Genomic DNA, 136,137 nt, shown 5'->3' with positions numbered 1-136,137 from the left:
TCTCTCTCTGTCTCTCTCTCTCTCTCTCTTGTCATCAACCCTAATGTGTTCTGTACTTTCTGTAGGGGTCCGGACAGTGGGTCCCTCTCCTCAGGTACACAGCGGAATACCACAGTCTCTTTTGCTGCCCAGCTCCCCCCGAACGTGCCTGCCCCATCTCCAAACCGACAGACAGAGAGCCCCTCCCACCACAGAGCCCCCAGCCCCATCCTCTCTCCCCCAGACTCAGGCCTCGGCTGTGCCTCCTCTCTCCCTGCCACCTCTCCCACCCTATCAGACGTGTTCGGCCTGCCCACCCCCCCTCTCAGCCTGGGCACGGGGAGCAGCCGCTCGCCCTCCCCCCTCACCCTCATCCAGGCCGTCTCCAACAAGCCTTTTGCCACCAAGCCGGTTCTGATGTGGAGCAAACATGACGTGGCCGACTGGCTGGAGAGCCTAAACCTGGCTGAGCACAGAGACACCTTCATGGACAACGACATCGAGGGCAGCCACCTGCCCAGCCTGCAGAAGGACGACCTCATAGACCTCGGGGTGACCAGGGTCGGACATCGGATGAACATAGAGAGAGCTTTGAAACTTCTGATGGACAGGTGAGAAGTGAGGAGGGAGATGAGGTCTCTGAGTCTCCAACACTACAACTTCACAACAGGCTTCTAAGTTAATTATCAATTATGTCCATAACAATCATTTTTATTTATGTTGACTTATTTAAACTATACTTACTGTATAATTGTTATGATGATGCTTGTTTTGTTGAAATTTAGGAATATCCTCATGTATCCTGAAGAAATTGCAACTTGAAACAGCACTGCAGTTTCCTGAATAAGCAAGAAGGTCCCCCAGAGTGGGATAGAGTGGTCCCAGGTGAGGCAGAGCTGCTCTGTCAGTAGGAAGGAAGGAAGTAGATACACGGGATGTGGCTGTGATATGGAATATACTACACTATCAAACACAACAGCAGCTTAATCGCTATGGGATTTACGGACTTCTGAAATCAACCTCATTTAAATGCATAACCAGAACCAGCTTCGTAGGGGTTTCATTTTCTACTGTTTCTCATTTAGAAATTATGCGGTGAATATCTTTTTAGGAAAAAGGGGAAAACATTTACAGTATGTATGTGTACTTCTGCCTGTGAAATTAAGCTTTCTCTCTCGCCCTTTTCACTGGGTTGTAGGTTGATTTGAGAGACCGTACAGTGTATTCTCAGACACAGACATTTATACCACAGAAAGGAAATCAAAGATTAAAATAATTTCTAAATTGGTACAGTAGCAAAGTTGTTGCCCTTCAACCTTATTTCAATAGCTGTTTTACTACTGGTCATGTTTACTTGAGGGTTTTAAACACAGTATTGAAAATGTTAATTAAATTGTTCATAAATCATTATACTGTCTTCCACAGGAAGCTGAACTGTGTGCCAACAGCTCCCCTTACTGTAGTCTCCTGAACATGACATGGCAGAGTGCTTGGCACTGACAGTCAGGGCTTTCCAATCGTTATCATCAACCGTCATCCTTTCTTTCACAGTCTTCTATGTCCTCTGAGAGGAATAATACATACATTATCACATTAGGTTATTACTGTATACCCTGAACTGATGTTTAGGACTTTAGGATTGAAGACACTATCAGGAATGAATGACCCAGAGTTACAGGGTTGGGGTCAATTCCATTTCAATTAAAGGTAGGGTCAGCGATATGACGTAGATGCACAAAGTAAACAGCATAGTGGGTCAATTTTATGCGACATCTTAGAGTTAGATTGCGACACTCAGCTTCTCTGCTGTTTTGGTCCTGTGGCTACCACGTTGTAAGTGCATGAATCGAACCAGAGCACATGCACAGATACTGTGTGAGAGCGAAGTCTTGCATCTTGCTCATCGCAATTTCTAATTCTACAATTTTTGCAACGAGAAGCGTTGTGTAAAATTGGAAATGGAATTAAAGTTTACTTCCTGAATTGAAAAGGAATTTACCCCAACACTGCAAAGTAAGAATGTTTTTGAAGACAGATATCAGAGAAGTGTATGCACTATATGGGAAAAAGTAGGTGAACAAACACTAAACCTGGTATCAGAAGGAGCAGAGTTCAACTTGTTTGGCAAGCAAAGAGAGACGCAGATACCACTAGGAATCAATTTGGTAGGAATGTTTACTTTTTGTGTATGATAATTTAAGTATTAGAGATGTATTTAATCTATGATTGTGTTTTGATGTGTTTTGTTGATGAGAAAGACATTTGTATGCATCCACAGAGCTCAAAACCCACTGGCCACATACATACGTTGAATCAACGTTGTTTCCACGTCATTTCAACCCCAAAAGCTATGTGATGACGTTGAATCAACGTAGAAAAGTGATTTGAATTGAAAAAAAGTAATCAACGTAAAGGAATTTAGTATTTTTAACTTTTAACCTAAATCCAATGACATCATGACATTTTTGGTTGATTTCACATTAAATTCATGTTAGTTGACAACTCAACCAAATGTAAATCAAAGCTTTACATTTGGTTGAGTTGAGCATCATTTCCCTCCATGTTTTCAAGACCATGTTTTCTCTTCATACTATCACCAGTAAGTCCAAAAAGGCAGAGATTCACTCATCATAACGTGGATGAGTTTAAAATGTAGTTTATACACTTTCCACTGAGTTTGTCTGAAACGGGCTGAAGTTGTATTTTCCACTCAGTTTGCGTTGGGTTTATATTCCGGACCTTAACAGTTTAAACTTCTTGGTATTTGAATTTCCCGAGTAAATAAATGTGGGTGCTAGCTAAAATCCCAATGACAGTATTTATGGAAGGTTATTTTGCATCTACATGTGCATGGGATCTATTGGTTTGAGAGGGGATAAACTGACAACGATATGTCTGATGACTGATATGCATGACATCACAGCATTAAAGTTCTAGTCCGTAGAAGTAGTCCACAGAAACCGTAGAAATAGAATTAATTATATTTCTATGGTAATGACTCCGACCATCTTTGACAGTACTCTCTGTCGACTTGAGGGCACACTTTGAGATGAGATCTTATGTTAAGAACCACAGAAACAGGAAGGAACACAGTATTTTTGATGATGTAGAGATATTTATCATGAGGGTATATTCCTATCTGTGTTGTCGCCATATCAACCCTGAGGTGTGGTTAGGTTTTCCGAAAAGCAGCGAAATATGGTTAAGAAGCAATATAATATACATTCTGTTTCAAGTAGATGTTATTTTTATTTTCCAGGTTAATAATTATACATGTAACAGGATTAAGTCTCTATTTTTAAAATTGATATAAATAATTGTGTTATAATCCATATTCCTATAGAGCATATTTGAAATCTTTTAGCAATTGATAGTCACATGTTTTGACTAAGCCTCTGTAATTATTTAATTATTAATTATTAAAAGCTGATATAAATTGATATTTGCATAGTTTGTGCATCATGTATGTATACTATGAAGATACTCAGGCTGTACCTGTCTTCACTATTTGCTATAGGAAATGTTACTTGACCATGAGAAAAACACACCACTGAATGGGACTGCTGATGTACAGTTGATGGCTGCACATTGCACTGAGGCCATGCACAGACCTATTACAGTGAAGCTGACTACACCTAGTAGTGAAGCTGACTAGACATAGTAGTGAAGCTGACTAGACATAGTAGTGAAGCTGACTAGACATAGTAGTGAAGCTGACTAGACATATATAGTGAAGCTGACTAGACTTAGTAGTGAAGCTGACTAGACATAGTAGTGAAGCTGACTAGACATAGTAGTGAAGCTGACTAGACATAGTAGTGAAGCTGACTAGACCTAGTAGTGAAGCTGACTAGACATAGTAGTGAAGCTGACTAGACCTATCTAGTGAAGCTGACTAGACCTATCTAGTGAAGCTGACTAGACCTAGTAGTGAAGCTGACTAGACCTATTATAGTGAAGCTGACTAGACCTATTATAGTGAAGCTGACTAGACCAAGTAGTGAAGCTGACTAGACCTAGTAGTGAAGCTGACTAGACATAGTAGTGAAGCTGACTAGACATATATAGTGAAGCTGACTAGACTTAGTAGTGAAGCTGACTACACCTAGTAGTGAAGCTGACTAGACATAGTAGTGAAGCTGACTAGACATAGTAGTGAAGCTGACTAGACCTAGTAGTGAAGCTGACTAGACATAGTAGTGAAGCTGACTAGACCTATCTAGTGAAGCTGACTAGACCTAGTAGTGAAGTTGACTAGACCTATTATAGTGAAGCTGACTAGACCAAGTAGTGAAGCTGACTAGACCTAGTAGTGAAGCTGACTAGACATAGTAGTGAAGCTGACTAGACCTATCTAGTGAAGCTGACTAGACCTATCTAGTGAAGCTGACTAGACCTAGTAGTGAAGCTGACTAGACCTATTATAGTGAAGCTGACTAGACCTATTATAGTGAAGCTGACTAGACCAAGTAGTGAAGCTGACTAGACCTAGTAGTAAAGCTGACTAGACCTATCTAGTGAAGCTGACTAGACCTAGTAGTGAAGCTGACTAGACCTAGTAGTGAAGCTGACTGGACCTATCTAGTGAAGCTGACTGGACCTATCTAGTGAAGCTGACTGGACCTATCTAGTGAAGCTGACTGGACCTATCTAGTGAAGCTGACTGGACCTATCTAGTGAAGCTGACTGGACCTATCTAGTGAAGCTGACTGGACCTATCTAGTGAAGCTGACTGGACCTATCTAGTGAAGCTGACTGGACCTATCTAGTGAAGCTGACTGGACCTATCTAGTGAAGCTGACTGGACCTATCTAGTGAAGCTGACTGGACCTATCTAGTGAAGCTGACTGGACCTATCTAGTGAAGCTGACTGGACCTATCTAGTGAAGCTGACTGGACCTATTATAGTGAAGCTGACTGGACCTATCTAGTGAAGCTGACTGGACCTATCTAGTGAAGCTGACTGGACCTATCTAGTGAAGCTGACTGGACCTATCTAGTGAAGCTGACTGGACCTATCTAGTGAAGCTGACTGGACCTATCTAGTGAAGCTGACTGGACCTATCTAGTGAAGCTGACTGGACCTATCTAGTGAAGCTGACTGGACCTATCTAGTGAAGCTGACTGGACCTATCTAGTGAAGCTGACTGGACCTATCTAGTGAAGCTGACTGGACCTATTATAGTGAAGCTGACTGGACCTATTATAGTGAAGCTGACTGGACCTATCTAGTGAAGCTGACTGGACCTATCTAGTGAAGCTGACTGGACCTATTATAGTGAAGCTGACTGGACCTATTATAGTGAAGCTGACTGGACCTATCTAGTGAAGCTGACTGGACCTATTATAGTGAAGCTGACTGGACCTATTATAGTGAAGCTGACTGGACCTATTATAGTGAAGCTGACTGGACCTATTATAGTGAAGCTGACCGGACCTATTATAGTGAAGCTGACCGGACCTATTATAGTGAAGCTGACCGGACCTATTATAGTGAAGCTGACCGGACCTATTATAGTGAAGCTGACCGGACCTATTATAGTGAAGCTGACAGGACCTATCTAGTGAAGCTGACTGGACCTATCTAGTGAAGCTGACTGGACCTATTATAGTGAAGCTGACTGGACCTATCTAGTGAAGCTGACTGGACCTATTATAGTGAAGCTGACTGGACCTATTATAGTGAAGCTGACTGGACCTATTATAGTGAAGCTGACTGGACCTATCTAGTGAAGCTGACTGGACCTATCTAGTGAAGCTGACTGGACCTATCTAGTGAAGCTGACTGGACCTATCTAGTGAAGCTGACTGGACCTATTATAGTGAAGCTGACTGGACCTATTATAGTGAAGCTGACTGGACCTATTATAGTGAAGCTGACTGGACCTATCTAGCGAAGCTGACTGGACCTATTATAGCGAAGCTGACTGGACCTATTATAGTGAAGCTGACTGGACCTATTATAGTGAAGCTGACTGGACCTATTATAGTGAAGCTGACTGGACCTATTATAGTGAAGCTGACTGGACCTATTATAGTGAAGCTGACTGGACCTATTATAGTGAAGCTGACTGGACCTATTATAGTGAAGCTGACTGGACCTATTATAGTGAAGCTGACTGGACCTATTATAGTGAAGCTGACTGGACCTATTATAGTGAAGCTGACCGGACCTATTATAGTGAAGCTGACTGGACCTATCTAGTGAAGCTGACTGGACCTATCTAGTGAAGCTGACTGGACCTATCTAGTGAAGCTGACTGGACCTATCTAGTGAAGCTGACTGGACCTATCTAGTGAAGCTGACTGGACCTATCTAGTGAAGCTGACTGGACCTATCTAGTGAAGCTGACTGGACCTATCTAGTGAAGCTGACTGGACCTATCTAGTGAAGCTGACTGGACCTATCTAGTGAAGCTGACTGGACCTATTATAGTGAAGCTGACTGGACCTATTATAGTGAAGCTGACTGGACCTATCTAGTGAAGCTGACTGGACCTATCTAGTGAAGCTGACTGGACCTATTATAGTGAAGCTGACTGGACCTATTATAGTGAAGCTGACTGGACCTATCTAGTGAAGCTGACTGGACCTATTATAGTGAAGCTGACTGGACCTATTATAGTGAAGCTGACTGGACCTATTATAGTGAAGCTGACTGGACCTATTATAGTGAAGCTGACCGGACCTATTATAGTGAAGCTGACCGGACCTATTATAGTGAAGCTGACCGGACCTATTATAGTGAAGCTGACCGGACCTATTATAGTGAAGCTGACCGGACCTATTATAGTGAAGCTGACAGGACCTATCTAGTGAAGCTGACTGGACCTATCTAGTGAAGCTGACTGGACCTATTATAGTGAAGCTGACTGGACCTATCTAGTGAAGCTGACTGGACCTATTATAGTGAAGCTGACTGGACCTATTATAGTGAAGCTGACTGGACCTATTATAGTGAAGCTGACTGGACCTATCTAGTGAAGCTGACTGGACCTATCTAGTGAAGCTGACTGGACCTATCTAGTGAAGCTGACTGGACCTATTATAGTGAAGCTGACTGGACCTATTATAGTGAAGCTGACTGGACCTATTATAGTGAAGCTGACTGGACCTATCTAGCGAAGCTGACTGGACCTATTATAGTGAAGCTGACTGGACCTATTATAGTGAAGCTGACTGGACCTATTATAGTGAAGCTGACTGGACCTATTATAGTGAAGCTGACTGGACCTATTATAGTGAAGCTGACTGGACCTATTATAGTGAAGCTGACTGGACCTATTATAGTGAAGCTGACTGGACCTATTATAGTGAAGCTGACTGGACCTATTATAGTGAAGCTGACTGGACCTATTATAGTGAAGCTGACCGGACCTATTATAGTGAAGCTGACCGGACCTATTATAGTGAAGCTGACCGGACCTATTATAGTGAAGCTGACCGGACCTATTATAGTGAAGCTGACCGGACCTATTATAGTGAAGCTGACCGGACCTATTATAGTGAAGCTGACTAGACCTATTATACTAAGGCATCTGAAGTGCAGAGAGTTTGAAGTAAAGTTAATTCATCAGCAGATTGGGCTGTACTACTGTACCGTGGCCCCTAATGGGTAAAGTTTAAAAAGTTACTTTGCCCTGTAGGGTTCCAATCGAACATAGCCTACAAATCCTGGATGAATACAACTCTATTTCAGGTTTCAGTGTGAAACAATAGTGAACTGTAGTATGATGCGGTCTGGAATCTCAGGCTACATGGGACATGCTAAGATGCAGTAAATTCCAGTTAACAGGTGTCAGATCCAAAATGTATGTCCTCTTGTTTTATTCTTCACAGATAAAGAATCAATCTCCTTTTTTTTGTCAACTTACTTTTCATGCTTTCTATGTTGCTGTAATTTTGTGCTACGAATCATTTAATTTTACTTTTAGATGAAAATATTATTATTGAGATCACAGGAAGAAAAGTATTTGTAAGTCCACAATACTTGTATGGAAAACAACATTTTATGCAGGTTAATAAATATATTACACAATATTTGATGACATTGATGTCATATTGCCTTTTTTGTCTTGTAAAGAGTTTTCCAATGGCATTCTGTTTCATTGACAGCTATAGCACTGGGTGTTGCCCAAAGTTATATAGATGTGTTGAATGTGCCTGGTTCAAGATCTGTTTGTGCTGTCTTGCCAACCCGCACGGCAACTCCTATGGCCTCTTGCATCCCTCAATGTTTGGCTTGAAAATTATTATGGGAGTTGGCAAGAAAGCACAAATTGAGATCTATGGAAGTGTTCAATAACAGAGTTCTAGGAATACCAATTATCCATTAATTTATGATGATGCAATCCACAGGAGGTCTGGACTACAGTATCAGTCAACAGTTTGGACACACCTACTCATTCCAGGGTTTTTATTTATTTTTGCAATTTTCTACATTGTAGGATAATAGTGAAGACATCAAAACTATGAAATAACACATATGGAATCATGTAGTAACCAAAAAGTGTGAAACAAATCCAAATATATTTTATAATTGAGATTCTTCAAAGTAGCCACCCTTTGCATTGATGACAGCTTTGCACACTCTTGGCATTTTCTCAACCAGCTTCATGAGGAATGCTTTCCCAACAGTCTTGAAGGAGTTCACACACATGCTGAGCACTTGTTGGCTGCTTTTCCTTCACTCTGGAGTCCAACTCATCCCAAACCATCTCAATTTCATTGAGGTCGGGTGATTGTGGAGGCCAGGTCATCTGATGCAACACTCCATCACTCTCCTTCTTGGTCAAATAGCCCTTACACAGACCACGGTCCCGTGTGGCTCAGTTGGTAGAGCATGGCGCTTGCAACGCCAGGGTTGTGGGTTCATTCCCCACGGGGGGACCAGGATGAATATGTATGAACTTTCCAATTTGTAAGTCGCTCTGGATAAGAGCGTCTGCTAAATGACTTAAATGTAAATGTGTTGAGTCATTGTCTTGGTGAAAAACAAGTATAGTCCCACTAAGCGCAAACCAGATGGGATGGCATATCCCTGCAGAATGTAGGATGAGCAAAGCACTCCCATACCATCACACCTCCTCCTCCATGCTTCATGGCGGGGACCACACATGTGGAGATCATCCGTTTGCCTACTCCGTGTCTCACAAAGACACAGCTGGTGGAACCAAAAATCTTTTTTGATTATTGTGATTTGTTTAAAACTTTTTGGATTACTACATGATTCCATATGTGTTATTTCATAGTTTTGATGTCTTCACTATTATTTCACAATGTAGAAAATAGTAAAAATAAAGAAAAACCCTGGAATGAGTAGGTGTGTCCAAACTTTTGACTGGTACTGTAAGTCGTCATCTCCACTACCCTTACCGCTTGATCAAAGGTGCAATATACAGCACTGACCCAAAGTCAGTGCAAATAAAGATATTCCGAGCTCAGACTGGTATAGCGAGGTCAAGCACCTCCTGGTATTGTTGAGGGTGTCACAGGGGGGACATTTTACCAGAAGCAACAACCCTAGCAACCAATGAAAAATGTAATGCATTTGTAGCAAGGGTTCTGCCAGACAAGACTTGATCTCTTTTAGAATTATCTCTGGATTACACTCTGATGCAATACTGAGCTAGAGTTTGGCAGTGTGTGTGTGTGTGTGTGTGTGTGTGTGTGTGTGTGTGTGTGTGTGTGTGTGTGTGTGTGTGTGTGGGGGGAAGGGCCTAGCTTATGAGATGACCAAGAACCCGATGGTCCCTCTGACAGAGCTCCAGAGTTCCTCTGTGGAGATGGGAGAACCTTCCAGAAGGACAACCATCTCTTCAGGCCTTTATGGTAGAATGGCCATTTGGAAGCCACTCCTCAGTAAAAGGCACATGACAGCCCGCTTGGAGTTTGTCAAAAGGCACCTAAAGGACTCTCAACCATGAGAAACAAGATTCTCTGGTCTGATGGAACTCTGACCTGAATGCCAAGCATCACGTCTGGAGGAAACCTGGCACCATCCTTACCGTGAAACATGGTGGTGGCAGCATCATGCTGTGGTGATATGTTTCATCGGCAGGGACGGGGAGACTAGTCAGGATCGAGGGAAAGATGAACGGTGCAAAGTACAGAGAGATCCTTAATGAAAGCCTGCTTCAGAGCGCTCAGGACCTCAGACTGGAAGAAAGCTTCACCTTCCAACAGGAAAATGACCCTAAGCACACAGCCAAGACAACACAGGAGTGGCTTTGGGAAAAGTCTCTGAATGTCCTTGAGTGGGCCAGCTGAGACTGGACTTGAACCTGATCAAACATCTCCGGAGAGATCTGAAAATAGCTGTGCAGCGATGCTCCCCATCCAACCTGACAGAGCTTGAGTGGATCTGCAGAGAAAAATGAGAGAATCTCCTCAAATACAGGTGTACTGAAGAATTTTGTAGCATCATACCCAAGAAGACTTGAGGCTATAATTGCTGCCAAAGGTGCATCAACAAAGTACTGAGTAACGGGTCTGAATACTTATGTAAATGTGATATTTCCAATTTTAATTTGTAAGAAATTTGCTAACATTTCTAAAAACCTGTTTTTGCTTTGTCATTATGGGGTATTTATTGTAGATTGATGAGGGGGGGAAACAATTTAATACATTTTAGATTAAGGCTGTAAGTAACAACATTTGGAGAAAGTCAAGGGGTCTGAATACTTTCTGAATGCAGTGTATTTGGGGAATGCTGACCTCTACTGGTTATCATGTTTCTGAGCAATGGCTCTAAATGTCCTTTTTACATCATTCAATCTTTGCTCAAAATAGGAGCGATGGACTCACTCCTTCCGGAAGATGTCGCCAGTAAGCTACACTGAAGAATTGGATAATGTATTTCCTCACAAGGTATTTATTTAGAAAGTACAATCTAGTAAAATAGTAATTGCACTGTTATAGCCTACAGTATGAATGTATTTGGTTTAGAACATCTTTGGCCATTGGAAGGTTCCGAGAAGGGTTCCGGGCAGGTTCCGGAGTGTCCTTGGTCAGTGGCACTGCTGGCTGCAGGCTCCCGCCCTGTATGCGAGGCACACACACATACACGCCCTACAGGCCAGGCGTCCCTCAGTGGTCCTCAGGCCTCTAAGGACTGCTGCTGCACATCCAGCTGGGGATAATTAAACTGGATGCCCATTGTGAAATGGTGAGAAAGTGCCTTTATATACCCGATGGGGTGCACACACACCCACACAAACACACTGCAGATGAGGAAAGGAAACCTATTAGCAAGGCTAATCTGTAATGTGTTTGTACACAAGAGGAGGAAAAACCAATTTGAACCTGCATTACACAGCAGTGGTCCAATTTGTGATTTAAAAGAAGCTACTGATGCAGCCTCCACCTTAAAGCAATGGGTTTAAATTCAGTTAAGACTGTTATATTGGTATGTTGTACTCCATGAAAGCAAAGTCTGTTTGACTGTAGGATCCATAGACAGGACAAAAATAGCAAAAAGCATTCAGTTTGTTTTGGGTACATATGGCACCCTACATGGCACCCTGTTCCCTACATATGGGACCCTACATGGCACCCTGTTCCCTACATATGGGACCCTACATGGCACCCTGTTCCCTACATATGGGACCCTACATGGCACCCTATTCCCTACATATGGCACCCTGTTCCCTACATATAGCACCCTACATAGCACCCTGTTCCCTACATATGGGACCCTACATAGCACCCTGTTCCCTACATATGGGACCCTACATGGCACCCTGTTCCCTACATATGGCACCCTACATGGCACCCTGTTCCCTACATATGGCACCCTACATGGCACCCTATTCCCTACATATGGCACCCTACATGGCACCCTGTTCCCTACATATGGCACCCTACATGGCACGCTATTCCCTACATATGGCACCCTATTCCCTACATATGGGACCCTACATAGCACCCTGTTCCCTACATATGGGACCCTACATGGCACCCTGTTCCCTACATATGGGACCCTACATGGCACCCTATTCCCTACATATGGCACCCTATTCCCTACATATGGGACCCTACATACCACCCTATTCCCTACATATGGGACCCTACATAGCACCCTGTTCCCTACATATGGGACCCTACATGGCACCCTGTTCCCTACATATGGGACCCTACATGGCACCCTATTCCCTACATATGGCACCCTATTCCCTACATATGGGACCCTACATAGCACCCTGTTCCCTACATATAGCACCCTACATGGCACACTATTCCGCCCATGGAGCCCTGGTCAAAACACAGCCCATGATGTGCGTGAGGACGTGGTCGCAGAGTCATGCTAGCGTTGGTCATTCTCAATGACCTTTGACCAGGCTGGGCCAGCGGTCTCTGGAGGCAGGCTGAACTCTGCCAGATCACTCTGTGTGTTCTTGCATCCACATCCAGCTGCTTCAAAGGTCTATCTTCATCACTAACTCATCCTCCCCAGAGGTCCCCTGGGGACAAGGACAGGAACATAGAAGCCTGTAAAAGGCTGAAGGCTGTAAACAGGGAGTTCATTGAGATGTACACTACTTGAGGACTAACATGGCTATAAGTCAAAAAATGAATATTATCAGGAAAATTAATGTGACTAGAGCAACTTCCTTATGATTCCATTTCCTGTTTCTTATATCAGCCCCCAAAACTCCCCCACCCCCTCCCTTCGCACATTCCCACCCACCAACAATAATGTGTGGGGCCCTGTGTAAATTTAAGTATGCTCTCTCTAATTCTCTCTCTTTTTCTCTCTTTCTTTCTTTCTCTCTCTCAGAGGACCTGAGTGCTAGGACCATGCCTCAGGACTACCTGGCCTGATGACTCCGTGCTGTCCCCAGTCCACCTGGCCGTGCTGCTGCTCCAGTTTCAACTGTTCTGCCTGCGGCTATGGAACACTGACCTGCTCACCGGACGTGCTACCTGTCCCAGACCTGCTGTTTTCAACTCTCTAGAGACAGCAGGAGCGGTAGAGATACTCTGAATGATTGGCTATGAAAAGCCACTGACATTTACCCCTGAGGTGCTGACCTGTTGCACCCTCGACAACCACTGTGATTATTATTATTTGGCCCTGCTGGTCATCTATGAACATTTGAACATCTTGGCCATGTTCTGTTATAATCTCCACCCGGCACAGCCAGAAGAGGACTGGCCACCCCTCATAGCCTGGTTCCTCTCTAAGTTTCTTCCTAGGTTCTGGCCTTTCTAGGGAGTTTTTCCTAGCCACCGTGCTTCTACACCTGCATTGCTTGCTGTTTGGGGTTTTAGTCTGGGTTTCTGTACAGCACTTTGTGACATCAGCTGATGTAAGAAGTAAGGCTCTATAAATACATTTGATTGATTGTAGATATACGTTTGGAACAATCAACATTCGGTCTGTAAAATTGAAAATCCATAGATTAGGGCCTAATGAATTTATTTCAATTGACTGATTTCCTTATATGAATTGTAACTCAGTAAAATATTTTAAATTGTTGTATGTTGCATTTATATTTTTGTTCAGTATACTGTACATTGAAATATATGGGTCATATTCACCTATCTCTACAACAAATTGCTGATAACCGAACATACTCTACAAGGGGTAAACGTGATCCCACGCCACAAGTTCAGACAGCAGATGTTTTTTATTATCTGTAAAAAAAGAAAACGGGTAATTAGTCATTTATGTATAGCATCCTGTGTTTCTATTCCCATGCAGTGAAATAAAGACTGGTGGTAAACAATCAGACAGGATAAATACTCAGTCATGATGCTCCCCTGATTCAGATGACTCATTCAGCCCTTTTCAGTCAATGTTTTACATTTCCCAGGAAACAATATTTATTACAATATTGTGAGGTGAATTGAGGAGATTAATGTTTTGGGTAGTATTTTGGTAAGGTGGAATATTTAATTAATTAAGAAACGATTCCAAAATATACTGCATGAAAAGAGCAATGTGTGGTTCATATACTGTTCTTCCTCAACTAAAATATGAAGGATGATTATGATTAAAGAGAATATCTTCACACACAAGTGCCTGCCTGTTAGTCCTAGCTGGTCTAATTTCACATTTTCTTTAAACTTCAAAGACGAACGCAGCATATTTATTATGAAGCCTATAGTCTTATCCATAAATCATGTATCTAACTTTGACTACAATGATTGCCTTATTGTCTAATTTCCTTTACACTACCAACATGGATGCAGGGTATCCATCATGTAATTAAGTGCCTTTCTTTTCCATATATCATGTATCTAGCTTCCTTACGGCCTTGACTAAAACCATCCAATGAGGTGTTGTTGATTAGAAGCAGGAAATGGTCTACAGGCCTACAGGGTCCTTCTGGGAGCTGTTGCTGCTCTGTTGCATGGGGATCTGTGGTTCTGAACTGCCACAGATATGGATGGGAAACCATCGCCCCGACACCACTTCCCACGATGTCATTCTTCCCTCAGCCTCTGGCCTAGCAGATGCTGCTGTGTGTCTCTTTCTCTCTGTGTGTCAGTGGCGGTCGGTGCCGTTTAAGACGAGGGAGGATGATAATATTTTTAATGAGCATGGCCTTATTTCTATTACAGCATATTGGATGACTGTCATTCATATTCCATTCACCCAGCTCAATGTAACATCGATATTAGGCTACTACATGATACAAACATTTTCCCTATACCCATTGCTACAACCTAGCTTACAAATGAAAGTTTATAACGTAGGTGCACATGTTCGTCGAAAGACAAATTGGAGTAATGAAGGTGACAGTGACACATTCAATACCACCTTGCACACTCTCTCTAAGCCAAACCTTCATACCATAACTGCAAACCCCGGGCGCCGATGACGTGGATGTCGATTAAGGCAGGCCCCCGCACCTCTCTTATTTAGAGGGGTTGGGTTAAATGCAGAAGTCATATTTCAGTTGAATCCATTCAGTTGTACAACTGACTAGGTATCCCCTTTACCTTTCCCTAACCGCTACACACAGCCTACATCATTGTCACCATATTAGCTAATGTAATAGTCAACAACATAGATACTAGAACTACCGTGTTAGTAAACCCGACACAATCATGCAGTACAGCAAGCAGTTTAGCAGTTACACCGGTGGGCCCCGGTGGCAATAAATTCATCAAACCGAAAGCTTACCTTGACTTGGAAGATTTCCAGTGTTGGATAGCTTTAGCCAGCTAGATAACATTAATACCATTCCTCTGTGTTTGAGCTGGGTGTTTGAGTAGGCTAAATTAGCTAACAGCACTAGATAGCTAAGTAAGTGAAAGTGAAAATTAATTTGTTCAAAACTGTTCAACTATTGGCTTTCTCTCTCTGTGAGTCAACTACTCGCCACATGTAATGCACTGCGGTGCTAGCTAGCTGTAGCTTATGCTTTCAGTACTAGATTAATTCTCTGATCCTTTGATTGGGTGGACAACATGTCAGTTCATGCTGCAAGAGCTCTGATAGGTTGGAGGATGTCTACCGGAAGTTGTCATAGTTAGGGCTGTGGCGGTCACGAAATTCCGTCAGCCGGTGATTGTCAGTTCATGCAGTTCATGCTGAGTTCTGATAGGTTGGAGGACGTCCTCCAGAAGTCGTCATAATTAATATGTAAGTCTATGGAAGGGGCCTCCTAGGTTTTGTATTGAAGTCAATGTACCCAGAGGAGGATGAAAAATAGCTGTCCTCCGGCTAAACCATGGCGCTACCCCAGAAAGTGTTGTTGATGGTATTGTAGACCTTCATTGTAACAGTCTGTTTTAATCAGTTATTTGGTGACGTGAATATATTTAGTATAGTTTTGTCTAAAAAGGATAACTAAGTGTTTCACTGTTTTTATTTTTCTGAAATTCACTGAGTAGGATGGTCCTCCGAGGAGCTTCCACTGGTGTGTGTGTGTGTGTCTGTGATAACTCACTCACTGGGTTAAAAGAAGAATGAATGTCAAATAGAATGCTGGATGTGGATGAATTGATAGCATTGCTCTTACTTTCAACTGCTGTGAAACAATCCGCAACTGTGCCACTCAGTGTGACGTTTGAGCCTTGCTGTGTGACGTTTAATTGTGCCTTTTGGACCAATGTCAGTTTTTTCAGTGAGTTTGTGAAATTGTATGACAGAGATGTGTGGCATCTCAAAGTTGTATGAGTTACTATAATATTGCAAGACCATAAATCATGCATCCTTAACAATTACTGAAGAGATCTGCCCTCATAGCTGACTGTTGCTGGTTGTAGAATGTGTGCCATGAAATATTAACCATTTCTGAAAGCCTCTGCTATCTGTTTGTTTCCAGAACAGACTTGGGTTTAAATACTATTTGAAATCATTTCAAATACTTTAGCTGTTCCTAATTCCTAACTTTAGCTGTTCCTAAATACTTTAGCTTACCTTCTCTATGGGACCAATAGAGAAGTCCCAAAAGATCCCAAAAATGCAAACAACCCCCCACCTGCCATTCTAGGTATGCTAAAGAAAACACTCAAAGTATTTGAAAGATTCTAAATAGTATTTGAACCCAGGTCTGTTCCAGGTGATGTTATCTACAGTAGCACAGCAGACTATTGTGTCTTCTGGTGGTTATCCAGGCAGGCAGGCAGGCAAACCTATCTGGAAATCAACTCACAAGAAGCTAGATGGTTACATAAACCAACCAACCCCCCAAAAATTCTGTAATGGAATGAAATGCTTTAAATTCGAAGTCTTTCTTAGGCTCTTGATTTGATTACCACTTATTTAATATTGCACCAAAGAACAAAAAAACAATGGGTTTGTTTCACTCTCAAGTATTAAAGATCCAGGATGGTCTTTAATAATATTGAAGTGGCATGGCCACTGAGTTCTTGTTCTAATGGCTCACTTGGAATATGTTCTGGGATTCAGCTGATAACATTGAGGAGTTTACAACATCAGTCACCAACTTCATTAATAAGTTCATAGATAAAGTTGTCCCCACAGTGACCGTACGTACATACCCCAACCAGAAGCCATGTTGCCATAGGCAACATCTGTACTGAGCTAAAGGCTGGAGCTACCACTTTCAAGGAACCCTACACCTATCTGGACGCTTATAAGAAATCCCACTACGACCTCCGATGAGACATTAAACAGGCAAAGCGTCAATACCGGACTAAGATGGAATCCTACCACGCCGGCTCTGACGCTCGATGGATGTGGCATGGCTTGCAAACTATCACGGATTACAAAGGGAAACCCAACCGCAAGCTGCCCAGCCTACCAGACAAGATAAATGCCTTCTATGCTCGCTTTGAGGCAAGCAACACTGAACCATGCATGAGAGCACCAGCTGTTCCGGATGACTGTGTGATCTCGTTCTCCATAGCCGATGTGAGTAACACCTTTAACCAGGTTAACATTTGCAAAGCCACGGGGCCAGACAGAATACTAGGACGCGTACTGAGAGCTAGCTGGCAAGTGTCATCACTAACATTTTCAAGCTATCCCTGAACCTATCTGTAATACCAACTTGTTTCAAGCAGACCACCATGTCCCCGTGCCCAAGAACGCCAAGGTAGCCTGCCTGCCTAATTGACTGCCTAAGTGCTACTAAGTAGCACTTACATTGGTAGCCATGAAGGGCATTTAAAAGGCCGGTCATGGTTCACATCAACACCGTCATCCCAGACACCCTGGACCTAATCCAATTTAACTAGCGCCACCACAGATCCATAAAGGACACATTCTCTATTGCACTCCACACTGCCCTCACCCACCTGGACAAAAGGAATAGCTACAGTACATAGCTACCTCAATTACCTCGTAACCTTGCACATTAACTCGATACTGGTAGTCCCTGTATATAGCCATGTTATTTTTTACTTGATTTTGTTTTTCATTATTTACAGATGTATTTATTTCTCATGTCACTATTTCTATTTTAATTATAATTTGTTTTATATTTATCTTCAATTCTGCATTGTTTGAAAAGGACCTGTAAGGAAGCATTTGACTGTTAGTCTACACCTGTTGTTTACCAAGCATGTGACAAATAAAATGTGATTTGATTTGATTTTACTTGTGACTTGAGTTTGTTTGTCTGCTTGAACTGCGTATGTGATGGCAAATCCAATTATTCAATTGGCATTTAATTGTAAGAATGTTGGCCAAATCTTAAACCTATAACGTGTTGTGCTTCATTCACCTTTGGATTACATTTTTGGGAGGAAATCTCCCTTATTTTTCAGCTTGAAGTCATGCGAGTTCAACAACAACTCAAATACTCAGGTAGAGTTTTACCTGGTCAGGTAAAGAAAAGCTCTGGCTTAGCATTTGATGTGATCTCACATAGTAAGTAGTATCCAGCAGTAAACAAGCGAGATTCTCTCCAAACAGGACAACTTTAAAGCCATAGCATATGATGATTAGGCTACCATCTGATTGTTATCATTATGCATGACTAAAAGTGTTATTGCAAGTAGTTGATCCTATCACAACGAAGGTTGAGGTATCAAAGCCAAATGTGATGGTTGCAGTATGTCTTGTAGGTTGCACAATGTCTACTACAGATGAAGATATATTTTATATCTTAAAACCACAGGAACTGCTCATATTTACTTGCAGTGCACCTTTTTACATTTTACATGGTGGAGTACCTAGCTATTAAGTGGATTGGTTAGTTGCGTTATTTGTAGAACAGAGAATAATGCCCGCCTACACATCAACAGTGAAGTAGGATGTCTCTTGCATATGGATCAAAACCCAGATGGCCTGGGTAAATATATTGGCAAAATGTAATTATTGAGTTGGGCTTGTTTGGTACCTTAATTAAATTTGTTCTACACCATTAGAAATAGGACTGAGACGTCAACCGCAGGGACTGCCTCAGACATAGATGTTCATGCATACCTCTGCCTGAACACTTTCTGCGCGACTCGAGGAAGGAGCGCTCGTGCGCTTGTGCAATTGGTTGACAAGAGCGCAGTGCGCTGACTGTCCTCCGAACAACGAGAGGCTGACTGCTTAGTCGTTATGGATTTAAATGACCTGTAAACAGTATCAGTAGGTTGGACAGGACATCCTTACACTATTTCATCAATTGCAGGTAAAAAGTGGATGATACATCTCTCTATTATGTTGTTCGGTGGACATGTCTGTGGTTCGGTGGGGATGTTGAAGCAATGACTAGCCTTTTCACAGTAAACTATTATGTTGTATGTTTAAATGCATATTTCAAAATGAATCATGCCATCTCAATTTCTCTCGCAGGACAATAGCACCCTTTAATATGCATGCTTAATAACGATGTAACAAACATTAAACGAGATGGGTATCTCTTTCTCGAAAGTTTTGTGAATAAATATACGTTTTAAATTAGGATTCTGATGTAAAATGCTGTAAACTAGTTCTTTACTTTGTTTCTTGCTTCTTTAACTTAAACTGTAAAGAGAACATGTTTACATGCTGCTGTGATGTGGACTGGTTGGACTCGGCAAGGTGAGAGGCAATTCAAACAGAGAGAGCTGCTGATAAGGTTATAGTTTTGAGTCTGAGCGAACGTTAACAAAGTTTTGTTGTACTGTACAGACATGAAACTAGGCTACACAAATGGTTAAAGTGAATTAGACGGTAGTTTAAGTTTGCAGGCAGCTCGGTGGCAAGTACAATTCTGTATTTCATATTACAGTACACCTACTGTAATATAAATACGATATCGAAGCAAGTACTTATGTAATGACACACAGTACAATACCGTTAAATTGACTATTATACTGTAATTGCAAGCAGGTTGGCTGCTTGGTAAAGTTTTTACTCATTACAGTATATCAATGAATAGTTGGTGTTTTAAATCACTTGCACGTCTAGAGGCATTAACAAAGGCTTCCAAACTGGCAGCGATTACAGGGAAAAACAGACAAAAAGGACATGGCAAGATGCTCAACCAATTAAGGTTTAAGACTTGTAGCCTTGTCCCTATACACTTTAAATTGACGGGCACATAGGAAAATAATTGGTACAGCATTCTCACTCACATGTGTAACAAATAAAGCATCTTACGAGGCACAACTCAAAAAAATTGTAATAAGCCAGAAACAACAATAACATGCACACATTAGGGGTCAAAAGGTGTTTGGCGTTCCAAAGATAGGTACTGTATACTGTGGGATGGAATTACAGTCCCATTTGAGAGACAGGATTCTTTCCCTGGCCTCACCATTTTCCCACAATGCACCATAAATGACAGTATTCTACAGTAAAACGTTTCAGAGTATTTTACTGTTATTAATACTCCCAAATTACCGTATAATATACAGTTTTCCGTTACAGTGCAACTGTACAAAATGTGAGTATATTATTTGGTAGACAAACATTAAGCTATCCGTTGACAGTTTAAAATAGGGAGCTACAAAGGTCAGTTCTAAGTTACACTGACTGACTCAGAGCGCATTGTTTCTGTCCGAAGCGATGCCTGATAGCAGAGTGACCACAACGTCCCGTTTACCTTTCCTATTGTCGGATATGATTTAGTGATGATAGCCGAGCTTGAGGAGGGGAACCCATTCTGATTCTAGGGTGTCATGTGTACTAATCCAGGACCGAGGGAAGAGTTTTCCCTGTGGTGGAACCCTCACCTGTCTTTGTCAGTCAGGTCTGTGTGCACTTTGCAAGGCTGTCAGAAGGTAATATTGTCTCCATGCGTTGTGTGTTCGGTCTATCGAGTTATTATTGTAGGCCGAGGCTATCCACCCTGTAAGTGTGAGACTTGTGTAACTTGTAACTGATACATGTATTGGGTTTATCTCATGACAAGAAGACCCCCTTTTGTGAACTGTTGTTTGATAGCATTTTGGTTTGCAATTTGGTTTGGTTTGCACTAATTATTCTTGTTAATGCATGGGTTTCCAAACATGTTTGGCCCACGACCCCATTTTGATATGTGAAAATTCTTGCGATGCCCACCATGTGAAAATAATTATGTAATTAACTTTTTTATTTGGGGCTGTGGCAATCAATTGAAAAACATTCTAACAGTATTTATGATTGTCTTCTCAACTCCCCATCACATACTTTTAATGTGGGGCTATGACAGTCAATTACAAATGAGTCTGACATAATGTGTCTTATCTCACCACCACTAATGAGACGGGTGTGCTTGATGCATGTCGCGTCTGAGGTTCTCCAAAGTCAGGGGGCGTGGTCGACATCTCTGCTGTCACATCCAACCTGTATCGATATTTGGTTTTAATACAGAGGAGAGCACTGATGGTTCTTTCAAGACAACTGGGAACTCGGAAAAATACGAGGTCAAATCATGACGTCCGTGATGTTCAGTTCGGGAAAGTCGGAAGCTCTAGAAAGAAGCCCAATTTCCTGTGTTTTGAATTCCGAGTTGGTTGACCGTTAAAAAATGTTTGTTCCCAGTTGTCTTGAACTCACTGAAGTCGGAGATTTCCGAGTTCCCAGTTGTTTTGAACGCGTCATTAATGCTCAGATGGAGACGGCAGGGTATTATTCCAGTTGAGTCAGGAACCAAAACTCCTCGGTAGTGACCAGTGAATGCATTCGGTCACATGACAGCTCGCTCAGCTGTTCGATTTCACTTACCGGCATGTCAATTGAATCAGGGGCACAGTCAAACGGATTGGGAAGTAGGTCCCAATGTGCTCTTCCAAGCCTTGAAGGTGATCAGTCATCACTCGTGTGGGACACTTACATATGCTGTTTTCTGTTAGAAACATGCACAGCCGAGGGAAGGGGCATGGTTCGCTTTTGAAAGACTCCAATAAGAATTCTTTCCTCTGAATCCACTGAATCAGTCACTCATCTGTAGAACGTTTTCTATGTCTCCTGTACGCTTGTGTTCAAGGATATATCTATTTTCATTACACAGAAAGTCAACCAAGTCTAATTTTTACATCCATTGTAAAAGACAGCAGTTCCTCTCTCAATGTGAAAAATCGTTCCAACACCTCGATAACCACCAAGCCTCCGTGTGAAATAGAACATTGTCATGCTCTGATCCCGTGCCTTCACGTAGTTTTGCGAACAGGCGGGCGCGCAGTGGATGTGGTTTGATGTAGTTTACAATCAAAGTTACCTGCTGCAGCATATTTCTGACTTCTGTGCTCAGCTCTTTTGAGGACATTTGCTCTCGGTGTACCATACAATGTGTCTATATGACAGAGGGAGACACATTTATAAGTGCATATGCCCGCGCGCCGTCCCGCCATAGATGGAGCCCCATCTGTGCAAAAGCCCACCATTCGATCCCATTGAATCTGTTTTTGGTCAATATGGCCACGCAGCACACTGAACATCCCATTGTGCAGTTGGATGCTCGGGAATCGTGAGACAGAAAAATATGTCCTCGTGAATAGCATCCCCCGACATGTATAGCGAACAAAATTCAATGCATGGGCATCTCGGTCCTCACAGTTAATGTCAATTTGGAGAGCATAAGATGGGGAGTTTTTGAATCGTTCAGCAGTTAGAGTTTCGTTTTGATTGCTAGCAATAGCATAAATTATTCGTTTAACAGTGTTATCTGACAAAGGTATTGATCTGTGTTTCTGTGCCTTTGCCTCCCCACACATTATTTTCACCATATCAATTGCGGCCGGTAATATCAAAGTCTCTGCAATAGTGTGTGGTTTCAAGGCGTAGCGGACCTAACCATTCACGGTGGGAATGATTCAAGTGCAATGGTCAAGTGCAGACTTTTTCCATGATCTAAGGGGGCTGGCTCTCTGGTTGAATTGTATATTTTAGATTTAAATAATTTTCATTTAGAATTTTGAGGTTAACCACATTACAATGATTTTGATACAACGACTATATTATAATATATATATATTTTTGTATGTATATATATTTTTTCTCCAGATTTTGGTAATTACCCGGCAACCTAGTTTTCATATCAGACGAACCCACATGGGGTTGTGATCCTTGGTTTAGGAACGCTGTGTTAATGTAACTGTCCATAGAAAAGCTCAATTTTAAAAGTTAATATTCTGTTAACTCATACCTAAATAATGTTGCTGACTCATCCTACTGTATACCAGTATTTGTGGAGAAAGCATAAATTGGCTAAAATCACTTTAAAAAAAACACCAACAAGTTGTATCTTAAACATACAGTTTCCACAATTCTTGCTATTTCCTCATAGGAGATGATGTCATAGTCCTGCAGAGGATGAGCTGGCCAATCATCAATCTACTCACATTAATATTTTTAATGACCGTTATATACTGTTGTTGGGGCACGCCCACACCATTCTGTTGTTGGGGCACGCCCACACCATTCCAACACAGAAAAAAACTGCTTTTTAACACTTAATTTAAAAAATGTGTAAAGGAAAACTATTTCACCCATATTGTAAGTAGTTATAGATCATATTTCATAGAAATATTGAAATACTGGACAGTTACTTTAAAAATGACTGTGCAGTTTGGCTAATAATGTATTTGCTCACACATGAGACATTTTCTAAAGCTCAAGGGCCCGCTGAAATCTGAAGTGTCATTAGGTCTGGGTCCTACATGCATGTGCTGTCAACGTGCATTTGAAACAATTTGGTATGGTTACACTGCGTAAATTCAGTCAGATTCCTTAAGTCAATATCTGCTATGGAATTACTAGGTGTTTACGCACATCACATACTTCTTTACCTGTAGGGCCCCTGAAATCTGCAATGTCATTTGCTCTGGATCCCTAGAACGATTCACTGCTACACCACCCTTCCACTCTCTGCCTTGGGGGCCGTCATGTGGTAGATGCTTTTTGGGATGTAGAATGTCAACACAGTGTCAACACATTGGGGTCACATTCACTTGCAAGGTTGTCCTATGACCTATATGCAGTCCCATCGAGCCAATTCATCAAATTTATAATGCCCTTTTTCCATCAGCAGTCGTCACAAAGTGCTTTTACAGTAACCTAGACCCCAAATATTGTGCTTCCTAGAAGGAAGGAACCTAGAGAGGAACCAGGCTCAGAATCACTTTATTCACCAAGTACATTTGCACATACCTGGAATTATACTTAGTGAATAAGTGCTGCCAGCAATAGTCAATGTACAGACAGAATAAAGACACAAGGTCAACATAGTCAACATACAGCATATACTATATAAATACAGAAAACTTAAAACATAAAACTCTGAAGTAAAGCTGATTTACAGTGATGATGTCCAATTTACAGAGGGGAAATATTGATGCATGAAGAGGAAGGGATGCTGCCATGACAAATACAGCATGTACAGGTACAGTGATGTCCACAGTGTAAATACAGTATAGTGTCGTTATTAGAATAAAGGGGAGTTGATGGCAAAGGGCATATGGCAAAGTGCAGAGATAGGACAGGGTGCAGTGATAGGACAAAGTGCAGTGATAGGACAAGGTGCAGTGATAGGACAAAGTGCAGTGATAGGACAAGGTGCAGTGATAGGACAAGGTGCAGTGATAGGACAAGGTGCAGAGATAGGACAAGGTGCAGAGATAGGACAAGGTTCAGTGATAGAACAAAGTGCAGTGATAGGACAAAGTGCAGTGATAGGACAAGGTGCAGTAATAGGACAAGGTCCAGTGATAGGACAAGGTGCGGAGATAGGACAAGGTGCAGTGATAGGACAAGGTGCGGAGATAGGACAAGGTGCAATAATAGGACAAGGTTCAGAGATAGGACAAGGTGCAGAGATAGGACAAGGTGCGGAGATAGGACAAGGTGCAATAATAGGACAATGTTCAGAGATAGGACAAGGTGCGGAGATAGGACAAGGTGCAGTGATAGGACAAAGTGCAGTGATAGGACAAGGTGCAGAGATAGGACAAGGTGCAGTGAGAGGACAAGGTGTAGAGATAGGACAAGGTGCAGTGATAGGACAAGGTGCAGTGAGAGGACAAGGTGTAGAGATAGGACAAGGTGCAGTGACAGGACAAGGTGTAGAGATAGGACAAGGTGTAGAGATAGGACAAGGTGCAGTGATAGGACAAGGTGCAGAGATAGGACAGGGTGCAGTGATAGGACAAGGTGCAGTGATCAGATAAGGTGCAGTGATCGGACAAGGTTTAGTGATCGGACAAGGTGCAGTGATCAGACAAGGTGCAGTGTGGTGGTCTATCAGATTCTGACTGTACTGGATAGAGGTTAACAGTACACTATATCTGACCATCACACATATTTGATGACCCTAAGGGCCACTGAAATGTCATCTCTAGTCCGATGTAATTGTTCCTATATCGCCTCCCCTTGTCTTATAGAGACTTATGTAGCCAGTAGCTAGTCAATCACTATGAGTAGGACTGAGTTTGGTGTGGGATTACAATTTGGGTTGTGGGAGGAAAGACCTGACTCTGTCCACAACGATTGTTGTGGTCTGTTGACTTTGCAAGGTAGTTCTAATTAGAGTCTGGTCTGGGAGATCTAACAGTGCACCTCTTTTGAGTGTAATACTGATTTCTGCTGAATAAGCATGTTTTGGGTTTTTATTTTATTTTCATTAGGTGATTGAACATTTATCGTGAATTTACGCTACTTTGGTTTCTCTTATTTGCAACAGTTTAGTGGTATCCTGTGTAGATATATTTACCTATGAAGAGTTTAGTGGTATCCTGTATAGATATATTGACCTATAGACAGTTTAGCGGTATCCTATGTATATATATATTGACCTATAGACTTTTTAGTGGTATCCTGTATAGATATATTGACCTATAGACAGTTTAGCGGTATCCTATGTATATATATATTGACCTATAGACTGTTTAGTGGTATCCTGTGTAGATATATTGACCTACAGACAGTTTTGTAGTATCCTGTGTAGATATATCAAATCAAATCTAATTGTATTAGTCACATGCGCCGAATACAACAGGTGTAGACCTTACAGTGAAATGCTTACTTACGAGCCCCTAACCAACAATGCAGTTTTAAAAAATACAAGTAATTAAAATGTAAATAACAATAAAGAGACTATATACATGTGGGTACTGGTACAGAGTCAATGGCGGGGGCACCGGTTAGATTAGGTAATATGTACATGAAGGTGGTGGGGGGAACGGCAATACAAATAGTCTGGGTAGCCATTTGATTAGGTGTTCAGGAGTCTTAAGGCTTGGGGGTAGAAGCTGTCTCTTGGACCTATACTTGGCGCTCCGGTACCGCTTGCCGTGCGGGAGCAGAGAGAACAGTCTATGACTAGGGTGGCTGGAGTCTTTGACAATATTTAGGGCCTTCCTCTGACACCGCCTGGTATAGAGGTCCTGGATGGCAGGAAGCTTGGCCCCTGTGATGTACTGGGCCGTTCGCACTATCCTCTGTAGTGCCTTGGAGTCGGAGGCCAAGCAGTTGCCATACCAGGCAGTGATGCAACCAGTCAGGATGCTCTCGATATCAGGAATCAAGGTAAGACCCAGATGCAGACTGTCGAAGTAACAATGTTTATTGTAGCACAGGGGCAGGCAAAGACAGGTCAAGGCAGGCAGGGGTCGAAAATGCAGGGTAATGCAAAGGTACAGGATGGCAGGCGGACTCTGGGTCAGGGACAGGCAGAGTTCAGTAATCCAGAGGTGGAGCAAAGGTACAAGACGGCAAGCAGGCTCAGGGTCAGGCAGAGAGGTCAGGCGGGTACAGGGTCAGGACAGGCAAAGGTCAAAAACCAGGAGGACAAGGAAAGAGAGGCTGGGAAACGATAGGAGCTGACAGGAAAAACGCTGGCTAGCTTGAACAAACAAGACGAACTGGCAACAAACAGACAGAGAACACAGGTATAAATACACGGGATGATAGGGAAGATGGGCTACACCTGTAGGGGGTGGAGACAAGCATAAGGACAGGTGAAACAGATCAGGGCGTGACACTCGATGGTGCAGCTGTAGAACCTTTTGACGATCTGAGGACCCATGCCAAATCTTTTCAGTGTGTTGTTACCTACCCCTACCACTTGGGGGTGGCCCATCAGGAAGTCCAGGATCCAGTTGCAGAGGGAGGTGTTTAGTCCCAGGGTCCTTAGCATATTGATGAGTTTTGAGGGCACTATGGTGTTGAACGCTGCGCTGTAGTCAATGAATAGCATTCTCACATAGGTGTTCCTTTTTACCAGGTGGGAAAAGGCAGTGTGGAGTGGGAAAGGGCAGTGTGGAGTGCAATAGAGATTGCATCATCTGTGGATCTGTTGGGGCGGTATGCAAATTGGAGTGGGTCCAGGGATTCTGGGATAATGGTGTTGATGTGAGCCATGACCAGCCTTTCAAAGCACTTCATGGCTACGGACGTGAGTGCTACCGGTCGGTAGTCATTTAGGCAGGTTACCTTAGTGATCTTGGGCACAGACACTATGGTGGTCTGCTTGAAACATGTTGGTATTACAGACTCGGATAGGGAGAGGTTGAAAATGTCAGTAAAGACACTTGCCAGTTGGTCAGCGCAAGCTCGCAGTACACATCCTGGTAATCCGTCTGACCCTATGGCCTTGTGAATGTTGACCTGTTTAAAGGTCTTACTCACATCGGCTGTGGAGAGCGTGTTCACACAGTCTTCCGGAACAGCTGGTGCTCTCATGCATGTTTCAGTGTTATTTGCCTCGAAGCGAGCATAGAAGTAGTTTAACTCGTCTGGTAGGCTCGTTTCACTGGGCAGCTCTCGGCTGTGCTTCCCTTTGTAGTCTGTAATGGTTTACAAGCCCTGCCACATCCGACGAGCATCAGAGATGGTGTAGTACGATTCGATCTTAGTCCTGTATTGAAGCTTTTCCTGTTTGATGGTTCATCGGAGGGCATAGCGGGATTTCTTATAAGCTTCCGGGTTAGAATTCCGCTCCTTGAAAGTGGCAGCTCTAGCCTTTAGCTCAGTGCGGACGTTGCCTGTAATCCATGGCTTCTGGTTGGGTTATGTACGTACGGTCACTGTGGGGACGACGTCATCAATGCACTTATTGATGAAGCCAATGACCGATGTGGTGTACTCCAATGCCATCGGAGGAATCCCGGAATATATTCAGTCTGTGCTAGCAAAACAGTCCTGTAGCTTCGCATCTGCTTTATCTGATCTCATCACTGGTGCTTCCTGCTTTAATTTTTGCTTGTAAGCAGGAATCAGGAGTATAGAATTATGGTCAGATTTGCCAAATAGGGGATGAGGGAGAGCTTTGCATGCTTCTCTGTGTGTGGAGTAAAGGTGGTCCAGAGTTATTTCCTCTGGTTGCACATTTAACATGATTATAGAAATTTGGTAAAACGGATATATAGTTTCCCTGCATTAAAGTGTCCGGCTACTAGGAGCGCCGCCTCTGGTTGAGCGTTTTCTTGTTTGCTTGTGGCGGAATACAGCTCATTCAATGCTGTCTTAGTGCCAGCCTCTGACTGTGGTGGTATGTAAACAGCTACAAAAAATACAGATGAAAACTCTATAGGTACAGTAGATAGTGTGGTCTACAGCTTATCATGAGATACTCTACCTCAGGCGAGCAATAGCTCAAGACTTCCTCAGATATCGTGCACCAGCTGTTATTTACAAAAATACATAGTCTGCCGCCCCTTGTCTTACCAGACGCCGCTGTTCTATCCTGCCGGTACATTGTATAACCAGCCAGCTGTATGTTGATAGTGTCATAGTTCAGCCACGACTCCGTGAAGCAGAAGATATTACAGTTTTGAATGTCCCGTTGGTAGTTTAATCTTCCATGTAGGTCATCAATTTTATTGTCCAAAGATTACACGTTTTCTAGCAGAATGGAAGGAAGTGGGGGTTTATTCGATCGCCTACAAATTCACAGAAGGAAGCCCGCCGTCCGGCCACTTTTTCTCCGCCTCCTCTTCACGCAAATCACGTAGATCTGGGCCTGTTCTCGAGAAAGCGCCGGACTCGTCAGACTCGTTAGATGAAAAAAATGATTCTGCCAGTCTGTGGTGAGTAATCGCAGTCCTGATGTCCAGAAGTTATTTTCAGTCATAAGAAACGGTAGCGGCAACATTATGTACAAAATAAGTAAAAAATAAGTTACAAATAACGCAAATAAATGAGCAAAAAAGCACAATCGGTTGGGGTCAGGTAAAACGTCTGCCTTCTTCTCCGGCGCCATTTTAGTTTATATTGATATATTGACCTATAGACAGTTTTTTAGTATCCTGTGATGATATATTGACCTATAGAACATTTTGTAGTATCCTGTGTTGATATATTGACCTATAGACAGTTTTATAGTATCCTGTGTAGATATATTGACCTATAGACAGTTTTGTAGTATCCTGTGTAGATATATTGACATACAGAACGTTTTGTACTATCCTGTGTTGATATATTGACCTATAGACAGTTTTGTAGTATCCTGTGTAGATATATTGACCTACTGGCAACTTGATATTAATTGAAGTGTAGTGTGTCCAAATTCCACAGACACCATTCTAATATTAGAACAAGAGGAAGTCAATTTTTTTATTTTTTATTCTACGCTTCACTTATCTTTTTTTTTTACCAATGATTCCCACGGAGACTCCTTCTTATATTTGGGTCTGCTTATTTAAACTGCCAAACACACAACTGGATGGAAGCCCAATGTTTTAAAGCTAACAGGGAATTCAAGTTGCACAGAAGTGAGCCCCGAGTCAGAGATAGTCAGGGACTAGATGGAGACCAGCTGGACAGTAGCTTATGTTAGTGAAGATGCACGCACATTTTTCCTTTGAGTGGAGGACAAGCACCATCCGGGTTTGGTTCAACAGAGTCCAAGGAGCAATTCACATGCAGTATGTCTAAAAAATAAACAACGCTCAGTTGCAAACTCTCAGATGTCATCTCCCTCAGACCCTGGCCTGCCTGGGCAGCTAGCAGGAAGATCAAGAGGGATGATTTCATAGATATAAATGTTGCTTTTAGAAGCTTTAGTTGGATGACCATGGAAAACAAATGCAACACTTTTAAACATTCTGTTATTACATAGATGTGGATTACACAAGTGTAAAGGGGGATTAAAGACCTTTCTTGAAGATGAAGATGGTTTTCCAAAATGTGTTAATTTATATTATTTTGCCAGTATATCATTATTTGATATTCATGCACATTAATGTACTAAATTATTTATGTGATATGTAGCATAAAGGTATTCTCTGACTTCCTCACACAGTAATAAATTAGGTCAACCTTAACAAAATCATCAGATGTCAATTTCTGTGATTGTAAATTGAAAATAGTAATTATTAAATATTTTCATATACAGTGGCTTGCGAAGTATTCACCCCACTTGGCATTTTTCCTATTTTGTAGCCTTACAACCTGGAATTAAAATAGATTTTTTTGGGGGGGGTTGTATAGTTTGATTAACACAACATGCCTACCACTTTGAAGATGCAAAATATTTTTTATTGTGAAAGAAACAAGAAACAAGACAAAAACAGAAAACTTGAGCGTGCATAACTTTTCACCCCCACCACAGTCAATACTTTGTAGAGCCACCTTTTGCAGCAATTACAGCTGCAAGTCTCTTGGGGTATGTCTCTATAAGCTTGACACATCTAGCCACTGGGATTTTTGCCCATTCTTCAAGGCAAAACTGCTCCAGCTCCTTCAAGGTGGATGGGTTCCGCTGGTGTACAGCAATCTTTAAGTCATACCACATATTCTCAATTGGATTGAGGTCTGGGCTTTGACTAGGCCATTCCAAGACATTTAAATGTTTCCCCTTAAACCACTTGAGTGTTGCTTTAGCAGTGTGCTTAGGGTCATTGCCCTGCTGGAAGGTGAACCTCCGTCACAGTCTCAAATATCTGGAAGACTGAAACAGGTTTCCCTCAAAGAATTTCCCTGTATTTAGCGCCATCCATCATTCTTTCAATTCTGACCAGTTTCAAAGTCCCTGCCGATGAAAAACATCCCCAGAGCATGATGCTGCCACCACCATACTTCACTGTGTTCTCGGGGTGATGAGAGGTGTTGGGTTTGCGCCAGACATAGCATTTTCCTTGAGGGCCAAAAAGCTAAATTTTAGTCTCATCTGAGCAGAGTACCTTCTTCCATGTGTTTGGGGAGTCCCCCACATGCCTTTTGGTGAACACCAAATGTGTTTGCTTATTTTTTTCTTTAAGCAATGGCTTTTTTCTGGCCACTCTTCCGTAAAGCCCAGCTCTGTGTAGTGTACGGATTAAAGTGGTCCTATGGACAGATACTCCAATCTCCGCTGTGGAGCTTTGCAGCTCCTTCAGGGTTATCTTTTGTCTCTTTGTTGCCTCTCTGATTAATGCCCTCCTTGCCTGGTCTGTGAGTTTTGGTGGGCGGCCCTCTCTTGGCAGGTTTATTGTTGTACCATATTTTGGGATTTAATGATGCTCTGTGGGATGTTCAAAGTTTCTGATATTTTTTTATAACCCAATTCTGATCTATACTTATCAACAACTTTGTCCCTGACCTGTTTGGAGAGCTCCTTGGTCTTCATGGTGCCCCTTGCTTGGTGGTGCCTGTTGCTTATTGTTGTTGCAGACTCTGGGGCCTTTCAGAACAGGTGTATATATACTGAGGCCATGTGACAGATCATGTGACACTTAGATTGCACACAGGTGGAATTTATTTAACTCATTATGTGCATTTTGAAGGTAATTGGTTGCACCAGATCTTATTTACGGGCTTCATAGCAAAGGGGGTGAATACATATGCACGCACTACTTTTTCGGGGTTTTTTTGTATAATTTTTTGAAACAAGTGATTTTTTTCATTTCATTTCACCAATTTGGACTATTTTGTGTATTACATGAAATCCAAATAATAATCAATTTAAATTACCGGTTGTAATGCAACAAAATAGGAAAAACGCCAAGGGGGATGAATACTTTTGCAAGGCACTGTATTTTATGGGACAATATACGAATGTTTTTGAGAAAAATATTTAGAAAAAGACACTTTCATTAAGTAAATGTATTTATTAGTTCTCTCATTTTTGTCAAGAGAGATGAAAATGTAATAAATTGAAGGTTATTTGTTGATGTGAAAATCAAAATTAATCAATTTTAAGGTTGTGTGTGGGGGGGTCACCAACATTTCTGGAGAATAAAATTAGGTCCCCAGGAGTTCTGGTGAAATAAACGGGGTCCCCGCTGAAATAGTTTGAATAGCATTGGTTTACCACAGTCAAGGCAAGTTTAAGATATACAATATATAAAAGATATGCACAAAGATATGCACAAATATATAAAAGATATGCATATATATTATATGTGCCTACACATTTGAACTCATATAGGCCTATTTTATAGCCTATGGAATAGCTTTTTCATCATCTACGGTACTTTTCAACCAACCCAGAATGGATGTGCTGAGACTTGAGAGGTGCACCTTACTGTTTGTCTCCCCAGGTAGAGCCCACCTGACCCACGACCCATCAGAAGACCCTCACCAAGAGCCCGGTTAGCAGCCTGGAGAAGCCATGGAGAGGAATGAGAGGTCCACCCCCGTCCCTGGCAAAGAGAAAGAGGTGGATATCATCAATATCAAGGGCATCGAGGACATAGGCTATGTTCAGCCGGATTCCATAGTAAGTCGGTCACCTTTAGTTTTCAGCAACTGACAAATCAAAGTCCATAGCAAATAGCAAACTGTAGCAGCATGCAAAGCATGTGATTTTGGGAAAAAACGTAGCAGCACAGCAAAACCAGGGTTGACAGTGGTAAATACCCTCGGTGGTCCTCTGTAGCTCAGTTGGTAGAGCATGGTGCTGGCAGTGGCAACGTCAGCATAGTGGGTTTGATTCATAGGACAACCATACGTAAAAAATGTATACATGGTTGGCGCAGCGGTCTAATGCACTGCATTGCAGTGTTGCGGCGTCACTATAGCCTGGGGTTCATTACCTGCTGGGACCGGGAGTACCATAGGGCGGCGCACAATTGGCCGAGCATCGTCTGGGTTAGGGAAGGGTTTCGCCAGTGGGGCTGTACTTGGCTCATTGCGCTCTAGTGTCTCCTTGTGGCGGCCTGGGTGCCTGCAGGCTGACTTCGGTCGTCGTTGTGTTTCCTCCGACACATTGGTGCAGCTGGCTTCCGGGATAAGCGAGCGAGTGTTAAGAAGCGCGATTTGGCGGGTCATGTTTCTGAGGATGAATGACTCAAACTTCGCCACTCCCGAGCCTGTTGGGGAGTTGCAGCAATGAGACAAGATCGTAATCATGAAATTGGGGGAGAAAAAGGCGGTAAAAATTGCACGCATGACTGTAAGTTGTTTTGGATAAAAGCATCTGCTAAATGGCATACAGTTGAAGTTGGAAGTTTACCTACACCATTTAAACTCAGTTTTTCACAATTCCTGACATTTAATCCTAGTAATAATTCCCTGTCTTAGGTCAGTTAGGATCACCACTTTATTTTAAGAATGTGAAATGTCAGAATAATAGTAGAAAGAATGATTTATTTCAGCTTTTATTTCTTTCATCACATTTCCAGTGGGTCAGAAGTTTACATACACTCAATTAGTATTTGGTAGCATTGCCTTTCAATTGTTTAACTTGGGTCAAACATTTCGGGCAGCCTGCCACAAGCTTCCCACAATAAGTTGGGTGAATTTTGGCCCATTCGTTCTGACAGAGCTGGTGTAACTGATTCAGGTTTGTAGGCTTCCTTGCTCGCACACACTTTTTCAGTTCTACCCACACATTTTCTATAGGATTGAGGTCAGGGCTTTGTGATGGCCACTCCAATACCTTGACTTTGTTGTCCTTAAGCCATTTTGCCACAACTTTGGAAGTATGCTTGGGGTCATTGTCTATTTGGAAAACCCATTTGCGACCAATATTTAACTTTCTGACTGATCTTTTTTTTTATTTTTTATTTTGTCTTGAGATGTTGCTTCAATATATCTACATAATTTTCCTTTACTCATGATGCCATCTATTTTGTGAAGTGCACCAGTCCATCCTGCAACAAAGCACCCCCACAACATGATGCTGCCACCCCTGTGCGTCACGGTTGGGATGGTGTTCTTCGGCTTGCAAGCATCCCCCTTTTTCCTCCAAACATAACAATGGTCATTATGGCCAAACAGTTCTATTTTTGTTTCATCAGACCAGAGGACATTTCTACAAAAAGTATGATCTTTATCCCCATGTGCAGTTGCCAACCGTATTCTTGCTTTTTTATGGCGGTTTTGGAGCAGTGGCTCCTTGCTGAGCGGCCTTTCAGGTTATGTCCATATAGGACTTGTTTTACTGTGGATATAGATCATTTTGTACCTGTTTCCTCCGGCATCTTCACATCTTCACATCTTTACTGTTGTTCTGGGATTGATTTGCACTTTTCGCACCAAAGTACGTTCATCTCTAGGAGACAGAACGCGTCTTCTTCCTGAGTGGTATGACGGCTGCGTGGTCCCATGGTGTTTATACATGCGTACTATTGTTTGTACAGATGAACGTGGTACATTCAGGCATTTGGAAATTGCTCCCAAGGATGAACCAGACTTGTGGAGGTCTACAATTTCTTTTCTGAGGTCTTGGCTGATTTCTTTTGATTTTCCCATGATGTCAAGCAAAGAGGCACTGAGTTTGAAGGTAGGCCTTGAAATACATCCACAGGTACACCTCCAATTGACTCAAATTATGTCAATTAGCCTATCAGAAGCTTCTAAAGCCATGACATAATTTTCTGTAATTCTCCAAGCTGTTTAAAGGCACAGTCAACTTCATCTATGTAAACTTCTGACTCACTGGAATTGTGATGAAGTGAATTATAAGTGAAATAATCTGTCTGTAAACAATTGTTGGAAAAATTACTTGTGTCATGCACAAAGTAGATGTCCTAACCGACTTGCCAAAACTATAGTTTGTTAACAAGACATTTGTGGAGTGGTTGAAAAACGAGTTTTAATGACTCCAACCTAGTTGTATGTAAACTTCCGACTTCAACTGTATATTATAATTGATTAGTGTGCCCAATCACAAGTTTACATCACAGTTGGGATACCGCATTACATCACAGTGGGGATACCTAATTGTTTGTTTCCTTTTGTTCTGGGGCCGTATGTATCAAGCGTCAGAGTAGGAGTACTGATCTAGGAAATACATTCTGTCTCAGCTGTCTTAGCTAAAGAAATGTTCCTATGATCTACATACAGTACCAGTCAAAAGTTTGGACACACCTACTCATTCAAGGGATTTTCTTTATTTTTACTATTAAATACATTGTAGAATAATAGTGAAGACATCACAGCTATGTAATAAAACATATGGAATCATGTTGTAACCTAAAAGTGTTAAACAAATGTAAAAAAAAGTTATATTTTATATTCTTTAAAGTAGCCACCCTTTGCCTTGATGATAGCTTTCCACGCTCTTGGCATTCTGTCAACCAGCTTCACCTGGAATGCTTTCCCAACAGTCTTGAAGGAGATCCCACATATGCTGAGTACTTGTTGTCTGCTTTTCCTTCACTCTACGTCCAACTCATCCCAAACCATCTCAAAAATGGGTTGCGGTCAGGTGACTGGAGGCCAGGTCCTCTGATGGAGCACTCCATCACTCTTCTTCTTGGTCAACCGCCCCTTACACAGCCTGAAGGTGTGTTGAGTCATTGTCCTGTTGAAAAACAAATGATAGTTCCACTAAGAGTAAACCAGATGGGTTGGCGTATCACTGCAGAATGCTGTGGTAACCATGCTGGTTAAGTGTGCCTTGAATTCTAAATAAATCACTGACAGTGTCACCAGCAAAGCACCATCACACCTCCTCCTCCATACTTCACGGTGGGAACCAAAAATGTGGGCAGATTTCCACAGTCTAATGTTCATTGTTCGTGTTTCTTGATCCAAGCAAGTCTCTTCTTAGTGTCCTTTAGTAGTGGTTTCTTTGCAGCAATTCCACCATGAAGGCCTGATTCACTTAGTCTCTTCTGAACAGTTGATGTTGAGGGTTACTCTTTGAAGCGTTTATTTGGTCTGCAATATCTGAGGCTGGTAGCTCTGATTAATTTATCCTCTGCAGCAGAGGCAGCTCTGGGTCTTCCTTTCCTGTGGCGGTCCTCATGAGAGCCAGTTTCATCATAGCGCTTGATGGTTTTTGCAACTGCACTTGAAGAAACTTTCAAAGTTCTTGAAATCAAATCAAATATATTTATATAGCCTTTCTTACATCAGCTGATATCTCAAAGTGCTGTACAGAAACCCAGCCTAAAACCCCAAACAGCAAGCAATGCAGGTGTAGAAGCACGGTGGCTAGGAAAAACTCCCTAGAAAGGCCAAAACCTAGGAAGAAACCTAGAGAGGAACCAGGCTATGAGGGGTGGCCAGTCCTCTTCTGGCTGTGCCGGGTGGAGATTATAACAGAACATGGCCAAGATGTTCAAATGTTCGTAAATGACCAGCATGGTCAAATAATAATAATCACAGTAGTTGTCGAAATGTTCTGCATTGACTGACCTCGTCTTATGTCTTAAAGTAATGATGGCCTTATTTGCTTATTTTAGCTGTTCTTGCCATAATATGGACTTGGTCTTTTCCCAAATAGGGCTATCTTCTGTATACACCCCCCCCATACCTTGTTACAACACAACTGATTGGCTCAAACGCATTAAGAAGCAAAGAAAGTCCACAAACTAACTGTTGACAAGGCACACCTAATTTAAGTGCATTCCAGGTGACTGGTTGAGAGAATGCCAAGAGTGTGCAAAGTTGTCATCAAGGCAAAGGGTGGCTATTTTTAAGAATCTGAAATATAAAATATATTTTGATTTGTTTAACACTTTTTTGCTTATTACATGATTCCATATGTGTTCTTTCATAGTTTTGATGTCTTCACTATTATTCTATAATTTAGAACGTAGTAAAAATAAGAAAAACCCTTGAATGAGTAGTTGTGCTCAATCTTTTGACTGGTATTGTAAATGTCTAGTGGCATATGATATGGCATATGCCTGTTCGCACACATTAAGGACAGGCAAGAAAAATAGCTGAAGGCCTGTACGTTGTTCTGAAGGATTATATGCATCACTATATACAGTATGTCTTCCAATCACAAACTTTTGACTGGTACTCTATTTCTCTACTCTGTCTGCATACGTAACACTCCGCACCGTGACAAGTGTATAACTCTTGACTGACTGATAACATGAAACGATGTCTGCTAGGTGTTGGATATTTTGGGTTGATGTAGACATGGAACAGTTCTGTAACAAGCCTTTTGGGAAATGCTGGCTGAAGTTAATTAGTTGTTTGGCCTACAGGTGGTTTGCTAGACATTTTACGGTCATTATTGAGAAAATGTATTGGCAGGGTTGGGGAGTAACTGATTACATGCTACATGTAATCTGATTACAAAAAACGGTAATCAGTTACATTACCAGCAAAAATATTGTAATCATATTATGTCCTATGATAGCTGTATACAGTAATGTCATAGGCTAGCTGTATACAGTAATGTCCTAGGCTAGCTGTAAGGACTTTCCTAGCAGTATACAGCACTTGGGTCATTGCCAGCAGCATTGCCAGCAGCTTTTTGTAAGAGTAGGAGTGTTAACCCTGATGTCCTGGCTAAATTCCCAATCTGCCTTCATACCATCATGGCCACCTAATCATCCCCAGTTTACAATTGGTTCATTCATCCCCCTTCCTCTCCGCTGTAACTATTCCCCAGGTCGTTGCTGTAAATGAGAATGTGTTCTCAGTCAACATACCTGTGAAAATAAATAAATAAAAATGGGGAGTGTCCTAGGCTAGCTGTATACAGTAACACTAAGCATTGGGGTGATCTGACCACATCCTTATGTTCCCTAGACCTGTGAGAAGTGAACTTTGCCTCAGCTTCCTGTGTGGAGCAGACTGAGACATGTTTTCCTCTGGGACCACTCGCTGGTTTACAAGGCTGCTCTTGTTATGTTTATTAGTTAGTTGTGTATTTGTTTTACTTTTTTAGTAGCTAAAAATAAACTGTCCCTGGAGGCTATTTTTCAGAGTTATGCAATGTCACATCATTTTAAGATTCTGTCCAGATTTTTTTGTTGTTGTGGCTATTAACTGGTAGTACACAAATACAGTTTTACCTTTGTTGGCTATCTTCTATTACTAACCTTAATTTGTTTTTGTAATAACAGGGCTCATCTGTCAAATATTCTTGGTCTCAGCATGTCAAAATAAAGGTTAAATTAGAAACAAACAAAAACATATTTTGAATGAGAGGTGGGCATTTGTCTGCAACTGTAAAAGTAAGGACATTCACGAGCACCACATTGACTACTTTACCCATGCTCTACCAAGGATTTCCAGCACACAGCTTTGACCTGTTACAGTGGTTGTCTTCGTCTATTGTACTTCAAACATTGTGTAGGCAAGTTGCTTAGGATTCAAACCTTCTCAAAAAGCCTAATTCATACTCTTCAGAGCAGTGTCGGTCGGTGCCATTTAAGATGAGGGAGGATCATTTTTTTTATGAGCATGGCCGATTTTTTTTATTACAGCATATTGGATGACTGTGTCACGCGGAATGACGCTGGAGAGATGAAGCAGGTACGGGGAGTAAAACATTTCATTATAACGGACAGAGACGAGACAGGAACAGCGTCAGAAACAAATTCAAAAGACAAAAACAATACAATGCAGCAGCAGGGAACAGAGCTGGGGAACTGACAAATATAGGGGAGGAAATAAACAGGTGATAAGTGAGTCCAGGTGAGTACAATAACGCTGAAGCGATTGACGAGGGAGGGCAGGTGTGAGTGATGATGGCAGGAGCGTGAGATGCAGGGTAATCTGGCGCCCTCAAGCGCCAGGGGAAGGGAAGAGCGGGAGCAGACGTGACAGTACCCCTCCCTCTTGGGATGCCACCCAGCGTCCCACCTAGGCAAACCGGCCGAGACATGGGCGCTGGGCAAGCTGGTTGGGGCGTGAAAACCCGACGAACGGGCAGGAGCTTGAGAGCCTGGCGAGCCGGCCGAGGCATGAGAGCCTGACGATCCAGCTGAGGCAATGAGAGCCTGTCGATCCTGCAGCAGAAGGGGAGCCCGATGTTCCAGTGGAGTGTGACGTGGGATGGGAAGCCGCCGAGCCAGGAAAACCTCTCGAGCCAGCCAGGGCGTGAAAGCCCGATGGGCTGGCTTAGGCAACCCCGGTTCCATCGGCGGCAGGATCCACCCCGACGTCACCAACAAAACAAAAAACAAAAACTCCTGGACCAGCTGGGCGAACAAGACCTGACGATCCGGCTGAGACCCGACGTGGGATGGGCGCCTTCCGAGCCAACCGGGGCAAGGAAACCTCTCGAGCCAGCTAGGGCATGGAAGCCCGACGGGCTGGCTTAGGCAACCCCGGTTCCATCGGCGGCAGGATCCACCCCGACGTCACCAACAAAACAAAAAACAAAAACTCCTGGACCAGCTGGGCGAACAAGACCTGACGATCCGGCTGAGGCCTGACGTGGGATGGGCGCCTTCCGAGCCAACCGGGGCAAGGAAACCTCTCGAGCCAGCTAGGGCATGGAAGCCCGATGAGCTGGCTAGGCATCCCGGTTCCATCGGTGGCGACCACCGAAACTAAAGACAAAAACAATCAATGCAGCAGCCAACACACGAAGCATCGGGGAGTGCGGGCAGCGAACGGTTGAAAAGCATGCATTTGGTTTTACTAGCGTTTAAGAGCAGTTGGAGGCCACGGAAGGAGTGTTGTATGGCATTGAAGCTCGTTTGGAGGTTAGTTAGCACAGTGTCCAAGGAAGGGCCAGAAGTATACAGAATGGTGTTGTCTGAGTAGACGTGGATCAGGGAATCGCCCGCAGCAAGAGCGATATCATTGATATATACAGAGAAAAGAGTCGGCCCGAGAATAGAACCCTGTGGTACCCCCATAGAGACTGCCAGAGGTCCGGACAACATGCCCTCTGATTTGACACACTGAACTCTGTCTGCAAAGTAGTTGGTGAACCAGGCGAGGCAGTCATAAAAAAAAACAAGACTATTGAGTCTGCCGATAAGAATACGGTGATTGACAGAGTCGAAAGCCTTGGCCAGGTCGATGAAGACGGCTGCACAGTACTGTCTTTTATCGATGGCGGTTATGATATCGTTTAGTGCCTTGAGTGTGGCTGAGGTGCAGCCGTGACCGGCTCGGAAACCGGATTGCACAGCGGAGAAAGTACGGTGGGATTCGAAATGGTCAGCGATCTGTTTATTAACTTGGCTTTCGAAGACTATAGATAGGCAGGGCAGGATGGATATAGGTCTGTAACAGTTTGGGACTAGGTAGTCACCCCCTTTGAAGAGGGGGATGACCGCGGCAGCTTTCCAATCTTTAGGGATCTCGGATGATACGAAAATTAGGTTGAACAGGCTTGTAATAGGGGTTGCAACAATGGCGGCGGATAGTTTTAGAAAGAGAGGATCTAAATTGTCTAGCCCAGCTGATTTGTACGGGTCCAGGTTTTGCAGCTCTTTCAGAACATCTGTTATCTGGATTTGGGTTCAGGAGGATCTGGGGAGGCTTGGGCGAGTAGCTGCGGGGGGGGGGGGGGGGGGGGGGGGCGGAGCTGTTGGCCGGGGTTGGAGTAGCCAGGAGGAAGGCATGGCCAGCCGTTGAGAAATGCTTATTGAAATTTTCGATAATCATGGATTTATCGGTGGTGACCGTGTTACCTAGCCTCAGTGCAGTGGGCAGCTGGGAAGAGGTGCTCTTGTTCTCCATGGACTTTACAGTGTCCCAAAACTTTTTGGAGTTAGAGCTACAGGATGCAAATTTCTGCTTGAAAAAGTTAGCCTTTGCTTTCCTGACTGACTGCGTGTATTGGTTCCTGACTTCCCTGAACAGTTGCATATTGCGGGAACTATTCGATGCAATTGCAGTCTGCCACAGGATGTTTTTGTGCTGGTCAAGGGCAGTCAGGTCTGGAGTGAACCAAGGGCTATATCTGTTCTTAGTTCTGCATTTTTTGAACGGCACATGCTTATCTAAGATGGTGAGGAAATTACTTTTAAAGAATGACCAGGCATCCTCGACTGACGGGATGAGGTCAATATCCTTCCAGGATACCCGGGTCAGGTCGATTAGAAAGGCCTGCTCGCAGAAGTGTTTTAGGGAGCGTTTGACAGTGATGAGAGGTGGTCGTTTGACCGCGGACCCATAGCGGATACAGGCAATGAGGCAGTGATCGCTGAGATCCTGATTGAAAACAGCGGAGGTGTATTTGGAGGGCAAGTTGGTCAGGATAATGTCTATGAGGGTGCCCATGTTTATGGATTTAGGGTTGTACCTGGTGGGTTCCTTGATGATTTGTGTGAGATTGAGGACATCTAGCTTAGATTGTAGGACTGCTGGGGTGTTAAGCATATCCCAGTTTAGGTTACCTAACAGAACGAACTCTGAAGCTAGATGGTGGGCGATCAATTCACAAATGGTGCCCAGGGCACAGCTGGGAGCGGAGGGGGTTCAATAGCAGGCGGCAACAGTGAGAGACTTATTTCTGGAGAGATTCATTTTTAAAATTAGAAGTTTGAACTGTTTGGGTATAGACCTGGAAAGTATGACAGAACTTTGCATGCTATCTCTGCAGTAGATTGCAACTCCTCCCCCTTTGGCAGTTCTATCTTGACGGAAAATGTTGTAGTTGGGTATGGAAATCTCAGAATTTTTGGTGGCCTTCCTAAGCAAGGATTCAGACACGGCAAGGACATCCGGGTTGGCGGAGTGTGCTAAAGCAGTGAGTAAAACAAACTTAGGGAGGAGGCTTCTGATGTTGACATGCAGGTAAGCCCAGGCACTGAGTGATGATAAGAGAGGTTGTATCTCTGGACATGCTGGTTATAATGGGTGAGGTCACTGCATGTGTGGGAGGTGGGACAAAGGAGGTATCAGAGGTATGGAACTAGGGGCTCCATTTTAAACTAGAAACAATGATGACTAACCTAAACAACAGTATACAAGGCATATTGACATTTGAGAGAGACATGCAGCGAGGCATAAAGTAGTCACAGGTGTTGATTGGGAGATCTAGCTAAGACAACAAAGGGTGAGACAACAACAGCTAATCAGCTAAAACAACAACAACAACAGGTAAAATGGCAATGACTGGGCAGAGAGGGTCAGTTAACTACACACAGAGCCTGAGTTCGCGGCTGGGGCCGACAGATAAACAAAAAAACAGAATGGAGTACCGGGATTAATGGACAGTCCAGCAGAAATCAGCTATGTAGCCAAGTGATCATAGGGTCCAGGGGGCAGCAATAGATGGAACAGGGAAGCCGCGGAGTAGTCGCTACTATGCTAGCACGTGGGCGACATGGCATTTAAAGTTAGTAGCCCGGGGCTAGTAGAAGCGTCTGCTCCGACGTCCGACGGAGGTTGGTTGAAGGCACAGCGGATGGAGTTTTCGTTGGCAGACCAGTCGTTGTGGTGCGGCGGGGTGCCGTGTCGACAAAGGATCCAAGCCAGATGGCGAAAGAGGTTTTGTAGTTGTAATAATTTAGTTTGCTAGCCGGGAGATGCGCCTGGCTCACGGCTAACTGGTGCTAGCTTCGGGGCAGGGGCATTAGCCACTATAGCCACTCGGTAGTAGCGGTGATCCGGTACCAAGGTCCAGAGCTTACGGCAAGGATCCGGTGGAGTAGTGGGTTCTAGCCGTGTTTGGGTGGAGTCTGGGTGAACAACTGAGTAGGCCGGGAGGTGGGCCTGGCTATGGGCTAGCTTCGGTACTGGGTCACTCGGTGGCAGCTAGCTAGCTGTGAAGATCAGGAGTAATTGTCCAGGGATTACGGCAGGAATCCGGCGTTGTAGTGGAGAGAAAGTCCGATACTGGTAGGCTGGCGAGTATTATCGAGGCTAAAAGAAAGGGCTGGTATATGTGCAGAAGGTAAAGGCTGCTAGCAGTGGCTAACAATGACTAAATAGCTTGTAGCTAATTAGCTGGTTAGCTTCTGATGGCTAGGTGGTTCTTCCTATAAGGTCTAAAAATTTAAAATAAAAGCGGTTCCGTATCACATTGGGTGAGGCAGGTTACCGGAAGGTATAATTGAATTAAAATGGAAAAGAGATTGAAAATAAAATTGGAATATATACAAAAAAAGACGAAAAATACAAAAGTACACGAGAGGACGAACAAAACACGTCTGCACTGCTACGCCATCTTGGATTGCAAGTGGTTAACAAAGACATAGCTACTCCTATATGCTTAATTTAGAGTTATTAATGTATCTTTAGTTGTTGTACAAACATTGGGCTATATGTTTTGATTTTTAATACACTTTAAGGCTGCATGATGCGACTCTAATGATGATTTGAAAAAAGTTGCTTGAAAGACATGAGCTCTGCTTTGTTTTTTGCGCAGGCTGTACACACTCCAATAGTCTCTCATTCACAATTTGACAAGCACTTGATAATGCCTCGAATTTCACGACGGCATCCCCTTTGACCTTAATGCACCCTAAAAAAAATCCAGGCCTTTTGCTGCCCGGAGTTCTGCATTGTGCCCTTCTCCCTGAGTGTGCTGTGCAATCCGAAGCTTCTCTCACTCACATGGCTCTCTGTCACATGGCTACAAGTGAAGACAGACACATTGGGGACGAAACTGTGCGCGTCCTTATTCAATTCCGAGGTGCACCAATTCTTGGGTGGTTGGGTAGAGACATGTTGGGTGGTTGGGTAGAGACATGTTGGATGGGTGGGGTTGGGTGGTTGGGTAGAGACATGTTGGATGGGTGGGGTTGGGTGGTTGGGTAGAGACATGTTGGATGGGTGGGGTTGGGTAGAGACATGTTGGATGGGTGGGGTTGGGGGGTTGGGTAGAGACATGTTGGATGGGTGGGGTTGGGGGGTTGGGTAGAGACATGTTGGATGGGTGGGGTTGGGTGGTTGGGTAGAGACATGTTGGATGGGTGGGGTTGGGTGGTTGGGTAGAGACATGTTGGATGGGTGGGGTTGGGTAGAGACATGTTGGATGGGTGGGGTTGGGTAGAGACATGTTGGATGGGTGGGGTTGGGGGGTTGGATAGAGACATGTTGGATGGGTGGGGTTGGGGGTTGGGTAGAGACATGTTGGATGGGTGGGGTTGGGTGGTTGGGTAGAGACATGTTGGATGGGTGGGGTTGGGTGGTTGGGTAGAGACATGTTGGATGGGTGGGGTTGGGGGGTTGGGTGGTTGGGTAGAGACATGTTGGATGGGTGGGGTTGGGTAGAGACATGTTGGATGGGTGGGGTTGGGGGGTTGGGTAGAGACATGTTGGATGGGTGGGGTTGGGTAGAGACATGTTGGATGGGTGGGGTTGGGTGGTTGGGTAGAGACATGTTGGATGGGTGGGGTTGGGTAGAGACATGTTGGATGGGTGGGGTTGGGGGGTTGGGTAGAGACATGTTGGATGGGTGGGGTTGGGTGGTTGGGTAGAGACATGTTGGATGGGTGGGGTTGGGGGGTTGGGTAGAGACATGTTTGATGGGTGGGGTTGGGGGTTGGGTAGAGACATGTTGGATGGGTGGGGTTGGGGGGTTGGGTAGAGACATGTTGGGTGGTTGGGGTTGGGTGGAGACATGTTGGATGGGGTGGGGTTGGGTAGAGACATGTTGGATGGGTGGGGTCGGGGGGTTGGGTAGAGACATGTTGGATGGGTGGGGTTGGGGGGTTGGATAGAGACATGTTGGATGGGTGGGGTTGGGGGTTGGGTAGAGACATGTTGGATGGGTGGGGTTGGGGGGTTGGGTAGAGACATGTTGGATGGGTGGGGTTGGGGGGTTGGGTAGAGACATGTTGGATGGGTGGGGTTGGGGGGTTGGGTAGAGACATGTTGGATGGGTGGTGTTGGATGGGTGGGGTTGGGTGGTTGGATAGAGACATGTTGGATGGGTGGGGTTGAGGGGTTGGGTAGAGACATGTTGGATGGGTGGGGTTGGGGGGTTGGGTAGAGACATGTTGGATGGGTGGGGTTGGGTGGTTGGATAGAGACATGTTGGATGGGTGGGGTTGGGGGGTTGGGTAGAGACATGTTGGATGGGTGGGGTTGGGGGGTTGGGTAGAGACATGTTGGATGGGTGGGGTTGGGTGGTTGGGTAGAGACATGTTGGATGGGTGGGGTTGGGGGGTTGGGTAGAGACATGTTGGATGGGTGGGGTTGGGGGGTTGGGTAGAGACATGTTGGATGGGTGGGGTTGGGGGTTGGGTAGAGACATGTTGGATGGGTGGGGTTGGGTGGTTGGGTAGAGACATGTTGGATGGGTGGGGTTGGGTGGTTGGATAGAGACATGTTGGATGGGTGGGGTTGGGGGGTTGGGTAGAGACATGTTGGATGGGTGGGGTTGGGGGGTTGGGTAGAGACATGTTGGATGGGTGGGGTTGGGTGGTTGGGTAGAGACATGTTGGATGGGTGGGGTTGGGGGGTTGGGTAGAGACATGTTGGATGGGTGGGGTTGGGGGGTTGGGTAGAGACATGTTGGATGGGTGGGGTTGGGGGGTTGGATAGAGACATGTTGGATGTGTGGGTTTGGGTGGTTGGATAGAGACATGTTGGATGGGTGGGGTTGGGTGGTTGGGTAGAGACATGTTGGGTGGTTGGGTAGAGACATGTTGGATGGGTGGGGTTGGGTGGTTGGGTAGAGACATGTTGGATGGGTGGGGTTGGGTGGTTGGATAGAGACATGTTGGATGGGTGGGGTTGGGGGGTTGGGTAGAGACATGTTGGATGGGTGGGGTTGGGGGGTTGGGTAGAGACATGTTGGATGGGTGGGGTTGGGTGGTTGGGTAGAGACATGTTGGATGGGTGGGGTTGGGTGGTTGGGTAGAGACATGTTGGATGGGTGGGGTTGGGGGGTTGGGTAGAGACATGTTGGATGGGTGGGGTTGGGGGTTGGGTAGAGACATGTTGGATGGGTGGGGTTGGGTGGTTGGGTAGAGACATGTTGGATGGGTGGGGTTGGGTAGAGACATGTTGGATGGGTGGGGTTGGGTGGTTGGGTAGAGACATGTTGGATGGGTGGGGTTGGGGTTGGGTAGAGACATGTTGGATGGGTGGGGTTGGGTGGTTGGGTAGAGACATGTTGGATGGGTGGGGTTGGGTGGTTGGGTAGAGACATGTTGGATGGGTGGGGTTGGGGGGTTGGGTAGAGACATGTTGGATGGGTGGGGTTGGGGGGTTGGGTAGAGACATGTTGGATGGGTGGGGTTGGGGGGTTGGGTAGAGACATGTTGGATGGGTGGGGTTGGGGGGTTGGGTAGAGACATGTTGGATGGGTGGGGTTCGGGGGTTGGGTAGAGACATGTTTGGGTGGGGTGGGGTTGGGTAGAGACATGTTGGATGGGTGGGGTTGGGGGTTGGGTAGAGACATGTTGGATGGGTGGGGTTGGGGGTTGGGTAGAGACATGTTGGATGGGTGGGGTTGGGTGGTTGGGTAGAGACATGTTGGGTGGTTGGGTAGAGACATGTTGGATGGGTGGGGTTGGGTGGTTGGGTAGAGACATGTTGGATGGGTGGGGTTGGGGGGTTGGATAGAGACATGTTGGATGGGTGGGGTTGGGTGGTTGGGTAGAGACATGTTGGATGGGTGGGGTTGGGGGGTTGGGTAGAGACATGTTGGATGGGTGGGGTTGGGTGGTTGGTTAGAGACATGTTGGATGGGTGGGGTTGGGGGGTTGGGTAGAGACATGTTGGATGGGTGGGGTTGGGTGGTTGGGTAGAGACATGTTGGATGGGTGGGGTTGGGGGGTTGGGTAGAGACATGTTTGATGGGTGGGGTTGGGGGTTGGGTAGAGACATTTTGGGTGGTTGGGGTTGGGTGGAGACATGTTGGATGGGTGGGGTTGGGGGGTTGGGTAGAGACATGTTGGGTGGTTGGGTAGAGACATGTTGGATGGATGGGGTTGGGTGGTTGGGTAGAGACATGTTGGATGGGTGGGGTTGGGTGGTTGGGTAGAGACATGTTGGATGGGTGGGGTTGGGTGGTTGGGTAGAGACATGTTGGATGGGTGGGGTTGGGTGGTTGGGTAGAGACATGTTGGATGGGTGGGGTTGGGTGGTTGGATAGAGACATGTTGGATGGGTGGGGTTGGGTGGTTGGGTAGAGACATGTTGGGTGGTTGGGTAGAGACATGTTGGATGGGTGGGGTTGGGTGGTTGGGTAGAGACATGTTGGATGGGTGGGGTTGGGTGGTTGGATAGAGACATGTTGGATGGGTGGGGTTGGGGGGTTGGGTAGAGACATGTTGGATGGGTGGGGTTGGGGGGTTGGGTAGAGACATGTTGGATGGGTGGGGTTGGGTGGTTGGGTAGAGACATGTTGGATGGGTGGGGTTGGGTGGTTGGGTAGAGACATGTTGGATGGGGTGGGGTTGGGGGGTTGGGTAGAGACATGTTGGATGGGTGGGGTTGGGGGTTGGGTAGAGACATGTTGGATGGGTGGGGTTGGGTGGTTGGGTAGAGACATGTTTGATGAGTGGGGTTGGGGGTTGGGTAGAGACATGTTGGATGGGTGGGGTTGGGTGGTTGGGTAGAGACATGTTGGGTGGTTGGGTAGAGACATGTTGGATGGGTGGGGTTGGGTGGTTGGGTAGAGACATGTTGGATGGGTGGGGTTGGGGTGGTTGGGTAGAGACATGTTGGATGGGTGGGGTTGGGGGGTTGGGTAGAGACATGTTGGATGGGTGGGGTTGGGGGGTTGGGTAGAGACATGTTGGATGGGTGGGGTTGGGGGGTTGGGTAGAGACATGTTGGATGGGTGGGGTTGGGGGGTTGGGTAGAGACATGTTGGATGGGTGGGGTTCGGGGGTTGGGTAGAGACATGTTGGGTGGGTGGGGTTGGGTAGAGACATGTTGGATGGGTGGGGTTGGGGGGTTGGGTAGAGACATGTTGGATGGGTGGGGTTGGGTGGTTGGGTAGAGACATGTTGGATGGGTGGGGTTGGGTGGTTGGGTAGAGACATGTTGGATGGGTGGGGTTGGGTAGAGACATGTTGGATGGGTGGGGTTGGGTGGTTGGGTAGAGACATGTTGGATGGGTGGGGTTGGGGGGTTGGATAGAGACATGTTGGATGGGTGGGGTTGGGTAGAGACATGTTGGATGGGGGGGGTTGGGTGGTTGGGTAGAGACATGTTGGATGGGTGGGGTTGGGGGGTTGGGTAGAGACATGTTGGATGGGTGGGGTTGGGTGGTTGGTTAGAGACATGTTGGATGGGTGGGGTTGGGGGGTTGGGTAGAGACATGTTGGATGGGGTGGGGTTGGGTGGTTGGGTAGAGACATGTTGGATGGGTGGGGTTGGGGGGTTGGGTAGAGACATGTTTGATGGGTGGGGTTGGGGGTTGGGTAGAGACATGTTGGATGGGTGGGGTTGGGGGTTGGGTGGAGACATGTTGGATGGGTGGGGTTGGGGGGTTGGGTAGAGACATGTTGGGTGGTTGGGTAGAGACATGTTGGATGGATGGGGTTGGGTGGTTGGGTAGAGACATGTTGGATGGGTGGGGTTGGGTGGTTGGGTAGAGACATGTTGGATGGGTGGGGTTGGGTGGTTGGGTAGAGACATGTTGGATGGGTGGGGTTGGGTGGTTGGGTAGAGACATGTTGGATGGGTGGGGTTGGGTGGTTGGATAGAGACATGTTGGATGGTTGGGTAGAGACATGTTGGATGGGTGGGGTTGGGTGGTTGGGTAGAGACATGTTGGGTGGTTGGGTAGAGACATGTTGGATGGGTGGGGTTGGGTAGAGACATGTTGGGTGGTTGGATAGAGACATGTTGGATGGGTGGGGTTGGGTGGTTGGGTAGAGACATGTTGGATGGGTGGGGTTGGGTGGTTGGGTAGAGACATGTTGGGTGGTTGGGTAGAGACATGTTGGATGGGTGGGGTTGGGTGGTTGGGTAGAGACATGTTGGATGGGTGGGGTTGGGTGGTTGGGTAGAGACATGTTGGATGGGTGGGGTTGGGTGGTTGGGTAGAGACATGTTGGATGGGTGGGGTTGGGTGGTTGGGTAGAGACATGTTTGATGGGTGGGGTTGGGGGTTGGGTAGAGACATGTTGGATGGGTGGGGTTGGGTGGTTGGGTAGAGACATGTTGGGTGGTTGGATAGAGACATGTTGGATGGGTGGGGTTGGGGGGGTTGGGTAGAGACATGTTGGATGGGTGGGGTTGGGTGGTTGGGTAGAGACATGTTGGATGGGTGGGGTTGGGTGGTTGGGTAGAGACATGTTTGATGGGTGGGGTTGGGGGTTGGGTAGAGACATGTTGGATGGGTGGGGTTGGGTGGTTGGGTAGAGACATGTTGGGTGGTTGGATAGAGACATGTTGGATGGGTGGGGTTGGGGGGTTGGGTAGAGACATGTTGGATGGGTGGGGTTGGGTAGAGACATGTTGGGTGGTTGGGTAGAGACATGTTTGATGGGTGGGGTTGGGGGTTGGGTAGAGACATGTTGGATGGGTGGGGTTGGGGGTTGGGTAGAGACATTTTGGGTGGTTGGGGTTGGGTGGAGACATGTTGGATGGGTGGGGTTGGGGGGTTGGGTAGAGACATGTTGGATGGGTGGGGTTGGGTGGTTGGGTAGAGATATGTTGGGTGGTTGGGTGGTTGGGTAGAGACATGTTGGATGGGTGGGGTTGGGGGGTTGGGTAGAGACATGTTGGGTGGTTGGGTGGTTGGGTAGAGACATGTTGGATGGGTGGGGTTGGGTAGAGACATGTTGGATGGGTGGGGTTGGGGGGTTGGGTAGAGACATGTTGGATGGGTGGGGTTGGGTGGTTGGGTAGAGACATGTTGGATGGGTGGGGTTGGGTGGTTGGGTAGAGACATGTTGGATGGGTGGGGTTGGGTAGAGACATGTTGGATGGGTGGGGTTGGGGGGTTGGGTAGAGACATGTTGGATGGGTGGGGTTGGGGGTTGGGTAGAGACATGTTGGATGGGTGGGGTTGGATAGAGACATGTTGGATGGGTGGGGTTGGGTGGTTGGGTAGAGACATGTTGGATGGGTGGGGTTGGGGGTTGGGTAGAGACATGTTGGATGGGTGGGGTTGGGGGTTGGGTAGAGACATGTTGGATGGGTGGGGTTGGGGGGTTGGGTAGAGACATGTTGGATGGGTGGGGTTGGGGGGTTGGGTAGAGACATGTTGGATGGGTGGGGTTGGGGGTTGGGTAGAGACATGTTGGATGGGTGGGGTTGGGTGGTTGGGTAGAGACATGTTGGATGGGTGGGGTTGGGGGGTTGGGTAGAGACATGTTGGATGGGTGGGGTTAGGTAGAGACATGTTGGATGGGTGGGGTTGGGTAGAGACATGTTGGATGGGTGGGGTTGGGGGTTGGGTAGAGACATGTTGGATGGGTGGGGTTGGATAGAGACATGTTGGATGGGTGGGGTTGGGTGGTTGGGTAGAGACATGTTGGGTGGTTGGGTAGAGACATGTTGGATGGGTGGGGTTGGGTGGTTGGGTAGAGACATGTTGGATGGGTGGGGTTGGGGGGTTGGGTAGAGACATGTTGGATGGGTGGGGTTGGGTAGAGACATGTTGGATGGGTGGGGTTGGGTGGTTGGGTAGAGACATGTTGGATGGGTGGGGTTGGGGGAATGAGGTGGAAGGTTGGGGTTGGATATGATTCTGTAATATGATCATACTGATCAATACTTTATGTTTACAGTTGCTTCAGAAAGTATTCTTACCCCTTGACTTATTCCACATTTTGTTGTGTTACAGCCTGTAATCAAAATGGATTAAATCTATTTTTATCCTCACCTATCTACACACAATAGCCCATAATGACAAAGTGAAAACATGTTTTTAGAAATGTTTGCAAACGTATTGAAAATGGAATACAGATATAACTTGTTAACATAAGTATTCACACCCCTGAGTAAATACATGTTGTAATCACCTTTGGCAGCTGTGAGTCTTTCTGGGTAAGTCTCTAAGAGCTTTGCACAGCTGGATTGTACAATATTTGCACATTATTATTTTTTTACTTCTTCAAGCTCTGTCAAATTGGTTGTTGATCATTGCTAGACAACCATTTTCAAGTGTTGCCATAGATTTTCAAGGTGATTTGAATCTAAACTGTAACTATGCCACTCAGGAACATTCAATGTCATCTTGGTAAGCAACTCCAGTGTAAATTTGGCTTTATGTTTTAGATTATTGTCCTGCTGAAATGTGAATTTGTCTTCCAGTGTCTGTTGGAAAGCAGACTGAAGCAGGTTGTCCTCTAGGATTTTGCCTGTGCTTAGCTCTATTCCGTTTATTTTTATCCTAAAAAAAACTCCCTTGTCCTTGCCGATGACAATCATACCCATAACATGATGCAGCTACCACCATGCTTGAAAATATGAAGAGTGGTACTCAGTGATGTGTTGTGTTGGATTTGCCCCAAACATAACATGCTGACCAGACCGGACATGTCGCGTGCGTGAACGTCGCAAAATAAATTTAGAAATCCATGTTATTCAATTATTGCACCCACACAGCTCGCGCGCGCCAATGAGCATCTGCGCGCCAAGGGCTAAAATAGAAGCCATTCCCATTTCTGATGCAGATCGCGCTGAAAGTCCTGCCTCTTCCATCTCCTCATTGGTTTATAGAAGCAGGTACCCACGTGCCATCTCCTCATTGGTTATACCCACATGGGTGATTGAAAGATGAACTTTGTTGCCGGTTGTCGTGGTAATACAATGAAAGTTTAGATGCGATCACCATATAAGTTCAAAGATGAAAAAGAATGGAAAGAGGAGAGATGACTAGAAACGATTCGGTTGGCCGTTTTATGCGTGGATTAATTGTCGGAGTAGAGGTCCTTGTGCATTTCAGGTAAAATAACAACTCAATGTTTATATCCCAGGACAAATTAGCTAGCAACAGCAAGCTAATAGGACAAATTAACATTAGCTAGCAAGTGCAAACTAACTAGCTAAATTGCCATACATGTTTAATGCATGTTTAATGCTTTTCGACCTGTCCCCAAATCAATGTAATTGGTTCAGAGTTTGTTTTGATATTTTAACCTACGTGTCGTGATCGCGTTTGGAGTGAGGGGGCAAAATACATGTATGCACGATAGCGCACGATGGTGCAAGCACGCAGCCGGTTTGGGTTCCGTGTAACACTTTGTATTCAGGACATAAAGCTTATTACTTTGGCACATTTTTTTTGCAGTTTTACTTTAGTGCTTTATTGCAAACAGGATGCATATTTTGGAATATTTTTTGTATGTACAGGCTTCCTTCTTTTCACTCTGTCATTTAGGTTAGTATTGTGGAGTAACTACAATGTTGTTGATCCATCCTCAGTTTTTTCCTATCACAGCCATTAAACTGTGTAACTTTTAAAGTCACCATTGGCCCACCATTGGCCATGGTGAATTCCCTGAGTGGTTTCCTTCGTCTCCGGCAACTGAGTTAGGAAGGATGCCTGTATCTTTGTAGTGACTGGGTGTATTAATACACCATCCAAAGTGTAATTAATGACTTAACCATGTTCAAAGGAATTTTCAATGTCTACTTTAAAAAAAAACATGAATCTACCAATAGGTGCCCTTCTCTGCGTGGCATTGGAAAACCTCCCTGGTCTTTGTGGTTGAATCTGTGTTTGAAATTCACTGCTCGACTGAGGGACCTTACAGATAATTGGTCTGTATGTGTGGGGTATAGAGATGAGGTAGTCATTCAAAAATTATGTTGAACACTATTATTGCACACAGAGTCAGTCCATGCAACTTATTATTTGACTTGTTAGGCAGATTTTTACTCCTGAACTTATTTAGGCTTGCCATAACAAAGGGGTCGAATACTTTTTGACTCAAGATATTTCAGATTTTCATTTTTTATTAATTTATATAAGTTTCTAAAAACATTGTAGTTCACATGGCTGAAAACCCTTGGGATAAGACAAAATGCCTTCGGTTGCCTTGGGTTCTTGAGAGTAAGCTTGCTACTAGCTAGCTACCAGCAACTTAAGTACATTGGACTGGGTTTAAGAAAAATATGTTAGCATTGACAGAAATGCTACAAAAAGTTAGCGCAACGCTTCGTCTCTATGGGCACATGAGAGCGATAAATTATACATTTAATCAAAACTGTTCTACTTACAAACGTATTCAGTCCGACAAATGGTAAGTCCAATGGTCACCGTATGGATGCTATAGTCTCGTTTTAATCGTACACCAAGAATTTGAGCTAGGTGGTTGCAAGACATTGCATTTTTTCCTAACGACCCTGACAAAAATCCTGTATATGGTTCTTGGTACTAGCTGAACGGATCATGACGAGATACGTGTGTTGTGTTACTCCAATAAAGGAGTTATTGGAGTTATTGGACACCATTGACATTGGTGTCATATTGGCTTAGATGTGATGGTAGGAAGATTTGAATTTAACATTGAGCATCAATCAACCCCTACTTATTGTGGGGGCCGTCCCCCCCACCTGTTGGAATTTACTTACAATTTCACTTGATAACACAAGTACCAATTGACATTGTTAATCACTGTAATATTTTGTGGTTCTACTAGTCCAACTGATCTTGTGAATATACACAGCATTAGAGGTGTTTATACCCCTTGTTCAACAGAGCGTATCCAGTGCCACATCTGAAGTGGTACACCGTCGCTGTGTTGCGATGACACAATCTCTCACTGAGGACCCTCTCAGGGGAATGTTTGTATTGGTTGGGCCAATGTTTACATTCTAATGAAATGTAACACAGCTTAACCTTAACCTCGGAATGACTAGCAGACCCTGAAGAAGATGGGAATATCTCTTATACCTGTGATATGTAATGAGAGATTGGGAAATGAGAGGGCACCTTGTCGCATTCAGATCAAGTCTAATATTAGCTACTTGGCATCTCAGACTCTCAGACTCTTCTCAAGTAACAAGTACTAGGTCTTGTAGCAGGGAGACTTTTGGCTTGGTTCAACGCTGTGGACGGTGACAGAGAGAGTGGGAGAGAGAGAGAGAGAGAGAGCTGTGTTTGATAGCAGTAGTATGTGGCAGCGCTCGCCTAGTGATGGGAAGATGGCTGGAGAAACACCAGAGAGCTCAGGGACTTCACTGCTTCATGACGCAGCGGCTACAGCTAGCAAGCCCAGGCACTTCTTAAAGGATGTGATTTTTCATGGCAAATTTCAAGTGAGTAGAATGACAAAGACACAGTATGTATGGATTTACATAATGTGTTTACATACTAGGAGACTGAGACTAACTATCTCAGGGGGAAATCTTCATCACATAACAGTTTGCTATATGTTTTTATAGTAAAGATAGGTTTGGCAGTTATTTCACTTGCTTACGCTTTTGATTTGTTGGAAGATAATAGGTGGAAGTCAGACTTATGTTTGTTTAGTGTAAATGTAGTTGAAAAACCTACTTACACATCAAGTGGGTTAAGTAATAGCCTGAATATCTTTTTCAACTACATTTACACTATTTTGCCTATTGTTAATCCATTCTTTATAACTTTTTTGTAAGGGTTTTATCTCAATATAGTTGAGAAATGGCTTGACCTGGTTTGGCAGTTTGTAGAGAGATAATTATCATGTAGGCTAATTACAGAACAAGTATCTAGTGTAGACGTCTGACACGTTGTACTGTCTTGTTCCCAGGCGTGGAGTTAGTCTCAGCACAGAGGGGGCGGGGCGTTCTCCAGGGGCCCGTCTGACCAAATGCATTGCTGATCGGGCCTATCATAAATGCAAATTGCAAATTAGGATGTTAGGCAGTCAGCCGCTAAAAATAAATGTGACCAGTCATGCTCATCAGTCTATAGGGAATTAAATGGGCTTGTGTGTATTTTCATACAGAGCCCAGTTTGAGCGGAATATCACCTGTTGCACAGTGAGAGATCACTCTCACTCTCACAGCACATCAAATCAAATCAAATTTTATTTGTCACATGCGCCGAATACAACAGGTGTAGACTTTACCGTGAATTGCTTACTTACGAGCCCAACACCAACAATGCAGTTCAAGAAATAGAGTTAAGAAAATATTTACAAAATAAACTAAAGTTAAAAAATTACTAAAAAGTAGCACAATAAAATAACAGTACCGAGGTTATATACAGGGGGTACCGGTACCGAGTCAATGTGCAGGGGTACAGGTTAGTCGAGGTAATTTGTACATGTAGGTAGGAGTAAAGTGACTATGCATAGATAATAAACAGCGAGTAGCAGCAGTGTAAAAACAAATGTAAAATGTCAATGTAAATAGTCCAGGTGGCCATGTGATTAATTGTTCAGCAGTCTTATGGCTTGGTGGTAGAAGCTGACCTTTTACGGCTAGGGGTTCCGCTAGCGGAACGTTTCGACAACATCAGGTGAAATGGCAGAGCGCAAAATAAAAAATAAAAAAAGTGAAATATTTAACAACCATACAAGTGCAATACACCAAATTAAAGCTTAACTTATTGTTAATCTAGCCACTGTGTCAGATTTCAAAAAGGCTTTACGGCGAAAGCATACCATGCTATTATCTGAGGACAGCACCCCATCAAACAAACACATGACAATCATAATTCAACCTGCCAGGCGCGACACAAAACTCAGAAATAACGATATAATTCATGCCTTACCTTTGAAGATCTTCTTCTGTTGGCACTCCAATATGTCCATTAAACATCACAAATGGTCCTTTTGTTCGATAAATTCCGTTGTTATATCTCCAAAATGTCCATTTATTTGGCGCGTTTGACCAGAAAAACACCGGTTCCAACTCGCGCAACATGACTACAAAATATCTAATAAGTTACCTGTAATCTTGATCCAAACATTTCAAACAACTTTCCTAATACAACTTTAGGTATTTTTTTACGTAAATAATCAATAAAATTTAAGACGGGATTAACTGCTTTCGATAGCGGATAAAAACAAAGTGGAGCGAGCTTTCAGGTCGCACGCCCCAACCACAACAGTAGACTAGACTCAACCCTCGTTCTGAACAGCCCTACTTCTTCATTTCTCAAAGGAAAAACATCAACCAATTTCTAAAGACTGTTGACATCCAGTGGAAGTGATAGGAACTGCAAGCAAGTGCCTTAGAAATCTAGATCCACATAGAAACCCATTGAAAACACTGTTACCTCAACAACAACAAAAATCCTGGACGGTTTGCCCTTGGGGTTTTCCCTGACAAATAATTTCTGTTATACTCACAGACATAATTATAACAGTTTTAGAAACTGTAGAGTGTTTTCTATCCAAATCTACAAATTATATGCATATCCTAGCTTTTTGGCCTGAGTAGCAGGCAGTTTACTTTGGGCCCGCTTTTCTTCCCGACGTGAAAATACCGCCTCCTAGCCCGAAGAGGTTTTAAGGAGCCTTTTGGACCTAGACTTGGCGCTCCGGTACCGCTTGCCATGCGATAGCAGAGAGAACAGTCTATGACTTGGGTGACTGGAGTCTTTGACAATTTTTGGGGCCTTCCTATGACACCACCTAGTTTATAGGCTCTGGATGGCAGGAAGCTTGATCCCAGTGATGTACCTGGCAATACACACTGTCCTCTGTAGCACCTTACGGTCAGATGCCGAGCAGTTGCCATACCTGGTGGTTGCCATACCAGGTGGTGCGGCTGTAAAACCTTTTGAGGATCTGGGGACCCATGACAAATATTTTCAGTCTCCTGATGGGGAAAAGTGTCAGGTCTCTGACCTCCTCCCTATAGGCTGTCTCATCTTTGTCGGTGATCAGGCCTACCACTGTTGTGTTGTCAGCAAACTTAATGATGGTGTTGGAGTCGTGCTTAGCCACGCAGTCGTGGGTGAACAGGAAGTACAGGAGGGGACTAAGAACGCACCCCTGAGGGGTCCCCGTGTTGAGGATCAAACATGTGTTATGATAAGCCCACTCATTGCGCAACATTTCTACATGCAACAGATATCCACTGTTAAAAAGAGGCTATTTATTTGTCAACTCCTCTTAATATTAAGCAACTGCCATTTGAGTGCAGGCATATGGTAGGCTATCGTCAGCAACCTTGTAGTCTGAGCTGGAGGCAGTCTGCATGTTGAAAACATATACTGTAGGCCTACTTAATAGTTTGAAACCTGGAAGTTTTACTTCATAGCCTATTACGAGGCATGTCTTACCTTGCTTCAAAGAAGCCTATAGTCAAAACCTGACCATAGACATTTTTGTTTTTCAAAATATCTGCAGGATCTTACATCCATGGCTGCACCCATAGCCCGCCCTATGCTAGCTCTGCTTCAGCTTGTCCCACATTACACATGCAGCTCTGTGAAGAATTGAACTATGCACAAGAGAGGTGTGTGTGTATGTGTGTTTGTGAAAAGTGGACCTTTTTTGGAACGAAAACAAAAACAAACTAATTTATGACACGCAGCCCTACTCCACATCTGGCGGGCTAGCTGCCACAGAGAACTTAACTAATTGGTCATGAAAGCAGCGATAGAGGAGAGTGGGGTAATTTGAGCCAAAAGGGTACGTTGAGACACCTTGTTTTTAGGAAACCATACACAAAATCTATTGTTTTACCAAATATTTAGGTAGAGGCCATCATTTCATGGCGAATGTGAAGGAAGAAACCACATGGAAAAAGTGGTAAGCAAGTTAGGTCCCCAAAAATTATTTTCACCAAGTCAAATACATTTATTGTGTTAGAGGTTTCGTGATGCTTGTATCTAAACCAAAGTAGAACATTTTAATATTGTTCTATACTTCTGTTGGAGGCTCTATAACCTTCAATTTGAGGTCCTAAACCTACCATGAAAGTGCATCCTTGTAGCTGTGTGGGCTAATATAGTCAAAATGTTTGCCTTGGGGTAAGTTGAGTCAATGACCATGGAGTAAGTTGAGCCAATGTTTGAGCCAATGTCAAGTTGTACATATTGAAGTGGTTTCTTCCCATGCGTAATGCAAGCCATTATCACTGGGATATTAGGTAACAACAGGGCCTGGCCTATGTTAAAAGTGTTTGTTAGGTGTTAAGCCTATGTTAAAAGATGCTTAAAATTAATCAAAAACAAAACTGTAATATTTACATGAATTCTGATTATTTCCAGGAACACACAACACCCTGAAATATACACTGAGTGGACAAAGCATTAGGAACACCTGCTCTTTCAATGGCATAGACTGACCAGGTGAATCCAGGTGAAAGCTATGATCCCTTATTGATGTCACTTGTTTAAATCCACTTCAGTTAGTGCAGATGAAGGGGAGGAGAGATGTTAATTAAAGAAGGATTTTTAAGCCTTGAGACAATTGAGGCATGGATTGTGTATTTGTACCATTCAGAGAGTGAATGGGCAAGACAAAATATGTAAGTGCCTTTGAACGGGGTATGGCAGTAGGTGCCAGAGGTACCGGTTTGAGTGTGTCAAGAACTGCAACCCTGCTGGGTTTTTCATGCTCAACAGTTTCCGTGTGTATCAAGGACATCCAGCCAATTTGAAACAGTGGGAAGCATTGGAGTCAAAATGGCCCAGCATCCATGTGGAATGCTTTCAACACCTTGTAGAGTCCATGCCCCGTCGACTTGAGGCTGTTCTGAGGGCAAATGGGGGTGCGACTCAATATGAGAAAGGTGTTCCTAATATTTTCTAATCTCAGTGTATCAAATAAACAATATTTGGTCACATGCATGTGTTTATCAGATGTTATTGCGGGTGTAGCGAAATGCTTGTGAAAAAACTAAGTTTCCTAAGAGCTAGAAGCGAGGCAACCCTCTCTGTTGCCGCCATTTTTTATTTTTTGTGTAATGTCTTTGTTTGAAAGAATACTATATTTCCCTTGACGGATTGATACTGAATGTCTCAACATACTCCACTCACCCCATAACCTCACATAACCCACATCAGTAGTGAGTGCCTCCTAAAATCTTCCCAGTCAGTGGTACAAATGGAACAGTGTCTTAGATTTTCATCCTTTATTTGACCTTTATTTAACGAGGCAAGTCTGTTAAGAACAAATTCTTATTTACAATGACGGCTTACCCCGGCCAAACCCTAACCCGGACGACACTGGGCCAATTGTGCACTGCTCTATGGGACTCCCAATCACGGCCGGTTGTGATACAGCCTGGAATCAAGCCAGGGTCTGTAGTGATGCCTCTAACACTGAGATACCATGCCTTAGACCGCTGCGCAACTCAGGAGCATGTGAGGTAGAGTATGGAATTGGGTGGAATTGTCAAATTAGGTCATTGAATTAAGTGATTATATTAATGTGGGGCGGGCCACAATCCACTTCTTACATATTGTGATTAAAAATAGAAAATCAGTTGGGTCAGTCAGTGCTATCAAAATAGTCTGCAGGAATATTGGACAATATTATTACAAGTGATAAGTCATAAGACCAACCCAGATCAGTGTCAGTCAGCCTTGCTCACCCAAACACAAGAAACACCCAGATGTCTGCACACACACAGGCAATCACCAATCATTTTGGCTGAAATAAGCTACTGTAGTTCAGGAAGGCCTTAACATTGCTCCATGTAACTGCCATTTGGGTAAATAATACTATATGTTGATAGTGGCAGATAGCATTATATGCAGTTCTTCATAACACATAAAATCAAATATTTGTTTCTATAATTTCGTAGGTGATGTTCCAGAGATAACACTGTTGGATGTATCTAATGATAATACTGACTATTGCAACAATATTGGACCACCAGGTCAGGAATAAGCAAAGAGTTTTGGTCACTCAAACATTAATGGTCAAACAAGCTTGGATTTCAGCATTTGTTATATCCCTTTGAAAACTTGCCATATATTGTACATATCCGACTGAAACCGGATCAACCATGAGTATGTCATACATTTTGTTATAATCATGACACAAATATCCAAGTCGATATATAGGAATTTTGATTATTCGTGTACATTTTTTCTATTTTTATAATGGCCGTATAAGAGGCCTTCTTTTAAACAAGCCACAGTATAAGATTGCAATTCTTCGTGAAGAAGAGCTTTCTCTCAATAGTTTAATATGTTCTGGTTTGCAGGGAGACAGTAGATGAGAAATCTGGCATATTACAGTATTGTCAAAATCCTACATTTATTTTTTCAATATTTTATTCTCCATTTATTCTCTGATTGTTATGATTATAAAATGTATTTCTACCTTCTCTGCTGTGATATATGTTCAGGAAAATCCTATAGAATTTTGTACAATAATAGATTTTAACACTGTAACTATAGACACCTTTCATATAAATGAATGATAAATCATAAAATATAGCAGCAGGAATATTTGTTTAATTGTTTGTACACACACAGAGTAGCAGCACAATACTTTTTTTTATATAAAAATGTTAATACATGTTTTTAAGTAAATATTTAACCAAATAATTATCAATTCTGCTTGCCTTGCAAATCAGCATTTGGGCTCTAAGTCACTGAGAGTGATCACTTCCCCAAGGGGAACTCAATTCCTTAGGAGCCCTATTGGGACTAGCTTGACCCCACCTTGACCCCTGTAGTCTAACTGGCTCATTAACCATGCTGTGCCTCTCACGACAAATGGCAAAAGCTGCACAGCACACACACACACACACATGCACATGATTCAGCTAGGCAGCTAGCCCAAGCAGCCCTCTAATGCACAGCCCTCCCCTCTCTCCCCAGCTCCTGAACTGCCTGACACCTGAGGAGAACACAGGATGTCAGCATGGCCTGTACTTCCAGGATGGAGAGAGGCGGGTGGATTACATCCTCACCTACCACATCAAAAAGCCCAGCAGCTCGCGCTCCAATCGACAGTCCTCCCGCTTCACTGACAACGCCTTTACACGGAGCCTCCGCCGCGGGACAGCCAGGCTGGGGCGAGCGCCACCCCCTCAGCCCAGAGGTGACCCGGAGGTGGCCTCCCAAGACCACAGCATGGACTACCACGTGGACGACAAGCGCCTCCACCGGGAGGAGTTTGAGGGCAACCTGAGGGATATGGGCATGGAGCTGGAGAAGGATGAGGATGTGAGTTGCTTCTCTACGGCTTCTCTGTTCTGTTCTTTTTGACCAAACCCACACGATATTATCAGCAATGTCCAGTCAGGTCTAGCGTTAGCTGTGAGTTAGCTTAGGGCAGAGAGGGGAGAGTATTCCACACAACACAACACCGCTGCACCTCTACAGTCTTTGTTTTCCAGCTGGCTGGTGGATCAGGGGTATTTTTGTCTTTGGGCTTAGGTCAGCCAGTTTGCCTGGAGCCCCCACCATGTAACAGTATACAAAAGATACATTGTACTTTGGTACAACACCAGCTGAAACCGGCCTATAGAGGGCTAGCAGGACTTTCAGCAGTAACCAGGGTAACTGGGGTAACCCGGGGTAACCTTTTAACCTGCCTGGCTACTGTCATTGGTTTGTTTGTTTGTTGGATTTACAGTGCCTTATAATAGTTTTCATCCCCCTTGGCGTTTTTCCTATTTTGTTGTATTACAACCTGTAATTTAAATATATTTTTATTTGGATTTCATGTAATTGACATACACAAAATAGTCCAAATTGGTGAAGTGAAAAGAAAAAAATCACTTGTTTCAAAAAATTCAAAAAATAAATAAATGAAAAAGTGGTGTGTGCATATATATTCACCCCCTTTGCTATGAAGCCCCTAAATAAGATCTAATAGGAAAAATGCCAAGGGGGGTAAGTACTTTCGCAAGCTACTGTAACCTGGTCCAATTTGGATCCTGAGGAAAAACCATTAGAGAACCATTGGTTTAGACTCTAGAGACTACCCTGATTACCCCTTCAAAGTAGGAGGATACATATGCAAATAAAAACTGACTGGTCCTTGGTTACAATAATCAGATCAGATTGTGATGTCATGATCTGGGCCAAAATCTCCATCCCACCTGAACAGGCTGGGAATTCCAGGATTTTTTTTCAAACAGCTCTTACACAAAATGGGCATTATCCAAATTTTCACAGTTTTAGTGTCATTTCGACCTCATAGTGTGAAAATATCATAAAGAAATTGGGAAATCTCGTTTTTTAACTGCACTGCCCCTTTAAACATTACATAATTAGTATCAGTGTTATGCTTTATGTTTCTTGTTCAAAGCCAATGCATTTTGAATTCAAAATCACTGATCAGGATCAAAAGATGAATCTCTTGTAAAGAAAATTGTCAAAAAGTATGGCAGCCATTGAATCAACTTGTTGGATTAGATGTCATGAGAGTGAATGAATAAAGAAAAGCCCTGTGTAGTTCTAGTAGTAGTCTTGTGGTGCGTTGACCAACAGTAACCTGTCATGGACAGGACCTGAGGATGTCATGAGGGTGAAGTCCAGTAATATGAGACCAAGTCGGTCCAAGTGCTGAGGATGGCAAGATGACAGCTGCCATGGTAGGTCTCTTTACCAAGTCAGGGACAGACAGGACAGGACTCTGTGGAAGGATCACAACATGCACAGACACACACAAACACACATGCACACAAACACACACGCACAATCACACACACAGCGCCAGGCAACTAATGTGTGGCGATGCCAGCTGGAAGATCACTCAGAATACCTTGGCTGTACTCTTTAAGAGCAGCACAAACTCTCACACACTCCACACATACAGAGTGTTTTCATGTTTTCAATAAAGTGTGTGAGAAAGAGAGATATAAATTATGTCATATGTCTAGTATTTTTGTGGACTTTTGTTACAAGGCAGGGTACACGCGAGATTTGGTTCTGGGTGCCATACACTCACTGTGTTATAAATCATCTGGGTATAATTTTCCATTTTGTCCCCAAATTGCATTCAAGCCATCATTCTATTCCCAAAGTGTTTCCCATGTGGTTATCGTGTCAGACTGTTCACTGTGGGGGAAGACATACAGAATAATCTCTGTCTTATGATCTTAGCGGAGAGAGGGGAGTAATGTTTAGGTATTTTATCATTCCCTCTCACCGTCCATCCATTGTGGAGTTAGTTGATTTAAAATAGGCGACCTAAGTATTATAGATCATTAAAGTGCTGTTGACTATACTAATCTGTCTATAGAGGACATTTAAGTGGGAGTAAATCACATCTGTATCTAATAGAGGGAGGGACACTGGGACGGGACTGAAGTGGGAAGGAAGGAAGCAGAGGTGGTGATGGGATGTGGAGGGGTGTCAATGTTTGGGATTCAAACAGTGATGTGATTAATGCAAAATTCTGCTAGGAAACCCATATGAACTAACCTTGACCCTCTATGTTTCTAGAACATTCTAGTTGTCTCTGATTCTCGAACCAGAATGCAATGTGATGTCTGACAGTGCGAGACTACATTACAGTTGACTAGATGTCTTTTAGATCTGCACGCCTAAATTCCATACTCGTTGCAGCATCACTTGTTATTAAGGTTTGTTGGGCCAAAGAAAACTAGTATAAATGAAGTAGGACCAGCAGACAGAGTTGCTCCACCGCGTACCTTTAGTTAGGCCAGTTACACAACCACATTCTGATCCAACACGGCCTCTATCAAAACCTCTAACTGTGTCCATGAGGGGGCTGTGTGTTTTACAATGTGATGGTGGGAACAGGATACATGATACAGTCTCACAAACGAGCTGCTGCATTCCTAAATCACTTCTGATTAAATGCTGCTCTGTGTACTCAAACTGATTCAGCCTATAGATAGCACTGACACCACCGCGTCTTGAGTTGTTGAAAATGTCACTCCTAATGTTTCAGACATGGTGACATTTGTCGCTTGACATACAGTACACAGTACAGAGGCATGTCAAGTAGCAAGGTACTTTCATAAGATGTTATGCAAAGACTGATGATCTGTATCAACAACAAACATGATGCTGGCTGATAGATGATAGAAAGTGACAAAGGCTGTTAAGACAGTCGGTTGTTCAAGGGTTTGAGATCAAAGTTAGAGACTGTGTTTTGTTTAAGATTCTGCGTCCCTTGTTACTAATGATCCTTGTCTTAGCTCTATTGAAGACAATACAAACTGAGATAGCCTGTAACAGTTGGTTGTTTAGAATTTGAGATCAAGTTAGAGGCCATCCCCTGCTAGCCATGCGTGTCTTCTCACAGGAGGAGCTGCACATTGGAACAGATGCTCTGTGTTGTACCATGTCAGTGGGTGAATGAGCATCTCAGTAACCACTGATTCCATGTAAATGATATCATGAGGGTCATATCTGGGTAACTGGGTGACAGCAGCATCAAAGCCTTCACAGTGAATCCCTCCTGTGTTGATGTTGTTCAACATACATACAGTACTGTTGAATACTATTTGTGTTGGTACTAGTTTGAACTTTTTTTGTCATTGCCCTAGATTCAAATGCTTACGTTATCATTGTAATGATGATGACGTGTTTCTAAAGAAGGGTAGCTGATTCTTCTCATGATTTCCCATGGTGTCTCTTTGTCTCTGTGCCATACAGTAAGTAGCCTTCAGTTCCCAGACATTGTTTTGTTTGAACGGACTATAGAAGAGGGATTTGTTTGGAGACCGTTGTTTACCCAACTGTCATCCAGATGAATGTATTGCTTTCCTTAAAGACAAGAGATAAACACATGCATTTCTTTCATTCTTTTAGTTTGTTGCCTTTATACATACCTCTAATGTTGATGCTGTCATGTCATATACTGTTGTTGGTCTAGCATTCAAAGGGACATAATATCCAAAGGGTTGGGCATTCAGTACTTGCCAACCAAACCTTAAACTTCCATTCATTGTTCAAGAAATGAAGTTTATTTTATGAAATGAATCTGTTTTTTGTTTATTTCAGACTAAAACTCCAGGTGTGGGCTTTGTGAAGGTTCATGCTCCATGGCATGTGCTCTGTCGAGAGGCGGAGTTTATGAAGCTCAAGATGCCCACGAAAAAAGTAAGTTAACTGTTGAATGACATGTAACGGTTACAAGCTTCTCCAATGAGCTTTGAGAGGGAGGTGAGGAACCAGAGGAAACAAGGACAGAGGAAGCAAGGACAGAGGAATCAAGGACATAGGAAGCAATGACAGAGGAAGCAAGGACAGAGGAAACAAGGACAGAGGAAACAATGACAGAGGAATCAAGGTTTTGACAGCTAGTAACGTTTTCAGACACAGACCTGATGCTAGCCATTCTCATTCTCTCTGACCTGTTTGTGCCCTGGTTAACATCCTGGGCACAAACATGTATATCTATAACACATATGTATATCAATAACACGTATGGAATCATGTAGTAGACCTGAATATATATCTATATATTGTAGGTACACTATATATACAAAAGGTTTTGGACACCCCTTCAAATTAGTGAATTCAAATCAAATCAACGTTTATTTGTCAGGTGCGCCGAATACAACAGGTGAAATGCTTACTTACAGGCTCTAACCATTAGTGCAAAAAAAAGGTATTAGGTGAACAATAGGTAAGTAAAGAAATAAAAACAACAGTAAAAAGACAGTGAAAAACAGTAGCGAGGCTATATACAGACACCGGTTAGTCGGGCTGATTGAGGTAGTATGTACATGTAGATATGGTTAAAGTGACTATGCATATATGATGAACAGAGAGTAACAGTAGCGTAAAAGAGGGGTTGGCGATGGTGAGTGGTGGGACACAATGCAGATAGCCCGGTTAGCCAATGTGCGGAAGCACTGGTTGGTCGGGCCAATTGAGGTAGTATGTACATATGTACATGAATGTATAGTTAAAGTGACTGGGCATATATGATAAACAGAGAGTAGCAGCAGCGAAAAAGAGGTGGGGCGGGGGGCACACAATGAAAATAGTCCGGGTAGCCATTTGATTACCTGTTCAGGAGTCTTATGGGTTGGGGGTAAAAACTGTTGAGAAGCCTTCCGGTACCGCTTGCCATGCGGTAGTAGAGAGAACAGTCTATGACTGGGGTGGCTGTGGTCTTTAACAATTTTTAGGGCCTTCCTCTGACACCGCCTGGTTTTGAGGTCCTGGATGGCACGCAGCTTAGCCCCAGTGATGTAATGGGCCGTATGCACAACCCTCTGTAGTGCCTTGCGGTCGGAGGCCGGGCAATTGCCATACCAGGCAGTGATGCAACCAGTCAGGATGCTCTCGATGTTGCAGCTGTAGAACCTTTGGAGGATCTCAGGACCCATGCCAAATCTTTTTAGTTTCCTGAGGGGGAATAGGCTTTGTCGAGCCCTCTTCCTGACTGTCTTGGTGTGTTTGGACCATTCTGGTTTGTTGGTGATGTGGACACCAAGGAACTTGAAGCTCTCAACCTGCTCCACTACAGCCCCGTCGATGAGAATGGGGGCGTACTCGGTCCTCCTTTTCCTGTAGTCCACAATCATCTCCTTAGTTTTGGTTACGTTGAGGGATAGGTTGTTATTCTGGCACCACCCGGCCAGGTCTCTGACCTCCTCCCTATAGGCTGTCTCGTCGTTGTCGGTGATCAGGCCTACCACTGTTGTGTCATCTGCAAACTTAATGATGGTGTTGGAGTCGTGCCTGGCAGTGCAGTCATGGGTGAACAGGGAGTACAGGAGGGGACTGAGCACGCACCCCTGGGGGGCTCCAGTGTTGAGGATCAGCGTGGCAGATGTGTTGCTACCTACCCTCACCACCTGGGGGCGGACCGTCAGGAAGTCCAGGACCCAGTTGCAGAGGGAGGTGTTTAGTCCCAGGATCCTTAGCTTAGTGATGAGCTTTGAGGGTACTATGGTGTTGAACGCTGAGCTATAGTCAATGAATAGCATTCTCACATAAGTGTTCCTTTTGTCCAGGTGGGAAAGGGCAGTGTGGAGTGCAATAGAGATTGCATCATCTGTGGATCTGTTTGGACGGTATGCAAATTGGAGTGGGTCTAGGGTTTCTGGGATAATGGTGTTGATGTGAGCCATTACCAGCCTTTCAAAGCACTTCATGGCTACGGACATGAGAGCTACGGGTCTGTAGTCATTTAGGCAGGTTGCCTTTGTGTTCTTGGGCACAGGGACTATGGTCTATGGACTATGGTCTGCTTGAAACATGTTGGTATTACAGACTCAATCAGGGACATGTTAAAAATGTCAGTGAAGACACCTGCCAGTTGGTCAGCACATGCCTGGAGCACACGTCCTGGTAATCCGTCTGGCCCCGCAGCCTTGTGTATGTTGACCTGTTTAAAGGTCTTACTCACGTCGGCTACGGAGAGCGTGATCACACAGTCGTCCGGAACAGCTGATGCTCTCATGCATGCCTCAGTGTTGCTTGCCTCGGAGCGAGCATAGAAGGGATTCGGCTATTTCAGGAACACCCGTTGCTGACAGGTGTATAAAATTGAGCACAAACCATGCAATCTCCATAGACAAACATTGGCAGTAGAATGTCCTTACTGAAGAGCTCAGTGATATTCAACATGGCACCATCATATGATAACACCTTTCCAACAAGTAAATTCGTCAAATTTCTGCCCTGCTAGAGCTGCTCTGATCAAAAGTCTAGGAGCAACAACGGCTCAGCCGCGAAATGGTAGGCCACAGAAGCTCACAGAACTGAACCGCGAGTGCTGGAAGTAACATCAGCACAAGACCTATTCGTCGGGAGCCTCATGAAATGGGTTTCTATGGCCAAGCAGCCGCACACAAGCCTAAGATCACCATGCACAATGCCAATAATCGGCTGGTGTGGTGTAAAGCTTCCTGCCATTGAACTCTGGAACAGTGGAAACGTGTTCTCTGGAGTGATGAATCACACTTCACCATCTGGCAGTCCGACGAATTAATCTGGGTTTGGCGGATGCCAGGAGAATGCTACCTGCCCGAATGCATTGTGCCAATTGTGAAGTTTGGTGGAGGAGGGATAATGATCTGGGGCTGTTTTTCATGGTTTGGGCTAGGCCCCTTAGTTCCAGTGAAGTGAAATCTTAACGCTACAGCATACAATAATATAAATAAATAAATGTTTTTCACCTTTATTTAACCAGGTAGGCCAGTTGAGAACAAGTTCTCATTTACAACTGTGACCTGGCCAAGATAAAGCAAAGCAGTGCAACAAAAACAATAATGACATTCTAGACGATTCTGTGCTCCCAACTTTGTGGCAACAGTTTGGGGAAAGCCCTTTCCTGTTTCAGCAATGCAATGCTCCCGTGCACAAAGTGAGGTCCATACAGAAATGGTTTGTCAAGATCAGTGTGGAAGAACTTGACTGGCCTGCACAGAGCACTGACATCAAACCCATTGAACACCTTTGGCAATGTTCCATCATCTAGTGGAAAGCCTTCCCAGAAGAGTGGAGGCTGTTATAGCATCAAAGGGGGGACCAACTCCATATTAATGCCCAGGATTTTGGAATTAGATGTTTGACGAGCAGGTATCCACATACTTTTGGTCATGTAGTGTATATCTATATATTGTAGGTATATAAACTGAAGGTATATCTTTATATTGTAGTTATATAAACTGAAGGTATATCTTTATATTGTAGGCATATAAACTGAAGGTATATCTAGATAGTGTAGTTATATAAACTGAAGATATATCTTTATATTGTAGGTATATGAAATGAAGCAGAGTACGGGTGTTGGGGCGAAGATCAACACATTGGTAAACAAAGCAACAGAACCTCTCTATCCCAACGTGGAGGATAACAGGACACAAAATGTTAAGCATCTCTCCTACATGTTCTCCAGAGAAAAACAACACTTGTGAGTATATACTTTATATCTTATGATAATATAGGGTATACAGGACTGTATAGACTGTATAAATGTACCTTAACATATGGACTTCAATTCCTGCTCCAAACCATCTTGGTTTCAAGGACATTTAATGCACTTTTAATGTACAATATCAGTCAAAAATGTGGACACACCTACTCACACAAGGATTTATCTTTATTTTTTACTATATTCTACATTGTAGAATAATAGTGAAGACATCAAAACTATGAAATAACACATATAGAATCATGTTAGTAACCAAAAAAGTGTTAAATCAAAATATATTATAGATTTTAGATTCTTCAAAGTAGCCACCCTTTGCCTTGATGACAGCTTTGCAAACTCTTGACATTCTCTCAAACAGCTTCACCTGGAATGCTTTTCCAACAGTGTTGAATGAGTTCCCACATATGCTGAGCACTTGTTGGCTGCTTTTCCTTCACTCTGCAGTCCAACTCATCCCAAACCATCTCAATTGGTTAGAGGTTGGGTGATTGTGGAGGCCAGGTCATCTGATGCAGCACTCCATAACTCTCCTTCTTGGTCAAATAGCCCTTACACAGCCTGCGGGTATGTTGGGTCGTTGTCCTGTTAATAAACAATTGATAGTCCCACTAAACGTATCGCTGCAGAATGCTGTCGTAGCCATGCTGGTTAAGCGTGCCTTGAATTCTAAATAAATCACAGACAGTATCATCAGCAAAGCACCCCCACACCATCACACCTCCTCCTCCATGCCCACGGTGGCAACCACACATGCAGAGATCATCTGTTCACCCACACTGCGTCTCACAAAGACACAGCGGTTTGAACCAATAATCTCAAATTTGGACTCATCAGACCAAAGGACAGATTTCCACTGGTCTAACGTCCGTTGCTCGTGTTTCTTGGCCCAAGCAAGTCTTCTTATTGGTGTCCTTTAGTAGTGGTTTCTTTGCAGCAATTCAACCAGGAAGGCCTGATTCATGCAGTCTCCTCTGAACAGTTGATGTTGAGATGTGTCTGTTACTTGAACTCTGAAGCATTTATTTGGGCTGCAATCTGAGGTGCCGTTAACTCTAATGAACTTATCCTCTGCAGCAGAGGTAACTCTGGGTCTTCTTTTCATGTGGCGGTCCTCATGAGAGCCCGTTTCATCGTCGCGCTTGTCACGATCTATCACAAGGATGACGCTGGAGAGACGAAGCAGGTACGGGGAGTAACATTTAATAAATCACGGACATGGAACGAGACATAAACAGCTTAGCAAACAGAAAAACAATCAATGCAGAAGCAGGGAACAGAGCTGGGGAACTGACACATATAGGGGAGGAAATGAACAGGTGATAATAGAGTCCAGGTGAGTCCAATAACGCTGATGCGCGTGACAAGGAAAGGCAGGTGTACGTGATGGATGGCAGGAGTGAGTGATGCAAGGCATTCTGGCGCCCTCAAGCGCCAGGGGGAGGGAAAGAGCGGGAGCAGACGTGACAGCGCTTGATGGTTTTTGCGACTGCACTTGAAGAAATGTTCAAAGTCCTTGACTAACCTTCATGTCTTAAAGTAATGATGGACTGTCATTTCTCTTTGCTTATTTGAGCTGTTCTTGCCATTATATGAACTTGGTCTTTCACCAAATAGGGCTGACTTCTGTATACCACACCTACCTTGTCACAACACAACTGATTGGCTCAAATCCATTAAGAAGGAAAGAAATTCCACAAAGTAACTTTTAACATGGCACACCTGTTAATTGAAATGCATTCCAGGTGACTACCTCATGAAGCTAGTTGAGAGAATGCCAAGAGTGTGCAAAGCTGTCATCAAGGCAAAGGGTGGCTACTTTGAAGAATCTCAAACATAAAATATATTTTTGATTTGTTTAACACTTTTTTGGTTACTACATGATTCCATATGTGTTCTTTCATAGTTTTGATGTCTTCACTATTGTTCTATAATTTAGAACGTAGTAAAAATAAGAAAAACCCTTGAATGAGTAGGTGTGTCCAAACTTTTGACTGGTACTGTAAATGTCTAGTGGCATATGATATGGCATGTGGTGGCATATGCCTGTTCGCACACATTAAGGACAGGCAAGAAAAATAGCTGAAGGAATATTCGTTGTTCTGAGGGATTATATGCATCACTATATACAGTATGTCTTCCAATCACATATACAAAACTCTTCTCTAAAATTACATTCCTGCGCCTATCCATCTTTGTTTACGGGAATTTAATGCACATAATCTAATTGACTACTGTAGTGGTGTACGGTATAGTATGTGGCATACCCATTGACACCCATTGACAACAGAACAGAACAATAGCTGAAGGTCTGAAGGGCTGACGGCTTGTACAACAACAGACTATCAATAATAACTGTGAAACAGTTTAGCGGATGGTAAACCATTCCTTGAAAATACAGAGGGCCGAACTTGAACCCGTAATCGTGTGTAAAGCTTCCCGCAAAGACTTACATACCAGCTCACACTGCATGATTGAGCCCAGAAGCAGAAGTCAAATAATCATGAGGTTGTGTTTAATGTTATAAAAGAAAGGGCCTATCAGCTTTGAATCTTACTCAAACAGCACACTAAAGTATCTGTAAAGGCATGAGCTATAAACAGGGTTATTTCTGTCACAGTTTGTTTTGTTGGTTTATTTGGTGTAGAGATTGGACGGCCGTCTATTCTGAGCTATTGCCCTAACACTGGAAGCTATTAATCTGGTCTGCTGTAACTATGCTATTCCAACCCTGCCATCTATTAATCTGGTCTGCTGTAACTATGCTATCCCAACCCTGCCATCTATTAATCTGGTCTGCTGTAACTATGCTATTCCAACCCTGCCATCTATTAATCTGGTCTGCTGTAACTATGCTATCCCAACCCTGCCATCTATTAATCTGGTCTGCTGTAACTATGCTATCCCAACCCTGCCATCTATTAATCTGGTCTGCTGTAACTATGCTATCCCAACCCTGCCATCTATTAATCTGGTCTGCTGTAACTATGCTATCCCAACCCTGCCATCTATTAATCTGGTCTGCTGTAACTATGCTATCCCAACCCTGCCATCTATTAATCTGGTCTGCTGTAACTATGCTATCCCAACCCTGCCATCTATTAATCTGGTCTGCTGTAACTATGCTATCCCAACCCTGTCATCTATTAATCTGGTCTGCTGTAACTATGCTATCCCAACCCTGCCATCTATTAATCTGGTCTGCTGTAACTATGCTATTCCAACCCTGCCATCTATTAATCTGGTCTGCTGTAACTATGCTATCCCAACCCTGCTATCTATTAATCTGGTCTGCTGTAACTATGCTATCCCAACCCTGTCATCTATTAATCTGGTCTGCTGTAACTATGCTATTCCAACCCTGCCATCTATTAATCTGGTCTGCTGTAACTATGCTATCCCAACCCTGTCATCTATTAATCTGGTCTGCTGTAACTATGCTATTCCAACCCTGCCATCTATTAATCTGGTCTGCTGTAACTATGCTTACCATAACAATCCCCCATGGGTTATCTATGACAGGTCTGTAAGACCTTTAAGGACATTTAGGCCCTCTGGTCTCTGGGCGGGTTAGCCTTTTGTCCCAGATCTGTTTGTGCTGTCTTGCCAACTCCACACCACGTGACAGTGACCATTGGAGTTGGCAAGACAGCAGGAACTGATCAGGGACCAGGCTTTGTCCGGGCTGCCTAACCACTGACATCCTCTCTATGATGGGTTTCATTACACCTCTGTGTGTTAAGCAGGAAAGTGATTATTGTATGCTGATACTTCACTAACAAAGAGTGTCTGTTTATAATGTGGGTAGATGGCTGCAAAAACAACCTGCCCTTATGTATACAGTTAATTCTACCGTCTCTCTCTCTCTATCTCTCTCTCTCTCTCTCTCTCTCTCTCTCTCTCTCTCTCTCTCTCTCTCTCTCTCTCTCTCTCTCTCTCCGTGTGTCTCTGTCTCTGTCTCTGTGGTGTCTGTGTGTGTGTGTGTGTGTGTGTGTGTGTGTGTGTGTGTGTGTGTGTGTGTGTGTGTGTGTGTGTGTGTGTGTGTGTGTGTGTGTGTGTGTGTGTGTGTGTGTGTGTGTGTGCGTGCGTGCGTGCGTGCGTGCGTGCGTGCGTGCGTGCGTGCGTGCGTGCGTGCGTGCGTGCGTGCGTGCGTGCGTGCGTGTTTCTTCATAACAGGTTTGATTTATCAGACAGAGACTCCTTCTTTGATAGTAAAACAAGAGCTTCAATAGTAAGTGTCACTGTGTCGTCCCGTTCCTCCATGACTGTAGACTGTAGAATGTAGACTGTAGACTGTAGAATATAGACTGGAGACTGTAGACTGGAGACTGTAGACTGGAGACTGTAGACTGTAGACTGTAGACTGTAGAATGTAGACTGGAGACTGTAGAATGTAGAATGTAGACTGTAGAATGTAGACTGGAGACTGGAGACTGGAGACTGTAGACTGTAGACTGGAGACTGTAGACTGTAGACTGTAGACTGTAGACTGTAGAATGTAGACTGGAGACTGTAGAATGTAGAATGTAGACTGTAGAATGTAGACTGTAGACTTGAGAATGTAGACTGTAGACTGTAGAATGTAGAATGTAGACTGTAGAATGTAGACTGTATACTGTAGAATGTAGACTGTAGAATGTAGAATGTAGAATGTAGACTGTAGACTGTAGACTGTAGAATGTAGAATGTAGAATGTAGACTGTAGAATGTAGACTGGAGACTTGAGAATGTAGACTGTAGAATGTAGACTGTAGACTGTAGACAGTAGACTGGAGACTGTAGACTGGAGACTGGAGACTGTAAACAATAGACTGTAGACAGTAGACTGTAGACTGTAGAATGTAGAATGTAGACTGTAGAATATAGACTGTAGACTTGAGAATGTAGACTGTAGACTGTAGAATGTAGACTGTAGACAGTAGAATGTAGACTGTAGACTGTAGACTGTAGACTGTAGACTGAGACTGTAGACTGTAGACTGTAGACAGTAGACAGTAGACAGTAGACTGTAGACTGTAGACTGTAGACTGTAGACTGGAGACTGGAGACTGTAGACTGTAGACTGTAGAATGTAGACTGTAGACTGTAGACTGTAGACAGTAGACTGTAGACTGTAGACTGAGACTGTAGACTGTAGACTGTAGACTGTAGACTGTAGACAGTAGACTGTAGACTGTAGACTGTAGACTGTAGACTGAGACTGTAGACTGTAGACTGTAGACTGTAGACTGTAGACAGTAGACTGTAGACTGTAGACTGTAGAATGTAGACTGTAGAATGTAGACTGGAGACTGGAGACTGGAGACTGTAGAATGTAGACAGTAGACTGTAGACTGGAGACTGTAGACTGTAGACTGTAGACTGTAGAATGTAGAATGTAGACTGTAGACAGTAGACTGTAGACTGTAGACTGTAGACTGTAGACAGTAGACTGTAGACTGTAGACAGGAGACTGGAGACTGGAGACTGTAGACTGTAGAATGTTGAATGTAGACTGTAGACAGTAGACTGTAGACTGTAGACAGTAGACTGTAGACTGGAGACTGTAGACTGTAGACTGTAGACTGGAGACTGTAGACTGTAGACTGTAGAATGTAGACTGTAGACTGTAGACAGTAGACTGTAGACTGTAGACTGTAGACTGTAGAATGTAGACTGTAGAATGTAGACTGTAGACTGTAGACTGAGACCATTGAGACCATTAATTACAGTAGATCATCTCAGTTTATTCATGAGAACCATAACAGGAATGTGTTTATTGTAGATTTGTGTGTATTGGGTATATGTTGTGTAATTTGTTAAATATTTCTTGTTAAATATTACTGCACTGTCGGAGCTAGAAGCACAAGCATTTCGCTACATCCGCAATAACATCTGCTAATCACGTGTATGTGACCAATAACATCTGCTAGTCACGTGTATGTGACCAATAACATCTGCTAGTCACGTGTATGTGACCAATAACATCTGCTAATCACGTGTATGTGACCAATAACATCTGCTAATCACGTGTATGTGACCAATAACATCTGCTAATCACGTGTATGTGACCAATAACATCTGCTAATCACGTGTATGTGACCAATAACATCTGCTAATCACGTGTATGTGACCAATAACATCTGCTAGTCACGTGTATGTGACCAATAACATCTGCTAATCACGTGTATGTGACAAATAACATCTGCTAATCATGTGTATGTGACCAATAACATCTGCTAATCATGTGTATGTGACCAATAACATCTGCTAATCACGTGTATGTGACCAATAACATCTGCTAATCACGTGTATGTGACCAATAACATCTGCTAGTCACGTGTATGTGACCAATAACATCTGTTAATCACGTGTATGTGACCAATAACATCTGTTAATCACGTGTATGTGACCAATAACATCTGCTAGTCACGTGTATGTGACCAATAACATCTGCCAATCACGTGTATGTGACCAATAACATCTGATTTGATTTGAGGAATGTACTATTCTGTATGTACGATTAGTTCTTCCCTTCTTAACTTTTCAGGTTTTTGAAGTATTGAAGCGTACAAAATGCACAAAGGCTAAGTATAGTATGGGTAAGTTATAAGAGTCTGCTTTGTTTTATATACTCAATGTCTAGGAGGGCTTTTCCCTTCTGTGTAGTTCGAGCCTTATGCACTACATGCAGTATGTGTCCTGCACAATAATGCGTGTTTGAGTGTGTCTGTATTTGTGTGTGTATGTGTCTATTTTATAACCTACTGTATATGCCTGTAAAATGTGTGCTTGTTTGTGTGAAATGTTACAGTATCACAGGAATATTCACATAGCCTAAACTCAGATTCTCAAATTGGCCGTTAGACTTTTAAAAATGGTTCCTCTGGGTTGACACTAGCACTGCTGGTACCAGCCATTAGTTAATGCAGTAACTAAAGACCAGCAGAATTAGTAGGTATTTCATTTGGATTTTTAAACGCAGTACAACTTCCCGGTGTCTCTGTCTCTAGGGTTCACCAGCCTGCTAGGGAGTGGAGTCTACACAGATGCCTATCCACTACATGATGTGAGTACTCATTGCAATCTGCTTAATTGTGTTTACAATAAAATACATCTTTACATCTTTTTTGTTTGTTGCTGTCTTATGGTATTGCCAACCCCCGTGGACACCACACATACATCTGTTTAATGACATATGAGACATCGGAGTCAATTCCACTGCTGAGTGCTGACTATACAATAAAGTTAACTGCCAATTGGACTGTATGTGATTAGTAGATGTTTTAATAGACGTCGTTGAGTGCAGTCAAACATGTCATGACGAGTCACATTGAGTAGACACGTTGAAAACTTATCTGGACGAATAACAAGATCTCTGTTTATTTGTTTTGCAGGGAGATTTGGATGGTGAAAACGTTGAGCCCAATGATAGGAAGGTGAGTGACATGAATATGGGCATATGGGCATTCCTAAGGAGACCACACTGATGTTAGACTACACTGATGTTAATAGACCACACTGATGTTAACAGACCACACTGATGTTAATAGACCACACTGATATTAACAGACCACACTGATGTTAATAGACCACACTGATATTAACAGACCACACTGATGTTAATAGACCACACTGATGTTAATAGACCACACTGATATTAACAGACCACACTGATATTAACAGACCACACTGATGTTAACAGACCACACTGATGTTAACAGACCACACTGATATTAACAGACCACACTGATATTAACAGACCACACTGATGTTAATAGACCACACTGATGTTAATAGACCACACTGATGTTAACAGACCACACTGATGTTAACAGACCACACTGATATTAACAGACCACACTGATATTAACAGACCACACTGATATTAACAGACCACACTGATATTAACAAACCACACTGATATTAACAGACCACACTGATGTTAACAGACCACACTGATGTTAACAGACCACACTGATATTAACAGACCACACTGATATTAACAGTCCACACTGATGTTAACAGCCGTGTTTCTGGAGATGGTTTAATTGATGCGTGTACAGCTGCTTGGTGTGTGTTTAATGACTGTACAGCTGCTTGGTGTGTGAGCAGGGCAGACCCCTCTCCAAGACGATGGGCTGGGCCCTGGGGATGACAGCTAAACAATCTTATCAGCTGACTCTGCTGCATTGGCACAGGGTCCTGTTTGTACTGAGGTCTCTTCAGGCCTCCTCTGCTCTGCCTGCTGGAGAGCTGTGTGTGTGTGTGTGTGTGTGTGTGTGTGTGTGTGTGTGTGTGTGTGTGTGTGTGTGTGTGTGTGTGTGTGTGTGTGTGTGTGTGTGTGTGTGTGTGTGTGTGTGTGTGTGTGTGTGTGTGTGTGTGTGTGTGTGTGCGCCCGTGCGCATGTGTGTGTGTACATGTGTGTGTGTGTCTACATGTGTGTGTGTCCATGTGTGTGTCTGTATGACTGGATAAGTGTGTACCTCACTCCATTGAGCCTGAGAAAGACAGTAGTGACTGCAGTAACTGTATCTGGGACTAGTTTAGAGCAGACTCAAGGTTTGTTTGGCTTTTCAACAGACATTCCTGTTAGCTAGCTTATTCAGATGTTCTGGTGCTTTGTTCTTATTAGCTGTTTCCTTCAGTTTACACCTCAAATACTGCATGGAATGGAGGTCTGGTGTGGAGACTGTGATGGCTCATCAGGAATGGTGCTTCGTCTTCGCCGACCCAATAGTGTCCTGTAGTTTAGCATTTGTGCGTAATATCGTTCCTATTTAAGATCATTCCTGAACATCTAGATAAGGGCATGTTTGGTGCCCTGAAACATTAGAAAGCAATACTGCATAATTTAGCATATGCTTCATAGAGTTGAGTTCAAACAACAAGTAGAAAATATCTACTATCTTTCTTGTTGTGTAGCCAGGCTGCTGTGTGTTAGTGGTGCAATGGTAGAAAATATCTACTATCTTTCTTGTTGTGTAGCCAGGCTGCTGTGTGTTAGTGGTGCAATGGTAGAAAATACCCACTATCTTTCCTGTTGTGTAGCCAGGCTGCTGTGTGTTAGTGGTGCAATGGTAGAAAATACCCACTATCTTTCTTGTTGTGTAGCCAGGCTGCTGTGTGTTAGTGGTGCAATGGTAGAAAATACCCACTATCTTTCCTGTTGTGTAGCCAGGCTGCTGTGTGTTAGTGGTGCAATGGTAGAAAATACCCACTACTTCCGTGTGTAGCCAGGCTGCTGTGTGTTAGTGGTGCAATGGTAAAATACCCACTAATTTCTGTTGTGTAGCCAGGCTGCTGTGTGTTAGTGGTGCAATGGTAGAAAATACCCACTATCTTTCCTGTTGTGTAGCCAGGCTGCTGTGTGTTAGTGATGCAATGGTAGAAAATACCTACTATCTTTCCTGTTGTGTAGCCAGGCTGCTGTGTGTTAGTGGTGCAATGGTAGAACATACCCACTATCTTTCTTGTTGTGTAGCCAGGCTGCTGTGTATTAGTGGTGCAATGGTAGAAAATACCCACTATCTTTCCTGTTGTGTAGCCAGGCTGCTGTGTGTTAGTGGTGCCATGGTTCTGTCGGGAACATCTGTTGAGCATTAGAACGATCCTATTGGCATCCCTATCATTGAAACAGAATAATGGCATGTAATTGAGGAATTCTCTCTGAACGGGGACGTGTCCAAGTGTCTTATCTTCCTCCCGCTGAGAATGATTACAATAAGCTCAGCTTGGCAACAGATGGAATGTACATACTGTAGCGCGTGTGTGTGTGTGTGTGTGTCTCATCTTCACAACAAATTTGTTTTATTAAATTATCGAACAGTTTACATTCTTATAGCTAGCGTAATCCTATTGATAAGATAAATGCAAACATACTATAGTTTAGCGAAGATAAGTGTCTCATAAAGAGGGGAGGGGAGGAGGGTATCTTTGGGTGGTGACACAACAGGAGAATAAGCTGCCTGTCTGTAGCCTGTTGGTTAGCTAGGCTTTGTGGAGAAAGAGAAGTCTAGTGTGTTATTTTGGTATGACCTCTACAGTATTTCAGTAGGATGGTTGTGGTGGAAACCCTGACTGTTGGGATATGACCTCTACAGTATTTCAGTAGGATGGTTGTGGTGGAAATATGACCTGTACAGTATTTCAGTAGGATGGTTGTGGTGGAAACCCTGACTGTTGGGATTTGACCTGTACAGTATTTCAGTAGGATGGTTGTGGTGGAAACCCTGACTGTTGGGATTTGACCTGTACAGTATTTCAGTAGGATGGTTATGGTGGAAACCCTGACTGTTGGGATTTGACCTGTACAGTATTTCAGTAGGATGGTTGTGGTGGAAACTCTGCCTGTTGGGATATGACCTGTACAGTATTTCAGTAGGATGGTTATGGTGGAAACCCTGCCTGTTGGGATATGACCTGTACAGTATTTCAGTAGGATGGTTATGGTGGAAACCCTGACTGTTGGGGTTGGAGGGGAGGGAGGGAGAAAGAGAGACCGTGCTGGTAGAAGAGAGGAAGGGAGAGAGAAAGAGGCGCTTCACCACCCTTTCTGTCAACTGTATGGGATAGTTGTGTCTCTGGCAGGGCATCAGAGGGGGATCGTTCTAACACTCTGAGCCTGCTGCCTGCTGATGGGGCCCCGGACCAGCCAACCCACACTACTCTGTCAACACCTGAGCAGCGTAGGATACAGTGGGTACTTGCCAGGGTCTTTGGGCCGAGGATCACTAGGAAAGGGAGGGAGGGAGACCACAGCAGCAAGATATTTGACCTGTTGCCACAACAAAAGGGCAACCAGTGAAAAACAAACACCATTGTAAATAAAAACCCATATTTATGTTTATTTTTTTCTCTTTTGTACTGTAACTATTTGCACATCGTTACAACACTGTATATAGACATAATGTGACATTTGAAATGTCTTTATTCTTTTGGAATTTTTTTATGTAATGTTTACTGTTAATTTTTATTGTTTATTTCACTTTTGTTTATTATCTATTTCACTTGCTTTGGCAATGTAAACATATGTTTCCCATGCCAAAAGTAGCCCCTTAAATTGAATTAAGAGAGAGGGAGAGAGAGAGAAAGAGAGAGAGAGACAGAGAGGAAAAGAAGGAACATCACGTCAGAAATCAGCTCAGAGGGGTCGGGTAGGCTGTTTGAATATAGTACCAGTCAAAAGTTTGGTTCTAGATAGCACCTTTTTCTCAAAGAGTGTGGTCTTGTACCAGTGTTGAGAATGGAAGGGTTAGAAGGAATGTGCCTGGAGAGCCCTGCCTCAAGCACACAGATCACCTTACTGCTGTCTGCATGGCTGGGAGATACACTACGTTACCCACACAGGGACAACCCAATGCCAAGGGGCCTCGTCCATGAGGACATGTACAGTATGTTACAGTATGTACAAACAGTGTACATATACTGTATGTTACTGTATGTGTGAATGGTTCTTCAATGGCATTTTCACACTGCAAATGATCTATGATGTTTCAAATGTAGAGTGAGAGAGGGGAGAGAGCGAGTGAGAGAGAGTGAGAGAGGGGAGAGAGCGAGTGAGAGAGAGTGACAGAGGGGAGAGAGCGAGTGAGAGAGAGAGAGAGAGGGGAGAGAGTGAGAGAGAGAGAGAGAGAGAGAGAGAGAGAGAGAGAGAGAGAGAGAGAGAGAGAGAGAGAGAGAGAGAGAGAGAGAGAGAGAGAGAGAGAGAGAGAGAGAGAGAGAGAGAGAGAGAGAGAGCGAGTGTGAGAGAGGGGAGAGAGGGGAGAGAGCGAGTGAGAGCGAGTGAGAGAGAGAGAGAGAGTGAGAGAGAGAGGGAGGGAGCTCTTCTGGGAACAGCATGTGTTCTTTACTCGGAAGACAGCCTCTCAGATTTACTTCAATGGAACAAGAGAACCATTGGTTTTGAAATGATCAAAGATACATTAGAGGCTAGACGAAAGTATGAATGAGACGAGAAAGAGAAAAAAAAAACGAATCTGTCTTTCAATAACAGATAATGACATTGTTGTGCAATAAGCTTCACAGTTGTACTCTAGCGTTTGATGAAAGCAGTCAGCCAGTGGAACAACAACATGAAGGGTGTTGATCAGACATACAGGCGGACGGATAGATAGATAGATTGGAAATTAGTGAGTGGTGTCACAGAGAGGGAGGACAGGACAAGGACATAATAGTACTGGATTGAAGGAACACAGCTGTGTCCCCAGATCCCAATACTGTACACTGTGTTCTCCATCCACCAGTCACAAGCTTCGCCTCCCTTCCCCCATGTGTCTCCCCCCTGTTCCTCACCCCCTGACTCCTTCCCCTGTCTGTTTCCCCCCTGCTCTTCAACCTTTCCCCACTCTCCCTGCACAGCTCTCCCCTGTTCCTCACCCCCTGACTCCTTCCCTTGTCTGTTACCCACCTGCTCTTCAACCTTTCCTCCCTCTCCCTGCACAGCTCTCCCCTGTTCCTCACCCCCTGACTCCTTCCCCTGTCTGTTTCCCCCCTGCTCTTCAACCTTTCCCTCCTCTCCCTGCACAGCTCTCCCCTGTTCCCCCGCCAGTCACAACCTCAACCCCCCCATCTGTCTCCCCCTTCTGTCTCCCCCTTCTCGTCCCCTCTCCCCTTCACACCTGCCACCCTTTCATTTACCACGGTAGCACGCTCTCTCTCTCTACGTTCCACCTGACATCTGTCATCAGATGAGGGAAGAAAAGAGAGCTGACTTCAAATGTATCTGACCTTCTCTGACCCTCGCTGACCTTCTGGCCCTCTCTCACCCTCTGGTCCTCGGTCTCCAACTACAGCTCATATCAGCTTTCAGAGGTCAAAAGACCCATTCACAGCTCTCACACACTCTCTCTCCAGCAATCATGGTTACAGGAGCTTGGCTAAGAGCTGAGACGGATATAATTGTCAGTGAGAGTCATCAGGAAGACGTGCTGAAGAATTGGAGTGAATGCATGCTGGTTTGAAGGCAATAACACTGACAGTGGCCTAACAGCCGAAACATCTGCTCTGTCTGGTTGCCTCTTCAATGAATAGACAAATCAAAATATGACTTTTAAACTCTCCTTTTTAAGTGTGGCCCCTGTAATGCTGTGTTATGTTTTGACATTTTGTTGTTCTGTGTTTCAGCTCTTGTATGAGGAGTGGGCGAGTTACAGTGTATTTTACAAATACCAGCCTATCGGGCTAGTAAGGTGAGGGAAGGTTTCCTATAGTGAAACTGGAACGTTATTTCTGAGATTGCTCTGTACTTCCTCAATCGCTATCTGGTGAAGGTCTGTTTAGATTGCAATGTCACATTATGTTTTTAATCTTTACATCAAATATACATTATTTCTTTCATAAGAGAGAAAGTGTTGAGAAAGTGTTGCGCCTAACCTTACAATGCAATATGTTCTTCCTAATGCAGGAAATACTTTATACATATTCTATGTTCTTTTATGTATTCTATTATTATCATGACACAAGGCGAGACCCAGATGCAGAAACAGGAGGCAGATTGTTGGAGTTTAAGATGTTTAATAATCCAAAAAGGAGTAGGCAAGAGAATGGTCGTGGACAGGTCAAAGGTCAAAACCAGTTCAGAGTCCAATAGGTACCGAAGGGCAGGCAGATTCAAGGTCAGGGCAGGCAGGATGATCAGGCAGGCGGGAAAGTAGTACAGAGTCAGGCAGTGTTCAAAACTGGCAAGACTAGCAAAAGAGAATAGAAAAGGAGTAAGGGGAAAAACACCTTGACTTGACTAAACATACAAGACAAACTGGCAGAGAGAGACAGGAAACACAGGGATAAATACACTGGCACAGAGAGACAGGAAACACAGGGATAAATACACTGGCACAGAGAGACAGGAAACACAGGGATAAATACACTGGGGAAAATAAGTGACACCTGGAGGGGGTGGAGACAATCAGAGGGACAGGTGAAACAGATCACAGCGTGACAATTATATTGTATGATATTATATATTATTTTGTATTCTATTATATTGTATTCCATTCTATTATTTCTATTCTATTTGAAAGATGAGATTGCTGTATTGTTTCCTTTACAGGAAGTACTTTGGGGAGAAGATAGGACTGTACTTTGCGTGGCTGGGGCTGTACACCCAAATGCTGATCCCTGCTTCTATAGTGGGAGTCATTGTGTTCCTGTACGGCTGTGCCACCGTAGACGACAACATTCCCAGGTTAGCCCCATACACAGCCAAGGAAATAATCAGTGGTTCTACCCGGCAGTTGCCTGAGGTAACAATTCATACAAGTAATTCACTGTATGTAAGGTGTCTAAGACCATTGAAATGATTGAAGAAGATCGAATGGAAAGCCAGAGACATGGCTCAAGTAGATGTAGGACCTCATTATATTCACACATCCAATTGACTCACTTCAAATATTGTAACAGACAGCTTTAGGATATAGAGTGGTTTACATTGGGATATTATTTATTTATTTTGTTCAACATTTATTTAACTAGGCAAGTCAGTTAAGAACAAATTCTTATTTACAGTGACGGCCTACCCCTGCCAAACCCTAACGACGCTGGGCCAATTATGAGCCGCCCTATGGGACTCCCAATCACAGCCGGTTGTGATATAGCCTGGAATCGAACCAGGGTATGTAGTGACACCTCTAGCACTGAGATGCAGTGCCTTAGACCGCTGCACCACTCGGGAAGCTTTAGACTGAGTGGTTTACAGTGGGATATTGTGACAACTTTAGAGTGTAGAGTGGTTTACAGTGGGATATTGTGATAACTTTAGACTGTAGAGTGGTTTACAGTGGGATATTGTGATAACTTTAGAGTGTAGAGTGGTTTACAGTGGGATATTGTGATAACTTTAGACTGTAGAGTGGTTTATAGTGGGATATTGTGATAACTTTAGAGTGTAGAGTGGTTTACAGTGGGATATTTTGATAAGTTTAGAGTGTAGAATAGTTTACAGTGGGATATTGTGACAGTTTTAGACTGTAGAGTGGTTGACAGTGGGATATTGTGACAGCTTTAGACTGTAGAGTGGTTTACAGTGAGATATTGTGACAACTTTAGAGTGTAGAGTGGTTTACAGTGGGATATTGTGATAACTTTATAGTGTAGAGTGGTTTACAGTGGGATATTGTGACAGCTTTAAACTGTAGAGTGGTTTACAGTGGGATATTGTGACAGCTTTAGAGTGTAGAGTGGTTTACAGTGGGATATTGTGACAACTTTAGACTGTAGAGTGGTTTACAGTGGGATATTGTGACAGCTTTAGACTGTAGAGTGGTTTACAGTGGGATATTGTGACAACTTTAGAGTGTAGAGTGGTTTACAGTGGGATATTGTGACAGCTTTAGACTGTAGAATAGTTTACAGTGGGATATTGTGACAGCTTTAGACTGTAGAATAGTTTACAGTGGGATATTGTGACAGTTTTAGACTGTAGAATGGTTTACAGTGGGATATTGTGACAGCTTTAGACTGTAGAATAGTTTACAGTGGGATATTAGCTTTAGACTGTAGAATGGTTTACAGTGGGATATTAGCTTTAGACTGTAGAATGGTTTACAGTGGGATTTTGTGACAGCTTTAGACTGTAGAATAGTTTACAGTGGGATATTGTGACAGCTTTAGACTGTAGAATAGTTTACAGTGGGATAATAACACACAGTATAAAGAACCGTGTCATGGTAACTAACAAGTGCAAAACTTGTTGCAATGCCAAAACGAGAACAAGCAGACATTTCCAGTGCCGTGCGAAAGTATTCACCACCCTTGGCATTTTTCCTATTTTGTTGCCTTACATCCTGGAAATAAAATAGATTTTTTGGGGGGTTGTATCATTTACACAACATGCCTACCACTTTGAGGATGCAAAATATTTTTTCTTGTGAAACACTTCTACTTTTGCAAGGCACTGTAAACGGTTTATATTCAATACTTATTAAGACCATTTATATCTAATACAGTATTTAATATAGCCATCACCTACAGTATTTAATATAGCCATCACCTACAGTATTTAATGTAGCCATCACCTACAGTATTTAATATAGCCATCACCTACAGTATTTAATATAGCCATCACCTACAGTATTTAATATAGCCATCACCTACAGTATTTAATGTAGCCATCACCTACAGTATTTAATAAAACCATCACCTCGTTACCAGTTCAGAATACATGCCTTGCGCTGTAGCTCTGTCCTGTCCTGTCACTACTCCCTGGCTCGTGACTAACGTCTTAAATCATCTTCACTTCCTGCCAGCATAAATAACGCAGTGTAATGAAGTATTCATAATGTAGTCCAGGTCACTCTGCTGCTGCCTGAAGCCTGAAGCCTGAAGCCTTGCCTGGCTTGGCTTGACAGTCCACAACTACAAAAAGGAAACGTGTTCCTATACAGAGACAGAAGACAGACGGAAGAGGGGATTTGTGATGTCCAACATCTGGTTAATGTAGATGACAAGAGGAAATTAACCTCCCCCAGGCTAACATCTCATATCGCCGTCAGGATAGTTTGACAGACTCTGCTATCTGTGTCCAGATCCTCTGCCATGCTGCTCACAATCCTCCACAGACATGTGATCTTATTACAGTTGCCCGACTCACCTGTTATATAAAACAAGAACGGAATATACTTTTAAGATCTGACTTAGTCTTGAGCTCCAGCGGTCTACAGTGTGGAGCGTCGGACTCGTGAGATTAGACCTAATTAATCTACATAACCCAGATCCCTGACATTATTGTGTAAATATGTTCATGAATAGTATTTCCAGCGAACGTAGAGATTTCTTTCAAAACACTTGTGGGTTGAGGTGCGGGTGTACATTCACTATATTTACATGAATTCAATGCCTTGTATGACATATTAAATCTACAGAAGTCAAAAGTCACTCTAGCTCAGGGGTTCCCAAACTTTTACTGCGTGCAACCCTACATTGACACTTGAAAATAGTGGGAACCCCACTTGGGAATATATAGTCCCTAATCCCTAGTTAACGCTGTGTGTTCATATTCACAACATTTTTGGTCCTTCATAAAAACGAGATGAAAGCACATTCCAATACTGTAAGAGATTCATTAGTTGACACTAAAAGGTTGTATTCTATTCCCATTTAAAGAGATAAAAGTTATTAATTAGTTCATAGGGGAAACGTCTATTTCAGGGCTCCCGAGTGGAGCAGCGGTCTAAGGCACTACTTCTCAGTGCAAGAGGCGTCACTACAGACATCCTGGTTCGATTCCAGGCTGCATCTCAACCGGCTGTGATTGGGAGTCGCATAGGGCGGCGCAGTCCGGGTTGGGCCGGTGTAGGCCGTCATTGTAAATAAGAATTTGTTCTTAACTGACTTGCCTAGTAAAATAAGGATTCCATTTAAAAAAGGGGGACCCCACATGGGGTGCCGACCCCAAGTTTGGGAGCCACTGCTCTAGCTTGACAGGCTGGTATAGTAACACCCACTGGTGGTACTCAAATCAAATCAAGCTTTATTTCTATAGCACATTCCAGACATGGAATGCAACGCAATGTGCTTCACAGGATAAAACAAATAAAAAAACTATGAAAATCAAAGCTGAAATATCAACAACCATAAGATTTAAAAAATTAAGAATGACAAAAACTGAACAACTAAAAAGCACCATAATGAAAAGCAAAGCTAAAGAGATGTGTTTTAAGATCTCTTTTAAATGTGTGCACAGTTTCGGCACCCTCAGATTCTCTGGCAGGCTATTCCAGAGGCTGGGGGCTTAGTAACTAAAGGCTGCCTCTCCATGCCTCTTGGTCCTAGGCTTTGGGATAGATAAAAGGCCAGTGCCAGAGGGCCAGAAGGACCTACTGGGTACATAACTTAAAAGCATGCCTGACATCAAATCAAACTGTATTAGTCACATGCGCCGAATACACCTTACAGTGAAATGCTTACTTACGAGCCCCTAACCAACAATGCAGTTTAAAAAAAATATGGATAAGAATAAGAGATAAAAGTAACAAGTAATTAAAGAGCATGTATTGGGGTACACAATCATGGATTGATTTTAAAACCAATAAAATAATCGTAAAATGAATTCTAAAACTCACAGGCAGCCAGTGCAGAGACCTTTAAACCGGTGTAATGTGTGCTCTCCATCTGGTCTTGGTCAGTACCCGTGCTGCAGCATTCTGTATGTTTTACAGTTCAGAGACCTTTAAACCGGTGTAATGTGTTCTCTCCATCTGGTCTTGGTCAGTACCCGTGCTGCAGCATTCTGTATGTTTTACAGTTCAGAGACCTTTAAACCGGTGTAATGTGTTCTCTCCATCTGGTCTTGGTCAGTACCCACCCTGCAGCGTTCTGTATGTTTTACAGTTCAGAGACCTTTAAACCGGTGTAATGTGTTCTCTCCATCTGGTCTTGGTCAGTACCCGTGCTGCAGCATTCTGTATGTTTTACAGTTCAGAGACCTTTAAACCGGTGTAATGTGTTCTCTCCATCTGGTCTTGGTCAGTACCCACCCTGCAGCGTTCTGTATGTTTTACAGTTCAGAGACCTTTAAACCAGTGTAATGTGTGCTCTCTGTCTGGTCTTGGTCAGTACCCACGCTGCAGCATTCTGTATGTTTTGCAGTTGACCAATGGCTTTCTTGGGACCAGATAGGAGAGCATTACAGTAGTCAAGCCTGCTGGTAATAAAAGCATGCATGAGTCTCTCTGTATCAGCCTGAGAGAGAAATGGCTGCACCTTGGCAATGTTCCTCAGGTGGTAAAAAACTATTTTGGTCACATTCCTAATGTGTGATTTGAAATTTAGTTCATAATCTAAAATAACACCTAGGTTTTTACCCGGTATTTTATCTTTATTGGCCGAGAAAAAAAATGTGCTCCAACAATAAGTATCTCGATCTTGATTTAGCTGGAGGAAGTTGTGAGCCATCCAAGTATTTAAAGCACTAATACAGTCTAATAATTTATCCGTGGAGATAAAAGGAGATAAAGAGGACTGATTGTTGTATCTCTTTCCTCCCCCCATCCCCCTTTCTACAGCATGGAGATCTGCCACCCCAAGAACAACATCACCATGTGCCCGCTGTGTGACAGAGCCTGTAGTTACTGGAAACTGAAGGAAGCCTGCGGGACGGCCCGGGCCAGCCACCTCTTTGACAACCCTGCCACCGTCTTCTTCTCCATCTTCATGGCCCTCTGGGGTAAAAGGCTGAGGCTTGTACACACAACAGAACAAAACAGCACAACTTTATTTATTTGTATAATTTATTTAACAGGGACAGTACTCAATAATCAACCCCCTAGATGATATGGTCAGGCCCTGCGATAGACTCACATCCTGTCCAGGTGGTGTACATGTACATCAAGCTACCTCACATTGCTATGCTCAAAGGTCAGATCAATGCCAGTCGGCTGGACAGACCACAATATTGTGACCATAACCATGAACACCAAGGTCACAAAGAAACCCCCAATGATTGTGGTCAAGAGAAAACAAATAGAAATTGAATCATGTGCAATTTGAAAATGATTTTTCTGCTGTACCCTGGGAGCTGATTTATCTAGAGGAGGAAAGAGGCCAGTTGGGGCTCGTCCATCTCCATGGATTGATAATGAACTGGGTGAGGTGTTTTCTCAAAGAAATAGGGCAAAAGTCTTAGCAGCCAAATCTAAAGTAGAAATCGATGAACAGAATTATAGAACACTACGTAATGATGCAGTTAAATTATATCGTAAGAAAAATAGCTTTATTTTACAAAAATGCTTTTATTGATTGTTTGGAATACAGTGAAGGGCTTACGTGGTACATCTATCCCATAATACTCATCTAGTGTGGAGGTTGACCGGAGAACAACAAAAAAACAGATGACTTTGTCAATAATATTACAGATTGAAAACACATTTACTGAGAGATAATGTAAACAGCCATTCTTCCAAACAAGCTATCGTCCAATAGATTGATGATCATATTATGGGCATACATTTTCAATGTGTGTAAGTATGTGATCCCGGGAAATGCAGGAAATGAACCCTCAACCTGGGCGCTACACTCTTACCAACTGATACTCATACTCTCTGCTCTTCCTCACTTCCACCTATTTTGTTCTTCCAGATGTTCAGTCTCCCATTTGTCCTCTTTCTTTGTTTCCTTTGTTCATTCATGTGTCCACTATTCTTTCTTTCTTTCCCTCTTTCCGGCACTCTCTCCTCTATGACAGTCCAGTGGGCCACTCAGCCTTGTGGACTGTACTGTACAGAGTCTTACTATGTGGATTAAACCATGCATGTTTTCCCTTTAAAAATGGTCTCTTTGCTGGTGTGTTCCTGTTCTGTTCACTGTCACAGTGAGGCTGGGCCTGCGAGGCCTGAGACTGAAGGCAGGAAGCAATAGACTGGAGCCCTGCTTGAGGGCACAGGTTCAGCCCTAGGATTTATTTGCGGTTTAATTTGCTGGTGTGTGTGTGTGTGTGTGTGTGTGTGTGTGTGTGTGTGTGTGTGTGTGTGTGTGTGTGTGTGTGTGTGTGTGTGTGTGTGTGTGTGTGTGTGTGTGTGTGTGTGTGTGTGTGTGTGTGTGTGTGTGTGTGTGTGTGTGTGACATAGGTTTGGATGAGACATTAACGTGTACAGTACTGCATCCGTTCAAGTGTTACAGTATGTTGTGTCTTTGTTATGAAAGAATGATGCAACTGCCGTCCCTCACTGTTGGAGGTAGGACTTAGTGTTTACCTGCATCTCAACTGGAATACAACGTGTTATTCTCAAAGGACACGGACAATCCTTAACAATTAGCCAAAACATTTATTTCAAATACATTTTTACACCTTCCTCAGGCATTCCAATTAATATTCTGGTTCACATTCAAGTCTGATGATTACATTTTTGCAAACTTACAAAAATGCAAACTCCCCATTTAGTTTTAATAGAACAACTTAGTGTGTGAAATATAGAGAATTGAAAGGCCATTTTCAGACCAATTGGAGTAAATATATGAAACATATTTTTGGATAATTGTCTGTCTGCCCTCCCAGTCTCTCCTGTCATAGTCAATGTTATGACCAGAATGCTGTTTTTGTTATCCACAAATGTTTATATCAGCATCCCTAATGTAGTTGGACACATGTTGTCATACTAAAATGTTTACTCCACATGAGTGTTCTCTTTCATTTAATCACTCAATGTTGAGGAGACTAAACTGCTTGGTGTAACCCTAGATTGTAAACTGACATGGACAAAATGTATTGATGCAACGGAAGCTAAGATGGGGAGAGGTCTGTCCATGTTAAAGCGCTGCTCAGCTTTCTTAACATTACAATCAACTTAACAAGTCGACCAGGCCTTAGTTTTATCCCGTCTGGACTACTGCCCAGTTATATGGTCAAGTGCCACCAAGAACATAGGCAAATTACAGTTTGCCCAGAACAGAGCAGCACGGCTGGTCTTTAAATGTACGCTAGCGCTATAATTTTAATAACATGCATGTCAATTGCTCCTGGCTCAAAGTAGAGGAGAGATTGACTGCATCACATGTCTTTGTGAGAGGTATTGACATTTTGAAATCACCAAACTGTCTGTTCAAACAGGTAACACACAGCTCAGACACCCATACATTCCCACAAGACATGCCACCAGAGGTCTCTTCAAAGTCCAGAACAGACTTTGGGAAACGCACAGTGCTACACAGAGCCATGACTACATAGAACTCTCTTCCACATCAAGTAACTCAAGCAAGCAGTATAATCTGATAAAAAACATTGTAATGTTGTGGAATTTTTTATGTATCCTTTTTTTTAACTAGGCAAGTCAGTTAAGAACAAATTCTGATTTACAGTGACGGCCTACCGCGGCCAAACCCTAACCCAGACGACACTGAGACAATTGTGCGCCGCCCTATGGGACTCCCAATCACAGCCGGTTGTGATACAGCCTGGAATCAAACCAGGGACTGTAATGACGCCTCTAGCACTGAGATGCAGTGCCTTAGACCTCTGCGCCACTTTTTTATATTGTACATTTGTAATATTAGAGTAAGGATGTCATAATGTCTTGTATGATGTAATAATGTCTTGTATGATGTAATAATGTCTTGTATGATGTAATGTTTTATTTATGATGTTGTGGTTTGTTGTGATGTAACTGTTTTAACCCTGTTTGGACCCTAAGAAGAGTAGTAAGGGGTATACTAATAAAATACCCCAAAATACTAATGTCACCACTATAGGAAACTATCTCCCATGTCCCATAGTGGTGACAACGTCTCATTCAGAGAACCAAGGTTAGTCATTGAGGAGTTTATTTTTCACAGCAGCTTGTGGAGCGCCCCGTAGAGAGACTACTCATCAAGTAACCCGAGACACTTTGATGGATGAACATTATATGGATGAAAAATAGAACATGTAGTCGCCCCAGGTGCCTGTCTGCATATAGACTGTCCCTGCCACTGTCCCTGCTGTTCCCACAAGACTGAAACATACCTGGAATCCAATTCATGTCATCTCTACACAAGCATTGAATTAGCCCCAAATTTAGCTCCTCATCCCTCACACGTGGCAATTTATCATTTTTTCTCATTATACATTTAATAATTGATCGCTGCAATCCTAATTTTAGCACCTTTATTACGCCACATGCACATAATCATCCTGGTCGGGGAACCATAATTGGACTGCCAAGGTAACTGATAAGTCATTCCACATGCACCTTTCTCCATAATAATAACTTTCTACATAATCTGGCCAATGTTGAAATTTAAACAACTGAATGAAAACAAATGCTTTATGGAGATACGTGTAATGTAAATCGTTACCAAACTGTAATATCTTCAAAGCTACAATCTTGTATACCACTTGTTTTGGTATACAGCTGAGGGATGAGGCTTTGGAAATGTAACCCTTCTCAAATTTGTACTAGGCACTCTCGATCCAAGGACTGACAATCTTGTTGATATTGAGGATTATGTTGTTCATGCGTTCAAGGGGCTCTTAACAGAACTCGTAACTGTGTTGGGTTGTGCAGCTGCCATGTTCATGGAGCACTGGAAGAGAAGACAGATGCGGCTCAACTATGAATGGGATCTGACAGGCTTCGAGGAGGAGGAGGTGAGTGCTCTCCTGTTAGAGTCTTGCATTCCACTTTGTTTGTAAATAGGAGCACCATACTGTGGACTGTCCCAAATAATGCTGAGAGATGATGAGTTCATGTTTTACAATGCTGTTCTTCCTGTCCATTAACATTTCCTCCACACAATAGTTTATTATTCATAATTCCATCACTAGCCATGGGAAATGAATAGAAGAGAAAATGGTGTATAACTGAATTCCAGTTCTCCTCAGTGTTGTCTTGTTTGGAGACACAACAATAACTGGCACAGTAGACGGAAATAAATATTATATTTTTTTACTTCAAGTCCATTTTCCCAAACATATTTAAAAGTTGAGGTATTTTGTAACTATCTTGTCCTCCTCTTTCCCCCGTGGGTATCTACAGGAAGAGCTGAAGGTTTGGAACATTTCATTTTACACAAAATCTATATATTTTTTCCCCTCAATCACCGTCTGGCTTTGCTACCCCCACACTGGCTCTTCTTCCTCAGACTGTCCACGGACACCACCTCGCCCTCCTAAAGCACCACAAACCACCACTACCCATTGAACCACCACTCTTTCTCTGAATGCCCACTAGCGTTGCACAATTCTGCATCTTCCAACCAGGATTGCTGGAGAACCTGGGAATTGTGCAACCCTAATGCTCACTGCTTCTGGCCTGCTTCCAGCACCTGTACCATCCTGTCTCCTGTGAGTCGGATGTCAGGTTCAGCTCCCCCGCCCACGATCTCCTGGCCTAGCCAGCCCTCTCTCTGTCTCTCTCTGTCTCCCTGACCTATCTCCTCTACAAAGATCCATGCTGCAGGAGACCAGCAGCCACTGCAGCCCTCTAACCATCTCAATAGAAATAGGGGACCAGCGATTGTAGTCAACTGTAGTCTTTGAACATATTCTACCTACTCTGTACTGTAGAACTTGACTGGGCTATATAACCTTCTCACCTCAACACCAAGTGTGTTGTCACAAGGAATCTCCACTTGGGTGGACAGTGACAGCTATATTAAACCCTGCACCTGATGGGAGTATTTGATGAGTGTACCAGTCCATACATTTTTAAGAGCCTCTGTCTCTATTCGCTCCTCAGGACCACCCACGAGCTGAGTACGAGCTCCGAGTCATGCAGAAGTCCCTGAAGAAAGAACACAAGACACAGAAGGTACTGATTGGTTATTCCAGATTTTTACTACAGCTAGCCATTTAGATTTTATGTTGCTGGTTTAGTTTTTGTGATTTGATTTGCAGTCTCTTCTTTAGTCCGGATGTTTGGAAAGTGTGTGTCTCTTACAAAATAATTCATCCTTTACAGTGGTAGATTGATTGTATGGTATGATACGTATATGATATGGGTGTTAGACTAAAGACTACAGTCTGATGACAGTCCTTTACATGACTAGCGGGTTTCCTCTTCTTGTGATCGTTTTGTTTTGCGGTTCTCCTGGGTTACTGTGTTTATGTCTTCTGACTGCCAGAACCCTACAGAGATAGCAGAAGAAACCACAAACAAATGGAAGCAAACAGTTCAATCTGCCATGGCTGGGCTAAAACTGGTACTTTCAGTGTCCTCACCTCCCATCCACACCTATCCCACACACGCTACACTATGGAAGTCTGCCAAGACAAGCCCTAATCATCCCACTCACCCTGTCGGGTCTAATTTAATGCTCTTTTTTTCTGTGAAGCACATGATTGATTATGCATACAACGTTTCCGCAAATACAGTATTTTGGATTAAGCCTGGGACTTGACACGTCAGTCCATGTCACATACTGTAGATAGCACTCTTCCTGAGATCCACCCATACACCTCTGCTTGCCGTCACCTTTTACAGAGCTGATGTTACAACTGGTCTCCTCTTCCATTTCTTCTTGACAGTTGTTTGATTGGTTGTTTTTTCTTTCTGTGATTAGATTCTTCAGATCAGATTTTTTCGTAGTGATAGTGCTTGGTGCATGTTGTAATGTTTTGGCAGTGAGATTGAGCCAGTGTGGTTTGTTTTCTTGTAGTTCCATAGACCAGGGGTCTTCAACCTTTTCCAGCCCAGGGACCAGAGGAAGTGTAAACTCTAACATTTTCACTAAGAGCAGCTGTTTAACTGTTTAAACAAAGGTTAGCAATGTAAAAAATAATGCCCAAGTCAAAAAAGCTTTCCAGTAGCCAGCGGCACAAAGCCTATGAGAGATACTCGAGTGAGTGTAAATAGCTCCAATGAGTAGAAAAATGATTTTCTCCTCTTTTCTACTCTAGGTAATTAAAAGTTAGTTTATTCTATTTTTGCTACATTGAAATGCTACATTAAAATAAAATAAAAATATATTTTTAGACTTTTTTTCGGTTTCTTTTAACAAAAAGTAATGTGGTAATGCGGACCCCTGCATTACCTCTATGGCCCCTAGGGGGCTGCGGACCCAGGTTGAATACCCCTGCCATAGACAGCATGTTCGCCTGTTCTGTTCCAAATGGTTTCTGGAAGATTATTGACATGGCTGTATCTACAATGACACCCTATTCCCTATATAGTGCACTAGTTTTGAACAGGGCCCAGGGCTCTGGTCAAAGGTAGCTCACTATTTAGGGAATAGGGTGCTGTTTCAGAGGCAACCATGTTCTGACTGAGATGTGCTGCATAAAGAATGCTGAGAATGACTTAATGAATGCCTGAAAGATAGTGAAGGAACTATGAGAACACTACAACTGTCAGTGTATGAAATGTTGATTTCTGTGTTGTGGTCGCGTCAGCATCAAAACGCCAGCTTTTCCCCTGTCCATCCATCGCTGTTTGGATTCTTCTGCTCACTGATCATGTTCATTTTCACATACAAAAACAGTTACAGTACACTTGGTTGTAACTCGACAGGTCTGAATATTTTTTCCCCTCTTTTAGACAGAAAAAGAAAAGCTGACGTGCAAAGACCGGTTACCAGCGTACATGACCAACGTAGTCATGATGCTTTTGATGGTGAGTCCAACACATATTAAGATGTAAGCTGCTCAGAAGTATTTTAGATACTTTTATTCAACTGGATTTTAAAAGTGTAGTTTAAACTATCAGTATAAGATGTACTGTAGCAAGACTTTTGGGTTGTAATTCAGTAGAAAAAACACTTCTCTGTCAATGCCTCAGATTGTTCTTTTGAAATTGAGAAGGCTTCTTAAGAGTGTTACAAATGATTCCTAAACAATTGAAGTGACCTTGAAAAAGGACTCCAACCCAAATAAATCAATGGTGACCTTACCCTTGCTCCTTGTCTCCTCTCTCCGTTCAGATCGGGGTAACGTTTGCCATAGTGTTCGGAGTCATCCTTTACCGGATATCCACCAAGACAGCGCTGCACATGAGCAACAACCCCACCACGCGGTCCAACGTCCGTCTGACGGTCAAAACTACCGCTGCCATCCTCAACCTGGTGGTCATTCTGATCCTAGACGAGGTGTACGGAGCTGTCGCCCGCTGGCTCACTGTCCTCGGTACGTTAGTCTGACAATATAACACACACACAGTCTGACAACTTACACACAGACACGGAGCTGTCGCCCGCTGGCTCACTGTCCTCGGTACGTTAGTCTGACAATATAACACACACACAGTCTGACAACGTACACACAGACACGGAGCTGTCGCCCGCTGGCTCACTGTCCTCGGTACGTTAGTCTGACAATATAACACACACATAGTCTGACAACTTACACACAGACACGGAGCTGTCGCCCGCTGGCTCACTGTCCTCGGTACGTTAGTCTGACAATATAACACACACATAGTCTGACAACTTACACACAGACACGGAGCTGTCGCCCGCTGGCTCACTGTCCTCGGTACGTTAGTCTGACAATATAACACACACATAGTCTGACAACTTACACACAGACACGGAGCTGTCGCCCGCTGGCTCACTGTCCTCGGTACGTTAGTCTGACAATATAACACACACACAGTCTGACAACTTACACACAGACACGGAGCTGTCGCCCGCTGGCTCACTGTCCTCGGTACGTTAGTCTGACAATATAACACACACACAGTCTGACAACTTACACACAGACACGGAACTGTCTCCCACTGGCTCACTGTCCTAGGTGCAACAATCTAATTCAATGTGGTAATGTTATAACACTTTTAAAGACGGTTCCTACATGTAGCTATCAGCAAGGCTTTTTGTGTTCCTTTTATCACAGGCCTAGATCAGTCTGACAACTTGTGTGAACAACTCCTAGTGCAACAGCAGCCAAAGACCCATTACAGTTTTTTTTTCAATTGCTAACAAGCATCGGTCAATATTGAAGCCACTTTTTCCAAACTCTTCACACAGTCTGCATTACCAACATGCATCTTGGCCGAACAGTTAATCTCACCTCCAAAACTCACTGAAACCACTTCATACATGTCTCAAAATAAGCTTGTTTCGACCATAACACTGGCAACAATTCTTACTCAGAAAGCATACAGTGTCACTCATAACACATTCACCTAAAAAACACATGACATAAATTGAATTGCTGCATTACATAAATGATGAACTTCTCTTTGAAGTTTGAAAGATTTCACATAAATCAGTATTTCATTATAGAATAAGAATAACACCTTTTCACTTTATTGACTGTACTAAAGTATATGTAACAAGAATGAATCAGAAATGCAGCAATTTGCTTCAATAGCCTTTATTTTTTCTATATCTTTGCATAGAGTCATTTACTTGTGAAAAATAAAGTTGAAACAAAAAACGAATTGTAATTACAACAACAGCATGAATAGTATAACACTCATACTGTACAGTACTGTGAGGGTTCTAGTTCTCATCAACATGAATAGTATAATCACTCATACTGTACAGTACTGTGAGGGTTCTAGTTCTCATCAACATGTGCAGTATAATCACTCATACTGTACAGTACTGTAAGGGTTCTAGTTCTCATCAACATGTGTAGTATAATCACTCATACTGTACAGTACTGTGAGGGTTCTAGTTCTCATCAACATGTGCAGTATAATCACTCATACTGTACAGTACTGTGAGGGTTCTAGTTCTCATCAACATGTGCAGTATAATCACTCATACTGTACAGTACTGTGAGGGTTCTAGTTCTCATCAACATGTGTAGTATAATCACTCATACTGTACAGTACTGTGAGGGTTATAGTTCTCATCAACATGTGTAGTATAATCACTCATACTGTACAGTACTGTGAGGGTTCTAGTTCTCATCAACATGTGTAGTATAATCACTCATACTGTACAGTACTGTGAGGGTTCTAGTTCTCATCAACATGTATAGTATAATCACTCATACTGTACAGTACTGTGAGGGTTCTAGTTCTCATCAACATGTGTAGTATAATCACTCATACTGTACAGTACTGTGAGGGTTCTAGTTCTCATCAACATGTGTAGTATAATCACTCATACTGTACAGTACTGTGAGGGTTCTAGTTCTCATCAACATGTGTAGTATAATCACTCATACTGTACAGTACTGTGAGGGTTCTAGTTCTCATCAACATGTATAGTATAATCACTCATACTGTACAGTACTGTGAGGGTTATAGTTCTCATCAACATGTGCAGTATAATCACTCATACTGTACAGTACTGTGAGGGTTCTAGTTCTCATCAACATGTGCAGTATAATCACTCATACTGTACAGTACTGTGAGGGTTCTAGTTCTCATCAACATGTGTAGTATAATCACTCATACTGTACAGTACTGTGAGGGTTATAGTTCTCATCAACATATGTAGTATAATCACTCATACTGTACAGTACTGTGAGGGTTCTAGTTCTCATCAACATGTGTAGTATAATCACTCATACTGTACAGTACTATGAGGGTTCTAGTTCTCATCAACATGTATAGTATAATCACTCATACTGTACAGTACTGTGAGGGTTCTAGTTCTCATCAACATGTGTAGTATAATCACTCATACCGTACAGTACTGTGAGGGTTCTAGTTCTCATCAACATGTGTAGTATAATCACTCATACTGTACAGTACTATGAGGGTTCTAGTTCTCATCAACATGTATAGTATAATCACTCATACTGTACAGTACTGTGAGGGTTCTAGTTCTCATCAACATGTATAGTATAATCACTCATACTGTACAGTACTGTGAGGGTTATAGTTCTCATCAACATGTGTAGTATAATCACTCATACTGTACAGTACTGTGAGGGTTCTAGTTCTCATCAACATGTGTAGTATAATCACTCATACTGTACAGTACTGTGAGGGTTCTAGTTCTCATCAACATGTGTAGTATAATCACTCATACTGTACAGTACTGTGAGGGTTCTAGTTCTCATCAACATGTGTAGTATAATCACTCATACTGTACAGTACTGTGAGGGTTCTAGTTCTCATCAACATGTGTAGTATAATCACTCATACTGTACAGTACTGTGGGGGTTCTAGTTCTCATCAACATGTGTAGTATAATCACTCATACTGTACAGTACTGTGGGGGTTCTAGTTCTCATCAACATGTAGAGTATAATCACTCATACTGTACAGTACTGTGAGGGTTCTAGTTCTCATCAACATGTATAGTATAATCACTCATACTGTACAGTACTGTGAGGGTTCTAGTTCTCATCAACATGTGTAGTATAATCACTCATACTGTACAGTACTGTGAGGGTTCTAGTTCTCATCAACATGTGTAGTATAATCACTCATACTGTACAGTACTGTGAGGGTTCTAGTTCTCATCAACATGTGTAGTATAATCACTCATACTGTACAGTACTGTGAGGGTTCTAGTTCTCATCAACATGTGTAGTATAATCACTCATACTGTACAGTACTGTGAGGGTTCTAGTTCTCATCAACATGTGTAGTATAATCACTCATACTGTACAGTACTGTGAGGGTTCTAGTTCTCATCAACATGTGTAGTATAATCACTCATACTGTACAGTACTGTGAGGGTTCTAGTTCTCATCAACATGTGTAGTATAATCACTCATACTGTACAGTACTGTGAGGGTTCTAGTTCTCATCAACATGTGTAGTATAATCACTCATACTGTACAGTACTGTGAGGGTTCTAGTTCTCATCAACATGTGTAGTATAATCACTCATACTGTACAGTACTGTGAGGGTTCTAGTTCTCATCAACATGTATAGTATAATCACTCATACTGTACAGTACTGTGAGGGTTCTAGTTCTCATCAACATGTGTAGTATAATCACTCATACTGTACAGTACTGTGGGGGTTCTAGTTCTCATCAACATGTGTAGTATAATCACTCATACTGTACAGTACTGTGGGGGTTCTAGTTCTCATCAACATGTAGAGTATAATCACTCATACTGTACAGTACTGTGAGGGTTCTAGTTCTCATCAACATGTGTAGTATAATCACTCATACTGTACAGTACTGTGAGGGTTCTAGTTCTCATCAACATGTGTAGTATAATCACTCATACTGTACAGTACTGTGAGGGTTCTAGTTCTCATCAACATGTGTAGTATAATCACTCATACTGTACAGTACTGTGAGGGTTCTAGTTCTCATCAACATGTGTAGTATAATCACTCATACCGTACAGTACTGTGAGGGTTCTAGTTCTCATCAACATGTGTAGTATAATCACTCATACCGTACAGTACTGTGAGGGTTCTAGTTCTCATCAACATGTGTAGTATAATCACTCATACTGTACAGTACTGTGAGGGTTCTAGTTCTCATCAACATGTGTAGTATAATCACTCATACTGTACAGTACTGTGAGGGTTCTAGTTCTCATCAACATGTGTAGTATAATCACTCATACTGTACAGTACTGTGAGGGTTCTAGTTCTCATCAACATGTGTAGTATAATCACTCATACTGTACAGTACTGTGAGGGTTCTAGTTCTCATCAACATGTGTAGTATAATCACTCATACTGTACAGTACTGTGAGGGTTCTAGTTCTCATCAACATGTGTAGTATAATCACTCATACTGTACAGTACTGTGAGGGTTCTAGTTCTCATCAACATGTATAGTATAATCACTCATACTGTACAGTACTGTGAGGGTTCTAGTTCTCATCAACATGTGTAGTATAATCACTCATACTGTACAGTACTGTGAGGGTTCTAGTTCTCATCAACATGTGTAGTATAATCACTCATACTGTACAGTACTGTGAGGGTTCTAGTTCTCATCAACATGTGTAGTATAATCACTCATACTGTACAGTACTGTGAGGGTTCTAGTTCTCATCAACATGTGTAGTATAATCACTCATACTGTACAGTACTGTGAGGGTTCTAGTTCTCATCAACATGTGTAGTATAATCACTCATACTGTACAGTACTGTGAGGGTTCTAGTTCTCATCAACATGTGTAGTATAATCACTCATACTGTACAGTACTGTGAGGGTTCTAGTTCTCATCAACATGTATAGTATAATCACTCATACTGTACAGTACTGTGAGGGTTCTAGTTCTCATCAACATGTGTAGTATAATCACTCATACTGTACAGTACTGTGAGGGTTCTAGTTCTCATCAACATGTGTAGTATAATCACTCATACTGTACAGTACTGTGAGGGTTCTAGTTCTCATCAACATGTGTAGTATAATCACTCATACTGTACAGTACTGTGAGGGTTCTAGTTCTCCCTCTCGCCTACATTTGGCCACAAGTTCTCATCAACATCACATCTTATGTCTTCTCTGGCGATGCATCTTGGAAAGTATCTTCTGGAATGTCTAATCCAACCCTGGCAGTCTTCAGGAGAAGTGTCTCCACATCCTGGTAGTCTTCAGGAGAAGTGTCTCCACACCCTGGCAGTCTTCAGGAGAAGTGTCTCCACACCCTGGCAGTCTTCAGGAGAAGTGTCTCCACACCCTGGCAGTCTTCAGGAGAAGTGTCTCCACACCCTGGCAGTCTTCAGGAGAAGTGTCTCTACACCCTGGCAGTCTTCAGGAGAAGTGTCTCCACACCCTGGCAGTCTTCAGGAGAAGTGTCTCCACACCCTGGCAGTCTTCAGGAGAAGTGTCTCCACACCCTGGCAGTCTTCAGGATAAGTGTCTCCACACCCTGGCAGTCTTCAGGAGAAGTGTCTCTACACCCTGGCAGCTTCAGGAGAAGTGTCTGCACACCCTGGCAGTCTACAGGAGAAGTGTCTCCACACCCTGGCAGTCTTCAGGAGAAGTGTCTCCACACCCTGGCAGTCTTCAGGAGAAGTGTCTCCACACCCTGGCAGTCTTCAGGAGAAGTGTCTCTACACCCTGGCAGTCTTCAGGATAAGTGTCTCCACACCCTGGCAGTCTTCAGGAGAAGTGTCTCTACACCCTGGCAGTCTTCAGGAGAAGTGTCTCCACACCCTGGCAGTCTTCAGGAGAAGTGTCTCCACCCCCTGGCAGTCTACAGGAGAAGTGTCTCCACACCCTGGCAGTCTTCAGGAGAAGTGTCTCTACACCCTGGCATGTCTTCAGGAGAAGTGTCTCTACACCCTGGCATGTCTTCAGGAGAAGTGTCTCCACACCCTGGTAGTCTTCAGGAGAAGTGCCTCTACACCCTGGCATGTCTTCAGGAGAAGTGTCTCTACACCCTGGCATGTCTTCAGGATAAGTGTCTGCACACCCTGGCATGTCTTCAGGATAAGTGTCTCTACACCCTGGCATGTCTTCAGGATAAGTGTCTGCACACCCTGGAAGTCTTCAGGAGAAATGTCTCCACACCCTGGCAGTCTTCAGGATAAGTGTCTCTACACCCTGGCATGTCTTCAGGAGAAGTGCCTCTACACCCTGGCATGTCTTCAGGATAAGTGTCTGCACACCCTGGCATGTCTTCAGGATAAGTGTCTGCACACCCTGGAAGTCTTCAGGAGAAATGTCTCCACACCCTGGCAGTCTTCAGGAGAAGTGTCTCTACACCCTGGCATGTCTTCAGGAGAAGTGTCTCTACACCCTGGCATGTCTTCAGGATAAGTGTCTGCACACCCTGGCATGTCTTCAGGATAAGTGTCTGCACACCCTGGAAGTCTTCAGGAGAAATGTCTCCACACCCTGGCAGTCTTCAGGAGAAGTGTCTCTACACCCTGGCATGTCTTCAGGATAAGTGTCTGCACACCCTGGAAGTCTTCAGGAGAAATGTCTCCACACCCTGGAAGTCTTCGGGAGAAGTGTCTGCACACCCTGGCAGTCTTCAGGATAAGTGTCTGCACACCCCGCATTCATGGCCTCCAGTAAGGACATCTGGTCATGTGGATGGTGGTCATAAACCTTCCACCTCCACGCAGAGAAAAACTCCTCTATGGGGTTTAGGAAGGGGGAGTATGAAGGAAGGAATAGTACTGACATCCTGGGATGTGTACTAAACCAGTCTGTGACTGCAGCAGAGTGGGGTTGAATCAGAGCCAGGTTGAATCCAGTTTCCTCCACAAAGATGAATGTATGTGCAGTTTGCCTTGCTTCCATCTCCGTTACTCTAAAATACAGTAAATCCACAGTTTTACAGTACTTGACATTATGCATAGCTGTGTATGTACCCTGTTTGGTTATTGAACAGACAACTTACCTGGACATATTGATACCGGAGTTCTTTCTCACGTTCACCGTTTCTCAAAGGGTACAACTGCTTCATCGTTATTTTATGTTTCTCTGGGACTCTGGCAACTGTCGTTGTGCTGACCGTATTCACATTCCCACAAGTGATATTGTCTGCCAGCACTCTGTCCCGAATTTCCCACAGTTGTATTACATTGTGGCCAATTACCATGTCAACAATGGCAATTTCCTGCCATCTGATAATATTCTGCCTCTCCCTCCTGTGGGAGGCAACCTTTGGATCCTACTGAAAAACACAAAACAATCAATATATTTCAAAATGTCAGTACATGTAACAATGTGAACGTACTGTATTGTACTGTAATATGTAGTTCAATTATCATTGAAGGATGCACATCTCACCTGTTGTTTTGACTGAAAATCCATACTACTATTAATGCAGATTTGGTTGCACCCTTAAACCGGCCTCTCTCAAAGAGAGACCATGGTTTACAACATGGTCAATAATTGTGTCCCTTATCTCATCAGAGACCACCGCTCTTGGTCTTCCTCTCCTTTGTCCTCCATGCATTCTCCCTCTCCCTGCCACTCTTCTTTCCCCACCAACCTGTCTTCTTTGATCCATGTTTCCAAACTAAATCATTACGAAGCCGTCCTCTTTTGTCTGTTTGGTAACGAGACTAAAAACAGGACACTTGGGTAGGCTTTCAGCTGAAATTGCAATCAGCTGTGTTTGGAATGATTAAATATTCTGCAGAGATTTTCTGTTTCAATCTGGTTACAGGAGAAATGCACAGCATTTTCCATCATTCTGTTTTGAATGTGTTTTTAACAGTTTTGGAAACAGTGTGTTGCATTTGAAAACATGCTGCAAATATATAGTTTAGCAGGTGGTGGAGTATGAATGAGAGGCCATGGATTTCAGAAAATGTGGTCATTGAATGTATTTTGTGTGAAAGCAATGAAAAATGATTCACAGTTTGGTTCACATACACTTCTGTTTTGCTGACTGTGTGAAGAGTTTTGACAACGTGACTTCAGTTTTGACCAATGCATGTTAGCAATTGAAAAAAACTAAGTGCATCTTGCATTGACAGTGTGCCAACTTCCCTATTAGCTGTAAGTTACCACAAGCAAGGCTTTCTGGGTTACATTTCTAACAATGTGCCAATGTACTGTCTCATCGTGCTACCTACCTTTCAAACTGAAAATATCTCCAAAATTGATTTCCTTCTATAACTGGTGTACTAAATGCAGTGTAACTTTCTAACACTCCCCTTGCTGTTGTAGGGATTCCCCTATTCTCTTTCAAGTCAACTCTCAAGCAGCAAACGGCCTTATAAGTTATTTAATAACATATGACACATCTACTGTCTGTTTTCTCAGAGGTTCCAAAGACAGACAAGAGCTTTGAGGAGAGATTGATATTCAAAACGTTCATCCTGAAGTTTGTGAATGCCTTTACCCCCATCATATACATAGCATTTTTCAGAGGCAGGTGAGTCCCCACAGTCTTAGTCTTTATCTACTGATCTGTATGAACTTGTTATGTTATGCTATGCTATGTTATGCTATTATGTTATGTTATGCTATGTTATGTTATGCTATGTTATGTTATGCTATTATGTTATGTTATGCTATGTTATGTTATGCTGTTATGTTATGCTATGCTATGTTATGTTATGCTATTATGTTATGTTATGCTATGTTAGATTATATCTTGTTAATATGCTATGTTATGCTATGCTGTGTTATGCTATGTTATGTTATTTTATGTTGTGTTATGCTATGTTATTTTATTTTGTGTTATGCTATGTTATGTTAAATTATATTATGTTAATATGTTATGTTATGTTATGTTATGTTATGCTATGTTATGATATGCCATGTTATGTTATGCTGTGTTATGTTATGCTATGTTAATCACACAATCTATGTCAGTGAGATGTAGTAGAGGTGTCCTTGGGTATTGCCTCTCCTAACCCTTCATTTTCTTCCTGTGCTCCTACAGGCTTGTTGGTCGACCTGGAAGTTATCTTTATGTGTTTGAGTCGTATCGAATGGAAGAGGTAAACAAACCGTTAGATAGAAGACTCTGCATCATGAACAGTCATTTGGATATGTATTCAATATTAGTCATCAGTAAAGGAAGAAAAACAATAATTCATTATTTGTAATTTTATAAATATTCAATTTTCATTCATTTCATCACATTGCCTATTGAACACAATCTTTATAAATGTTGAAGTGCAGATGGCTATGAATTAAACACTGTTAGTTAACCTAGAAACATACATTAGGAGTTCACATATTCAAAATAAATCTGTATTCAAGTCCTGCAATTCAAACAAACACAGAAAAACAACCTGTGCACTACGGTGAACATTTAAAGAAGTTGTCCCTCTTGAGCCGATGACCAACGTTTACAGTGAACTTGGATCTCTGCGAACGTCCGGGAAATTGCCTTTAAAAGTCTATTGCTGTGAGGAAGTCTGGGTTGGATTAAATCCCATCCTTAGTATGTGTATTTTGACCATGTTAGTCTGTCTATAATGGACGTGTGCTTCAGGACAGAAGGCCTTTAACTGGGTTTTCCCCGGCAGTGTGCTCATGGAGGATGTCTGATGGAGTTGTGTATTCAGCTCAGTATCACCATGTTGGGAAAGCAACTCATCCAGAACAATTTATTTGAGATTGGCATTCCGTGAGTACACACACGAACGAGCGTGCACACACATGCACGCACACACACAAAAACACACCTACACACAAGTATGCACACACCAATAGTGTCTGTATATCAAGGATTCACATCAGCCTGTAACATCCACAGACCAATACTTCTCTGTGGTTCTTATGCCTGTCCGACTGTGCCATTGTTTCTGACTATCTCCCTGCGCCTACAGGAAGCTGAAGAAGCTGATAAGGTACATCAAGTCCAAGAGAAGGTCCTTCCAGGAAGAGGAGAGAGAGAAGAAGTTACAGCGCTATGAGACGGACCACTTCCTAGAGCCCTTCGCAGGCCTCACGCCAGAGTACATGGAGATGAGTGAGTCTGTTTGTCTGTCTGTTTGTGTGTGTGTGTCTGTTTGTCTGTGTGTCTGTGTGTGTGTGTGTGTGTGTATGTTTGTCTGTGTGTCCGTGTGTGTGTGTGTGTGTGTGTGTGTGTGTGTGTGTGTGTGTGTGTGTGTGTGTGTGTGTGTGTGTGTGTGTGTGTGTGTGTGTGTGTGTGTGTGTGTGTCTGTGTGTCTGTGTGTCTGTGTGTCTGTGTGTGTGTGTGTGTGTGTGTGTGTGTGTGTGTGTGTGTGTGTGTGTGTGTCTGTGTGTGTGTGTGTGTGTGTGTGTGTGTGTGTGTGTGTGTGTGTGTGTGTGTGTGTGTGTGTGTGTGTGTGTGTGTGTGTGTGTGTGTGTGTGTGTGTGGTGAACCGTATGACACTGCTACGGCTCCCTGTGAGACCTTTGGTATACAGCCTCCCCCAATCAGTCAGACTGACCCTTCTCTCAATAAAATGTGATCTTCAACTATGTCACTGTCCAAAAGTCAATATCATGGAAACCTTCATCTGGATATGCATGTCCAGTCCACATTGTCCAGTTGATTTTAAAAGCATCTTTCTCTGCTTTGTATGTTCAGCTTACACCTTGGTTTGACAGCGAGGTAGCAACAGCATTTATTTTCATCTTGCACTTTCCTATCAACATATGTGACATATGTGATACCTCTAGGTGTGAGTAAAACAACCCGTCTGTTGCTATACAGTGACCAGCCCCATGTTTTTAGTATGGCAGATATTTCACACTACACGCCTCTGCCATGGTGTCTCCAATGGGCATTGTTCAGATTTTTATTTAAAAAATATATATATGTAACGGTCCTTACCTGTTTTATGTTGTTTTTGTATGTGTTTAGGTCAGGGCATGTGTTTTGGGTGGGCAGTCTATGTTATCTGTTTCTATGTTGGTTGTGGTTGCCTGGTATGGCTCTTAATTAGAGGCAGGTGTTTTGCGTTCTCCTCTAATTAAGAGTCATATTTAGGTAGGGTGTTCTCACTGTTTGTTTGTGGGTGATTGTCTCCTGTGTCGTTGAATGTATGTACCATACGGGACTGTTTGGCTGTTCGTTTATTTTGATGTCGTCTGTTTCCTGTCCGTGAGTTTACGTTTAGTTATGTAAGTTTATGTTCAGGTTTCGTCAACGTCGTTTTCTTGTTTTATATATTTGAAAGTGTTTTGTTTCGTGTTGCCGTCGTTTATAATAAAAAGATGGCTTATTTCCCAAATGCTGCATTTTGGTCTGATGATCCTTCTCTCCTCTCCTCGTCCGAGGATGAGGAGAGAGACAGCCCTTACAATATATTTCATCTTTATTTAACCAGGTAGGCCAGTTGAGAACAAGTTCTCATTTACAACTGCGACCTGGCCAAGATAAAGCAAAGCAGTTCGACACATACAACAACACAGAGTTACACATGGAATAAACAAACATACAGTCAATAATACAGTAGAAAAAAAATATATATAGCTGTCTGCCACCACTGTGACATATATGATTTTTCATACATGCGCTTCCTTGTTCCCCGCACTCAGAAGTTTCATGTTGAATTGTACCATGTACTAGTAGTCGGAAAATATCACTGTGATGCTTTGAGATATTATATAACCTTAAAGGTGGAAACATGTAAAGCTGGTTCACCACTGTTGTGATACCATGTAACTACACATGACAACATCTGAGTTTTGTTAGCACAAGTCGGTCCACCTTCGTTCAAAGACACGTGTCATAACAGATGTCTGTCGTTTCGTTTCGAGGTCAACAGAGTATTATGGTTGTGTCCCGATTCTCCACCCATCTCCAAAAAGAGTGTGTACTTGGACTTGCGCACTAACCCTCATGGATTTCATAATTAGACGGGTTACTCACGCATATCTGCTTGTCCGGGACAAGAAAGAAAATGGTCCGACAAGAAGAATATAGATTTGCGTTGTCCGGATGGTCAAGTAAAGAAAATCACACAAAAATCACAATATCAAACAATTAGTCTGATCACAATTAGATCCGAGTGGCCCCTGGATGTGATGTGTTGCTGTTCCGTATTGCATTGACAGGCAGGGCGGTCTTTCAATCCTCCCCGGTTGCGAGATACGCTATTGACATCAAAGAGCAGCCCCGTGTGTAGCCGCATGTGCACATTTGCTGATATTACTGGCTAATCATTGAGTTATTTGCACAGTTATAGCACATTTTTGGTCAGCAAATAGGCTTTGTACTGTCATGAAAACCCTGGAAAATGCACGCTGTGCGCATCAGCTGCATGTGTGCCAGAGGAGCGAGAGGGAGACATGACAGCAGGTAGGCCTATAAAATAATAACAACAGACTAACTAGATAGCCGATTCAAACCACATTGTGTACCCTGACTAGTTATCTCGCTAGTTAACTATTTAGCTATTATCATGTCTTAATGTAATTGTCATGTCCGATGTCCTAAAAACGTTCCACTGACACACAGTTGATGAATGGGTGCGTTATTAATAAACCAAAGCTTACTCCAGTGTAAAGTTGTCTCTCCAGCGCAGTAAATCAGACACTGTTAGAAAGCTGGGATTCCCCTCTATTCAACATTGGTCGTGTCAGTCTGAAATATATTCTTATAATAGCCTAATTGAGAAATATCCCCCATGCTGTCAATAGATCTCCCCTGAAACCTGAATATATTGCAAGGTTATAGACATGTCTTAGTTAGTTACCTTTTGCTTTGAAGTAGCCTACTTTAGCCCTGATTCATTGAAAAATACAATTATTTTATTAAGGCATAAAAAGTATTTGGTTGTAATTGTAACATTTCTATATTTTAAAGTCTGTGAAGAGTGGCTAGCCATCTGCCAAGAGAGCCTTCAAGAGGCAGTGTTGTATTTTGAGAAAGGCTTGAATATGCAAAGAAACAAATAGGCAGAGAGTAGAGTACATGTTTTGACTGATTCTCTGTAGTAACAGGGCTAATAATGATAATAATTACTTTAATTTAGTGTTTTCTTGCATCATACAATTTATAGCTAATTCACCTTTTTGGCCCATAGTATTAAATCACTTCTTTTTTTGTGACTTGAGCTTTCGGACAAGTAAAAAATCTGTCCCAGTGGCTAAAAAAGTTTGTGTCAAGCCTTGCCTCTTGCACACTACCTTACACACAGCCTTTGTCAACAGAAAGTGGCAAAGCAGAAGATGTAGAATCAATAAGGACTGTGGTCCCCACTGAATAAACTCAGGGATCATTTCTGTTGGCCAGAGAACCAATGAGATGCTGTAATGAACAAAACAAACCGCCTTGTACATGTTGTTATGGAGATCTTAACGATTTTTACACGATTTAATCTGAACAGCGTATCACTTACCTTAAAACCCCCCATACCATTTAATTACTTCCCTTACAAAAAACACATGAAATCGCATTTTCACATGAGAAATAATAGTTTTCAAATGTAGAGCTGAAATGTCCACAAAACAAAATAGACAAGTGAGGTCAGTTGTTCACATATGAAACCATACAGTATGTTCACATGTATTCAATATAGAGTTCACGTGTTAATTAACACTACCTTTTCACATGTGAGGAGAATAACATGTTTTCACCACACATGTGAATTTCAGATTCACATGTGGAATTTGTAGTTTCAAATGTGAAAATTTTATTTGCCTTTCCACATGTGCAAACCTAACTCTCACATGTGGAATTTGTAGTTTCACATGTGAAAATTTTATTTACCTTTCCACATGTGCAAACCTAACTCTCACATGTGGAATTGCCTTTTCACATGTGGAAAAACTCAGATGTTGTCATGTGTAGTTACATGGTATCACAACTGTGGTGAACCAGCTTTACATGTTTCCACCTTTAAGGTTATATAATATCTCAAAGCATCACAGTGATATTTTCTGACCACTAGTACATGGTACAATTCAACATGAAACTTGAATCTAAGTGCGGGGAACAAGGAAGCACATGTATGAAATTTAGCATCCCCATGTTTTATTTAACTTAAGATTATATTTTCACGCTCTCAAACGTAGTTTTGTGTAGTTTCATGTTATCACATTACCTTACATTACCACATAAGATCATGTGATCCGACTGACGTGAACCTCTGTCGTGAGAGAATTCTTATAAGCTTTCACGTTGGTTGAGTAACTAGAATCAATCAATTGAGTCAAACAAGAAAAGCTTTTTAGACTGTCACTCTACTGTTTTTTGGCTCCAGCTTCAAACCTACAGATGTGAATAGATAGATTGAAGGATTAGATAGAGATGGATTTAAATGAGTATTGACTTTAATCTTGATGAAATCTCAGGTTGCTGGCTTTAGCAAATGTCAGAGGTAGAAGTCATTAATGGATGTGTGCGAGCCGAAGGCCATTTTCCTCAGCTAGCTAATTAGAACCCATGTCTTTTGATGACCTAGTAGAAGATATTAATGATTCCTGAAATATTTAACAGGGTATTGAATAGCGTTTCAAAGGCTGTATGGGGGAAAAAATACTTTTGGGGGGTAAGAACTCCAGTTTTTAGACGATGATCATTTAGTTGGGTTTATTACTATTGTGAAGCAACATTGAGTAGAATGTAGCTTACTGCCATTTCGGTCTTGGACAGTTTCATGCTGTTGAAGGGTAAAACTTCTGGCGAGCTTCATGTGATTCATGTGCTCAGCACATACTTTTTATGGAGGGAAACAAAATGTAAAGCAGAACCATATCAAATGAAACACACCGCGTGTACAAAACATTAATATTAATATCCTAATATTGAGTTGCACCCCCTTTTGCGCTCAGAACAGCCTCAATTCATCATGGCATGGACTCTACAAGTTGTTGCTTTCCACAGGGATGCTGGCCCATGTTGACTCCAATGCTTCCTACAGTTGTGTCAAGTTGGCTTGGTGTCCTTTGGGTGGTGGACCATTCTTTATACACACGGGAAACTGTTGAGCGTGAAAAACCCAGCAGCGTTGCAGTTCTTGACACACTCACACCGGTGCACCTGGCACCTACTACCATACCCCATTCAAAGGTACTTTGAAGGTACTTTTTTGTCTTGACCATTCACCCTCTGAATGGCACAAATGCACAATCCATGTCTCAATTGTCTCAAGGTTTAAAAATACGTATTTAGTTAACCTGTCTTCTCCCGTTCGTCTACACTGATTGAAGTGGATTTAACAATTGACATTATCAAGGGATCAAAGCTTTCGCCTGGATTCACCTGGTCAGTCTATGTCATGGAAAGAGCAGGTGTTCCTAATGTTTTGTCCACGCAGTGTACATCCTCCCTGTGTAGGAGTTGGCCAGAAATCATTTTGGAATTATTCCGGGAATCCATTCCTCTTTTTTACTTGAAATGCACCCTAAGCCAAGCACAATGAGAAGGGGATGTAGCTAATTGAATGAATGACTTCCTTCCTCCATACCAAACCTACACCCTGGGCCTTCTTCATTACAGACAGCAGTGTTTTTACTCAGCAGATCTTCCTGTTGGCACACACCTCTGCCAGATTCTCCATCAGGCTCTATTTACTTTGACTTGCTGTTTGGTCCATGGCCCACATCTCTCTTTTCCTGCCTTCTTCTTCTTCTTCTTCTTCTTCATTTTCTTCTTCTTCTCTCTCTCTATCTCTCTCTCCCTACATCCACCTATCTCTGGAGCTGGCATTGGCAAGCATATACCTCAACTCAAGTGAAAAGAGCATCAGTGTTTGCATCTATTACATCAGGAGACGTATACACTATTAGTACTTAGGTTAGCATATATTTGCAGTGTAAGATGGCTATTAAGATAGCTCTAAAGAAAGACGTTGTTTGTTCTCTGTCTGAACTTTGTACTCTTGAGAAAGTCTTAAACAACTGAAGAGTCCAGTCGCAGCGCTTGTAATGTACTTCACTTTCTCAAGAGGCAGTGTCTCTCAGTTAATGCCTGGTAAGTAGGCCTATTCTCAGGACACAGGGAGTTTTAGGCTTAACTTAATTGTTCATGGCATCGCAAAGATACTGTAGGCTAATTTCACCCTACCGCATTATGGTATCATGGATATTATGATATCATTAAAGAAATGTTCTTATGTTCCCAACGGACTATTAGTCCAAACCTTCACCAGTCACACCCAAGATCTACATATTTATTATAGCAGTTGTACATTTTTCACAGAATCCTGCACCTTGTAGTGGGGTTGGATTTCCCCTCGAGGGGCTTTTGAAGAGCACCTGCTTCTCGAACACAACTGAGCAATGTGTGTGTGTCTGTGTGTTTGTGGGGGTGCGTGGATGTGTTTGTGTGTGTAGAGAGAGAGAGAGAGAGAGAGATACAGAAAGAAACAAATAGACAGAGAGAGAGAGAGAGAGAGAGAGAGAGAGAGAGAGAGAGAGAGAGAGAGAGAGAGAGAGAGAGAGAGAGAGAGAGAGAGAGAGAGAGAGAGAGAGAGAGAGAGAGAGAGAGAGAGAGAGAGAGAGAGAGAGAGAGAGAGAGAGAGAGAGAGAGCAGTGAAAATACTACAATTAGCAAAAGAGCCAGCATGTTTGAATGGAGAACTGAAGTCCCCTACTGTAGCTGCGTTGTGTAGATCAGAGAGTAGTAAGGGTACTATGGGGGTTGTTGGGAGGGGGTGCATTAGAGAGTACTGGGGTTGTGAGGAGGGAGTGACATTAGAGAGTACTGGGGAGTGACATTAGAGAGTACTGGGGAGTGACATTAGAGAGTACTGGGGTTGTGGGGAGGGAGTGACATTAGAGAATACTGGGGTTGTGGGGAGGGAGTGACATTAGAGAGTACTGGGGTTGTGGGGAGGGAGTGACATTAGAGAATACTGGGGTTGTGGGGAGGGAGTGACATTAGAGAGTACTGGGGTTCTGGGGAGGGAGTGACATTAGAGAGTACTGGGGTTGTGGGGAGGGAGTGACATTAGAGAGTACTGGGGTTGTGGGGAGGGAGTGACAGAGAGTACTGGGGTTGTGGGGAGGGAGTGACATTAGAGAGAGTACTGGGGGGTGACATTATATAGTACTGGGGTTGTGGGGAGGGAGTGACAGAGAGTACTGGGGTTGTGGGGAGGGAGTGACATTAGAGAGTACTGGAGTTGTGGGGAGGGAGTGACAGAGAATACTGGGGTTGTGGGGAGGGAGTGACATTATAGAGTACTGGGGAGTGACAGAGAGTACTGGGGAGTGACAGAGAGTACTGGGGTTGTGGGGAGTGAGTGACATTAGAGAGTACTGGAGTTGTGGGGAGGGAGTGACAGAGAGTACTGGGGTTGTGGGGAGGGAGTGACATTATAGAGTACTGGGGAGTGACAGAGAGTACTGGGGTTGTGGGGAGGGAGTGACATTCTGGGCTTGGTCATGCCCTGGCACCATGCCAGTAGAGATTACAGCCTGTGTTTCTGCCTGGCCCCTCCTTTGTCCCTGTCTGCCCCCTGCCGCCCCACTCCCTCCCTCCCTCACAGACTCCCTCGTTGTCCCTTTGCCCCCTGTATAGGCATCTGCATACTAGGTTCGGTTCGCTCCTAGCAGAACTCGGCTAGGCGACGTGGGCGTCTGTGCCTCGCATACTCCTTTAAAAGGTTGTTGCTTGAAAAACAAGACAAAAGTGGCAATAGTACTGTTTGTCCATCTTGAGACGCCGTAGCCACTTCCTCAGAATAGTCATAATTAATCTAAGAAATCTGTCATTCATTTTGATATTTTGATTAGGAACTCTTTGTCACGCAATTTTACATCTAATTTTACAACTATCGTAAGCCGTCAAGTGGAAAAATGTGCATGAAAACGAGTCGTCTCTCATTGAATGACAACACTTCATTGAAGAATCCCTACTGCTGACCCATCACCGACGAAGGGCCGTAGACTTTTGCTACCGAACTTCGTCTTACATCAAGAAACGTGCACGAACATGTGCATGAACAGCTGAAAAACCCTTGCATGAAAACCAAAACGAACCATAACGTCACAAAATTTTGTCATAATATATGCACAAACTGTTTAGACTGGGAAGCATAGCCTTAGAAGCCTTAGGCCCCCTCCCTTTGTCCGTCCCTCAGTCTCTTCCCCTTCGTAACCACCCCTGACTTGTCCCTGCCCCTCACCCTCTCCACCTAGCCCCCTCTCTTGTCCTCTCTTATCCCTCAGTCTCCTCTCCCTACAAGACACCTAAAGAGCTCCCTTCTGTTCTCTCTAGTTTGATCCACTGCCACTCAATTGCCTTAATTATCAACTGCATCAATACATTTATGATGTTGATTTAAATAACTTAAAAGTCAAAGTTGTTATCTAACAAATATACAGTACCGGTCAAACATTTTAGAACACCTACTCATTCAAGGGGTTTTCTTTATTTTACTATTTTCTACATTGTTGAATAATAGTGAAGACATCAAATCTATGAAATAACACATATGGAATCATGTAGTAACCAAAAAAGTGTTTTACAAATCAAAATATATTTTATATTTGAGATTCTTCAAATAGCCACCCTTTGCCTTGATGACAGCTTTGCACACTCTTGGCATTCTCTCAACCAGCTTCATGAGGAATGCTTTTCCAACAGTCTTGAAGGAGTTCCCACATAATGCTGAGCACTTGTTGGCTGCTTTTCCTTCACTCTGTGGTCCGACTCATCCCAAACAATCTCAATTTGGTTGAGGTTGGGTGATTGTGGAGGCCAGGTCATCTGATGCAGCACTCCATCACTCTCCTTCTTGGTCAAATAGGCCTTACACAGCCTGCAGGTGTGTTGGGTCATTGTATACAGTGTATATATATATAAATATATATATATTTTTAATACATTTACAAGGGTCATTCAATGGTTTCTTGTTATCCTAAATGTGATGAGCACATTGGCATGTTTTAGAGCCAGTTACAGTATGTGAGGTTCAGATGATCTCTCCTGATTGATTTGTTAGGTCTTGTCAAGTGATCAGGGCCTGCATTCATAAAGCATCTTAGAATAGGATTGCTGATCTAGGATCAGGTTGCACCTGTCCATTTAATCGTGTTCATTATGATCTAAAAGGCTAAACTGATCCTATATCAGTACTCCTACTATGAGAGACCCTTTGTGAATACAGCAGGCCCTGGTGAATGGACAGATCAGGCTGAAAGACATACTGTATCCCTATGTGTATACAGTGTGATGTACATGTGAAGCTGATGGATGTCTCTCTATCTCTGTGTCCTTGCAGTAATCCAGTTTGGGTTTGTGACCCTGTTCGTGGCATCGTTCCCGCTGGCCCCACTTTTCGCACTCCTTAACAACATCATCGAGATACGCCTGGATGCCAAGAAGTTTGTGGCCGAGCTCAGGAGGCCGGTCGCTGCAAGGGCAAAAGACATTGGTGGGTTCAAAGTTCAGCCTCTGACTGTTCACTCTTTAAGCACACAGGTTATTTTTTTATTAGACTGTGGTTTAAATTGATTCCTTTCACAATAATAAACCTAATATTGAATTCAGTCCAATACAAGTTATTTACAGAGAGAAAAAAACATGATGGTTATTTCTGAGTTCTTCCTGACCATGTGACCAGCTGACCAGATGACCAGGAAGTCACTTTTGCTTAAGATATTTTATCTCATCAAGATGAACCTGTATGTATACACTGAGTATACCAAACATTAGGAACATCTTCCTTCCTAATATTGAGTTGCACCCCCCCACCCCATTTCCCTCAGAACAGCCTCAATTCGTTGGGGGATGGACTCTACAAGGTATCGAAAGTGTTCCACAGGGATGCTGGCCCTTGTTGGCTCCACTGCTTCCAACAGTTGTGTCAAATTGGCTGGATGTGAAAAACACAGGAAACTGCTGAGTGTGAAAAACCCAGCAGTTTTGCAGTTCTTGACACAAACCGGTGCGCCTGGCATCTACTACCATAATTACCCCGTTCAAAGGCACTTAAATATTTTCTCTTGCGCATTCATCCTCTGAATGGCACACATCCATGTCTCAATTGACTCAAGGCTTAAAAATCCTTCTTTAACCTGTCTCATCCCTTTCATCTATAACGATTGAAGTGGATTTAACAAGTGACATCAATAAGGGATCATAGCTTTCACCTGGATTCACCTGGTCAGTCTATGTTATAAAGAGCAGGTGTTCTAAATGTTTTGTACAATCAGTGTATACAGGTTAAATGAAAATGGACTCATGTGGTCAGGTAAAAACTTAGGAATGCAAATGTGATCTAGCTGTTTCTATTCTTTCTACATACAAACCTACAAACGTAACTAGAGGGGGGAATTTGTCCTGCTGATGTATTATGGGAATTGTTATGCTTGTGTTTTTGTACTATTTAGCACTTTTGTGATCTTAAATAAACGTCAGATTGACATAGATCCAGGCATAAAACTCACACCATCCCACAACAGTATTGTAGAGGCATTAACCCCAAGACAATGACTGTAGAGGAAGGGAACAAAAGGGGGGTTCACTACAGTATGTGATTCGCTGCTCTAAGTAATCTATAGATTTGTTATAAGGCTCCAAGTGGCACAGCGGTCTAAGGCACTGCATCTCAATGCTAGAGGCATCACCACAGACACCCTGGTTTGAATTCAGGCTGTATCACAACCGGCCGTGATTGGGAGTCCCACAGGGCAGCGCACAATTGTCATCCGGTTTTGGCCGTTGTAGGCCGTCATTGTAAATAAGAATTTGTTCTTAACTGACTTGCCTAGTTAAATGAAGGTTAAATAAAATAACAAATTATAATCATTAAAATATAAGATTGTAATAACATGGACCATCAAGAGTTCTGACTCATATTTTTCTTTCTTCTCTGATTCCAGGAATATGGTACAACCTTCTCCGAGCTGTGGCTAAAGTGGCCGTCATCATAAATGTAAGTCATTCCGGTAATCCCAGCAAAATATAATGGTGGAAGATGACCAAATTATGAAAAAAAATACACAATTCTCGCACTTTAACATATACTGTTCTGATTTAGATAGGGGAGTCATTGAAATGTTCTGCAGAGGTTTTTTTTTTTTAAATCCATCTTATTCATTCCTCAACCACCTCAACAATAACAAGTCTGCACTTAAAAAAACGAGAACGGTTTTTCATTGAAGCTCAGCCTGGTCCACATTTAAGAGCCGGTCCTTTACTGTGAATATACAGTATGTCAACACTCTTGGAGGGTTGCTTGTAAAACCTCATAATTAGGCTTTTAAATGGTTTCACCTCTAAAACTACTGACCCTCGATGCAGAAAAGACCATACTTGGTCAGAAGGAGAGTTAACGTGGTCATAAATCCTGCAGACTCTCACTTCACTTCCAAAGGGTTCGCCATCGTCATGGTGATGTTGAAGTGAGATCCAGATCTGGGTTATTTATGACAACGGAGGCTTTCGATCAAAATGTAAGGGAGGGAATTCCTCACCTCCATCCTCCACTTATTCAGAGTGTTACCGATGGAACAGGATGTCAATGTCTCTTAACTTTAATGCCTTCTATGTTTATGTGCTGGCAAATCTCTGAACACAGAACGAAATCTCACATGGGCACTGGCCAGCTTCTCGGGTTAGGGTTAGGGCTAACATTTACGTTACCAGTCATATATGCTGACTGACAGATAGTTGCCGATGTACAGTGCCTTGCAAAAGTATTCATCCCCCTTGGCGTTGTTCCTATTTTTTGCATTACAACCTGTAATTTAAATTGATTTTTATTTGGATTTCATGTACTGGACATGCACAAAATAATCCAAATTGGTGGATATGTATTCACACCCTTTGCTATGAAGCCCCTAAATAAGATCTGGTGCAACCAATTACATAATTAGTTAAATAAAGTCCACCTGTGTCCAATCTAAGTGTCACATGATCTGTCACATGATCCCAGAATATATACACCTGTTCTGAAAGGCCCCAGAGTCTGCAACACCACTAAGCAAGGGGCAACACCAAGCAAGCAGCACCATGAAGACCAAGGAGCTCTCCAAACAGGTCAGGGACAAAGTTGTGGAGAAGTACAGATCAGGGTTGGGTTATATAAAAATATCTGAAACTTTGAACATCCCATGGAGCACCATTAAATCCATTATTAAAAAATAGAAAGAATATGGCACCACAACAAACCTGCGAAAACTCACGGACCAGGCAAGGAGGGCATTAATCAGAGAGGCAACAAAGAGACCAAAGAGAACCCTGAAGGAGCTGCAAAGCTCCACAGCGGAGATTGGAGTATCCGTCCATAGGACCACTTTAAGCCGTACACTCCACAGAGCTGGGCTTTACTGAAGTGTGGCCAGAAAAAAAGCCATTGCTTAAAGAAAAAAAGAAGCAAACACGTTTGGTGTTCACCAAAAGGCATGTGGGAGACTTCCCAAACATGTGGAAGAAGGTACTCTGGTCAGATGAGACAAAAAATTAGCTTTTTGGCAATCAAGGCAAATGCTCTGGCGCAAACCCAACACCTCACATCACCCCGAGAACACCATCCCCACAGTGAAGCATGGTGGTGGCAGCATCATGCTCTGGGGATGTTTTTCATCAGCAGGGACTGGGAAACTGGTCAGAATTGAAAGAATGATAGATGGCGCTAAATACAGGGAAATTCTTGAGGGAAACCTGTTTCAGTCTTCCCGAGATTTGAGGCTGGGACGGAGGTTCACCTTCCAGCAGGACAATGACCCTAAGCATACTGCTAAAGCAACACTCGAGTGGTTTAAGGGGAAACATTTAAATGTCTTGGAATGGCTTAGTCAAAGCCCAGACCTCAATCAAATTGAGAATCTGTGGAATGACTTAAAGATTGCTGTACACCAACGGAACCCATCCAACTTGAAGGAGCTGGAGCAGTTTTGTCTTGAAGAATGGGCAAAAATCCCAGTGGCTAGATGTGCCAAGCTTATAGAGACATATCCCACGTGACTTGCAGCTGTAATTGCTGCAAAAGGTGGCTCTACAAAGTATTGAATTTGGGAGAGGGGGTGAATTGTTTTGCACGCTCAAGTTTTGTGTTTTTTTGTCTTATTTCTTGTTTTTTTTCACAAAAAAAAATATTTTGCATCTTCAAAGTGGTAGGCATGTTGTGTTAATCAAATTTTACAAACCCCCCAAAAATCAATTTTAATTCCATGTTGTAAGGCAACAAAATAGGAAAAATGCCAAGGGGGATGAAGTTGACAATTATATTCAACCTACAGTATATATCATTAGGGCGGGTTTCTACCTGGTATTACCATGTGACTTTCGTTAATCGAACAAGATGATCCAATCCCTATCTGTTGACAGGGCATTTGTTAATGTCAGGTGTAAACACATGTCTTCAGGTGCTTTGTCATTGATCACTGTCTGTCTCTCTCCAGGCGTTTGTGATCTCCTTCACGTCAGACTTCATCCCGAGGCTGGTCTACCAGTACATGTACAGCTCAGACGGCTCCATGCACGGCTTCGTCAACCACACCCTGTCCTACTTCAACGTGAGCAACTTCCAGGACGGTAAAGAACCTATGGACCCACAGCATCAGGTGGAGATGTGTAGGTGAGTTTACACACAACACTGACTGACTGTGTGAAGTTTTTATATTATACATGTTTCATTGATTGTTATAAACTGGGTGGCTCAAGCCCTGAATGCTGGTTGGTTGACAGCTCTTGTATATCAGACCGTATACCACGGGTATGACAAAACATTTATTTTTACTGCTATAATTACGTTGATAAGCAGTTTATAATAGCAATAAGGTTAGTGGTATATCGTCAATATACCACGGCTAAGGGCTGTATCCAGGCACTCCACGTTGCGTCGTGCTTAAAAACAGCCCTTAACCTTTGTATATTGGCCATATACCACACCCCTTCAGGTATAATTGCTTAAATATAGAAGAAGCCAATAGCCTGCTGTGGTGCATGATCTGGTTGTATTGGACGAAGCTACCCCTAACCTTAACTGAGGAGCCAGAATACAGCCTCAGCCTCCTCATAGAAAAGACTCTGTGTGTGTGTGTGTGTGTGTGTGTGTGTGTGTGTGTGTGTGTGTGTGTGTGTGTGTGTGTGTGTGTGTGTGTGTGTGTGTGTGTGTGTGTGTGTGTGTGTGTGTGTGTGTGTGTGTGTGTGTGTGTGTGTGTGTGTGTGTGTGTTTCTTATTGCTTAATTGTACATACTGTAAGCAAATAAATAGATGCCTTAATAAGTTACAAAAAAATATAATGTGCAGGAAATATTATAGCCATACTTAAAGTTACTGTGGCGTTTATTTACTGTACCTTTACAGTAAATATTTTGCCATCTGTTGTAATGTTTTCTGGTTTAGTCACTGTAATCAGATGACTCTTGACTCCAGGTATAAAGACTACAGGGAGCCCCCATGGTCCAACACACCCTACGTCATCTCTAAAGAGTTCTGGGCGGTCCTGGCTGCCAGACTGGCCTTCGTCATAGTCTTCCAGGTGAGTGGAGGAGTCCATTTATAGTTTGAAAGACTGCATTTACCGAAAAGGATTGGGGATCTTTATTATGGGCCTGTGTTCCTCCAAGAATGAAAAGCGTTAAACATAAGCAAACAGCTGCAGTTCTATTGTACAGTTAATCTTTCCTGCCAGACTTCAGCTAATTTGCAATATTCTGAGACACTCGTTTGGCTCTGCGAGATACTGTACGTTTACTGTAGACTTTGTTTCCTGCTTGTTCACCATGCTGTCGCTCACTTCCCTGTGTGTTTGTGTTTGTGTGTGTGTGTGTGTGCATGCCTGTTTCCTGCTGTTTCCCTTCCCCGTAGAATGTGGTGATGCTGATGAGTGACATCGTGGACTGGCTGATCCCAGACATCCCTAAAGACATCAGCCTTCAGATCCACAAGGAGAAGATCCTGATGGTGGAGCTGTTCATGAAGGAGGAACAGGGCAAGATGCAGTTCATAGACAGCATGATACCTTGTGGTGGCAAGGAGAAGCGCAACAACCACGCCCCTATAGCCCGCTCGCGCTCCATCCCACACACACACAGTCACACACACGCCAACAACTTCTAGCAGCTACTGTAAGGTGTAGCTTAACTAGCCAGGCAAAGGGTTACTACTGTCTGTATCCTTATCCTTGTCCAGACATTCCATAGAAAGGGAGAGGTGCTCCCTACAAGATGTTGTTGAGGCCCAACGAGGAGAAACAGAAACTGTCCCAGTGCTCAATGCCTATCTGTCAAGCCTCTCAGTGAATAACTAGCTAACTAGCTAACTGCCAACAAGTTAACTAACTGCCAACTAGTGGGGTCATGGGCTTTGAGGTCGCAAATATGCCATTTAGCTAACGCTTTTATCCAAAGCGACTTACAGTAGTGCAAATTATAGCGGACCATGTTCAATGAGAGAGAAAAGTATATATATATTTTTTCCCTTTTGCATAATGCTGTCAAGAAAATGTATTTTGTAACATGCTTTACAGTACTGTATGTCTGGCATACAAGGTATTTGTATGTTTGCCTCTTGTTAAAAGGATGTAGATGATACGTTATCCTTTACTGTTATGTCTCAACCATGTTTATGGAGCAAACAATCACTCTCGGAATACGCTACATGTTTTATTCAATTACAACAGATTTTCTTTCTTTCTTAATGTGCTTTGTTCTCAAAATTTATATTTTTTATTTACATATTTTATTGATTCGATTTTCATCGATTAAACATTTAAAAAGTAATTGGATAATATGAAATGTATTGTGTGTAGAGCAAATAATATAATCTTATTCTTAAATGGGTGACATGTTTTTTACGTCTTTGATACAAAAATCTCAAATGGTATTAGCTACCAAGCTCATTATTAGTTAACAAGCTCACAGTTGAGGGCTGTTTGTGGGCTCCCATGCTACCATAGAGTTAAAGCAGTTATTACATGGACTGTATTATAGCATAAGAGTCAAAAGGCACTGTTTAACAGATACTTCTAAACATAGTAAAATAGTTTGAATGACTTTACTTCAGGACATAAACTCAGCAGTGTTACAAATATCCCCTGTTATAAAATGCACAGTTCAGGCCAGTCTATCCCTGCCATAATACAGACTGATACTCTATGGCTTCTGTGTTGCTTCAAAGCCAGCCAGGATATTATTTTGGAACTTTTAAACTGTACTTAAAACTGTATATTGTTTACACGTACTTCTGTCTACTGGATATACTAAGAAATATAATATTTCTCGTTCTTTACTTGCCGTTCTTCAGAAGACAAGGACACTTTGATCCTTTTATATGTCAAACTAATGTATTCATACAAAAGTGAACATCATTTCATAGCAGCATATTTTACTGTATTGATACCGACTATGTTGTAAATGTTAAGGAGATCTGCCTATTCTTTTTTGATGTGACGTTGAATAAATAATGCATTAAATTGAATGTAAACAATAAATATATGTTGCTGTGGGTATTGAGTGCCTTTGTTTTCTTAGGGAAGGAAGAGCAACATACACGGAACAGGATTGTGGCCTTTGCAGTAACTTAGCATTTTAAAATAGAGTATCCGTATCAAATTCAATGGCATCACTTAGATTTTTACAATCAAATATTATTGTTACCTTCAGTGTTTAGTACAATGAATTGTTGATGTGAAACATGAATTCAACATTGAAGGGCTACAATAGCATTTTGAATTTCAAAAGAACGTTGTACTTTATTTTGATGACATCACCCATAACAGTGTTTACCAAGTCATATAACTTCCTATCCTTACCTTGCAGTGATCTGGAACCTGTGTTATTTGAGATAGGCCAGACCTGACCCAGGACAGGACAGACGGTTTCAACTTCAGGAGATGGAACTAACAGACAAAGCACTTCATGTAAATAAAGGGAAATGTTCCTTCTCTACTTGACAACCCAACATGCTCTCCTTGATAGCACTTATCACATTTTTTAAGACGGGACAAAAGAAGCTGATTTTACTGGAAATCGTGCCTAAAGATTTTTTTTAAATTAACCCTGAAAGTTTTATTTTTACAATGTGAAGACATTCATCTTTTTTATTTAGTCTATATAGATCTGTGTATATAGTTTGAGAGGAAAATACCACATTTCCACTGAAGTAAAACAAACTCATGGAATTCTGGATCTTGCCCAGAAAATGTATTTTTTTCAATCACTAGCGAGGTTTCAATCCAGTCGACAACAGTTTCATAAATTTTTTCAGGGTTCATTCTAAAATCCGCATAAAGACAATGTGTGCATTTTCACACAAGTGGTGTTTCCACCAAACTGACTTGTTGCACATAAAATATACTTTTTCCGCTTACGGTTTGGAATAAATATCTCATGTTCAATGTGTTTCCATCGCATTTACAACTCTATCGATAGTTTTGTCACAAAAACTGTTGCATTACATAGCAAATGTGCCTACTCTGGTCTTCACACGTGCGCTGTAGCCAAACAGCTCACAGATACAGTACAGTTAGGCTCTGCGGGTAGGTTAGTCTACATGATGAGATTACTGCTAAGAGCGGCAGTCAAGCATCTATCATCTTGTCACCAGAATAAGACCCTCGAAATGTATTATTGTTGGAAAGGAGTATCAAGCTCATACCATGTACTTCCACCAAAATCAAATCAAATGTATTTATGAAGCCCTTCTTACATCAGCTGATATCTCAAAGTGCTGTACAGAAACCCAGCCTAAAACCGCAAACAGCAAGCAATGCAGGTGTAGAAGCACGGTGGCTAGGAAAAACTCCCTAGAAAGGCAGGAACCCAGGAAGAAACCTAGAGAGGAACCAGGCTATGAGGGGTGGCCAGTCCTCTTCTGACTGTGCCGGGTGGAGATTATAACAGAACATGGCCAAGATGTTCAAATGTTCATAGATGACCAGTAGGGTCAAATAATAATACCAGCCTGTGAAGTTCATCATAATTAATTTAATCTGTAGCATAATAAACTGCATGGTTTTCCAAGTAATAGTGGGAGGACCACACACCATGTCATCGCATGACTCCAAGTTTTCTTCGATATCATGGTTATTATATAAATATTTAAACCGAAAGGCGTTTCCACCACCATTTCTCGCATAATTAATTTTAGCGACAAAAAAAGATCCCATCGTGTCGAACAAAAAATGATCTGTCTGCATTTATAACATCGTATCTGAAACTTCCTGTTTCCATGACAGCTGTCTTGGTATGACTTTACTCTCATGAAAACTGTGGATGGAAAAGTGGTTATTAATACTATTTTAGCTCCAAAATACTAATGCTCTCAAATGTTTTGCCAAAACCTAATGCTTAGCCTTATGGCATAGTAAAAGTCATCTTTGACTGAAAACAAACTCTGGCTTTTGCTTGTGTATGTGTATCTCAGATTCTTTCAATATTCCTAACCATCATGTGGTATGTTAGTGTGGCTTTTCTATCTTACTATGGTCAAGTGTATGGATGTTACACTACCTGTTCTCAGGTAAGTATTAGCAGTGGTGTAGTGATGTCTGGAAAAGTGGGTATACTCAAGTTTTGCCAAAAAATTCCCAAAGGAAAGGCGTGTGAAAAATTCTATGAGAAACAGTGACAAACACTCTGAATGACCTAAAATTATAAATCCCTTATTGGTCCTTCACAGTCAGGCCAACCCAAGCTGCACTGTGCAGTAGGCTACCAGTAGGCCTACTATTGAGTTGAAAAATTGATGTTCAAAGTGCATAACAATACTTAAACCACATCAGGAGACCACTTTTGAGGTCTGGGAAAAAGCTAAGACATTTAGATTGTTTTGTGTAATTACCCTTTAATTCACGTGCCCAGGCACCTAGCAATGTTGTTTGGTTAGCTGTGTTTCTGTAGCACATGAGATAGAGTGGCCACTGGATTGATGGAAATAATCCTGATATCATTCTGCCAGGTAAGCTACTTTGTAGCTAGATAACATTAAATTGAGAAGGTTTTTGGGAAAGCCTTTCCATTGACCTTTATTTATACAGGTTTTTGTCATTGAGATAAAATCTATTTTTCAAGAGAGACCTGGTTTAATTAGCATCTCCATATTTTCCCTGTTCCTTAATTGTTTGAAATTTGAAAATGTTACTTCATATTGTGAGGCATGTCTTACCTTATTTAAAAGCAGCCTGTAGCCAAAATCCCACAATAGAAACATGGAGGCAATTATTTTATAAAGACCTGCTCATATGCGTTATGTTCTATTGGTTTTCTTTAAATGTTATTTAATTGTTTAGCAGCCAAAGGCATTATCCTAGTCATACTAGCAACCCAACATAGTTGTTGCATCTTTAGATCTCCCCTCTTTCTAAATTGCATTTTAGAAAGAGCATTCGTGCATAGGTGCACATTGCTGCGCCTAAAATTTGAAGAAATAATAAGTTACCAACATTTTAAGCTAAACATTCTCATCTGTTCCCTCAGCCTTATTAATTGATGCGGCGTATACCTCCACACTACTTTGATGCGCATCATGGGGATTAAGAAGAGTCACAATGCAAATACTGTACCCTGTATGTACCTCTTTATTCTTTATAGCCACTAGATGGTAGCAGTGACTGGTGTACTGTAATCTCTTCATCAGTGCCAGTGGGTATTTATTATAAATGTTATTTTTATTTAACCTTTGTTTAACTATATGGCTATGTGTTGGAATCTGAGGCATGGTTTTGCATACTGAACAGGCCTATGCATATCTGTAGTTCTGGTGAGGATTCAAACATAATTTACTATTCAAATACTTTCTTAGAACCCCCCCCCCCAACCCACCTGTTCCCAATACTTCATCCAGCGTCCACGGAGAGAGAAGGCCCTTCTAAAGATAGTCCAGTGGTGAAAGGCTTGGCCTGAATGCCAGACCCGATGGGGCCTGTTCAGATCAGGGGTGACAAGCTGCCATGGTGTGGAGAACCCCCAGCCGGTGCTCTTTGCTGGCCTCCTGAGTGGTCATCTGCATCTCATAGTGAGGCGCACCCCTTGCCTCTGCCTCAGCTCTGTTGAGGACACAGAGGGAGTCCTGATAAAGAGCCCATAGGAAGACCTGTGCATGACAACATAGGAATCCCCCTGTATGAGCATGTAGTGTCCTGTGTAGAAGCAAGTAGGGAGTCCTGAGACGGAGCACGTAGGTAGCGAGCCCTGGGTGTGTGCAAGTAGGGAGTCCTCAGAAAGGGAGTCCTTTGACTGAGCACGTAGGGAGTATAGTGTGTAACAAGTAGGGAGTATAGAGTGTAACACGTAGGGAGTAGAGAGTAAAGCACGTAGGGAGTATAGAATGTAGCATGTAGGGAGTATAGAGTGTAACACGTAGGGAGTATAGAGTGTAGCACGTAGGGAGTATAGAGTGTAACACGTAGGGAGTATAGAGTGTAACACGTATGGAGTAGAGAGTGTAGCACGTAGGGAGAATAGAGTGTAACACGTAGGGAGTATAGTGTGTAACAAGTAGGGAGTATAGAGTGTAACACGTAGGGAGTATAGAGTGTAACACGTAGGGAGTATAGTGTGTAACAAGTAGGGAGTATAGAGTGTAGCACGTAGGGAGTATAGAGTGTAACACGTAGGGAGTATAGAGTGTAGCACGCAGGGAGTATAGTGTGTAACAAGTAGGGAGTATAGAGTGTAACACGTAGGGAGTATAGAGTGTAACACGTAGGGAGTATAGAGTGTAGCACGCAGGGAGTATAGAGTGTAACACGTAGGGAGTATAGAGTGTAACACGTAGGGAGTATAGTGTGTAACAAGTAGGGAGTATAGAGTGTAGCACGTAGGGAGTATAGAGTGTAACACGTAGGGAGTAGAGAATGTAGCATGTAGGGAGTATAGAGTGTAGCACGCAGGGAGTATAGAGTGTAACACGTAGGGAGTATAGAGTGTAGCACGTAGGGAGTATAGAGTGTAACACGTAGGGAGTATAGAGTGTAACACATAGGGAGTATAGAGTGTAACACGTATGGAGTATAGAGTGTAACACGGAGGGAGTATAGAGTGTAACACGTAGGGAGTATAGAGTGTAACACGTAGGGAGTATAGAGTGTAACACGTAGGGAGTATAGAGTGTAACACATAGGGAGTATAGAGTGTAACACGTATGGAGTATAGAGTGTAGCACGTAGGGAGTATAGAGTGTAGCACATAGGGAGTATAGAGTGTAGCACGTATGGAGTATAGAGTGTAGCACATAGGGATTATAGAGTGTAACACGTAGGGAGTATAGTGTGTAACAAGTAGGGAGTATAGAGTGTAGCACGTAGGGAGTATAGAGTGTAACACGTAGGGAGTATAGAATGTAGCATGTAGGGAGTATAGAGTGTAGCACGCAGGGAGTATAGAGTGTAACACGTAGGGAGTATAGAGTGTAGCACGTAGGGAGTATAGAGTGCAACACGTAGGGAGTATAGAGTGTAACACATAGGGAGTATAGAGTGTAACACGTATGGAGTATAGAGTGTAACACGTAGGGAGTAATGAGTGTAACACGTAGGGAGTATAGAGTGTAACACGTAGGGAGTATAGAGTGTAACACATAGGGAGTATAGAGTGTAACACGTATGGAGTATAGAGTGTAGCACGTAGGGAGTATAGAGTGTAGCACATAGGGAGTATAGAGTGTAGCACGTATGGAGTATAGAGTGTAGCACATAGGGATTATAGAGTGTAACACGTAGGGAGTATAGTGTGTAACAAGTAGGGAGTATAGAGTGTAGCACGTAGGGAGTATAGAGTGTAACACGTAGGGAGTATAGAATGTAGCATGTAGGGAGTATAGAGTGTAGCACGCAGGGAGTATAGAGTCTAACACGTAGGGAGTATAGAGTGTAGCACGTAGGGAGTATAGAGTGCAACACGTAGGGAGTATAGAGTGTAACACATAGGGAGTATAGAGTGTAACACGTATGGAGTATAGAGTGTAACACTTAGGGAGTATAGAGTGTAACACGTAGGGAGTATAGAGTGTAACACATAGGGAGTATAGAGTGTAACACGTAGGGAGTATAGAGTGTAACACGTAGGGAGTATAGTGTGTAGCACGTAGGGAGTATAGAGTGTAACACGTAGGGAGTATAGAGTGTAGCACGCAGGGAGTATAGAGTGTAACACGTAGGGAGTATAGAGTGTAACACGTAGGGAGTATAGAGTGTAACACGTAGGGAGTATAGAGTGTAACACGTAGGGAGTATAGAGTGTAACACGTAGGGAGTATAGAGTGTAACACATAGGGAGTATAGAGTGTAACACGTATGGAGTATAGAGTGTAACACGTAGGGAGTATAGAGTGTAACACGTATGGAGTATAGAGTGTAACACGTATGGAGTATAGAGTGTAGCACGTAGGGAGTATAGAGTGTAGCACGCAGGGAGTATAGAGTGTAACACGTAGGGAGTATAGAGTGTAACACGTAGGGAGTATAGAGTGTAACACGTATGGAGTATAGCGTGTAGCACGTAAGGAGTATAGAGTGTAGCACATAGGGAGTATAGAGTGTAACACGTAGCGAGTAATGAGTGTAACACGTAGGGAGTATAGAGTGTAACACGTAGGGAGTATAGAGTGTAGCACATAGGGAGTATAGAGTGTAACACGTATGGAGTATAGAGTGTATCACGTAGGGAGTATAGAGTGTAGCACATATGGAGTATAGAGTGTAGCACGTATGGAGTATAGAGTGTAGCACGTAGGGAGTATAGAGTGTAACACGTAGGGAGTATAGTGTGTAGCACGTAGGGAGTATAGAGTGTAACACGTAGGGAGTATAGAGTGTAGCACGCAGGGAGTATAGAGTGTAACACGTAGGGAGTATAGAGTGTAACACGTAGGGAGTATAGAGTGTAACACGTAGGGAGTATAGAGTGTAACACGTAGGGAGTATAGAGTGTAACACGTAGGGAGTATAGAGTGTAACACGTAGGGAGTATAGAGTGTAACACCTAGGGAGTATAGAGTGTAACACGTATGGAGTATAGAGTGTAACACGTAGGGAGTATAGAGTGTAACACGTAGGGAGTATAGAGTGTAACACATAGGGAGTATAGAGTGTAACACATATGGAGTATAGAGTGTAGCACGTAGGGAGTATAGAGTGTAGCACGCAGGGAGTATAGAGTGTAACACGTAGGGAGTATAGAGTGTAACACGTAGGGAGTATAGAGTGTAACACGTATGGAGTATAGAGTGTAGCACATAGGGAGTATAGAGTGTAACACGTATGGAGTATAGAGTGTAGCACGTAGGGAGTATAGAGTGTAGCACATAGGGAGTATAGAGTGTAGCACGTATGGAGTATAGAGTGTAGCACATAGGGAGTATAGAGTGTAACACGTAGGGAGTATAGTGTGAAACAAGTAGGGAGTATAGAGTGTAGCACGTAGGGAGTATAGAGTGTAACATGTAGGGAGTATAGAATGTAGCATGTAGGGAGTATAGAGTGTAGCACATAGGGAGTATAGAGTGTAACACGTAGGGAGTATAGAGTGTAGCACATAGGGAGTATAGAGTGTAACACGTATGGAGTATAGAGTGTAGCACGTAGGGAGTATAGAGTGTAGCACATAGGGAGTATAGAGTGTAGCACGTATGGAGTATAGAGTGTAGCACATAGGGAGTATAGAGTGTAACACGTAGGGAGTATAGTGTGAAACAAGTAGGGAGTATAGAGTGTAGCACGTAGGGAGTATAGAGTGTAACATGTAGGGAGTATAGAGTGTAGCACGCAGGGAGTATAGAGTGTAACACGTAGGGAGTATAGAGTGTAGCACGTAGGGAGTAAAGAGTGTAACACGTAGGGAGTATAGAGTGTAACACATAGGGAGTATAGAGTGTAACACGTATGGAGTATAGAGTGTAACACGTAGGGAGTATAGAGTGTAACACGTAGGGAGTATAGAGTGTAACACATAGGGAGTATAGAGTGTAACACGTAGGGAGTATAGAGTGTAACACATAGGGAGTATAGAGTGTTTCACGTAGGGAGTATAGAGTGTAACACGTAGGGAGTATAGAGAGTAACACATAGGGAGTATAGAGTGTAACACGTAGGGAGTATAGAGTGTAACACGTAGGGAGTATAGTTTGTAGCACGTAGGGAGTATAGAGTGTAACACGTAGGGAGTATAGAGTGTAGCACGCAGGGAGTATAGAGTGTAACATGTAGGGAGTATAGAGTGTAACACGTAGGGAGTATAGAGTGTAACACATAGGGAGTATAGAGTGTAACACGTATGGAGTATAGAGTGTAACACGTAGGGAGTATAGAGTGTAGCACGCAGGGAGTATAGAGTGTAACACGTAGGGAGTATAGAGTGTAACACGTAGGGACTATAGAGTGTAACACGTAGGGAGTATAGAGTGTAACACGTAGGGAGTATAGAGTGTAACACGTAGGGAGTATAGAGTGTAACACCTAGGGAGTATAGAGTGTAACACGTATGGAGTATAGAGTGTAACACGTAGGGAGTATAGAGTGTAACACGTAGGGAGTATAGAGTGTAACACATAGGGAGTATAGAGTGTAACACGTATGGAGTATAGAGTGTAGCACGTAGGGAGTATAGAGTGTAGCACGCAGGGAGTATAGAGTGTAACACGTAGGGAGTATAGAGTGTAACACGTAGGGAGTATAGAGTGTAACACGTATGGAGTATAGAGTGTAGCACGTAGGGAGTATAGAGTGTAGCACATAGGGAGTATAGAGTGTAACACGTAGGGAGTAATGAGTGTAACACGTAGGGAGTATAGAGTGTAACACGTAGGGAGTATAGAGTGTAGCACATAGGGAGTATAGAGTGTAACACGTATGGAGTATAGAGTGTAGCACGTAGGGAGTATAGAGTGTAGCACATAGGGAGTATAGAGTGTAGCACGTATGGAGTATAGAGGGTAGCACATAGGGAGTATAGAGTGTAACACGTAGGGAGTATAGTGTGTAACAAGTAGGGAGTATAGAGTGTAGCACGTAGGGAGTATAGAGTGTAACATGTAGGGAGTATAGAATGTAGCATGTAGGGAGTATAGAGTGTAGCACGCAGGGAGTATAGAGTGTAACACGTAGGGAGTATAGAGTGTAGCACGTAGGGAGTATAGAGTGTAACACGTAGGGAGTATAGAGTGTAACACATAGGGAGTATAGAGTGTAACACGTATGGAGTATAGAGTGTAACACGTAGGGAGTATAGAGTGTAACACGTAGGGAGTATAGAGTGTAACACATAGGGAGTATAGAGTGTAACACGTAGGGAGTATAGAGTGTAACACATAGGGAGTATAGAGTGTTTCACGTAGGGAGTATAGAGTGTAACACGTAGGGAGTATAGAGTGTAACACATAGGGAGTATAGAGTGTAACACGTAGGGAGTATAGAGTGTAACACGTAGGGAGTATAGTGTGTAGCACGTAGGGAGTATAGAGTGTAACACGTAGGGAGTATAGAGTGTAGCACGCAGGGAGTATAGAGTGTAACATGTAGGGAGTATAGAGTGTAACACGTAGGGAGTATAGAGTGTAACACATAGGGAGTATAGAGTGTAACACGTATGGAGTATAGAGTGTAACACGTCGGGAGTATAGAGTGTAACACGTAGGGAGTATAGAGTGTAACACATAGGGAGTATAGAGTGTAACACGTATGGAGTATAGAGTGTAGCACGTAGGGAGTATAGAGTGTAGCACATAGGGAGTATAGAGTGTAGCACGCAGGGAGTATAGAGTGTAACACGTAGGGAGTATAGAGTGTAACACGTAGGGAGTATAGAGTGTAACACGTATGGAGTATAGAGTGTAGCACGTAGGGAGTATAGAGTGTAGCACATAGGGAGTATAGAGTGTAACACGTAGGGAGTAATGAGTGTAACACGTAGGGAGTATAGAGTGTAACACTTAGGGAGTATAGAGTGTAGCACATAGGGAGTATAGAGTGTAACACGTATGGAGTATAGAGTGTAGCACGTAGGGAGTATAGAGTGTAGCACATAGGGAGTATAGAGTGTAGCACGTATGGAGTATAGAGTGTAGCACATAGGGAGTATAGAGTGTAACATGTAGGGAGTATAGAGTGTAACACGTAGGCAGGGAGTCCTGTGTATGACAGCATATAGGGAGTTCTCTGTGTGATCAGGGAGTCCCTTGTATGACAGCATATAGGGAGTTCTCTGTGTGATCAGGGAGTCCCTTGTATGACAGCATATAGGGAGTTCTCTGTGTGATCAGGGAGTCCTGTGTATGACAGCACATAGGGAGTTCTCTGTGTGATCAGGGAGTCCTGTGTATGACAGCATATAGGGAGTTATCTGTGTGATCAGGGAGTCCTGTGTATGACAATGTAGTCCTGCCTAAGTAGGACAACTTACTGGAGAAGACCTTGGAGTCCTGTGTGGGAAACCGTAGGCCAGGGTGTCTAGGGAGTTATTGGAGGCTTGCGTTCATATCCCACCACTGCCACCTATTGTTGTAAGTAGGCATGTGGGGTAGTGGGTTAGCTTTGGATCTGGTCAGGCCAGTTTTGCATTCAGGAGTTATTCATAGATTTCCTCTGTGCCATGGGAAGCAATGTGAATAGCATGATTGTTTTCAATCCATTGAGTGCAATGCGTTACCCAAAGCTCTGGTATCCTCTGTTCATGATGTCCAAAGGCACCAATATTCCACATGAGGGCGGTATTGAAGCCATTTTCTTTTGCAACATGATCCAAAGATCTACTCTTCTGTGCATACATTATAGCATTGGCTGGAATAGTACTCACACATAACTATTTTATGTTTAAAAAAAAAATCTTTACTCTGACGAAGGGTACTGCTATGGGATCCTATGGCTCCTAACTATGTTCATTTGTCTGTGGGTTACATGGAGAAACCTGACTATTTTGAAATTGTACTTTGATTATATATATTTTTTCTTCTGGAGGGACAATGCAAAACAGCTCCAAATCAAATCAAATGTATTTATAAAGCCCTTCTTACATCAGCTGATGTCACAAAGTGTTATACAGAAACCCAGCCTAAAACCCCAAACAGCAAGCAAATACAGGTGTAGAAGCACGGTGGCTAGGAAAAACTCCCTAGAAAGGTCAAAACCTAGGAAGAAACCTAGAGAGGAGTCAGGCTATGAGGGGTGGCCAGTCCTCTTCTGGCTGTGCCGGGTGGAGATTATAACAGAACATGGCCAAGATGTTCAAATGTTCATAGATGACCAGCATGGTCAAATAATAATAATCACAGTGGTTGTCGAGGATGCAGCATGTCAGTACCTCAGGAGTAAATGTCAGTTGGGTTTTCATAGCCGATCATTAAGAGTATCTCTACCGCTCCTGCTGTCTCTAGAGAGTTGAAAACAGCAGGTCTGGGACAGGTAGCACGGCTCCAGGCATTCCATGCTTTTCAAAACTCTTGTTCTGAGCACCTAAGATTTACTATGCAGTCTGACACATGTCAAAACAGTTTCATTGATCTTATTCAAATCAGTTTCATAGATTTTCTGATTTGTGTAAGGATAATATTCTAATGTTCTATATATCTTTACAGGAAACCTACTGATTGTTTGTTGAGGGCAGAAAGCTGTCACCCGTTTGCCTTGAAAAACAGTTTGCCCTACAGCCAATTCTGTAGAATCAAAGGAATTAGCAAAAAACAATCAAGATTTTGATAGAAACATGTCTGAGATGGGAAAAAATGAAAGAATATTAAAACAGTATCTGTAATGTGTTTTCGGACTCCCCCTTGGTCATATTCTCGTGGGGCATACATTTCAGAAATCAATTGGTAAATTTACTACCCCAAAATCCCCCCCCCCCCCACAACGTCTCCTTGCGCCTCTACCCGATGAAAACTACAAGTGTAATGGCTGTGCTCAATGCAATGGCACTTACAAATGTAGATCCTTCAAACACCCCCAAACAGGGAAACAGATCCCAATCAAAGGTGTTATCACGTGCTCCAATAAGGCAGTTTTTTTAATCTTATAAGTCACCCTCCCTAGGTAGGGGGATAGCCGTGACAATTTATTGTTAAAACGAGAGGCCACATGGATCTTTAATTTAAAGATCATTGCTCCCTTCGGTCTCAATGCAAAGTTTGATCCATTCTTGTCATTATTGTGTTTTTGCTATTCATTGTTAATAATGTTTTGTAGTCCTATGTAGCCTAATTATACATATGATCTTATGTTCTGCTTTTTTTTAGATGTTCTATTTTTATCTATAAATCAACCAATGAAATCAAGAGGCACCCGGTCGTGATTACAGACGCCTGTGTGTGTACTTTCAAACTGTCTGCACTGGTGACAGGCCGTGTTTGTCATTATACCCTGATGAAGACAGCTTGGCTGTCCAAACGTTGGTTATTAAATGATTTCATCTGAGCTCCTAGAATGTGCGTCTCTCCTTTTCCTTTCCAAGTGTTCTACTCCGCTAGCCAGCACCTCGCCTAAACAGGTGTGTGTTTCTTTCGCCTCCATGATGTCTAAAGAAGCAAATAATACGTAACAGCTTGGGTGAGTACCATGAGTACTGCTGCAGCTATTGCTTTTATTCTTCCCATATAATCAGGGACTGGTTTAGACCTGGGGCACTAGGTGAGTGCAATTAACTATCAAGTATAGAACATTAAAGTGTTGTGGGCCTCCAGGACCATAACTGAATAGCCCTACTTTACTGTGTATACTATATCAATATCTAAAACTTAGCATCTTAATCCTCCTCAACTATTTTCAGTTCTTTGAAACCTGATGACTGTGTGTGACTAACTCTGTCCTTCACATGGGGCCCCTGGCTGTATTGAGTCCGTTTGAGCAAACGTATTTCCACCAACAAATTGAGTCAGACATATAAATATATGCACCAGGAGGAGGGAGAGGCTGATTCTCCCAGACACGGGCTGCGTCAGAGAGGGGTGAAAAGCAGCGGCAGGTCCTCACATCTCCCTGGGACTTCCAGGCTGAGGCTGACATGGGAGGCCTGGTCCTCCTGAGCGCGTCAACAGCATCAGAATGGGAACTTTGCTGTGACATCAAACAAATCAGTGCTTCACTGTAAATAAGAATGTGTTCTTTAAAGGCCCAGTGCAGTCAAAATCTTGATTTCCTGTGTTTTATATATATTTCCACACTATAAGGTTGGAATAATACTGTGAAATTGTGAAAATTATGGTAATGCCCTTTTAGTGTAAGAGCTGTTTGAAAAGCGCCTGGAATTTCAGCCTGTTTTGGTGGGATGGAGTTTTGGCCTGCCTGGTGACATCATCAGGCGGTAAATTAGTTAATAGACCAATAAGAGAATTCCAAACCTCTCTGCCAACAACAGCTTGTTTTTAGTTTCCCCTTCCCCACTCAGACCACAGACAGTCCTAGCAAAATTCTTGCTTGAGAAATTACTTTTTGTTAAGAAGCATTTTTTTTTTTTTTAAACAAATAGTTCAATAACTGGACATGTTAGGTTTGATAAAAATTCAAGAAATGAAGTAAAAGATCAAATTGATCAACAGCAGATATTTTAACAAATGTGATGGTCAAAATGCATTAAAAAAATACTTGAATATTTGTTTGCATGAAAGCACACAACAGCACACGCCACTGAAATAATATACTGTAATTAGCTTGTCTTAGTACAGGGGGAGAGACATTATGTACTATCACCTTCTAAAACGTACTTCTCTTCATTCACTCTACATTTGCTTATACACACACGCACATACAGAAGTGTTGACACAGGCACAGCAGACAGAGTAACTGGGCACATTGGGCACATGTTCAGAGCACACGGATGGTGACTAATGCATTGATGAGTCACTTTTCCCACAGCATAGCTTTACGTTGTCCTCTCCTCACATAGTACGTACACCACGGCAGCAGAGCACAGCCACCGTCAGCCACCCCTGGTGCACTGACCTATACAAAATGGTGGCAGACCAGAGCGTCTTGGCCAACCGACCAGTCCTAATGCCAGAGTGGACATGGAGCGCCTTGAGGCTCTCTGTACCCCACTGAGGTCACTTCCTCCCTGGCTGACTCCAGTGTAGCGCTGCAGCCTCAGCTGCCCAGGATTCCAGACATGATTTCAAAAGTAGTATTTATATTCTTTCAAATACTTTTGAGTGTTTGGTTAAACCTCTCCTGGAGCCAGATTGAACACTTGGGACTATTCCATTGGTTCAATTGTGTCAAGCAAGCTAAATGAATCGCAACTGAAGGGTTTGAAAGAAAACAAATACTATTGAACCAAGGTCTGAAGGGTTCACTCCCCTTTCACAGTGTATCTTTCCCGCAGGTGATACCAACTCATACTGAGACAGGGCTAAAGGTGTTAAAATGATTCATTGCTGACATTTCAAAAATATCAGTGACCAAATTGATGTGCTGCAACATTCTCATCAGACTGATTTCAAATTGTGTTTGACGTCATGCGATTTGTGACGCTCGTCCAACCAGCACATTCTGTATAATTACACTTTGTAAAAGTACCAAACATTGCCAAAATGGAAACGACTGCAGTGAAAGATAAGGTGCCACAATACCAGGTTGTCATTGTAAATAAGAACTTAACTGACTTGCCTGGCTAAATAAAGGTTAAATAAATAAATAAAATGAAATTAGGTCCACTTTAAGACACATATAGCCAATGGCTCATGACTCATAAGCGCTCCATCTTTAGACTGCATTGACCAATTACATTACACGAGGGAATGTGTTAGAATAACATTCTTCACTAGACTGTAGTATATAAAATCACAAACTGCATAAAGACTTCAAACTACTGTAAAACTTGACATTCTAAGGTTCTCTGCTTTTTTCCGGTGTGGAATATGGGCCCTGTCTTCAGTTTCATATATAGCGTTTTACAGTCACATGTTTACGTTTCATAAACGTACCACATAGGAAGAACTTCATAATGGTGTAACAAAGGGATTACTCTTGTATATCAGTAGTCCTCAGGACATGAGGGAAGTAGGAACGAAACATAGTGAGGATAAATCAAAACTTCCACACTAGATGGCAGTGTTTTTACTTAAAGGCAGGTATACACACTGCCGATGTGAAAAGACTAGGAGAGAAAGAGAAGCGCTGTACATCAGGAGAACAGACTGCCTAGGGTGTAGCTTGTGTGCTGTCAGTGTGCAAGGCACTTAACCCTAGGTGTTCCTGTAAGTCGCTCTTTATAAGAGCGTGTGCTAAATTACTAAAACATAAACGTAACTGAGGCAACAGACTAAAGAACCCAGTCATCAACATAGGATGATTAATAAGCAATAATG

General features: G+C 43.0%; 2 protein-coding genes across 4 annotated transcripts in view; both read left to right on the top strand.

The window, feature by feature from the left end:
• The window catches only part of LOC139584323 (SH3 and multiple ankyrin repeat domains protein 2-like), a 190,660-nt gene extending 186,182 nt beyond the window's left edge, over nt 1-4,478 (top strand). Inside the window, exon 26 of the mRNA XM_071416020.1 lies at nt 66-4,478. Coding sequence (XP_071272121.1) covers nt 66-594 — 529 coding nt within the window. The 3' untranslated portion in view covers nt 595-4,478. The remainder of the gene's footprint in view (nt 1-65) is intronic.
• Nucleotides 4,479-18,845: 14,367 nt separating this feature from the next.
• On the top strand, nt 18,846-121,355 carry LOC139584322 (anoctamin-1-like). Of its 3 annotated transcripts, XM_071416017.1 has the most exons (26): nt 18,846-19,025; nt 32,257-32,435; nt 60,402-60,749; nt 64,509-64,607; nt 68,228-68,379; nt 72,574-72,628; nt 74,927-74,978; nt 75,390-75,445; nt 75,774-75,815; nt 81,502-81,566; nt 82,427-82,561; nt 87,378-87,538; nt 91,350-91,432; nt 92,523-92,594; nt 92,908-92,985; nt 94,320-94,394; nt 94,702-94,903; nt 103,340-103,451; nt 103,965-104,022; nt 104,557-104,657; nt 104,860-105,002; nt 114,178-114,330; nt 115,781-115,833; nt 118,304-118,479; nt 119,281-119,386; nt 119,716-121,355. In XM_071416017.1, exons 2-26 carry the CDS (start codon nt 32,328-32,330, stop codon nt 119,965-119,967), a joined length of 2,937 nt encoding a protein of 978 aa, XP_071272118.1. In that variant the 5' UTR covers nt 18,846-19,025; nt 32,257-32,327; the 3' UTR covers nt 119,968-121,355. The 3 variants fall into 3 exon arrangements, with proteins under 3 accessions (XP_071272118.1, XP_071272117.1, XP_071272119.1); XM_071416016.1 differs by lacking the exons at nt 18,846-19,025; nt 32,257-32,435 and adding an exon at nt 53,711-53,941; XM_071416018.1 differs by lacking the exons at nt 18,846-19,025; nt 32,257-32,435; nt 92,908-92,985 and adding an exon at nt 53,712-53,941.
• Nucleotides 121,356-136,137: the final 14,782 nt, after the last annotated feature.

This window comes from Salvelinus alpinus, chromosome 9 (assembly GCF_045679555.1).
Source record: "Salvelinus alpinus chromosome 9, SLU_Salpinus.1, whole genome shotgun sequence".
In the NCBI taxonomy this organism is placed as follows: domain Eukaryota; kingdom Metazoa; phylum Chordata; class Actinopteri; order Salmoniformes; family Salmonidae; genus Salvelinus; species Salvelinus alpinus.
The sequence above is the reverse complement of the archived record's forward strand: the minus strand, read 5'-3'. Positions and strand labels throughout refer to the sequence as shown.

Bases quoted from the DNA above. Each gene is read 5' to 3' on its own strand.
- LOC139584322 (XM_071416016.1), top strand. From the start codon at position 53,798: ATGTGGCAGCGCTCGCCTAGTGATGGGAAGATGGCTGGAGAAACACCA. The intron at 75,446-75,773 runs GTGAGTACTCAT...TTTGTTTTGCAG, and splicing joins ATGCCTATCCACTACATGAT to GGAGATTTGGATGGTGAAAA. The intron at 105,003-114,177 runs GTGAGTCTGTTT...GTGTCCTTGCAG, and splicing joins GCCAGAGTACATGGAGATGA to TAATCCAGTTTGGGTTTGTG.